This window comes from Apteryx mantelli, chromosome 2, assembly GCF_036417845.1.
Source record: "Apteryx mantelli isolate bAptMan1 chromosome 2, bAptMan1.hap1, whole genome shotgun sequence".
In the NCBI taxonomy this organism is placed as follows: Eukaryota; Metazoa; Chordata; class Aves; order Apterygiformes; family Apterygidae; genus Apteryx; species Apteryx mantelli.
In genome coordinates this window covers 170787672-170929869 of record NC_089979.1, presented here as the reverse complement: position 1 = coordinate 170929869, position 142198 = coordinate 170787672, and the positions used below count along the sequence as shown (strand labels likewise).

Here is a 142198-nt window from a genome sequence, read left to right as displayed (position 1 = left end):
ACATGTACCAATTACAGGTCAATTTGGGTGGATTCATCTAAGATGAGTGCATTATAGATGTCCATGCTGTCTTGGGGCTGGTCCCTTGAAACTTCCTTTAGAAGCAGACACAGGATAACTGAATTTTTGAGCTGTGCTGACATGAGGAGAAATGTGCTGCTAAGGTGGTAATGGGCTTTTGCTATGCTCAAGGCTGTGGCCCGTTAGACTCTTAAGTCTAAGAGGACTGAGCAAAACAAGCTCTGCTGTAAGAATATGCTGCTCCTCAGCACCACGGTACCTGTGCACTGGGGTTCAGACCCTGAGCTGTGAAGCTGGTTTAAGTGTGCTCTTCCCTCCCAGTCCAGCCTGGCCTTGCCGAAGAGAGCCGGGGCCAGGGGAATATGTAGACGTTTTCAGGGGGTGAGCTCTGAAATTGAGCCATGAGTGAGGAACATCACCTCAAAAGTCAAAGCTTTGGCTGAACAAGATGAAATGAGGGAAGGCAGAGGAAGAAAAATGCAGCCTGGATGTTTAATCTGGGATGGTACATCCAGGTGCAGGACCACCTGCGCATGCTTGTTCCCGCTCTTCTTTCCTGAGCCTCCGATGTCGGACACTTGTTGGATATGCAGTACTAGGCTAGAAGATGCTGTGACTTTGGCCTCTTTGGGGATTAAAGCAGCCCTTAATTGCTTACCGTTTTCAGCAGCAGCTATTGGCATTTTAAAAGTGGCTTCCTCCTTACACTAGGCCTGGTAGAAAGCAACAAGTGTCGCCCGAAGAAGCCTCTAACTCCTTGGAGCCACCTTAAATTCTCTGTCTGCCATACCTGTCCTCCCTGGGTATCCTGCATGGAAAAAACATGATTCCCAAGCACCCTCGACCCCAGGTCTGCAAAGCAGGATGCTCCTTACCTCGATTAACTGTCCCATGGCAGCTCTGGAGCAAGACAAGAAGAGGGAGGAACACCTCATCCAGGAGAGAGGATGCTGCAAGGGTGGATCCCACGCCATCTTCCTTCCCTGGCGTATCTCTGGCTTGCTCCGCACTGTAGCCCAAGCTGGAGAGGTAATGAATAACGGAGCTCGCCGTCGGCAGCGTTCAGCATTTAGCAGAAGCAGTCGCCTGCTGTCCCATCCCTTCTTTACTGCCTTCCTTTCTAGCCCGGCAGTCGCGGAGCTGACGCCGGGGAGTCATTAATTAATTAGACTGGTGTCGCTTACAGAGTGCTCTGCTGCTCCTCAGGCCGGGCTTCATGGAGGGGGAGCGCAGGGAGCAAAGTCGTGTTCAGAGCTCTCGCTGCTCCCCGGAGAGGAAAGCTTATTATGACCCTGTTTTTTTTAACAGCTGCCTGACTGATTCCAGCTCTCTTGCTCTTGTTTTTCTCCTGGCCTGTTGAGAGAAGTCTCTCCCCTAATGAAAAAGGGCTGTAAGCCAAGCAGATGCATCATCAGCATCGTAGCTACCCTATGCTTGCAGAGGCCAGTGTTACTGGAGATGAGTATTTGATGCCTGGGGAATTTATAAGCATCTTTCATCCCTGAAGGATCTTGTGGATGTGTTGCTACAGTCTGCAACTTCATCTAGTCTTGAGCTCTGGATAGGGCTGAAGGCAATGGGGAAGAGCATCTACAAGGGAGGCCGTAGCAGCTAAAACTGCAGGGCAGCCTTTGGGCTGCTCCGAGCTGCTTGTGGCCCACGGAGCAACCTGCAGGTGGTGAAGAAAATTGTCAGGATGAGATGGTTAAAGAGAGCAAGTCTCAAGTGGGTGTGAGGGACTGTGGGACTGGCAGCTGGACTGTTCTCCAGCCAAAAAACAAATGAAACCTTCCACTACAGGGTCAGGAGGTGGCCTGCTCTGCTAGATTTAGAAAAATATTAATAATTTTAGGATACAAAAGACCAAGCCCAGATGAACGCCCTGAGCACATCGCTATGAACTTCTCAGCTGTGGCTTTCTGTTTCCAGTAAAAAAAATCGTGCTGTGGCTGAGAAGTTTTTCCTAGTACAGGACATCGTGTTACAAAGATTTCTCCAGAAGCATTCAGTTTTGATGCACTTTACTGTCACAGTTTTGCTGGAAAAAAAATAAAAACAAAGTGGGGCAGCAGAGAAGGAGTTGGCTCAATTCAAGCAGCAGGCACTAACAGGCTAGTGTTCTGGTCAGACTCCAGCATGGATAAGTCAGAGCTGCTAACTTAAGTGGTCTTGTTCTTTTTCTCTTCCTTTTACAGTTTTGGGATATTTGTTGTCGAAGATCCAGTTCTGAATCCAGTCACCAGTAAGCCAACAGGAATCATGAAACTGTTTTAAAATAACTCTCCAGTCTTCCTGGCTAAGGAAAGCATAAAGCTTTAACATCTTCTCCACCTCTTTACCAAGAACTCAAAAGAAAGAAATCAAAGATCCTAAGCTTATTTGCTTTTAAAATGTCACGATTCAGCCATAGAAGGCCTTGTAGAAGGCATGGCTTATCATATTTTGTAGTAATTGAGATAACTGTATCTTCTCCTACTAAAAATAGCTTTTTGTAGCATTCTTTACTGGGAGAAGCCTGGGATTTTAGGTAAGAGAACAAAGAATGAGATCAGGGAGGAAACTCAGCTTTTCTAGTCGCTTCTGCTAATGTGTTCCAGTACTTCAAAATAACTAGGTATAATTTAAGGAAAAATAGCTCCATAGCAAATTAATGTTTTATGAGCTCAAATAGGCAGGCCAGCTTTAAGGGCTGTGTTACTGATTAGATTCTGAAGATTAGAGGAAGGTGGCACTGTGCCAACGTGTGGCTTGCACTGGAGGAAAAGAAGCCGTGCAATTCTGTGTTGCGTTTGCGCTCTCTGCAGATTTATCCGATGACTGCTAGCAGCTGCGCTTCCCTACGTTAGACAGAGGGCAAGCGTGCGCTCGGAAAATCGGTGTCAGAACGGGGCACGGCAGGAAGGGGGAACGGTGGGTGCTGTGTTGCAAGGCCTCCGCGCGAGGCGACAGACGGTGGCAGTGTGGCCGCAGGGAAGTTGCGTGTCTGCCGCAGAAGTTGTGCGCTTTGGTCCCCTCGTGCCCTGCCACGGTTCGCTTTGGGTGTTCGGAGATCCCAAGATGTGGTACATTGAGCTGGTCTTAATGTTCTTCAGCATGACCTCTTAAGGAAACAGGGCTTCTGGGCTTGACAGTTTCTTCTCTCCCCCTTCCCCTGGACTTGTAAATTGTTAGCTTAATTTAGCTGAAATCAGCCAAGAGATAAAGGTTTCAAAGATACTGAATTTATGTGCTTTTCATTTAAAAAGTATGCTGTTGGGTAGAAGGTTAAATCAGTTGTTGTCCCTGCTGAAGGAAGAAGCATGAGAAAGCAATGAGTAAGAAGTATGAGAGCAATTCGTGTTAGACACTCTACGTAGGGTAGAGCTGAGACGCGGGAAATGCTGGTTTGCGTCTGCACCTTGCTAGACACCAGGAAATCCAACCACAGGGCATAAATCCATGTGAAAATGGGCTCTCTTAATTCTGCTGCTTGTGGGACTGCTTTTTTCTAGAGTAATTTGTCTAAGCATTGGCCTGCTAAGAAGGAATCTATGGAAATGCACCTCCTGTGCCCTGGGTCAAATGCAGTATGTTCTACCTAAACCTCTGAGGTGGTATTTCCAGAGTGGAGCTTGTTCTTAGTGTCTTGCCTATGGGCTGGGAGTTCAACGCTGCTCCCTTCCTTTTTCTCTTTTTTTTTTTTTTGTTTTTGTTTTGTTACATTCAAGGAAGTTAAACTGCAACTTCCCAGCAGCCAGCAGGGAGATGTCTCCCTGCTGGGTACTGATGAACCAGGCTTGCCATGGCATTGAAACACTGCTGGAAAACATCTGTGCCAAGAGCTATGCAAAAATAGCACAAATAAACCTGCAGTGATCATTTTTTTCCAACTTCCAGACTACTTATTCTAAATATGAGTCACCAAAACTGAGTACCTCCTTTAGCTTTTAGGATGGAAAAAATATATAGATTTTTTGCAGTCTCCGGACCTTGTCACACCACTTAGTAACTTTTTTTAGGCTTCTTGCCTTGAAAACACCTGGAGTAGGACTGAGCGGAATCTTTTTTTTTTGTGTGATTTTAAATGATGAGATTTCATATTGACCTTCTGTTTCTTTGAGCTTTTAGAGTTAATTTCTGAAGTTTTCCTTCACGACAAGGAGGACAGGCAAACTCCCTATATGACACTGTCTACTTCTAATTTGGTAATCTGGCCCCTGGAGCTGGGTATTTTGTAGAGGGGAGGGGAAAAAGAAAAAAAAGAAGTGTTGCAAAACTTGTGAATTTAGCAACAGCGAGGAACTGGGCTTTGCAGAGAGAAGGGAAATAAGTGACTTTTTCCCACATACAGTCCCACCAGCAGTGACCCCTTGCTGGATGAGGTTTATCATAGCCCAGACTGCAAATGCTCTTATGTATTCACAGACCACTGGATGACCACCAATCTCTCGGTAAAGCCACAGATGCTGCTGAACTTGTTGTCAGCTTCCTATTTTTAGCTTGTATCTTTCGGAGCCTCTTGGGAAATAAATGAAATGTTGATCTTGCTAAATATGTCATCTCGCCAATCACTGGTGTGCTGGCGTTGTTGCTACGCAGAGGGCGATAATGTTGTTTTGGAGAATGTTGAGTTTCTGAAGTGCTTGAGTTTGTTCAGCATTGCAGGAAGAAAAAAAAGCATCAAACCACTGAAAGGGGATGGAGATGTGGCTCCTGCCTGCTCTGTCTTGTCCTCTGCCCCAGGGCATCCTTGCTCTCTGCCACTGGCAGGCAAATGGCTGAAGAGTCACGTGGACCGCAAGGTGTGGAAATGCACAGAGAGCACAAGATCAGGGAAGCGAGCCTGCTTGCTTCATTTGGACTTTACCGATACCCATCTCTGCTAAAATACCTGGGATTTCTTAACAGAGATTTCCAGTGCAAGCGTGTTTTGCGAGAATGTCTCGTGGAGAGAAGTTGTGCATCTGGTACATGTTCATGCACACTTATGCGTCATAAAATTGTTCTTGGGCAGTGTTGGCAGAAATCTGAGAGACTAGCGCAGTGGGTAAGTTTTTTGTTCAAGCCGCAGCCCTGTTGCGTCACCAGCTCTGCAGGGTGACCACCGCTTCCCTTCCTCCAGGCGATCTTGAAGCACTTTGAAACCACAGCGATGGGCACTGTGCAGGGTTACGGTGTTTGGAGGAAAATGACCCTTCCCCATGTAGAATGCATGTTTCTGAATAAGTGAGGGAAAAGGGGTTTTAGGGAAGATGAAAGGTCTGCTTTCCTGCCCGAGTCTGGGATCCTCATCTCTATTTATCAGCCCCAGTAACCTCCATGCCCTCGAGCACTGAATTCCAGATTTTCACTGCTGTCCTCACTTGTTCCCTAGAGGAGTAAGGTCTGTACGCCGTAGATCCGTGACATGTTTCTCCACAGAGCTGAAAAGAAACAATAACGTGTCCACCACAGCCGTGTCCTTTTAGAAACACCCCTAAAGCTCTGCGTACGGAGAGCTGGAGTTGCATCGCCCATCTGTGGCTGCTGTTTCCCTTTAAATTCCCTAAAAGCCGCTCAAGCATCCAGTTGCTTGCTGAAACATTGATGTGGAGACCTGCCAGCGCTGGCAGCCTGCCAGGGGTTTCCATGTCTACCAAGAATGTTTTGCAGTGCACCTTGGGAGAGGAACATTACTTCCTTGATTCTTTTATTTTCCCCCCCCGACAAAGTGAGTAAAGAAAGCAGCTGAAAAGTTAGAGCAGGCGGTTTTTGTCACCAGCTCATCTTTCCACTCGCATGGCTGCATATCCAGGCTGACGGCTCGATCCGTGGTAAGGTAGGCTTTTGCTCCCCGCGGAGGCGGCGTTTGTCTTTGAGATGTTGCCGAACTGCTACTGGAGTGGTCTTGTGGGAGATGGAGTTGATTGTGGTCCTACTGCAAAAGATCTCGCTCTGTGCAGTAATGAAGATCTCTGAGTTATTTCTTTGGGACTGAGGTGATGTTCAGCATGAGCCGCTCTCCCCACCCAAAAAGGGTATTTCATAGGGCCAGGAGAGGATACAGTCACATCTAAGGCAAGACAACAAGGGGAAGAAAACCTAGGTGGGTCAGGCAGGCTTTGAATTCAGCAAACTCCAGCCACCTCTGCCTCTGTAAAATGGGAACACAGCTCGTTTCCTAGCTACATGGAGCCAAAATGCTGGAGAAGTCCTTCCCTGTGCTGATAGGGCACGTGCTGTGGGAAGGGGGGTATGATGGTGTGATTCACCACAGCACCGTTGGACAAGGTGCCTGTGTTTCTTCGTCACCGTGTCTCCGGTTGGTTTGACTCGTTGCGCAGTGAAGCACCTCGTGGTTGCGGGTGGTTTCCAGCCCGGCGGGGTGGGAAGTCACCGTTCCCATTCAGCTGCCGATGGGAGAGATCAGACCCAGCTGGCGTGGTGCCTCGGGAAGGTCACCCAAGGAGAGGGCCACCGGTCTTGGGTGGCAACAGAAGGAAAGGCACCTTGTCTTGGGTTGCTCTCACTCTTGGCTGCCATTTTAACAACAGGTTACGTAGCAGGTGGAGGTACCTCCAGGGACAGTATCGTACTGACTAATCATTGCTCTTGCTGCAAAGGTGGGTTACGGATGGTCCGTCTGGTCTATCCTGCTGTCTCAAGGGGGGATTTGGGACCTGGGAGGGGTGGGGGTGGGGGGGAGATCGGACCAAGACTTGCTCCATCCACTCTTCTGAGTTGCTCATGTGGTGGCTAGCCCCTCATAATCTTCTCCTACACTGCCGGGGTTTGCAGGTGAGGAGGGCCTTTTCCCACCCCTCCCAAATCAAAAGGCAGCTTTCTTGTGAGACAGCTATAAAACCCAGCGGGGTGACAGGTGGGGACCTGGTCTTCGTTGGGAGAGAAAATCTAATTGTTTTTCTTGCTGTACACCCTCCTGCAGCAAGGATTTCACGTACCTGTAGCTCTGCACCCTTGCTCCTCTTTCATGTCCCCACGCGCCAGATGCCTCTGGCTATTGGATTCCTCTGATGCACCAACTGGAGGCATCTGACATCGGTTGCCAGGGAGTGGGAGGAAGGCCCCAGTGTTGCACCTGGGCTTGTGCCACCCTGTTCGGAGTGTTTCAAAGAGACCTAGGAAAAGTCACCGTCTTCCCTCCGCAGCTAAGCACTGGGGACCCCCGTGCTGTTTCCCAGCTGGGACACTCTGCAGCCCCAAAAGACTCATGCAATTGAGTACTTGCTCATCTCGCTGGTGCCACTTCTCTGCTCCTACTCAGACAAATTGCACGTCATTTTCAGAGCCTGAAGGTTTGTAATTTTTCTGCTACAATGAAAGAGCAATACAATGCTTTTTTAGTGTTATACAGCATCCTGGAAACTTATCCATGCAGCTAACTGACTACTGCAAAGCTCACACAGTTTAAAATACCTTTCCATGAAGGAAGAAGCTGTTCTGAGCTGAAAAATGAGGATTTGGTGCTGCCATAGGAAAGTGGGTTTTTTGTCTGTTTTTTTTTTCTTTTTCTTTTTTTCCTTTGTTCTTGTTTGTTTTCCGTCTTTCTGCACGTATAACATCTCCTATGGAACTGGGGCTAACTGCCAGAGGCTGGTGTTTGTTTTCCTCTTCAGCAAGGCCTGTGGTTAGAGAAGCTACCGCAGAGTGGTAAATAGTTTTGAATAGTGAGTCATGTTTCATTCTTACAACTAAGTGGACATGATAGGTTTATTTAAAGAAACCTTCATTGTTTCTGTTCTTACAGAAAGAGTAACCCTCAAATAGAGTCCCTCTGCCTCTCTTGGCCTGGTCAGCTGGCACTGTAGAAGGTAGTTGCTCTAAGGACTGGTATTTCTGATCCTTTTTGTTCTGTGGAGTATGAGTTAGAATCGCTTTATTGGGCAGTCAGCATATTAGTCATGTTGCCCCACGTGATATGGTTCCCCAAGTGCACTTGAACTGGTGTCTTTGGGTACGACGTAGGACTTGGTGCAATTGCAGAGGAGCCCGGTGTCTTCCCAAAATGTCTGTAAACCATCTGGGCCTTCCAAGGTCCTAAGAGTAAGGCAGCACCTTGACCTCTGGAGGGCAGCTATGGCCAGATGGCTGGGCATCCTCATCAGCCCCTCTGCTTTCAGGGTATAGAAGTGAGTATTGTAGGTCACACAGAAGGGGCATACCTTGAACTGAAGACTGTCCCCCCCCATCATGGCCATCTAATTCTCTTGCCTTGGCAACTTCATCTTCTGGGCTGTGTGGGACAGGATGAGTGTGGGACCAGTTGGTGCAGCTCATGATGCAGTTTCAGCACCACCTGGTTACAGCTGGAGTTTGTCTGACAGGCTAGGAACTGGTACAGCTTGACTAACAGGCACAGGGAGATGTGCTGCTCTTGGGCATCTTTTGGTTCTTGGATCAGATGTTTAGTCCATTATGATAATGGCTTGGCCTGATGATGGCCCTACCCTAAAGAGAACCAGGTGCTAACTGGTGCAGGCAGTCTGCCAACAAGTTTCAAATACCAAAGCTACCATCTGTCCAGGGTCTGTCCATGCCTTTTGGATGACCTTGCACATCTACTAGTTAAAGAAGTGGTCATGAGTCCCTGCTGGTTGTGTACCTTAGGCAATGGTTGGTGCTGAGAACTGGGTCTGTCATACAATAGACACTGCGTGGACGTGTCATCAGAGACAGTACCAGGGCCAACTGCTCCCTAATAGAGAAGAGCACAGGTGGGGTGGGCTTGCCAAAGGCCACATAACCTAAATTCCACTTCCCCAGATGTTTATCTGGCTGCTAGACCAAGGCTGAAATTTTGAGACCGTGCCAACTTCCAGCTATTCTTTCTCTCAACTTTTCAGGCTGAGAGCCTGTTTGGGATAAGTACTGTGACATCTAGTTGCACCTGATCTCTCAGTCTAGCAAACACTGAGACTGGAGCTTGTGGGAAGAGTCAGCCTCTTAATGCCACCTGGGGCTTGTCTGCACAACATAACTAGAGTGTGGTAAGGAAAGGTGTTGATGTGCACTATGCTGTGCTAACTTTTCCCTGCCTTCTGTCCTTATGATAACAACTTTTTCTGTGTTGGTCCTGCTCCTGGCCAGTCTTGTGTTACAATCCTGGTCTTCTCTGATCTTCAGCCCCATCTCTCATGGAGAGGAATACAGATGACTCTTTGCAGTGTATGTTATCTGAAGCTTTTTGTGCACCCTGACCTAATTCTGGAGAATTTCTGCAAGTGCTTGCTTTCAATAGTGGTTTCCTGTTGAATGGTTGCTCGAATGTAGGAAAACATTGTGTGTTCCCACTGTTTTCTTGTACCTTCTTTTCTAATTACTGCTGCTGTGCAAGTGTCTTTAGTGGAAAAGCTTGTGTTGCCTCAGTAAAAAGAACCTGGAGGAGTTTGATTATCCAGAAGGTTGTGAAACTTCTTTTGCATGAGATATAAACAATTAGCACCTGTTTCCATGCACAGTTTCCCAATAGTATGCACAAATGCATGCTTCTGGTCTTGCCAGGCACGTGAGTTAGAGTAAAAACTTTGATCAGTTGCTTGATGTTGATGTGTATCTGAGACTCTCAGGATCTCTGGAGATGTGAATAGAGCTACTGATTTTTTTATTTTTTTTTTAAGGCTTTTTGGAGGGAATGGAAAGTCATGCAATATTGGGATTTATGCTGGGAGGAACTATCTTTTGTTGTAAAAATTGTATTTTACACCTGCAAACAGCCTCTGCCCGGGGTGGGCAGGAGCTGAGGTTTCACCGAGTGAAAGCCCGTGGGAATGGGAGGCTACAGACTGTTTGCCGCTACGCTGGGGCATGCTTCAGTAACCCTGTATTGGAGCTGATGGAGCAAAAGATAGTCTTCGCACTGAGTCATACAACGGCAGTTCCTAGAATAGGCGGTTCTTGTAAAACGGGGTGGTATTGCCTTGGTGATACCCGGGACCTGGTTTCAGTAGAGGAACTTGATCTATAAATCAGCTTTGGTTTCCTTGATGGAAACGGCCACTTCTTTCAGGGAAGCTGTATTTGGAGGAATGGAGCCATTTCCTCAACAGGTGTAAACTGGGGCAAGATTTGGTGGCGGATCCTGTTTCCATAGCTAAGGACCCTCAGCGGGAAGAGCAAGGTGAGCTTTTTTTCTTTAGAGGTTTCTTTTTCAAGCCTGTTTTATATTTCTAAAGGGGTGAATGCTTTTAACTGCCTCGGGTGGTTGCATGCCAACTTGCTGTGCCATCTATTTAAGGGCAAATCTCTTAGTACCAAAACTTTTTTTTTGCCTTATCTCTGGAGCGCATATTCCTAGTGACTGTGTTAAGTCTGGCTTTAAACCATGTTCCCCAGAGCGCCACTTGCAAACATTAGGAAATAGAGACTTAAAACTGCGGTTGAACAGGGAGAGAAACATATAAAACCCCACAGGACCATGCCTCGACCAGTGTTGCTGGCTGCAGGTGGGTGAATGCTGGTGGTAGTGCCTAAGCTCCAGGCTAGAACTGGTATCAGGTCTTCTGTATTTAAGATCTGTGGCTGCCAATAGCTAGAGACCATTTCAGTAATAAAGATCTGGTTAGATAATGAGAGGGAGACCTGGAACTGATAGGGAAGATTTCTAAAGGCTTCTGTGGGAAACCACTGACTTCATTGAATAAAAAACTGTTAGAACAGGCTTAGTTCTGACAAAACTCAGGACTTACCCTCCTTTTTCAAAAAAGAGAAAAGTGCCAGTTATTAATGTGTCTCTGATTTTGTTTTGGTTTGCTTTTTACAATTGAAAGTCTCCTAGGCCAAAATACATGTATTGTGTGTGTGTGTGTGCGCATAAATATATATATTTCAGGCTGACCAGGACTAAAACTCTTTTGAGGATGTAGCTATTTGCAAAATATGTCTTTGTTCCCTCCAACCCTGATTCCTGGGAGGATGGGGAAGCATTAGCAGTATTGCATTCACAGGTGGGAAACGTTTTGTACACAGCTTCAGGTGCTCTTGAAACATCTGTGCTCTCATCAGTGTCCTGTCTACTGTAGAAATGTACTGGCCAGCAGAGCGTTTGTCTACACTTAGCTTATATTGGTCTATATCTTTATCCAACGCTAATGTATATACTAGCTAGGTGATGGACCACACTGTTTCACTCTCCATACCCAGCCCAAGCCTCATCTGGTCCTAAAGGCTGGATGTGGAGATGACCACAGAGTGCTTCGACTCCCCCCACAGCCACAGTGGGAGCCTTGAGTTTTCTGAGCTCTAGGATGACTTGGCTGTTGTTCAAGCAGCAGCAAATTGCTTTAAGGTAAACCAAGGCCGATTTCCATTCATCCTGCAGGCTGTAACTTGTGATGATCCAGTAGTGGCTACGCAATGAGTGGAGGTGTCCATGAAGGGGGGGGCAGATCAGCTGAGTGTGCAAAACACCCTGGTCTAGAAGCTGGAGGTCTCATCTCCACCGAGAGCTATGTGTAGGGAGAAAGGTATGGGAAGAGGAATGTGAAACTCTTCAGAGGAAGATATAGAAAGATCCTGGCTGTCCAGGCTGTTGGAACTCCTAGGAGTGAGAGTGACCAGGGCTGGGGAGAAGAGTAAGAGCCACAAGTGAGTAGGAGAGTACTGAGAACTGCGTTGCACAGATGACGACTTGCCTTGTCCACATCCAGGAAGGATGCCTCAGCGGTGAAGTGCAAGGAGGCAGGTGTCAGGGCTTGGGGCTTCTGCTGTTGCCCACCAGGGTTAAGGCTGAAAGCCAGCTTGGAACTCTCGGGCCGAAAATGACATTGTGCAAACGCTGAGGTTTTGGAAAAAACACCTGAATTCTGATGAGAATCAGAATTCTAATGAGGACATACAATCAAACCAGAAAGAGTTGTTCAAAACCACATTGTTGAAAAAGTCTGTCAGCACAGTTTCACCACTGTTTTAAAAAATGCAGTTAGAGTGATGTGGGAAAAAAAACATGAACCTGAGATACAAGTGTTAAGCTGCTTGTCTAGAACTGTGCAGAAACAAGTCACAAAGCTGAGCATAAGGCCCAAGCCCAAATGCGCTCAATGAGGCTGACTTGTCAGGTGGGCTCTCCAGTGGCCATCTCCCCTAGCGTGGAGCAAAGCGCCTGGGCCTTTTACGCAATGCCTCAGGGGAGCTGGAGATCCCCAAACCTGCAGGCATTATCACTGGCACTATCATAAACTCTGCCAGGGAGAAATCACCCTGCAGACCCTGTATGGAAGGAGGAAAGCCCTCCTGGGGTCAGGCCAGGCTTAAAAAGGACTGAAGGCTCATTCTGTCTAAAATGGTGAGATGCCTGCCTGCCGTCTAGTCCCTGGTGGCTGGAGCACTTGCTCAGGATGTGGGGAAACCGTGTTTCATGCCAGATTTCAGCTGGAAGGAGAAGGTCTCTAAGGGTGCCTAAGCCCTGATCGCTAGCGCTCTGCCTTCTCACAGGTTTGGGGAGCAGATAGGCCAGCCGTGAGCTCAGGGGGACCTTGCTCAGCCTTTCCCTTCTCTTGGTTGTATCTTCCCTTGGGTTGTCCCCTGCTGCATGCATGGATTGCCGTTCTGCCTGCCCACATAGCGAAAGCTCTTGCATTGAGGTAGAGAGCGAGTTATGGGCACATCCCACTCTGAAAAGACCCCGGGAGCCCAGCAAAGTGGGAAGGAAGTCGACACAATAGAAAAACCTCTTCGAACAAAAGGCGACTGCTGCACCCTGGGCATCTTCTCTTTGTTAAACCAACTTGTCCTGATCCTTTCAGGCCACGGTGAGTTTTAGTAGCTTGTAAAATTCCTTGAAAATCGTAGAGCTGGGGAGGAGGAGAGCCGCTGAGTCGTAACATGTCAGAGCATCTGGGAAAGAATGGGGCTTTGTTAACGCTCTCCAGCGTGCTCTGAAGCAGAAGAGGATGGCGTGGGGCTTTTGTTGACGAGCGTATTTACTTTTTTTTGATGTGGAGAGTGTCTGTGTGTGTGGCGGCTGCTCCCGCTTTGACCAAACCCTTGTGATTTGTGAACTGTGGATTGATTAGAAAAATCCAGGGCTTTTGTGCTCCAGCTTTAAGAGGTTGGATGATGGCTGAACTCCAACAGATGAGCTGGAAAGGACTCTAGGTTTTGGGTGGGTTTTTGTTTGTTTTTTTTTTGTTGTGTGTTTTTTTTGTTGTTGTTGTTGTTTAAAGTAGGGTGAGGATCGTGACTGTGGGCTGAGGTGTGGCAGCTTTTGTATTGGAGCGGGGAACAAGCTTTGCACACATCGCACGCAGTCTGTCACACGCTGTCTGCAGCAGGCTCTGAATAGCAGGAAATGTCCCATTTCCCAGGGTTTCAGTCCGGCTCCTGTGAATTTTAGCAAGCGCAGAAGTCGCGCAAGGGGGGCAACTGGCAGAGCAAAGGAGAAGTCCAGGAGCTGCATCTGGCAAGCTGCCGTGGAAATGCTCTGTAGGTGAAAAGGGACCTTGCCCGGATTACGGCTGAGAACTGGCACTCCACAAAGCAAATGCATTCTGTCATCTTCCTTCTCAATTTATATTTTCCATGTTTCCTTACTACACGTGCTGCAATAGCCCATGGCTTGCATCAATCAAGAAACGTCTGCTTAGAAAAGCAAACAATAAGCAACTGCTTTAGAAACCCTATTTACGAGAGTTTCGTAACCGTCTCCCTGGGCACTGTGGGTGTCTCATCTAATGAACAGGCCCAGATCTGTGTTTCAGCAAAGGAGGCGACGGGATGTGGGAGGGAGAGGTGGGTGGGGTGAGCGGCGGCTCTGGAAGCACGGAGCATTTCAGGACTCGGAAGCTCGGAGGAACTGCTGCTCTGGCGGTTACCGCGGAGGAATTTTAATTGGCCCCCTTATGTAAGGTACGTTGCTCTACACACTGGTTGTTTCTGGGTTTTGCTACCGGTGGTGTTTAGCTGGTTGTTTTCCCCCAAAAAACTTTTAAGGCAGGCTTGGTTTTATAGTGACACATGTACCGGAGGAAGGGCGTAAGATCACCCTCAGCAGGCTGACGGGACTGCTGAAGGTAATGTGCAATGAGTAAAACTCCTGAGGCAGAGTGAAGTTTGGGAGCGTTTTCTACAGGAAGAAATTGTAGCTGTGCAGGTGACCAGAGGTGTGGCGTGCGTTTCCCTGGAGTGGAAAATGCAGTGGCGTTTCTCACCTCCACGTTTCATCTAGACAGCACGTTGGCTCCGTGTAAAGAAGGTACGTTGTCCTTGAGGTGTCTAATTCCCAGCGTGGTTCAGGCTTATCTCAGCCATGAAACCCTCTCAGCCATGAAACCCTCTGCTGCTCTCACCTCGTGTTTCCCGTGAAAGGATGCTGGTGCACGTAGCCCCTCGGCAGCTGGCAGAGCCCGCGTGTGCTGGGACGTGCTCCTGGGTGGAAGGAGGGGATATTGTCCCGCATGGGGCAAGCGGGCACCTCACCTGGCAATATGAGCCTGACAAAAGCAGGTTGGAAACCGTGCATTTGTGCTGGGGTTGCATAGCTTCCCTGGCAGAACAAAGAAACCAATACCGGCTAATTAGTCAGGATGAGAGAGGCTGATAAGCTCTCCCGGGTTTCTGCGAGAGAGGTATGTGGTCAAGAGCTGGCAGGTGGCTGCGGTGTTTAGTGAAAAGTCTGGGTCAAAGGCACAATTATAGGCTTAAGACCTTTAAAAATTAACAAACAACTATGTGATTAGAGCCTGACAGAAGAGGAGGAGCTGTAGTTCACGCGAACGATAGTTGTTTTTAAACTTTAGATTAGTTTAATTTGGACCGGAACCAAAGCTGCCTCTCTTTTGTCTATGGAAATTTCCTATGACCTGGAAGCTTCCTGGACCTTGCAGCTGCTTCCTGAACGTGGTAATTTCCTTACTGCTATTGCAGTGACTGAATTCACAGCGAGCTGCAATATAAGATTTTTGAGGATTTGTTTTGGCGTATAAGATGAAAGGAAACCAGGCAGAATTGTCCATCAAAACCCTGTGTTCAATTTAGTGATGCATTTTGGAAGCAAACAGTATAAGCAAGCTCAAAAGGGATAAAATAAATTCAAGAACAATAAATCCATACACAGATACTAGAAGTATCTAGGGTTGTATAGCCTTTGACATCCTTTATGCAACAGTGGAATGGACCTCAAAGTGGCCAACCTGATGTTCTTTTTCTGAATGACATACCTTATTGCTGCTGTCAGACGAGCTGGATCACTAGACTGATCTAATAGGGTATTGTTTACATTCTTGTTGAGTTGAGGAAGACTCATGCAAAGTACTTTGGGCTCAACAAAGAGGAATTTTCCTGTAAAACAGTTTTGTCAGAGCTTCTGACCAGCTCTTCAGGTCATCAAAAGACCTGGGTTTTGGCACTCAAAGCACCTCAGCGAACTGTGGCGTCTTGGAATGATGATCAAGGTTAGAAAGGCCTGATGACTCTTCGCAGGTCTGCTCTGCCTTCTCTGGCTTGTAATTTGTCCTCCAAGAGCACTTGAAGGCTTTGATTAAACACTGGAAGCTTCCTACTGGAATGAGTCTTTTGTAAAACCTGGTGCGCTAGAGAAGTTCTGCAGTTCTTCAGTCGGCAGATGGGAATGGGTTGGTGTTAATGTTTCTGGTGTCAATATTGAAGGGCACTGGTGAGTTCAGAGGACCCAAACAGAAAACAGAGGGAGTCTGGGTGGAGTGATGACACTCCCAGGTAAGTCTTTTGTCTCCATTCCTGTTCTTAAGAGTGGACTTTAGCCCTGCCCTATTTCTGACAGGTATTGGGGATGCCGTGCTAAAGACCAAAGTGCTTAGGTACTGCAAGGTTCACTTGGGAGGACAGATCTGGGAGGTTTTGTAAGTGGCATTTGACAGTGACATCTCATTAGCTTTGGGGCACTATCTCTAGCCTAAGTTAATGCCTGTGAGATGGGAGGAGAGGCAGAAAGTGGTGCCAAAAGGCAGGACAGCCAGAGGATGGATCTGGAGACTCACATGTGAACATTGGGTGGAGACAGTTATCTGAAAAGTAACTGCTGCTCTGGTTGTTTTATGGCAGCCCTCTGTCTCTCAGCGCAAAGGAAGTGAAAGGACCTCTCTGGTCCTACCCAAATTATGGAGGTCCGAAGTGGAGAGGATGGAGCAGGGGGTGGCGTTACTGTACATTGAACTCCATCTCATCTAGGAAGCAATCGCACTGTCAGCTCTTCCACTGTCCTCCAATATTGTTTGTGTCTTTGGATCAGTTTCCAGGCTGTAATTCAGACTGACACTTAGGGTCTGACTCAAAGCTGCTTTGAAGTAGATGGTAACACATATTCTAGAATGGTGATGTATAGCACTTCCTTCGTTATTCTTTACTTTTTGAGGCCATGCTGAAGTCCCATTTGCTCTGGAAGAGCAGAGTACACGTATTGTAAGTGAAGATCAAGGAAGAGGAGAGGTCTCTTGAAGACAGACACTTAGCTTCCCTCCAGCTCCCAAACCTGCTACCAGAGCCATGACACAGGAATAACAGGAAACCTAGCCATGGTCCTCTGAGCTTCCCATAACTTCTCCACTCCAGTGGAAAATGGATGAGTTCTCTCTTCTCATGACCTCCTTCCCTTTGCTACCTCCAGGCAATCTGTAGTTGTTTCACATTAGGCTTGGAGTTATCTGGGAGGGTTTCATCCTCTAACTCCAGGTCATTTTGTGGTGCATATAAGTTTCTGGATCAGAGCAGTTCTGTTTCTGCAAGCATATGCTGCTTGCAGGTATTTTTGATAAAGGGAGGTGCAGGGCCGTGAGGGATTGAACCACCATCTCGCCTTATCTTCCTTGCCATGTTATTTGCAAAGGTTGAATGATAGTCTTAATTGCAATGAGAGTGATCTTCTCTAGCCTTAGCTGTTGATAAGTAAAATATCTTATTTGATCTAACTGTTTAACTCTTGTAGTTAGTGGACAGAGACCAAGTGAACACAGAGGCCCACTCATCTCACTTGGGCTGAGTTGAACTGAATTTCTTGTGTGTCTCCTTCTCTCTGTTGATTACAAAGGGAGTCTAGGGTGGATAGTTCAGCTTTGGATACTCGGCAAGGGCAGATGGATTCTGTCCTTTTCAAGTCAACTGGAGGTTCACCATTGTCTTTGGGCTTGGGAGTGAACTTCCTAAGGAAGGCACGTGAGCTCCCGGTTTGGATTTGGGGGGAGAGGGGAAAAAAAAAGTTGGATTAGATAAGGTTTCTATAAAGCTCTTGTGTTTCCTGATTTTGCATAAAAGGGGAAAAAAGCATTCCCCTCCGCCACCCACAGCTTCCTGTTTTTTTTCCTGTTTTTCTGTGTTGAAGATGGATGAGGACAAAAAAAAGATTTCCTCCCCCTCCCCCCCCACAAATTATCTTTGGGCTGAAAAATCAATTACAAAACCTTGATGCTTTCTGCAGAAAGTACTGAATGCTTGTTTGACCCTTCTTACGCTCCTGGCTACATGCAGCTCTCGTAAATCTGTTGAGCTTCAAATGTGGTCAATATTCTGAAAAACTGGCATTGTCTCTTCTTTCAGTGCTTAGGGTCCTGTGATGGAGGTGACCAACAAATGATTTTTAAGCCTGATGCATAAAATCAGTGGTATTAAGCCAGGCTATCTCACCTCTGATAATGCAGAAGAACAGATACCCAGAGAAGAAGAATATAAAAACTGGGAAGTGTTGTTGTAGTACTTCCTTCATATACACTTCTTGCCTCCTCAGGGATTTCTGAGCTGGAGTTGATGTCTGTCTTTTTATTAGCTTTTAATTGTTTTTTTTTCCTCCATGGACTTGTCCAGCTGCTTTTGAGCGTGGGTGTAATATACTCGTAGCAAGTACAGACTCTTGTGGCAGCGAGTTCCACAGTTTAATTAGACATAGAGTACAAGATAGGGCTTCCTGTTGTTCGTCCCAAGCCTCCCCCATCGTTTGAGGGCAGAGGCGGTTGTGCCGTGTTCCCAGTGTCTGCTGCGTGGCGTTAGGTATGTGGGAACCTACACCAAAAATCTGCGGGTCTTATGTTTAATGTGAGAGGCTTGATGGGTCTAGTAACTCTGTTTTTAAACTGCCATGGACTGTGCCTGCCTGCTTTTAATGCTTCCTGCTCAGCAATTTCCCCTGATGGCAGACCATCTGGTTCCTTCACAAAGTTTTGCTGGTGTCTGCAGGCTCCCTCTATCCCTTACTAAAGCCTTATCAAAATAACTTTGCTACCTCAGTTTTTCTCTTCCTCCTTTTTGCTGGTAAGAGCTGTCTTGGGATTTTGGGTTTTACTGTCTTTCTGCTTTCTTTATTCTCAGTTACCTCTTAACTCACACACTGGGTGTTTCTGGCTGCTTGTGAGGTGGCTCCAGTAAGCCGAACACTAATTCATCCTGAGTCATGACGGATCTGAGGTTTGACGAGAGCGGAGTCTGAATGGGAGCGCTCGCTTCACTGTGTTGGTGTTGGTGAAACAAAGCTTGGAATTGTTTTTCCGCACAACAAAACGGTCTTTGTGCTGGACATAATGCAGACTCAGCTGGAGCGTGACACGTGAGGGGGAACATAGTTTGGAATTGCAATTAGCTGGGCTAGAAACTTGGCCCTGGCAGAAAAGGAACAAAGGTTTGGATTGAGGGAGAAACGACATCTCGGCGTGGGCCACTCGAGTTTGCCCCTGTGACCGAGGGAGCTCCTGAGTTTATGGACCTTGAGCTGTCACTGCAGATGAAAGAGGAGGTCCCATCCTGCTAGCGGGCATGTTTGTGCGATTGTATGTTAAATCGAGCTGGGGAACCGATCCATGTTAAAAACTAATCTGGTAAAGATTAGTTTTTAGGCTAGGCTAGGGTCCAAGTTCAGACAAACCTTTCCTCCTCCCCCAAAACCAGCCCTTAAATTTAATCCATTCCTCCTCCCTACCCCTGCCACAAATTGTTATTTTTTTTTTTCAGGCAGCTCTTTGGTCAGGTTAATCATGATGGCACAAATGTTGAGCTGACAGAGGGGAGGAAACACATAGGTAAGCCTATGTTCAATTCAGTTTAAGGTCCCTAGATTCAGCTCGGAAACATCACTGTGATGTTGCATAAAGCGTTGATCTGGATTAGCTAGGTTTGATTAAGTTTTGAGGGTGAAACTCTACTGGCAGGCTTTGCGCAGAGCTGTATGTTATTCTGCCCTGTAACGTGCATCCTTTGGAGCTATGCACTGCTTGGGGAAAGGCATAAAGCTCATGCAAAGGGTAAGTGCACTGGTAATCGTGTTTTCCCTGCAGAGTTAACCCAGGTGTTGCTCACCTGGGTTAGTGTAACAGGGGCTGTAATACCTCTGCAATAAGGCCCTACCCAAACAATTGCATTTTTGCAGTATCTCTGGACATATACATGGTTCATAGCAGTGTGGTCAACAGCTCAGCTGCTTTCTGGCTTGTTCCAGTGAACAGGGGAGAACTTCTCTGTCCTTCTGGATATCGAGACAACAGTCTGGTAAGAAAGCACCTTTAGAAAGAAAGCACTTTTTAGCTTTCAAATGCTTTAGGCTGCATCCCGCTGCAAAGCAGAGGGGCATTTACCAGCTCAGGTGTAAGTGCTCGTGCTCTACAGTGCATCCTCAGAAGGGTTCAGTCATTTTCGGTAGAAGCAACACCATTGCCACTATGAGACAAAGCAGGCCGGAGAGTGAAAGGCAATACTGGAGAAAGAGAGTTTGGGGATTACTCTAATGGAGAAATGGCTTTAGTACCCTATAGGCTTCAATTTAAAACTCTTATATTGTTCCTGAGCTTGAATTAAAGCAGCTTTATCCCTGCCTCTGTAAAGATAATGTATTTGCTTGAGGCATGGGCTAGTGGAAAGGTACGTCTTCAGCTGAGTGGCAGCAACCACTTGATGGTGTCTCAAAGGGCAGGGGAGCAAACACTTGGCCTGTTTGAGGCCTGGAGGTGATGGAGTGATAGGCTTGTCTCATTGCTGAGGCAACAGGAATGGGAGAAAAAGATCATGAGCTGCAAAGACAGATGAGATTGGCAGGGCTGAACGGTACGGAGCAATGAAGGAGCAATGCTCTTTAGGAAGGCTGATGTAGGGAAGAGAAATGTTTAAGAACAGGATGGGGCATAAACATGGTCATGGCATTTACCTTTCACAGGGTTTAGTGTTAAAATGCCCTGAGCACACCCTAAATCTGGCACTGAACTTGAATTCCTAGCTGAGAAGTTTTTGTTTTCATTGATTGCTAAATGCAAGTTCAACACAGGGGAATTCACGAGAGGAAGACGGAAAATGAATAATCCCTGTTTGAAGATCCACTTTGTTCCTTACTGTAGAGAAGGTGACAGGATTGTCTGACTGGACATGTGTTTCTGTGAGAAACTCTGAGTCGCATCTAATGTCTAGGGGTTTTCCAGCCATTTTCCTGGCGGAATAGCTGTCTCAGAGCTACAGACTCCGAGTAGATTGCTGTTCTCCACAACTCTGACAGAGAGGCTCAACAAAACACCAAAACGTCTTTTTGCTTGGTTTCCTATCTGTTCCAACCACCCTTGTCTCAGTTTTCTCAAAATGGGTATAATACCCTGTTGTAGCTCCTCAAGAGCTATATTTTCTTGCTAAAATGTGCATGTAGCAGCTTTGGATAGTCCCTGTTGAGGTCTCCATTCAGATGTCCTGGGCTGCTCCCATCTATCCTAGGCATCTCCTGTCTATCTTTCAGCAACTGCTTGTCTTGGTGTTAGCTGCTGCATCACCCTTGTTTCTGCCCTCATTGGCATGCTTAGAAGAAAAGCCAAGAACGTGATGAGCTGCAGAGATCTAGCAGCTATTACAGACATTGTTTCTCAAACTCATTTGTCCTGTTTCTACATGAATGCTGCTATTTGCATCCTCTCCCTAATTACAGACCTGTGCTGATACGGATTTCCATGCTGTTCGTTGGCTTATGCCCTCCTGTACCTTCATTTAGGGAGAGGGAACAGATAGGTCTCCCAGTTCGGAAAACATTCTTCTGGAGAGAGCTCATCATTCCTCATTAGAACCTGAAGCAGGCTGACGGCTGTCTTGCTTTACCAATGGAAGACTCCATCCTCAAAAGCCATAGGAGACTTTCAGATTTTGCACATATGACCAGAATTGAGACAGCTACACCTACCAGCAAGAGAAGCTGTTATGCTTTGTGCAGCTAGTGAACGCTTCCTTGGAGGTGCATGTCTTTCAGTTCTGGCTGTCAGGAGTGCAACATCTGAGAAGGGTTTTGGTTCCCAAGCAGCAGCAGAGCCATGCATGAAGTGCAGACCAAAACACTGTAAACAGACATGAGAGTGGCTCTAAACAAACTTCCCTTGCCTTCCAGTGAACAAACACAGAAGTACAAAACCACTGAGTCGTGTGAAAGCTGGCTCCAAGCGGGAGGGAGGCAACATGTGACAGCCACAGGTTTCTGTTTGGTGCTCCCATCACCCAGCGGCTCTGCAGTTTGCATTTGTTTTTTCACATAATGCACAACGTGACCTCCGCATGCCCTCGGATGGACTCCGTCATTTCTTTCACGCTCTGTGACTGAGTCAACATTGGTTTTGTTCACCGGGTAACTAACTTCAAACCCTCTTTGCCTGACTGGGCTCGAATAAGTGTGCAAATGCTTTTTTTCACATAGCTGGTGGGGAAAGGCTGGAAGTGGTGGCTGAAACTCATCCGTACATCATTGAGTGAGGTGATGTGGCAACTTCGGACTTTTTGTGGTGCCAGAGCAGCTATTTCGAAAGCTGACTGGTGCCACTCACTCATTCAGCAAATGGTCTGTTACTGTCACGTTCAGGCTGAGACCACAAATTTCCAGCGAAGGGCAGGCATGTGACTGCCAAAAAACATGTTGTTAACTCTGTATCAGGTGGCAGAAAAGGTTGTCACACTTCAGGTAACGGAAAAGGCTCTCCAGATGCTTCTGGTTTCTGCAGAGTCAGCTTGGGTGTCTGTACACTGTGCTTTCCGTTGTGGCTGTTACAGAGGTTTCTCAACCCAAGTATAGCATCACGGGAATGCTTTGGGGCAGTCCTGGTAAAGTCTGAACTCAGGTCTGCATGAGTAATAGACCCTCAAAAAAATGGGCTTGCAGCTGGCTGCATGTGGAACCAGCTCATGTTCAGAAGGGGCTTGTGAACCACCATGGCCACGAAAAGCAAAACTGTGTGCATCTGCACCTGTGGGTCAAATCATTCAGTTTTCATTAAGCCATCTGTATGTAATGGATGGTTGGGTTTTTTGGTTGTTTTGATAAGAGGAGAATTGGGGAAGACCTTTGGAGTTTGGCATCTAGCATCTATTCCTTTCATTCTGCACCAGATAAAACCTTTTCTTGCAGGACTGAAGAAGCGTAGGTGGAGAACAAGCCCCTTCCCTAGCTGAGGGATCAGAAATGGTGGAATTTTCTTCCCTCCTTCACCCAAAATGGACAAAATAGGCTTAAAAAAATCATTAAAGCCCACCAGCTTGCTAACTTGGTGATCTTAATACAACACAACTGACTGCTTGCTATTTTATTGAAGCATTTGAAAATGAAATGCTGTCGCATATCCAGCCTGATTTCACTCCTTGATTAAGCAAGATACTTATGCTTAGAGGTTTATAACAAGCTTTAGTGCTTTCTAGTACCTGTGAGCGGAAAAAAAAACAAAAAACAAAAAAAACTTTGTATCTACAAGGCAGAGGATTAAGTGGCAATGGAAAACAAACTTTTAGATCTGTCCTGTCCTCTTGGTGCTCTGGGATGGAAGCTGGCTGGCTGCTGCTTTGTTTTGCTTTTTTCCTGGCTCAGTTGTTCTCCCTGGGAGAGGACAGGAGGAGTTCAGATTCAAGTTTTTTTTACCTATTTGCATGCATAGAGATTCCCCTGGGGCAAATCACCAGCATTCCTGCAAAAAAACAGTCCTACAGTCTAGGACTGGCTTGCCTCAGGGCTTGATGTATGAAAACCTGCATACTATGAGATATGGAAGTTTTTAATGGTTCCTACTTTGCACACAGAGGAAATTTAAGAGGCTGTGGATACTAAGGAGAAAATTCACCTGTGCAGTCAGTTGTGTTTGGACCTGAACATCCATGTTAAACCAGGGAAGCTGACCATCCACACTGCAAAGCTTCCCTTGTTTTAAGACACCATCTCAGACCAAGCTCCATGATGACCTGAAAAGGGAGCACGTGAGCAAGGTTTGGTGGTTTTAGGGAGCTCAAACTTTAATTCAGTAAGGAATTCAACCCCCTGAGAAGCTTAAGTGAGGCATTCGCACCTAAGCTAGTCACCCAGATGTCCTTTCCATAGTCCATGGTGAGATGCCTGAAGCATTTCTTCCCATGAAGAATGAAGTAGTTTTAGGCTTAGATGTCTAACTTTCAGACATCTCAACTCTGGGGGAATGAATCTCACCTGTGGTTTGTGCAGATCAGGGTAGAGGTGAAGAAGCCTCAGAGTAGGCCACCAGGAGCTAGTCTGACATCAGCTCTTCTTAGGGACAGTGCAAATATGCTATCTATGTCTCTATGTCTCTATTACTAAATAAATGAGACCCGGTCCCACGGCCAGATGGTTACAGCATAGCCTATGTTCATATAGCTGTTTGCTCCTTACCTCCCAAAATAGCATGGCTACATGCATACTGCTCATTTCAAATGATCCCTGGCCAATGCCTGAGAATTGCTGGAAGAGCACACACACCTGTGCCGAAATCTGTGCTACCAATTTAATGTTGTAAATTTTTGCAGCATCACGCCATGTACTCATCAGTTTACTATTGTAAACATAGCTTTTGAGAACACACTACAACCAGGCTGAGAATAAATGCGGACAGACGATTTGCAGTCCCTGGGGTTTGCTGTCTTGCTTCACTAAGTTGAAAGAATCTCGAGGTTGTAATTTTTTTTTTTTCCCCTTTAGTAATATCAGCCAACTCTGCCCATGGTATTTTCACTACCTGGGCTTTTTCCGTATTAGTGTCTTATGACATGCTATTAGCTGGCTGTGGAGGTAGGGCTAGAAGGAAGGAGGAGGAAGCTACCGGAGTTTGTTCACATAGGTTTGTTGCTTTTTTTTTTTTTTCTTTCTTTTTGTGCTGCCCACTTCCATTTTAGGCAAACTCTCTCTGTTGACCCAGCAGTTGTGACATATAACCAGCAGTGCACAGTCCTACTCAGAAAGGAGTAACACCAGACCTTTGCTCCTTTGGAGGACTGGGTGCTTCGGCATGGCTCTGCGGCTCCGTATGACAGCTTTTAATGCCCAAAGGTGCAGACTGCGGCACCTAGGCAGAAAACTGGTGAGCGAAATGGGAACAGACACTCTGCTTCATCTGTTGCTGCCTTGTACTTCAGTGACTTTCTTCTGGAAGTGTGGATTTGGCACTAAGCAGGATTAAGGCAGTTATCAAGTTTAGGACCTTCCCAGTCACGTAGAAAGGTATCATAGTCCACGTGAGAAGATCTTCAACTGGAGAATCAGGAAAACTAGGCTGTAGCTTCAGTGGGCTTCTGTGACACCAGCTCATGTTGAGCTACTGGGTTTCTATTTCTTCTGCAAAATTTCAATTGTTTTTTGGGGGCAGCAATCTTGCAGCTCTCCGAGTGTGCTGTCCAGAACAGGAAAGCCTGAATGTTCACACTGAGCTTGGAAGCCGTTGGTAGGTGGATATTCATGCAGTGAGTTTACATGTGGCTTTTTTATTGTCTAGGACATGTGCACAGCTGAAGCAACTGCATCTCTGCTCCAAGCAGAAGAAACCTTCTCAGCATGCTTGGCACGGATAGATGCCCTCATCCTCAAGCCTTTGCTCCAGGCAGGTAGGTCAGAGAAGACTACTTTTTTTTTTGTCTCTAACTTTACCTTGAGTCACCTCGCTGGTGCACCTATGAAGAGAATTATAATTGAGAACTGAGGACTGGCTGAGGACTCACTAGAGGCTGATTCATAGGAGTAAGTGATATGTAGAGTTGTTTCATTTAAGACAGCAAGGTCTTGAGGCCGCATGTGACCTTTCATGCAAGCCTAGAACTGTGGTTCCTGTTGTTTTTAGAGGATAATCTAGATTCTGACCGCTGTAAGCAGAATCATATACTGGGGAAGATCTAGAAGAGACAGAATTTCTCCCTTCAGTCGATCTGGCCTTCTTGAGCATTCAATTCCTTTACATATGTCTGCTCTGAGGCTTGTTTCTATTATGGTGTGTGGAAATCAGAAATGCTTCTCACACGTGCGACCCCTAAACTGTGCCTATTGTGCCTCCCTGTTCCCAATCTGTAGTTGTGTCCATCTGGGAAAGTAAAACTTGTGAGTGCAGCTTCTGGGATGGCAGTAAATCAGAGCAGCTTCACTGAAACAACAAATCTATGTAAATATTCATGAGCTCTTTTGGCCAAAGTGGTGTGACTGGATTAGGCCCCTAGGGTAGTTCCTACTCGTGTCACTGCCTTTTAGCCTCCAAGAAGGCTGGGAACAGCTGTTTGGGCCAGGGGCAAAACCTCTCAAGATTTTCCTCCCGTGCTCGTGCCTGAGCTGGGGCTTAGCCTTGCAAGCTGCCACGACCGCATGCCCTACAAGAATGGAAAGGAGAAGGCCTTAGCATGGGTAGCCCATACAATTAATTACAGGAACCCAACCTGAAATAATCATCACCTCCTTCCTCCCAGGAATTAATTTCCCATAAGAGCATATGTACTTCACCTTGACAACTTGGGCTGAGTGCTAGATCTGGGCAGTGTCTTCCACAAGATTTCTTGGCATTCAAAGCTTTCTGATGGCCTTTCTCTTTCCCTCCATCTTTTCCTCAAAGAGCCTCATGACCAGAAAGGAAAGGACAACTTCAAACTCTTACTGCTACTGAATGATCGATTTCAAGCTCTCTGGAACTTCACAGAAGAAAATTACCGGATACTCAAACAAAAATGCAGCACTTCGGAGTCATTCTGCATCCAAGACTTTTACACCGTCTGGAAAGGAGACCTATTTCTAAGCCTCTACATTCAGTAAGTACAGAAGCATTTCAGACTAACATAAGGGACTCAACTTATCAACTGCTTCTACCAACTCTGGTAGGCTGGCGCAAAACTTATGCATTTAATTTGTTCAGTACTGTTCATTTATTGTTCAGTCATTAAGCAAGGAAGTGGTTGCGTTCAGTGCGTGGGCTAAATGCTGCAGACTATTGGATTTGTATAGACCATCTAATAGGTAGTCTTTTTCTATCTGTGACCATGCTTTGGAAGAGGTGTAAAAGGCAGGATTTTTTCCTTGAAAGTATTTTTTAGGCATCTTAAAAAACGGGAGGAGGAACAGGGTAACAATTTGTGACTGGGGAAGTTATGAGAGCAAAGCTTGGGCTGTGGTCAGGAGCAGAAAGGCATGTACAAGGAGGCTTACAGGACTTACAGGGATGAGGAGAGGAAGATGTCAGCAGAGACAGTTCATAAACCTGTTTTTACCATGCTTATTTGGTTTTGGGAAAGGGTGTGGTAGTAAGTAATGGATATAGCACGGTGTGAAAAACATACTGCCCATAGCTGATTCTGTAATTAATTACATACGTGTTCCCCATCTGTCTGCAATGCAAAGTAAAACGTTTGCCAGACTCACTGGAGTGTGCCTGACCTGTGCGTTGATATCCCAGCATGGAAAAGGGTTTATGGGCACCTGAGGTGACGTAGAGATCAAACAGTGCTCAGTCCTCCGTTCATCACAAATGTGGCCAAGCCACATGGGCTTGAACCATCTCTGCAGTTTGGCACTTGAAAAAGGAATGGGAGGTGAGCAGACAGGGTGCACTGGCTCCTGGAGCTTGCTGCTCATCTAGTCTTGGTTTTGTTTTTTTATGGGTGTGCATGTGGATGGAGGCGGAAGGAAGGAATAGTTTTTTTTGTTGTTTTTTTTTATTTTATGTGGACGATAGCACTTCAGAAAGAGGTGAGCAAGAAACTTTGCCATTGCGTGAGTGGGATTTGGAGCAGCGTGTGTTGTTCATCTTGAAATGGATTCAGTGAATTGAAATTGGTTTGCCTTAAAAAAGGCAAATAAGAGTTGGAAACTTGTGCTGAGATTTCAGCTGACACAAAAGAGAAGCTTATCTGGAGGAGATCCCTTCTCTCCTCATTTTGAAATGAAAACTTTTTTTTTTGCGTGTGTCCTGTAAAAGAAGAGCTGGTTCCTACCTGCTTCTGCTGACTCACTCTGTGCAGTCCTGATCCTACTATGTCTCATGCTTATAGGAGCAAGCAAAGACCCTCTTTAGGGTTCTGAAAATCAGCAATAAATAGATGATCCTGCTAGATGTAATAAATGATAATTAGTTGAGACAGAATACATGACTTATGTGAAATCACTACTGGAAGAAGGCATGATATTTGCTGACAAAATATGGCTCGATCTCCCTCTAGTGTGAGATGAAATACATTGACATGAAATACACTGACTAGAATTTATCAGCAGTAATAGAGACTTGATACTTCTATTTCAAGCAGCAGAAATTCATGCATCTGATGCTGATATCTTAAATCTGCCAAGGCTGAGCTTGCTTTCCAGGGTGGTTGCACAAGATTACTTCTGCTTATGCTAAATGCCAGGAAGATTGACTTCCTGTAATGAAACTAGTGCAAGCAGTCAACAAAGCAGTTAAACCAAGGAGCTAGCTTGGGGAACAAAAGTGGAGTGAGCCAAAGTGAGAGGGTACGATAGCTACCTCTCTTTTTACCCCCCTTGCAAAGGTCGAACTGACCATGTTTTTCAAAAGAGCTTGCTCCCGCTATTGCTTAAACCTTGTAGATTTGCATCTCTAACTCTGTTTGTGCCTGTTCTTTTTTTAACAGATATTTCGTCACTTTTGCAAACTATGTTGTAGTCCACGGCTTCGAACACGCCACAAAGAGCAGAAGGTCAGTGGGCTGAAAAATGCTTATTTAGCAGCTGACAGGAACATAGTAATGTTGCAGGCAGGAAAGTGATTCCAAAGGAGCAAATGTCAATATTGATCTGGGAGTCTGGACCTAGCGGAATGGGATGATCTGCAGGGAAAACATGGGTTGAGACACTTAACAGGAGAGAGCAGCAGTGAGCCCTGCCCTTGCAGTCATCTCGGCCAGCTGCCGCTCCTCTGAACCAGCTTCTCCTCCGTTCTGCCGAGACCACCGGACCAGGTTTTGAAAGGTTTCCCCTGCAGTTCTCTTTCCCCCTCTTTTCAGCCATGCACAACTCAGAGATGTTGGGGGGAGGAGTCCAGTAAATTTTAGGGGTTCAGATAAGTAGTGAGAAAGGTTGGGACCCTAGAAAGGATTCTGTGAGAATCTGGCAGGAGGATCCACATGGAAAAGCTAAAAATGAAAACTTTCCTCTCTCCCCTTGCAGTCATAAGCGTATTGTATGAAACGTGCGCCACAGCCTATGCACACCAACTAAGCAAAACACATGCAAGGGAGGGGAATGGGGCTCTGGGGTGCTTTTACGGCAGCTCTTGCAGAGCTAATCTTGTCCTGGAAGGGTTCCCACAGTACAGGGCCATGACTACTTATTGATCATGTAGCTCTGTTTGGTTTCCCAAAGGATCAGAAACCCCGAAGTGAAGTCTTCCAGGCTTGCTCTTTAGAGAGGTAGATGTGACTTCTTGTGGATACTAACAGAGTGACCCTGAACCTATGGCCAGTGTGCATCCGTGCAAACGTCTGTTAGCCGGTCACTGTTTAGGCTTGGAAGGGGGAGGGAGGCATCTGGCACTTCTACCTGAGCTTGTGCTGGTGCCTCACTTTATAGTCAGTGACAGGCACCTCTGGGATGTGACTCACCCTATCCTACTGTAGATGCCTAAAATAGGGCGGGTGAATTGTGCTATAAAATTGCCCATTTGTCTGCCTTGCCTATAAGGGGATCCTGGAGCGCCCAGCTCTGGTGGAGGTTCCCAAGGGCTGTCTGCAGTGTCTGTGCTTTGCTGTAGAGTAACTGAGCTCAGGATGGCTATGGATGAGGCAGTGCTGTACTTCTGCCTTGCTGTAGAGCAAAGCCTGGCCACTGCTGAAGCATGGAGGATGCCTGAGCTACCCTCTTACGAGCGCTCCAAAGCTTGGTGCGCACCTCTGGGTTGAAAATAGTCCCACACTGGAGGCAAACTGGGATTTGCTTAGCCATTTTCAGCTGAGTGCAGATGTATCAACAGCTCCTTCCCTCCTTGAAGCCTTTCTGTAGGTTTGCTCAGAGGAATACCAAAACCGTGCTGTCAACTCTCCCTCCTTCTAAAGGAGGAAAGTGTTGTATGCTCCTTACTATTACTCCTTATCAGTTTTGCTCCAAGTTTACTTGACATCATCCACTTAAACCTTGATACATTGACTCAAATTATGGTGTTTCAGTCCCTCTGAACAGGCTCACAGTTGTACGGAATTAACTTTTCTGTTCAAGAAATTTCCACTGCTTGTCCCAGATGTGGTCAGAGACTCGTGGAAATAGCAACCAAAGGGATGAGAGCTGGACACGAGTAGATCTGCAGTCACTTTATCTGAGTCACCCTTTGTTGTGGTTGTAGAAGTCATGCTATATTCTGTATATCTGTGGGTGTGATTCCTATTTGTGAAGGGTGCTGGGCCAGAGGCAGAATGGATGGAGCTCTGGTTTGCCTCATTGTCTTATTTCTGTGTATTTGGTGTGCAAATAAGTTTGCACAACATTGTCTCCTGCTCCTTGAGGTCTTTCTATACCATGTCTGGGAGTGAGGTAGCCTATCATGTTTGGAAGGCAGGGGTGTAGCAATCTGCAGAAAGACTAGTTAGTGAACCTTTGTCTTCATTTGCGATCTTGCAGTGAAGCCTGGAAGCATCATAAGACAGTGCTGAAACAATTCCTCACAGACTTCACCTCCGAGACCTCCATGTCACTGGCCTTGTACACTGTACTTCACAAGCCTATCCGGGATCACGTTGAGCAATATATACTGCTCCTTACCAAGCTGAACGAGGCTCTTAAAGAGGTAAGAGGCTTTATATGATGTTGCTTGACTGGCTCACGTTAACATCTCATGCAGGGCTGTGGGGCTTTGTGATGATGAGTGAAAAAGTTGCCCTCTTGCAAGTGCTCCAAAGCTTGGTGCACACCTGTGGATTGAAAATACTCCTGGACTGAAGGCAAATTGAGATTTATGCAGTCAGTCTCAGCTGAGTACAGATGTATTGGCAGCTCCTTCCCTCTCTGAGGATCTGGAGCTGCTGAGATTTTTCTGCGACTGTAGCCCAGAGAGTGGAGGTCCTGCACAGTGGTGCCTGAAGCATTTCTCAAGCCCTGCTTTCCTTTATTAGGGCCCTGAAAAAGACTTGGTTACCAGTGCTATCAAGGAATATGTGAAGCTAGAGTCTTTCATCAGCCAAGTCCTGGATGAAGCTTGTTTTACCAAGGCCTTATGGAAATCCCTGGGCTACAAATTCACGGTGAGTCAGAGAAACAGGCAGTGGCTTGGTGGGGGGCTCTTTTGGAGATCTTGCGCTTCTGCTTACTCAAGGGGGGAAATTTAATATGAATCAAGCATTCAGGGCTTGGTTTGGAAGCTGCCAGTTGGAGCAGAGCAGTTTGGAAGCTTTGGACAAACCTTCTGATCACAGGGTGCTTCAGAAGTTAAGCCTGCTGTCACCGTGCTCTGTGTCACGAGTCAGTCGGCCTCTGTGGGAACTGGTGTCTTGAGTTGCATGTCCTCTCCCAGATCCTGATGTTTCTCCTTGGGAATGCAAGAGCTATCTGTTTACCATCTCTACCTCTGTGGTTCCCTCTGCAGGACATGCTCTGTGTTCCCGAAAGGAGGCTGCTGGAAGACAGCAGAAATCTTCCCATTTCTGCCAGCACAAATCGATCAGACCGAATTCTGCTCTTTGATGATGTCCTTGTGCTAATTCAGGTGAGTCTTGAACCTTTCAGGGTGTTTGGAAGGACAGCAGAGATGAATGGCACTAAGATTAAGAATCGTTTAATGCCGAGACTGCAGCAGAGCTTGGCTGTTTGCAAAACCCTGTCTCAGATCCTTGCACCTGTGATTTCCACTGGAAAATAAGAGAAGAAAGCCCAGTGAAGCAGGAAAAGGGGAACACCCGCATAACTTTTTCCCCCAGTAAATGCATAGGATCCAACTGCCACAGGCACCTTTCTAAAAACCCATGCCCTCACCTGCATAGGAATCTGTTTATTTCTGTCCTTGTGCATTCAAAGGGTCCTGATGGGTTAAAAATCTTATACTGCAAACGCTCATGCATAAGACTAAATCTGATGTTTTGTGGTTGACTCTGCTAGTGGCCTGGGAGCTGGAGTTGATGATGCAGGTGTTCCTGGGGCTATTTCAGGAATTTGAGGCCTGGGTGTGGAACAGACAGGGAGTGTCTATGGCTGTGGACAGCTAGATAAGTAATATGTGTTCAAAGCTGTTCTACAGCATGTATTAACTAAGTCCAACCTGGCTTGCTCTGACTGACAGCTCCTTAATGCTGTGGTGTTCTTGCTAGGAGCTAGTCACCCCAGGCTCCCTTTTAGTTAGAGGAGAGAAAAAGGCACTTTCTGGGTGTGGTTCATCTGATCTGTTTTAGATGCCTACATTTAGGATGAGTTGAGTCATGCCCTCAACTCCATTGACTAGAGCAGGAACCAAGGATAAGCAGCTTACATGGAGATATCTGCATTGTAGTCATCTCTGTTCAGTCAGTGGTTCCCGCCCACTGTTTCATCTGCTGCTATGACTGTTATTAAAGCTTGTGGAGACATAACTGGACTGGTATGGAGCTGGCTAGCTTGGGATGCAGAAAGGGGACTGCCAAAAAGGGCTGTAGAGCTGGGAATTTGAACCCCCCTTCTTACACTGTTCCCCCAGATCCAATAGATACATCAGTAATTAACTCATGGTGAGCTCCATGGTGCTTGCTATGGAGCCTGAACTTGTTCAACCATGTTCTTGCAGACAGCAGCTCTGTAGTGTAGGCACCTGGTATTTAGACAGGGAAGGGAGATGTAATCTTAAACGTAGTTTTTAACTAATATTCCAAACACTTTATTTTCTTCTGCTTGGTGTGCTATTGCTTAAAACAGTGATTCCTTAAATGTTGTACTTGCAGGCCACTGCATGGCAGTGGCATCTGGAGTCCAGATCCAAGTCAGATCATAAGCAAAACTAGAGCCTGCTGAGTGCCAGGGATGATTCTGGTGGGTTGCCATGTGATAAGGAAGAAATTCTTGTAGGGATAAGTGCCATCTAAAAGGGTGTATTGAAACAGTCTGTTACTACTAGTTGTAGCCGTGGTTTTATGGACCACCATTTAAAAGTGATAAACTAAGAACTTCCTTCCTTCTCCTGCGTTCCTTCAGTTTCTGAGCTCTGTCATCATAGTGTGAGACAGACGTGGACCACAGAGGAGGGAATTTACACTGCTGCCCATCTTGCTCTGCTGTTCAGTGGATTGAGAGGGTGAGGGCAAAGTGTGATATTTACGTCAATAACAAGAATGTCTTCTCTCTTTCTGGTTCTCCAGGGTAACAGCTTTCAGAGTTTTGATCTGAAGCTTGTGTGGGTAGACAAAAACTGCAGGGAGAAGTCAGCTCCTGGAGTGTAAGTGAAATACTGCCACTTGAAGAAAAAGGGTTCAGCTTGACTGTGGAACTGAGAGATTGACTCAAAACCTTGCCTCATCTCCTTTCCATTCGTGGAGGGAGTTGTTTCTGGGATATGGGTAATCAGCTTGCATCTCAGATGGGATCACAGCAGCTCAGACTTGCATTGCTTGTGTTTGCTGACATCTTGAAATCAATCAATAATAAAGTGCTTTTGGCTGCAGACCTAAGGAACAAAGTTGAATTGATTAGTTGAGTACTTCTTCAGAAGGGGGGGGGGGAAGAATGTCTGCGAAAGTATCATTAGCCTCTTCTGAAGAGGGATGAGAAGAGCGGCAACTGCTGCTTGACCAAGAAACGTATTTTTCATAGTCTCTCTAATGTCCTTTGCTTCACAGGTATGGCCTCCACATTATTACACCAGAAGAAACATTCTTTCTGTCTGCCAAAGATCCTCAGATGAAGGTTAGTTGTGGGCAGGGCTTTTCTGTTCCTCCTGCAATACCATGTACCTAAACATTGAAATAGGAGAATGGCACAGAGGTGCAGCTCCATGTTGGCAGCCCCGTTTTGGGTACAGAAACATTGGCTACTGAATGGAAGCTGAAATCCCATTTAAGCATTTTAGCATAAGGATTTTAGCTTCCTGATCAGAAGACAAATTAGTGACTCTGCATCTGCTTAAATTAAGACCTTTTCCTCTGTGATTTGCCAGAGGTGGCTTAGACAGTCAGTGGTAGATGAGTGGTATCAGGGCCCTGAAAGTTGTCTGATCTGGGCACTGGCGTGTGGTGCAGAGGCCCAGTGAGCTTCACAGCTGGGAACCTTGCAGCCGCACCAGCATGGTCGCGTGTCGAGGGCAATTAGTGATTGTGGGAGTCAGGCTCAGCTGACTTGGAAGTGTTAGTGTCTTTTTGCAGCATCCAGTTTGCAGGAACCAAGCTAATACCTCCTACTGGTGCTGTAGATGGGCACCAGCATGGCCAGCTGAACAGCACGGAGTAGGGGAGAACCCAACCTCTTGTTGCTTCTTCTGGAATGTTTCCTCTTGGGACCCGTCTTGCTTTTTTCACTGGTTACTCCATCACTCCTCTTCCTCCTCTGTCCTCAGGCTGTTTGGCAGTGGAAGCTGAACCAAGCCATCCGCCAAGCTCTGAACGGGAAACGCGATTTCCCCCTGTGGGGCAAGACCGGGGAAGGCACCGAGCCTCCGTCCTGCCGCTTCTTCACCTATGTCTTCAGGCTGGAGGGCAAGTTCAAGAACGCGACCTACGAGGGCAAATGGCACTGGGGAAAGCCTCATGGCAAGTAAGGAGCCCTTTTTGCCCGCCTTCCTGAGCAGGAACACGCAAGGATGACCCTGCTGTTTTGGTACAGCGCTGCCTGGATCCAGCCAGGATAGGCGCAGACTAAGACTAATTTCAAGAGTATCTGTGAGTGTGGGGTGCTCCATCCTGGGCTGAGGGCTTGGACCGCAGACTGTGGGCTGGCGACTGCCCTGGGTGTGCCAGCCCGTCTAGTTCCTGCCTCACTTGTTTCTGCAGGGAGCGAATCTGGTATGGAGGACAAATTCAGGGGGCAATTGGGACACATTTGCTTGTTTTTAGGGCTTGGTCAAAGTATGAGTCCAGGCATGTGATCTATTGTATGTGTCTTAGTAGCAATACTGGGTTATAGGGTAAATTTTAGAGGTTGTCCCTAATAACGTGGTAATGATCACATTGAAGGCATTGCATTTGGTTGTACCTGTAATTAGACTTGAGATAATGTTTAACATCAGGATCTTAGCCTGAGGCATAAAATCTTACCCTCAGGATGACAAAAAAAAAAAGCCAACCAAACCAAGCCAAACCAAACCAAAAACCTCTTTGCTTGCTAGTGAGGGAAAAGCTTTCTCCTGCTCTATCAAAAACTATTTGAACATCCAAACTTTTATCAAAAGAAGAATTGTAAATAAATGAATAAATAAAACCTTATATACAAAAGTTGCTCAAATGCAGTTTTGGGGAGCATTAGAACTATTCACTAAATACAGCCCAAGTTTAAGAATGAATCCTGTCAAAAGGGAATGGCTTGTAATTTAAGGTTAAATAGCCCCAACCAAGATCCCTTTGACACAGAATTAGAGCATAGTCTCTGTTTTTCTGCAGAAGCCTGAAATATGAGTAACTTCCTCAGACACCAACACAGGCTGATTTGGGAGTTTTATATTTCCTGAGTTTTGTGCAGTTTGTTTACAGTTGCCATTGAAGCAAAAAAAGGATGTAGAGACTTGGTTTGAAAGAGCCTTCTTAAAACATTCAGACTATCCAGAATCAAAAGTTTAATATCGAATCTTCTGTAGAAGAGCTTGTGCCTTGCTTCACAATAGCATAAAATAGGTGTTTGGGGTAGAGCTTCTTCTGGGCAATCATCACACCTACTTTCCCCAGCATCTGTGCTCCCAGCAGAGATCAGAAAACCACTGGGGTGGTGGCAACTCTGCAGACACAGCACCTCTCTGTGCATTGTCTCCTCCTGTCTTAGGTTTGAAGGAGTTTTGTGATGAAGAAATACCTTTGCTGCTTCAGTTGACAAACTTAGATTCAGTGACTTGAGTGAGGTATCCCAGGAAATTTGTGACAGAACTCAGTGACTTCAAGTGCATTTAATTGCTGGGCTTTTAATCGCTTAATTACTAGGCTGTCCTTCCTGCTGCTGAAATTGCTCTTGTATGTGACTTGCTACTGATACGTGATTACAGGCCAGCAAAGTTGGCCTTGATAGCTTGTCCACCTCTGAAGGGGAAGCTGGCGTGGGAGAGCACATGAGCAGAAAGCTCCATGTATTTCACTCTACCCCTCCTTTCTTCTGTCAGCAGTAATGTGAATCATGGCTCTCCAGCAACTGCTTCTGCATTCTTCACCCTTCTGTCCCACTACTCCTCATGCCTTGAAGTGGAAGAAGTAGATCAGTCTGGCTGACAAGTAGCTTAAACCATCTCCATGGCTGGAGCAGGCATTCTCTCTGGCTTGCTCTCCTTTGCTTTGCATTCATAACAGCAAAGCAAACTGAGATGCGTAAGTCCACTTAAATGGATCCAACCACTTCCCTGTATCTTAATAACAAAACCCCAATTTCTTGGCCTTTTACCTGTCTTGTGTGGGTGTTTAAAGCAGCAGCCTTGGTGAAAGTCATGCTGATGCGTCACAGTTTTGGTTCTGCACCGTTTAGCATTGTCTTTGGATGGGGAATGTGTAGGTTGGAATGTGTAGATGGGGAATGTGCATCATCTGTGCTGATGCAAGAGTTAAAACAGTGAGTGGGTGCAGGTGGAGTGGGAGACAGGGAGGAAGAAAGAACCCATTCACAAGCGGGCATGGCCATGCAATAGTTTGACCATTACATTGACCATTCCAGTCTCATCGTTGTGTCATTACCTTGCATAATCATGTCTACAACCCACATACAAAACAGATGGAAAGATAGGAACTCTTTAGGCTAGCGGTTGTCTCTTCTGTTTTCAGAAAGCCTGGCACAAGAAAGTTCCAGGCCATGCTGTCATTAAGTTGTCTGTGGGACTGTGCACTGTTGAAATTTTGGCTGGCTTCATCACACACTGTACTGTAATTACAAAACAATCGTATTCATTGTTCTAAATTGATGATCCAGCAACACTGCAAAATGCTTTTGAGATTTATGAATTTGGAAGAAGATTCTACCAGCTCATTCCAGGGCATGAAAACCTGGTGGTGTTAAATCCTTACAGTGCAAACCGAGGTCCCAGTGGTTCCTGGAGAACTTCTCTGTCTCTGTCCCCCGAGGAAATATTTTGATGTTAACAATCCCTGGGTTGAGCCTTTATGCGTATCTCCTGACGTTGAAATTGCAAATGTTGCTGGCAGTCTCCCCTGTGTAATGCTTGCCTCGAATTGCAGGGGGACACTGAAGTGGCGTGATGGACGGAACCATGTTGGAGATTTCAAAGAGGGATTGGAGCATGGGTAAGCCTTAAAAAATAGGGTGTTTCTTGCTTTCAGAGTACAATATTGAATGGTTCCTACTAGAGGTAAAGTCACGCTGGCGTTTTGTAGGGTGGTTCTTCTCCTGGTGTGGAATTCATCTCACTTAAATGTGGCTGCTTCTAGCTCAGCTAGTTTGTTCCCTTTACAGTCAGTGGAGAGAAATATTCACTGTTACAGTCCAATTCACCTGATCTGTTGTAGACACCTGCTTTAGGCTGAATAAGGACTAGAGTGACTGGATTGCTAGTTACTACAGTAAAGGGAGCAGGCTCAGATGATCATTTCAGATGGAGACATCTCCATTTTGTCAGATGAATCTCATCCCTAATCTCTAAATCTAGGTGAATTTATTCATGTGAAATACCTTGAAAAAGTCATAGAAATATTCAAAACCCCCCTGGATGTGATCCTGTACAATGTGCTCTAGGTGACCCTTCTTGAGCAGGGGGGTTGGACTAGATGATCTCCTGAGGTCCCTTCCAACCTCAACCATTCTGTGATTCTGTGATTTTTAGATAACTTTAAAAACTTATTTTAAATGGGCAATTGCTTTGGTAGTCTAATTCAGCCCCTAAACTAGGGAAAGGGGGAGAAAGGGTGGGGGGGAAATCACTGCAAATAGCTCTGTAGAAAGGAGTAATGAGAAACTGTGACTGCAGCTCACAAGGTGATGAGCTAGAACAAGCTCTTCCTTGGAGCAAGTCAGTAGACACCTGACAGTAATCTCAGAGTTAGAGCTGACCTTAGGTACATAAATTTGTTTGGGAGTGTGGAAGGTCTTTAGTTTTTATACTTCATGAAATACAACCGAGTTGCCTTTCCCCAATGCTGACCTCTGTGCTGACATCTGCTGTATGCACCCTCTAGGTTTGGAATATGCCTTGTCCCACGTCGATCTGAAGACCGGTATGACTGCTACAAGTGCCACTGGTATGAGGGCAAGATGAGAGGCTACGGAATCTGTGAGTAAGTAAAGCACAAAGACGTACTCTGGGGGAAAGGAGGTTTCACATGCTTAAAGGGTGAAATGGCCCCACCTCACTGAGAAAGGCCCAATTACAGTATAAAGCACAGGGTAATGCAGACCCCAGAAGCTAATGCTTTTGCTTTTGGCCTTTTCTGGTTTTGCTTTGGAGATGGGCAGTATGGCTTTGGCAGAAGCCCTGAGTCTCCTCAGCATCAGGGTAGTAAGCCCTTCTCTACAAGCTGTAACCTATGTAGCTGCCAAGCACAGCAACCTCTGAGCCCTATAGGTGAGGATGTCATTTTGCATTCGTGCTTGTAGTTGTAGAGCAGAGTGTCTCATCCAGCTTTCAGACAGGACAGACTTAGTGGAGGATGTAGCTCTCTCTCCTCCCTATCTGGCCATGCTGTCTGAACTAAACCTTGTACAGAGTAACTTCTGTAATGGTAGATGAGCTTCTTGGTGTAGGAGTCGTAACTCATCCTGAACTGCTGAAATGGGCTGCTTCTCCCAGTTTGCTTGGATTTGGTTTTCTTGCTCACTCAAATTCTGAGCTTAAACCTAGAGCTTAAGACATGCAGTTCAAGATTGTCTTATTTACTCATCAAAATGCTCCTGGAAAAACTAATTTGCACGCTTGTGTCTCAAAGCGCTGTTGGGAATTTGGAGGGAGCCCAGTCTGTAAAGAACTGTATTGTGTGATTATTGTGGTATTCCAGCCTTAGCCTCTTTCTCCCGTCCGTTCAGAAGGCCAGAAACTGCAGCTGAGGCCTATTCAGCAGGTTGTAGACATAAACCAATTTCATTTGCAGCCTATGGAGTTAGCTGGACAGAGCCAGCTCGCTTTGTTTATGTAACAGCAAATACGACTGCATCGCATCTTTGATTAGCTCACATATGGCTTGGAGTCAAATGTGCTGGCAAATGCGAAGACTCATCTACCCATCATTAGCATGCTTTTGCTGAGCCAACTGTGGCAAAGGAAAGCAAAAAAAACCCAGTTCCTTACTTCAGTTCCTTATCATGGGGATAAGCCATCATCCTTCCTACAACATGCATGTTGTGCTCCATAGTTATGAATCAAACTCAGAGTACAGGACATGCACAGAAATCTGTAGGGAAGACTGAGCCTACTGAGCAATGCTTGGTACATGTTAATTGCTTATAACCAATGCCCTGTGTAGCTGTTGTATAGCTACTGTGACTGTTAGTGCTATATAACGTGTTTATATTTCAAGGACACTGGTAGTGTCAGGAGCCATAAGAATATGAATAGAGGGAGTAAGAGGAACTGAAGTATACTGCACTTCTGCTAGTGTCTCTGGTCTCAAATGTGAGAGTGGGTTGATAATTATCAGTGACAGCTCTACTTAGCATAAGCTCTTTCTCTGTTCAAGAGGTCTAGGGCCAGCATGAACAGAGCTCTGGGGAGCTCTTCCCAGGTGGATGATCCCAGGAGAAGGGGTGGCTGGTGGGTGCAGAAAGGTGAAGGCAGATCTGGCTTCCCACTTAATCTGATCTACTCCCATGGATAAACCAACGGTCATTGAGACCTGGCTGGCAAGAGGCCAAGGACTGAGTTACCTCTCCCAGGGTAATTGCAAGCTTTAATAATGGGGCTCTTCAGGCTTCTAAGTGATGTGTCCTCAGATAATGTTGAAAGCTATGTGTGGAGTGGCCAGCTCAAGTGGTGCACATTCCTAGTAGTGAATGGCTACAGGTTCCAGAACTATCAGTCAAATACTTGTAATATTTAACAGGCAGAAGAACTCAATCTAATCATCTTCCTGGCTTCCCACTCCAATAGTAGCTGTCCAGTAGGCACCATCTTAAATTACATCTGTGTCTCTCTGCAGGTATGGGAATGAGATGGTCTACAAAGGCTACTTCAAAGATGACCTGCGTCAAGGGTTTGGGATACTGGAGAACCCCTCGGCTGATCATCCATTTAAATACACAGGACAGTGGGAAAACGACAAGAAGAATGGATATGGGGTCTGGGACGACAAAGATAGGTAAAGGGGGTATAGATCAGAGCTGGCTTTAGGTACCTGACGTTTTTGTCCCTCTATTTGGAGGGGAAAGCTTCATGTTTTGTTGGGGAGGATTTGGGTGTGAAAGGGAGGAAATGTTCAGACTCTGTTGTAGGGCTTGAAATCCCGGGGAAGCATTACCTGAATTGGATTTGTGCAGTAAGTGCTGCATGGAGCATTATATTGACTAAAGCTAGCCTCAGAAGGTGATGCATAAAATGGATTAAGATGTGGTGAAACAGGGCAAAAACTTAATTCCTTTTCTATTGCATTCCAGAGGGGAGAGGTACATAGGGATGTGGCATGATGATCACAAACATGGACAAGGCATTGTAGTAACCCAGTCAGGGGTCTGCTATCAAAGGACATTTCATGCTGGTAGAATGGTGGTGAGTACCCATTTTCAGTGGACTCTCTATATCAGTGGGACATGGAATTCCCCATCAAGGGCAAGATTAGGTTGAAAAATAGAAAGCAAGGTTTAGGCATTGATGTTTTATCACAAGAAGAATTTTTTGAAGAAAAAGGCCTAAATTAAATCATATGCTTCTTACCACCTTCTTGGGCTTTCTGTGCAGTTAGGAACTGGACATGAGACTGTCACTTTTCCTTGCTTATGCTGAGACATCTTACAGGTTTGGTTGTTTGACCATCAGGTCACAATTATAGAGCGGAACTCATGTGCGATGCTGTGCAGGTATATATGGTGCTACATCTGCCTTAGAGATTGTTAAGCCTTTACCTTGCCAAGGTGGACTTACCTGTGTTAAGTCTGCTCTCCAGCTCGTTGAAAGTCGATATGTTGGTGCGGAAAGCAAAAGGGATTGGCATGATTAGAGCTGGCTGGGGAATAAAGGGATTTATTCTCATGAAAAATACACGCTTAAAAAACAACAAACAACCCCCTCCCCACACACAAAATTAGGGCAAAATGTTTAGCATGGAAACTTTGTCGGAAGGTCTTTCCATAAAAATTCCATCTGCAGAGGACCAAAATAAAGCTCTCTTTTGGCTTGCCAGCTGCTGAAGGCTTCTTTAACTTCACAAGGCTTCCGGGTGGGGAGCAGTCGTTTTAGCTTTCCTAGTGGAAAATTGGTATGGCCAAGATGCTTCCCTTGGAAACCTTTTATTTTTGCCAGGAAGGGCACTTTCCATCAAGAAAACTATTCCAGCGGAAAATGTGTTACAGCTCTAAAAGTGACCATGTTTTCTGGCTGGTATATTTGCATCTAAACCTTCAGGCCTGAACCTTGGGCCAAGCCCTTACAAGAAGAATCTTCCCTGTTGGTATAAAGTACCCTGTGTCTGTTCTTCATCTCGGTGCTCCTTTTCTGAAATGCAGGCTACTGTAAGCAGCTGTGGGAGTCGAAGTAATGGAACGAGTAATTTTATGAGTGCTTAGGTGCAGCTCATTAAAACCATGTTGACTGCATGAAAAGAGATGAAGCTAATTCTACGTGGCAGCTGGCTTCCTCTTTTCTCTTAATCATCTTGCAAAGAATGACACAATTGGCTACAGTCACCAAAAGGTCATAGGATTGGGAAGGCCACTAGTTTGAGCCGTATGGTAATTCTTGGTGACTGCTGTGTGAGCAAGAACCTGCATTTAGTTCCGTGTTCTAGGGAAATAAATGTAATCATACTCTTCTTTAAAACTGCCTGATTACTCAGTACTATTTTTCCATGTAATGATGCCTAATCGGTTATCTCTAGAGCACCTTCTTGCTTTTCTCTTGAGTATTGCTGATGATATATTTGGCTTGCAAAAGGGTTTCCAGAATCTGCACCTTGTAAATAGCCCCAGTGGCTGTTTCTAGATGAGACAGGGTAGGTAGGAGGTCCATGTCATGTATTTACTACCTGTGCTTTCACATGTAGGGTTCTGGGATTCTGCTGTTGGAAGATGACTCTGTCTATGAAGGAAACTTCATGGAAGATCTAACATTTGTCGGAAAGGTGAGCGTTTCTTTCTTCTCAGCCTTTCCGTACTACTGCTAGCTTTCCAGAAGGCTGAGGGATTCTTCTTCAAAGTTCATGTCCTCCCCCTCCACTTTCCCCTCATCCCCTGGAAAATAACTTATTTTATTTTTTTCTTTTCCACCTGTTACCTGTCACCTTCACACAAGGAAGGCTGCAGCTGAGAGATTTCAAGTAGCAGGGAACTGAGGGCTTTGGGCATTGCTTTGTTTTTTACTTAAGTGTTTTGTTTTGGTTTTGGGGGGGGGGAGTGGCAGCACTTTGCAGATACAGTTTGGGATGTTTTTGTGTTCATAGAACAAATGTTACAGCCTTTGTAGTGGTTGGGAGCATGGGAAACAATGCATAAAGTAAATGGAGTTGCAGTACCAGTGCTATGCTGACGTAACTGAGATGTTAGCACAGCTGAGTTATCTTGAAGGCTTAATTTTGCAATCTGGCCATTGCACTGGCACGCTGAACATTTTGCAGTTATCTTTAACAGAAATATTTGGTCAAAGCGTTCATAAAGTGCCCCGTTGCAGGGAAAACTAGTCCTCCAGCTTGTTACAGAAATCTATGGCAAGTCTGACAGGAAGCGTGTGGTTAAATCAAACTGAGCTGATGTCAAAATAGATACTTGATGGTAAGGATTGCAAATAATGCACTGTCATTTAGTGACTTGTCATGGGAGGAAGAGTTTGTTGTAATTTTCAGCTGGAAGACTTGGGATAGATTTTGCAGAGACTGAAGTGCTTAGATACAACATCCTCCAAAATTAATGTTTAGTTTGAGTGGTTAGTCTAGAAAAATCTGTTCTTTATCTAAAGCAATAGTGCCTCCTGCTATTAGCAATATGGATTTCAGGCTCATATTCCAAGCCAGACTAGTTGCCAAATTGTTTGGCTTGGGAAATAATTTAATTAGAACCTTTTAAGTTTGAATCAAGCTACTGCATGTCTTCTCCCATATTTGCCCCAGAGAATTTAGGGTTATTCTTGGTAGCAGCAAGCACTTGAAAGCTTTTATGGTGAATATCAAATGTTTCCCTCTACCTGTGAGGCCAAACTTGCATGTGGTTTTAACCAGCAGAGGAAAAACACAGGAGAAATTGGAAGTTTCATATGTTCACTCCAGGTTAGAAATAACTACCTCCAAATTTAAGCCAGAGATTTTTATAACACAAAAAGGATTTTGAATACTTGTTGAAAAGCATAATGTAAGAGCCCTTGTCTATATTTCTGGGTACTCTGTCTATAGCTTTCCCCCTCCAGAATCCTATACGTGTCATTTAATAGCCAGGATTTTGATCCGTTGCCTCCAGCGACTCCTACCTTAATGACACTAGTGCTTTGGATGCTGAAAATGTACGGCTTGGTGCTGGAAATTGTTCTTAGTCACTGTTTCAGGAGTTGGCTCTGTGAAAAGAGTTTGAGATCTCAGTCCAGCTTGTTTCCTCTCACTAATGAGATCTTGGCAAAATAACCCTTTATTTCTCTGTTACAGGGAAAGCTGTCATTTGCCAATGGCTTCATTCTGGAGGGAACCTTTACTAATAAATTGGGCCAAGGCCTTCAGACGCAAGGCATCCTGAACACATCAAATGAGCAGCTGGATGACAGGATAACCAAAGCGTGAGCAACAGCAGCTGACTTCTCGGGTTTTGGCTTGTATTTTGACAGTACCTAGAGGAGACTTGGATCAGCCCTTACAGGAATCAAAGCAGTCCTTGCCTGAAGGAGCTGATCTAAAATACTAATATATTGCCAGGAGAAGAGGAAAGGAGAGCAGAGTCTATCATTTAATCTGCACATCACATAGACTCTTATACTCAGGACTGAACCCTGCAAAGGGATGTTCTGGCCTCCAGGCTGGAGGCCTGGGTTCAGCCAGTGTCACCCAAACGAGGGAGTTCTGGTGGGAGGGATAGGGGTCTTGCAACTGGGTCTGTGCTGCACTGATATGGCCCATCAAGAGTGCAGGTGGATCTCTGCCCCGAGGCAGGAATTCCTGTCCTGGGTGGATTCCTGTAGTAGCACTGAGGAATGTGTCCTCACTGGTAAACCTGTGAAATAAGGCAGAAGCAGAGCAGCTACCTGTCCTCTGAGGTTCCTTTTGTGCAGTCCAGTTCAATTTCCTCTTTCCCCGCCAAAACATTTCCAGTCCATCAGAGTTTCTATGTTGCGGAAACAGGTCCTGTTTCCTGTGCTTTTCAGACAGCAGTAGCTACTGGTGGTGGTTGCTTAACTGCCTTCTTGCTGTCAGTCTCTTCTGTAGGCTTTCAGTTGGAATAAATAGTCTCTTTCTTTAGAAACATCTGTAAGGGGAGCAAAAAATCTGTGATCAATTCATCCGCAAAGCTTCAGGTTGTTGATGTTCCATGCACAAAGAGTTAGATTCTCTTGACCCAAAGTACCTTGTTGCCAGGATAATAGGCTTCAGTTGATTTCTGCTGACCTACCAGTTAGGTACTGCTAAATTTCTCTGCTCCCATAGTTTTTGTGTTAATGTCTGATTCTGGAGAACTTTCCATATCTGAAGGTGAAAAAATGGAGGCGGGAGGTAGAAAAGCCTAATGTCATGTCATGTTGTGCAGTCAGCTGGGCCTTGAGGAGTTCCCAGTAGAGAAGAGATGGAAGGGGATCTATGACCAGTTCCTGGAGTTCATCCATTCTGGCTGCAAAGAAGAAATGGAGGAGTCTTTCACAGGTTTCCACATACAAACAAGCAAGGAGCTGCGGAAATCTCAGGAGTACCTCTTCTGCCAAAGGTGACTATTGCACACTCTTGTTGTGAGAGAGGAGCCCATTAGTGTAGAGAGGATAGTGGTATACATTTGAGTCTGCCTTACATTCGAGTCATGAACTCGTGCATCTCCAGATACTCCTGTCCATGAGACAGCATCACTTTCTTGGAGGAGGATGAATTTGAAGCCTGAATTTAAGTTTGGGCTGTTGAGGCTAATTCTTATATGTGAAAATCTGGGTGGGATTCACCTGATTAAATGTAGGCATCTGCATGTGAGCCAGGCATCACCGGCTCCTTTTGCTTGTTTGCTGATGCCATCAGTGGATGCGGGCTGATCTTATCTCCCCTGAAGTAAATATCTAAAATAGATCAGATGAGCTTGTTCAGGATGCAACTTAGACCCCATCTACCCACAATAGCCATCATTACCTAAATTCATCACCTTTCACTCCCCTTAAAACCAGCCTTTCTGTTTAAAAACATGGTGCTTTTCAGGAGAACAGAGTAGAACTCCTTCATTCTAATAGTCTTATTGCCCCTTTGTATCCACTTGCAATACCAGTTGGGAATTATTCCAGTACTTTACTGCTTGATTTTAAGTCATCTTAATTGTTTATAACCCATAAATGAGGCTTCACTCTAAGTGAAGCTAGCCCAACCTAGTCATGGCAAGAAAGGCTTTAGTGGAACTCTGTCTGAATGAGGGCGGTAGAAAAATTACCTGTGGTGGAAAGTAGAAAGAAAGGTCTGAAGTACAAAGGGATAACTCCTTCCTCATCTCTCATCTTTTCAGGGGGACTGAGGATGTGTCCTGGAAGATGGAAGATATTCTTGAAGAGCTAGTTCAGCACCAGGAGCTGAAGTCACTGCTACCTTATTTAGACAAGGTAAGGTTTAAACATCCCAGTGATCCACATCTGTCCACCAGACATGGATGTAGGTCCTCTTGCTTGCTGTTACTTGCTAATAGCACATACAAAACAGCCAGTGACTTTGAGTCTTGTCTTCTCTAAATTATGTGTTAATATCCATGCTTGTAAAGAAGGGAGATTATCTTGCATGCTTTCTTGGAGACTCATTTTGTGTCTAGGAAATGATGATAAAGCTTCAATCTCAGTTCTCTGTTTGCCAGGGAATAAACAGCTGCTGGAAACGATTAACAAACTTCCATGCAGTCTTGGTGGCTGGTTTTCACTCAGCCAGCCATTCCCTGAAGCACCCTTTGCTCTCTCTTTGATATCACAGCAAACTTTATGTAACACAGCAGTTTCTAAGTGCGTTTCTGCCCGATAATGAGAGAAGGATGGGCTTTTGGCATCAAAAATAGACCAAGATTAGAGCTGATTACCTCTAGGCTTGTCCTCCTTTGCTGACAACAGAAGCTGAGTTGCCTTTGAATGTTCTCCTCTGCTAATGGCAAGGGCTGACTTGCAAAACTTCATTTTCCTCCTCTGTTGTGCAGGCACTGAAGTCTTCTCTGCACCCACTGGGAAAGCTGCTGAAGGCCTTGATGATAGCTTTTCAGGCAACATATTCTGGGATTGGGGCCAATAGACACTTGCTGACTATGGCACAGGAGGAAGTCAAGTACTACGCAAAGAAAATATGGGAGTTTTACCAGTAAGTCAAGCATGTTCAGTACTTACAAGAGATATGAGCCTAGAGGGCTTGTGAAGTAGACTGTTGGGATCATTTTTTAAGGTGTCAGGGCTGCTTTATTTCACATCATATTTCTTGGGAGACTTGCTGCAGACCTGTGCTAAATAAAGATGTATTTGCACTAACTAAGCTCATTTGGAGTGAGAGTACGGGTGAGGGGAAGGAGGCCTTAGCACAGTGCTACCGCTCTATAGGTATAGCCCAGGCTCTCTCCAAAGCTAGTGAAAGGAATATGCTGTGTGTGTACATTTGAAAGCCTGCTTCATGCCTCCGGACCTTTCAGGTGTGGTGTGGGGAGGAAAAGGCACTTTACTCTGCCATGGCGCTGGCTAGGTTTCCTAGGCTGCTACTTCTGCACCAAAAAAAGGCAACTCCCCCTCTATTTTAAAACTAAACAGCTTTGACTTGGAAATATCAAGACATCTCCTAGCTAGCTTTTTAGAGCAGAGACTTGTTTTAAATAGGGCAATTCTAAACATCCTCTAATGTTCATAGATGGATTAGAGATTTGGCTGGTGTGACAGGTCCTGAAACCTCACATCCTTTGCATGGGAGTACCGGGGCGGGTGCTCAGTGAGAGTGCAGTTACGATTGCCAAAGTGACTACCATTCCCTTAAGAAACTAGAGATTCTTCAAAATCACTCATGCATCTCCTGGAAGCTTCTGCTGGTGACAGAGAATACCCTCAAATAGTGAAATATGGTCAGCTAAACAGGGTATGACCCTTGGAGCTAGACACCATGTATAAGGCTCTGTTAATCCTGGGATTCAATGTAGAGGAAAATAGGATGCCTCCAATATATTCTTTCAAATTCCTGAAGAGACCTAAGCAGTGCTACAAGGACTCCAAAGAGCTGTGTTGATATCCCACTTGGTGCTGAGGCAGCTAAGCTCCTCATCTGTGAATACCAAATTACCCTTAATGATAAATAAGAGGAGAACTAAACCTTGATTCTGCTTGTCTTCTAGGGGTTTGCTCCATCTGGCGCTGGAACAGAAAGGCCAACTGCCCACAAAGAGTGCGGATGGAGAGACAAAGTAGGTATCACCACCGGCTGTTTAATTTTAAGCTGCTTGGGCATATAGGGTGCTTCTAAAATACATTCAATGCTGAACTGATCATATTTGTCAGAAGCTGTCCTATGCGACTTGGGTTTACTGCCCATATTTTTCTCTGAGTGCATAGCTGTCAATATGCTTTTCATGCTTCTCTCCCAGAAGAATGAGAGCAACTTTTTTCTAATCATGTTCTGTAGTAGAATAAAAGGTGCGGAGAGTCAGAGCTGTGTGGGACACAGCCTTGCAAGATACTCCACACTTGTCGGTGTGGGTTAGCATGGCCGTGTGAGAGACAGCAGTCCCAGTGCTACTACATGCTTCGCTTTAGCTGTAGGAACTTGGTCAGTGCCGGGATGGGGACTTCCATATCAACACTGAGATGTAGGCAGGCCTGGAAATAGGCAGCACAGTGCAGAAAATGTGGCAAGAGTAGAATACATGGGGTTGGAATCCTAGAATAGGAAAGTAGGGATAATTGTGGAAGACCTAGTTTAGGGGGTTTGGGTTGGGAAGAAGCTGTAATCTGCAGCCATCCCCTTGTGAGCTAAGTGAATCCAAAGGTTTGAAATGGTAAGCAGCTGGAAAATGGCTTGATCTGATTTCATTTGCTCTTTTTCACGGTAGAAATACCTACTCTACTGAAAGAATTCAGAAAGAACAGTTGGAGATAGTTCTCTGGTGCTCCAGATTTCTCCCAGTGGCCAAGGAGACCTTGTTGTAGGTAGCACTGTTGGAGAAACAGTGTCCTGTCCTACAGTGTAAGATGCACTTGTCCACGAGCTGAAGATACATACGTGAGAGTGTCATATGGGTCACTACTATCCAACTGTGACATTGAACTCAAGAGGAGGGAGGAAGGGAGAACAGATCAACCTTGCAGTCTCAGAAGCTGGCTTTTCCACTGTGTCCTGCGTAGCTACTGCTTTTGGTAATATCAAGGTTACAGATTTCACTGTAGGTTTCTGCTTCATTTTTCTCTGCTGTAGCGACCAGAAGGCATGCAGTATCGTCCTGCCTCTGATCTTGCCATGCTTCTACCCTGAGCTCTTCATGCTCTACATGCTCTATCATGAAAGAGAAGATGACCTCTACTGCCAAGGGATTGTGGACCTAAGTCTGTTTCCTGACATCAAGCTGCTAGAGTTTCTGGATGTGCAGAAGTGAGTCACCTTTTTCATCCTTGGATGCATGTCCTATGATGGGAAGCTAGCAGCCAGGGAAAGCTCTGATGGCATGGCAGAAAGGGATGTTATAACATCTTGGTTCCTGGGAACACGCTACATCAGCTGTAGAGCTGAGTTTTTTTGTAGGCTGCAGCACAGAGTCTTGTCACAGAGTTCCTGCAATACTGTGTCTGGAAGGACAACACCAACTAGTGGAAAGCTGCTATTATGTATGCTTATTTTTCCTTTTCCCTTAGCAAAAATCTTCTTGTCTAATTCACAAAACACTGGTTTGTTCCAGCTCAGGAACAATCGGATAAAGATTATTAATGTGCCTATAGTCCACCAAATGATACCTGCTGCCACAGTTGTGGGCGCTCAGCCTCAAGATAGGGGAAAGGCTTTGGAGCCAGACATTTCCTTCACCCACTTCTGCAGCGAGATCCATCTCTGGAAGTGATATGTGAAGGCTTATGACTTGAACTCAAGAGGCATGTGATTCTTTCTAACATAGCATAATCTGTAGCTCAAGGGCTTAAGCAGGCTCCAGGAGACCTGGAGTCTAGAGACAGTTTGGCTCAGTCTAGACTCAGTGAGATGAATTGCATCTGAAAGTGCCTAAACGCCTCACTGATTATTACAGGAGCATTTGTGGATGAAATGAATCCTGAGCTCAGGTCAATTAGTCTGAACTATTAATTTTTCCTGTAGCAATGTAACAACAGGAGAGAACTTAGCCTTGAACACCTACAAGGCTTTTCATGTCACCTTGAATTAGACTAAAAAGCAGTCAAGACTAACTTGGAGTGGAGTTAAGACTTAACTGCCTTCTAAATCTTCTCTGTAATCTCCTTTTAGACATCTGTGGCCTCTGAAAGATCTCACCCTGACAACCAACCAGGTAAGAAATAGCCCTAAGAGCTAGTTTTGGTACATTAGTGAAACGGAGTGGGACTACATGTTGGTGCTAGCTAACGATGGAGCTTCACCTGAATAACCAGAGGGGCACCAACAGTTGTGGATGGGCGCAATGGACTCAGAAAAGCTAAGTGAGGGATGTTCCTGATGTTCCTGAAATACATAATCCTGTCTCCCTTTCAGAGGCGCTCCCTTATCAAGGACAAGTGTTTCCTGTCTGCTACCGAGTGCTTGCAGAAGCTGATGTAAGTCACCTCCCATAACCTCCTATCGACAGTCAGAGCTGACGGGGATTTTCTGTATTCTGGGAAATGCCAGAATTTACATCTTTTTACAAAAGCAAATCTGGCTCAGGCTGCAAGTTTAAATAAGCCTGTAAAGACGTTTAAAGAAAAGTTGTTTGTGATGATATTTAAAAAAAAAACAAAAAAAAAAAACACTTCTGCAGAAAAAATATTTTGCTCCAGAAAGGTCAAGACTATGTTTAGTGTGTTTAAATGCAATCCTCCCCTGACAAATATTTAAACTTAATTTTGTTGAGATACTCCTGCAGAAAAACTGACTTTAATGAAATGGAGTTTGCCCATTGGAGCGTGCATAACAAATTTGGCGTGACTGTGACTGTCAAGTTGTGATAGAGGCTGTTGCTCAGGACACATGGATGGAGCTATATGAGGGTTATCTAACCTGTGTGGAGTGGTGAGATGATAGCGGAGCAAAGCAGAGCACCATTTAACAAATTTTGCCTGTTTTATTGGCTTGAGGGCCTGCGTGGGGGATGGTGCTACAGTAGTGAGTGGGAAGGAAGAGAAGGGGAGCAGGGAAGTGTTGTGGGACCCTGCAGATGGGAGCTCCTGGGCTGCGTATGCTGTCTCTGGAAGAGCTGTCCAGATGAAAGCCAGCATGACTTGTCCTATGGGGAAAGCAGCAGAGGAGATATGTACCCTTGCAGGAAGTTATGGGCAGAAGAACCAACCTTATAGATGTGACATGGGTATTACTCCCTTGCAAGAGCAGTTTCCTGATAGAACTGCCAAAAGTGGTTCATCTCATGCTTTTTAAATTTTATCTTAGGGACTGCAACTCATTTGAGTCCTGTCCAAAATAAAAAGATTGACACTAAGGTGAGCAAATCATGCTCTGGACTTAGAGCTCAAGGTCCATCCAGACAATATTACGCTCTAGTGACACCTCCTGGCACCACCTTGTTGACCCATTTTTGGTACAGTCATGTGAGATGATTGACAGGCTCTGGTTTTTTTTAGTGTGAAGGTCTGCTTTGAGGTTTCTTGGTACTGCTGCTTTGTCTCTGTAGCTGTGCAGTGGAAGCATCTTTTACATGGCTGTTTTCACACTGACAGCACCACAGTGGATCCCCGGGAAAAGCTGGTGATCCTCCAGAAGACGTATGAGGAGATAGAGAGCACTGTGTCTCGGGTGGTTGAGAAGGACTACAAGCTCCCCATGGATGACCTGTTGCCGCTGTTGATGTATGTTGTATCACGAGCTAAGTAAGTGGAAGCTTTTCATTTCCCATTCCTGCTGCTGTGTGTGATCTCACCCAGAGAAAAGCCAGCCACACTTCCAGGCAAAATGGCTTTAATGAAAAACCGGGGATTGCATTTTAACATGCTTTTCCTGAACGGTGTCTTCCAAGGAGAGACTTGAAAAGCGTTTCAGCAGAAGTGATTGCCTTTAATGGTTGGGCTGTTCTCATTGCTGCCCTTCCTGCAGAGACTGGACTTATTTGTTCCTTTGTCAAGGAGTTTGCAAGAGCCATAGTAAAGGCTGTTGGGTTGGTTTGTGCCCTGTCTTGAGAGAGGAATACAGGATTTGAATCCTTATTGATTTCTGATTTAAGGGAAATCACTTAGTCCGTCTTTGCCCTTGTAACCTATAGAGAAAACTTTTATTTTGCATTCAAAAATTGTTGTTCAGTTTGGAGACTGGAAGGTCTTGAATACTGAATGCCTAGTAATTAGACCTTTCCTGTGTAGGAATAGCTGTAAATGTAACACATTTCCGCAAAGAGCGGCTGTGTTTGTGCTGCTTTCGCTGGAACTTGCAGGAACCTGCTTACATTCAATAAAATGAAACTGCGTCTTTTTTTCTGGCAAGTCTGAGTCAAAGTCCTTGACTGATTTTCTGGATGTCTGCTTGGTGCCCAAAAAAGGGTAAAGTGGTTAAACTTGAGGCTTAGTCTCAAAATCCAGAAGCTTTTTTTTTGTGTGTGTGTTGTACTCCCATTGGATGGATACTGGATTTTTTGCTAGGGAATATTCTCAACTGTAGATGACAGAGGAGAGGCATAAGAGAGACTGAGCATGTGAAATGGAGGATTTTTCATTTGCTTATGAAAATTTCTGAACATCTCTGCTGAGATCCAGTCATACAGGATACCTCAAAGACTCAGCCTCTGGTAGATCAGGGTGATGAACTTCCAGATCCATGCCTGCCTCTCTCTCCATAATCAAATGTATTCCCACAAATGCTGGTGCCCAGAGATGTGTTAAAAGGGTTGTGACTGCTGCTTTTTCCTAGAATACAGCACCTGGGAGCTGAAATCCATCTGATCAGAGACTTGATGGACCCCACCAATCAAGGAGGACTGTATGATTTTCTGCTAACAGCACTGGAGGTAAGGAAAAGTTTTCGACAGTGACAGTGGCAAGCTGTGGTAGAAAAGACTTTCTTAAATAGTAGAAGGGGGGGAAAAAAGTCCTTTGTCTAAAGATACCGTGGGATTTTCATTACTGGAGAGAGAGACTGCCAGTAATACAACAGGGGGAAGTTCAAAGGCAGTGAGATCTATCCAGTTCCCCCAGGCAGGAATTCCAGCATCAGTATGAGACTGGAAACCATCTAATGCACAAAACTGAAGTATTTTTGCAGTCAAAACTGTCAGGTCTGCAAGAACTTCCAAATGGGACCAGGCCTCCTGCAAGGGATCTAGCCAAGAAGAACGGAAAGTCATAACCTAAAGTTCTATCAGAAATCACAAGGATATGGCAATGTTTTACTGATGTAGCAAAAAGAGTACGGAGACACTGATGCTCTCCCCTCTGAAATTAAATGGGAGTAGTGTTGACATGCCTAGCACAGAAGGTTATTTTCCTTCTAGTCTATAGACTGTGCTTTTCATTAATTATGACGTGCAGATTTAGTCTTCTGCCCAGCCTAGGGGGACAGTGGAATTTCACTAGGTGTGCAAGAGACCAAAATTTGACACAAAACCCCCTTGTCCTTAATGGGTTGTTCTGTTCCTTGCCCAGTCATGCTATGAACACATTCAGCGGATGCGACTCCATCAGAGAGAGAACTGCCACGGGACTCACAACTCCTGAGCCGGGACCCCACTGGGTCCTCCCTCCTGCACTTTGCTGACTGAACACTGGCGGATGAAGAAGTAATCGAGTCGCTGCTGTTTTGGCTGCCTTTTGAAAGGGAAGAATGGCTATTTTTTCAGATGAGGGTTTCTGTTTTATTGGGAGCATGCTAGTCTCCGCTGAGGTTCACCTTCAGCTTCTCCTCAGAAATTCTTCCCTTGGTGAAACTCAGCCCTGCTTTTATTTTATTTTATTTTTTTGACATAAAGGTAGAGCAAAGTTTTGCTGTGTGTTTTCCTTTTTTTCTTTTTTTTTCGGACCAGCTACAATCGTAAAGCACAGACATTTGGATGCTGTTGGCTAACAGCCTTTGATATGCAACCTCAGCTTGCGTTTGGAAATCTCTTTGTGGAAAGTGGCTGAGGTTTCTTTTGCCCTGTAGATTTATCTCACTTTCCCACAAAAGCAATCTGCCTCCTTCCCCTGAAATGCCAGTTAACTGTTCGTTCAGTTGCTGTGTTTATTTTGCACTGCTGAACTGACATAAGGAAGAGGTTATTTTATAGAAAATGGTAAAATGAATCCAAAAGAATCGCCTTGGTTGGTGGAACTCCATTTCTGGTTGGTAGAAATGCGGCAGGGACATGAGAAGCCCTCTCAATGCCCATAAACGACAATTTTTGTGGAGTATGGAGGCTTCTTCTGGCTCACTAAGAAGAATATCTTTCCATTCTTCTTCCTAACTATGCCAAACTCGATACCTCTCCATTGCACTGTAAAGCTGCTATTGACTAACTTTATTTTTATGATACTTGTATATTTATACTTTGCAGAGTCCTGTTTAATCTCAGGGATATCACACTTGCACCTTGAACACGCTGGTGCTGCTTTGTTATTCTGTAAGGGCTCCTGCACGCCCTGTACAAAGGACATAACATCTGTCTGGAGTGACAGATCTAATCCTGGTGAGGCAACACATCGAAACACCCGGCCTTCTGCACGGGCAGGCCTGCAAAAACACTGCTTCTCCTAGGTGCATAGCTTTGTGCTGACAGACCACCCGCTGCCACCGGTAGGGTACAAACCAGATTAGAATTAGACTGGTTTTTATAATGCCTTTATAAAAGGCAAAGGGATATTTGGTAGCCTGCTGTTATCAGATGAAAATACTAAAGAATGAATTGCTTATTAGAGCAAAAGCTCTTTTGAACTAGGTTTTAATTTTTTTTTAATTTTTTTTTTTTACAGTTTGACATTAAATTGTCCAGGTTTGTAACTTCAGGAAACAAACAAACAAAAAAACACCCCCAAAACTCTACAGACTGTTTTCTCCTGTTTATCACAAGTATTATGCTTTAATAAATAGTACACTGGTTACAATAGTTAATATATTGGTATGAGAGTATTCCTAATGTATGTTTTACAGTAACTTTATATTTAAATAAAGCTGTTTAATTTTTAAGAGAGATTCCAGGCTTCCATACTGTCTTTATTTCAATCTTCTTGTCTTCTGACCATTCTGAGAATTTCCCTTCCCCTCCTTGTCCCTAGAACAATCTGTGGCTCCGTTGATGCCTTGATCAGTCATGGATGAACTCCAGATTAGTTTCCTAATGGAACCACAAGAGAACCTCACACCTTTGTTCTCTACAGAATCCATAAAGAGAACGTGGCTTAAATTTTAAGCTCATTTCATGCAATTTTCCCCCACTGTTTTGCACTGATCACACTACGACTTAGCTGGCCTTGTGGAGGAGGGTTCTTGCATCATCAGGATGCAGGATACAGGACCAAAGAACATGCTTTCCTACCAGTACCCTGATTGTCCACTTTAACTGTTGTTCCTGGTAACACCTCTATGAAATCTCACCTTACTCATGTAAGGAGGAAAAGCTCCAGCTGCCTGTTTTTGAGAATGTAAACAGCCATAAGTGACAGCTGTGAACACTTAATTTCAGAGTTGCTTAAAACTGGCAATTTTCCAGTCCAAAGAAACATCTTGCCAGAAGGTTGAATCACTGAGATGTAGTCACAGCTGTTGAAAGTGTTTTTGCCATACTCCATTCTTCCATACCCTGGGTACTGATCTTAATTTCAGGTACCATTTCCTATTCACAATGCAGAGCACCTACTACAAAATATGACATGCAAAATGCACCGTACAAACTCCACAGAATTATCTAGAAAACAACGAAACTTTGCAGCCTACTAAAGACTTCTTCTATTGCACTTTCTAAACATAAGGTTATTAGTTGCTTTTATTGGTCATCTGCGGTTGAGAAGTGAGGAAGTTTTGGATCAATAATTCAAGTGAGCCCTAAAGGGCAACTATGTTAACAGTATGCAGCCATTTGTGCTTTGGGCTTTCTTGCCAATCAGTAGCAGCAAGAGGGATACTTCACTGGAAATGCTCTTTAACCCAAGGGTAGCATTCAGCTTGCAAGTTGTGCTCTGTAACCATGCAGTAGTGCTATTTGGTGTGTTAAAAGTCTGGCTTTTTTTTTTTTTTTTTTTTAGGAGATAATATGAGGTTATCTGCTAGCTTCCCTGCTTAATCAAGTCTTTGCTTGATAAAAATACTGTGCCTTGAAATAGCATATAGCAATGAGAGAGTATATTCACGCTTCGCCTTTTGGGTGGATCACATGGTAAAATTATTAGTGGTAGATTTGCTATCAGGACTCTGCCTTCCTGGTATGTTAAATCTAATCCTGCAGGGCCTGAAGCAGGATGAAAGCTGAGGCTATCAGAGACTTTCAGCTGTAGAAGACTGTCACTATAAGGAAACTAGTACAGAGAGCTCCTGCATATCTAAACTACAGCTGTTGAGCCAGCTCAGTCTTCAAGGAAGCTAAATAACTAGCATCTGGTAATGTGAAAAAAAAAAGGCTGAGCTACTCCTGGAAGTAAGACAGGTTTTAAAGCAATGAGGCTGTGACCAGAGACAGCAGAGCTTAACTGTTGGAGCCTGCAGTACAGGTTAGGTGTCTGTATGGTGTAGACCACTCATTTTGGTGCTGAGCCCTGCCAGACCAAAGCTTGTTCCACAGAGAATCTTCATTCATCTTCACTGAATGCATGCTCACCAGCAGCGATCAACTTATCAGCCTCTACAGTACCAACATTATTTGGGTTTTTCCATTTTCTTTCTTTTTTTCCCCCCTGTGCAATTATTCTAGATACTGAAACATTGGCAGTTCACAAAGTATTCAGTCTTCTTGTGAATGTATTCTCTCCCCACTCTATATTAAGGCTCTTTGTACTTAAATTGCAACAGCTATTAAACAGGGAGGAGTCATTCATCTATAAATACTCATTTTGTAAAAGGTTCATTTTACAAAGAACTGAATAAATAGGAAGTTAGAGTAGCGCTGTATCTATTGCTGCTTTCAAGTGGTGGAGCAATGCCTCTGGAGGTGGAGAAAGTGACGTCAGGTCTAGTTTCTTGAAATCTTCATTAGCACTCAATGATGTTAACACCTTCACAGTCCTCTTTAAATCAAACACTGCATGGAGCATGCCCAAGGTGGAAATGGCAGCTTTTGGAGTGTTCTTTGCTAAAGCTTCGTCATCGAGGCCGTTTTCCAAGACAGAAATCCTGTTCTCTGCAATAACTTTGAGGAAGTTGTAGAACTCCTTATAGTCTATACCCGTGCAAGACTTCATGATCAACTAAGGGGAAAAAAAAAGCAGCTTTGAAAAGGAAGCAATTCCTTTTTATTTACAGTAAGAATTATAGAAATTATTTTATTAAGCTAGTAACTATCTGGAATTATAAGTAACTAAGTTTAATCATCTTGAATTATCTTTTTTGTAACTTCTTGATGATTAAGGGCACTAAAATACTTTGTCTTATTGGAAACTTCACTAGCCCCAAAAGCAATACTGGTTTTGGTACTACTAAATGGCTGCATTTTTGAAATTATTTTTGGAAGATACCAATGTAGCAGCAGTAACAACAGCCTCCAGAAATAAACTTTACATTTGCTTTACACTTAAGGGCTTGGGGGCATACAAGATACAACACTGCTCAATTTAGTTATGCCTTCTAAAAACAGCATCTTGCAACAGAACCGGTTGCCACTTTCACCTTAATTTTGCTTGTTGCAGATTCAGTGTTTCACAGTGAATGGAATTCAAACTCTTTCTGCTGTCTGGGGTGGGGTCTTACAAGTTCTGCTGTTTACAGGAAGAAGCACTTGTCTTTTATATAGGGGAAGGTAGAGTCTACATAAGCGATTAATCTTTATGTTAATGCTAACCTCAATAATTGAGGAATACCAGCTGAAGCGTTAGTTTTTCAGACAACATCCTAACCTCCTTGACATAGCAAATATGCACTGACAAAGCCTTCCATTATCTTACTAAAGCAATATATTTCCTGAAAAGTGAAATTGTCACCAGTTCCTAGTTTATTCAGAAATGTGCACTAATTCCAGGTATGAGGTTAAGGACTTGAATGTCTTACAGCTCTAATAAGGCAGTTCATTGCATCCCTGAAATTCATGACCCTCTAAATAACATGATGCTGGCTGTCTGCCTGCCTGTTATACCTGGCATTGTACGTGCCAATCGTCCATAGGGTCCTTCCATTCATTGATTTCCCGCTGGACGGCTGCTAATTCATCCTGCAGGAAGCACCACATTATAGCCACATTGCAGCCATTCACCCAGTTGTGGTTAATGGAAATGGTATCCTCCTGAAGAAAGAGAGTTTAAACAGTTACTAAGCTCTACTTAGGCAAGTGTGAGCGAACAACTGTCAATTCATTGTTGCTGTAAAGAAGTTAAATCACATTTCCCAGAAAGTAAAATGCTTCTTTGGGGGCCAGCATTACTGCTATGCTGACAGGCTGGCTCTTTTTAATATCCCTGAACAACCTAATCTTGTTTCACTCTGTAAAATGGCAAATGTCTCTAGTTCCTTTGCCTGAGCACATTTTTTGTTGGGGGCGGGGAGCAACAACGAGAGAAGATAGGGGAAGAAAGGAACGAGATTGTAATCGTGAAGACCATTTGTTTCATTAGCATTTTCATCAGTCAGTTACAATTTATAGTTAGAACCCAAGATTAACAGCCCAGCATAATTCCATCTTGTCCAACATCCCGTGTCTCAGTGACCAGTAGCATCTCATAAGGAAAAATAAGAAAAGAGGGTGCAGATAGCTCCTTCCAGTTGTACACACTCCCAGCTTCTAGTGGGCAATGATCTGGGGAGCTTCCGAGTTCAAGATTTTTTTCTTGGTCATCATGTTGAGTAGCCAATGATGACCTTTCCTCCAAGAATTTGTCTCTATTTTTTTTCAGCTGAGTCAAACTTTCGGCGTCCACAATGTGCTGCAGCAATATAGGTTTGATCTGATTCAAGCCTGCTGCCTGGTTCTCTCTCTGTGTTACGAAAAGATTGGTATCAGTTATCTTACCAGATTGTAAACCTGATGATGCCATCCACTGGGGATGAAGACGATTTCCCCTGCTTCCTGTAATATTTCAACAGGGGGTTGGCTTTGGGTGTAGCGAGGGTAAACACTGTTGTCCTGAAGACCAGGTGCAGTCACATCGAAGGGCAAGTTGCCATGGCGATCTTTTAGGTATTCCTCCTGTCCCGGGGGGTAGAGCAACCATTTCTTTCTCCCACATATATTGGCTGACCAGCTATAGGAACGGAAGACATCAGCATGGAATGGAGTCCTGTGGGTCAAATCAAAGGTTTAAGTAAGGACAGTGCCTAAAACCCATAAGATAAATTCACGTCTGTGAAAAACTTCTGGTTTCAGACATACACACAGAAATCAACCTTCACTATGCAGGCAAATCTGAGCCCAAAGAGTAGTCATCTTCATTTAATTTTTACTGTTTTAAGTATTAAAAGGCCACTGCATCTACACAGTTTTGCAGTATTTTACATCCTCTGTGCTTCTCTATCAGTTACTTTTGAATCTGTCCCATAGATACTTCAATGGTAGGAGATTCTATGATGTGAATTGATTGGAATACTGTAAATGTAACTTTATCACACACATCAGATTTAATTTTTCCACCTGCAAAATATTTGACTAACTCATCAGTGCCCCTCCCAGGCTTCTGTTGGCACTGTGGATCAGAAGAGGCTGATGACCCACCACAAGGCTTCACTGCTCTAAACCTAGAGCTAGATGATACTTTTTTTAGATTCTGTGTGCACATGCCATGCCACAGTTCAAGGACAGAAATACTGTGCGCCAGTGAGCAGCAGAAAACAATTTAGCTGATTGCACAAAGACAGCTCATATCCAGAACCAAATGAGCTGCTAAAGAAACAAGGCTTGCTGCATTCAGGTACAGCACCACGCAGCATGGCTACACCATCTCTGCAGCCTGATGCTATCCTGAAATACAATGTGATAATCCCCTAGAGTATTTATCTTAAAAAAAGAGTATGTAAGGAGGACAGAAACCAAGCTGCCTTACCATGAACCTTTAGGTCCCATGTAGACAAACCGGTAATCATCCACACCTATAGCATCCCAGTACTCGTTCAGCCAGTCAGATGTGAAATACACAGGGGTTGTGTAAACATCTTGCTCTGGGAAAGCTCTTAAAAAGATAAAGTGTTGGAAAAGGGTCTCAGAAAAATGCGCTATTTTTTTCTTCTACATTGTTGCCCCAAACCCAGAAGCAGAGACCAATCAAGTCTCCAGCACACCACTCATGGTATGCTACCACGTTCTTTGTGTCATTCACAACTCCAAGTTCTTCTGTCTAAACATGCAAAATGCATGCAATAGTGCTTTTCTCTCCCCTAGGAAAGCTGTGAAAGTTAAGAATTATTTGGGAGAATGCTTTTAACCATGGCAAAGACAGTCCCTGAGGAACACATTCTCTTCAGAGGAGACGTCAGCAAGACCGGTTGTCCAACTGGATGACAGACTGGAGGTGTGAGCATTAGACAGGCTGTAGGACTTTGAAAAATGCCTGACCTCCTCCCACAATATATGCTACCCCTTTCCCATCCTAGGCCACATGTACAGACTCTTTGTAGCAAGCCACAGGACAGATATCTGGGAAAGCAGACAAACAGGGAGGTGGTGACTGACTAATCTCCTCTGTTGTGAGGCAGTGACACACTCACAAGTGAAAACAAGGATTCCACAACAAGGGCTGATCACAGGAAAGTTGGAGTAGGAGCAGGACACATTTACAGAAGAAGAGAAGTGAATGAAAAGAGATAAAAACCCCAGGCAGACATGGGGAATGGACAGTGCATCCACCTAACTTGCAGCAGGCTGGAAGAGGAGAAGGAAAGCCTGCAGAAAGTTAAGAGAACATGAAAGACTGAGAAGGTTAACTGAAAAGAAAATGAATGCTATAGGATTATAACTCATACAGAAAAAAGACAGAATGCTCACTGAAAGAAACACGATTATAAACGTCTCCCTTCCTCCTAAGGACTAAAATTTTCACCATAACGGCCAAAGCAAAAGCCAACGGTACAACCACACAGTTCCCACAAGGATAACGTATAGTTGTTTAAAACATCATATGTGAAAAGGTAAGTGCTCAGGAATGTCATCCTCTTCAGTAAGCAGTGACCTGTTTAAGAATCTTGCCGTGTGTGAAACCCCGAGAATGATGCAGTGCAAGAATGATATTTCACTGGGAAGGTGCTAACAAATAGCACTGGCAGCATTTAAACGCTCAGGCATCAAAAGATGAGTGTTGCGGCTCTGCAGCAGCTCTCCGCTGTTTGCGGCCTGCAGAGGATTCCGGGGTGCTCTCTTACCTGCTCAGGTGCCAGTCCTTCAGATAAAGGCACCCTCGAGATGAACGGTAGTCATTTTTAATGTGCTCTTTCCAGTAATTTATGTACTCCTTGAAAGGGATCTGCTCTTTTGGGTTAGAATTGTACTCCTTGACATCACAGTTGGCAACAGGTACTATAGCCTCTCCTGAAAGATAAAACTTTTTGAGTTCCTGTGGGAACAGAACAATTGGTGCTGAAACCGAACTTCTTTAACCTTATACACCGTAGCGGCCTCTAATATCTGAACACCATCATGCTCAGTACGCTACAAATACATATGGCAACAATCCCTAGCCCAGCTCTCGCTCCCAACACCACCATTCTAGGACAGCATGATTCAGACCAGTCTACAAAGTCATTTATTTTTTGTGACCTGCAATTTCTTCTTACCAAACTACATGCGGAATTGGGTATCAATTCCTATGAATCATACTAATGTTTTACAGCCTGAAGACATACTCTGAGATATTTCACTGTAACTACAGAATACTTTCCCCTTTGCCCATTTAATATTTTCAGCCTATAGGACTGCTCCTTTGGTTAAAATTAAACAGGCACATGAACTGGTATGGTTAGATTATATCATAGCTTTATTTTATTTCATTAACAGAATAAATTCAAGATTGGAATCTGAGTGAACCAAAAAGTATGAGTAAGTATAGAAAATGAATGCATTAACTTAGAAAGAGGTCTGGAGAAATTACTTGGTTTTCACTAGCGCTTCAATTCCTAAGCAACAAAAAAGCTCATTAGCATTTAGCGTACATGTTTCAATTCAATATTAAAAGTCATAACTTACCAAACTTCTGCAACAGATAATCGAAGTTAGGCTTCCCATCCCAAGTAACCCAATTTCTCCTGCTGCCCCAGCCTTCCGTGAATTTAGCTGAGAAAATACAGGGATGGTTGGGAATCAAATAATCCCGGAAAAAGTCTGAGTAAGTGAATGATTCTACCTTTTCAATAAAGTCAACGTGTCCTGTCGGGAGGCAGAATGCAGTGTGAGATGAACTGCTGTAGTCACGAAAAAAGGCAGTGGAACAGGCAAATGTTGCCCTGTCCATTCAGGCTGGATACCTTTCCTGGCTTAGCCAAGACAGCGCTGACCAGATATTACCCAGACAGGCTAAAGTAAAAAAAACAAAACAAAACAAAACTCCACGCTTTAAAATGTGATTTGATTCTCTACATCTGTGAAAACTCACAGAAAAATATAAATGTCCAACAGCAAAACGGAAGGTTGTACAGGAGTGTCCCACCATGTGGGGCTAATTAGGATCCTTGATGTTTTAAAATGCCTCACAGTGGCGGGACACTTGATGAATGAAGCCACCCTGCAGCTGGCGAAGACGCCGCTCTTCCTCCCCAGGGTGACCACGTTCTCCAGCAAGGGCTGATCCCTTCCTAAAACAGCAGACATTAATTTCAGGGGCATGTCCCTGCTAATTGAATTAATTACTGGGGTGGGGGGAGGGGAGAAAGGGAAGACCCCCTCCCCCCGATATTTGCCCCTCTAGGAAACCGCTCCAGCCCAGAGATGGCTTTGGGGCTCACCCCTTTGTGGGGAGAGAAAGTAAGCTCTGTGTGTGTGTATATATATATGTATTAAATATATGTGTATACATATAGAAACACATACCTATGTGTATATACACATGCATATATGTGTGTATATAGACACACACACATATGTGTATATATATATACACACAGAAATGTATATGTGTATATATACACACATGTGTATATGTGTCTATATGCACACATATGTATTAAATATGTGTATATATACACACATATTAAATATGTGTATATATTTACAGATACATATGTGTATATACATGCATATATGTGTGTGTAAATATGTGTGTGTGTATATATATACACACACACACACAGATGTATATGTGTATATACACGTGCACACACACACATATATATTTATATATACACATATATACACAAACACCCCCTCCCCCCAGACCCTTCTTTATTGGCCAGGCAGTTCCTATACGTAAAATTAGTAAATAACAGTGAGGAAAAAGAGTAAAATTAGTAAATAACCGTGAGTGAGAGGGAGGTGCCGGGGGGTGACCGAGCAAGGCCGGGGGGGGGGGGGTGGAAGCCCCCAGGGAAGGCGAGGCCGGCGGGCTGCCCGCACCCTGCAGGGCCTGGGGAGACGCCGGGGGGGGTCCCGGGGGTGAAGGGAGCCGCCATGAGGGTCCGCCCGCCTCACCCCCCCTCCCCCGGGGCGCCCGGACGCCATTAGGCGACGCACACACCCTGTCCCTCGGCTCGCCCCCGCCGGCCGCGGCCCGCGGGAGCGGAGAGGGCAGCGGGGCGGCGGATACTCACCCCCTGCCCGCCTCTCGGCGGGGCTGGAGCCCGGGGCGAGCCGCGGCGGCGGAGGGAGCCGGCTCCCGCGGCGGCCCCCGGAACCTGGGCGCGCGGGGGGCAGGGCCCGCGGCGGGGCGAGAAGGGGACGGACCGGCCGCGGGCGCTCGGCCAATAGCGGCGCGCGGCGGGCGCAGGCGCAGAGCGTCGGTGCGGGTAGAGGCTGCTTGCGCCGCCCGGCCGCTCCGGAGGCAGGTGGGTGCGGGGGGAGGGGAGGGCCGGTTCCTGGTCTGCAGGTGTGGGGGGGATGGCCTAGAGCAGGGGGTGTGGAGTAGGGGGCGTCTGCCCTACGGTTAGGGCAGGGAGGGAGATGGGGGGGGGTCTGGCCTATGTTTGGGGGAGAGGTGGAAATGGGGAGGCGTCGTCTGACCTAGGCTTGGGGAGGGAGGTGGAGATGAGAGGGGTGTCTGACCTAGGTTTGAGGGAGAGGCGGAGATGGGGGGGGGTGTCTGACCTAGGTTTGGGGGGGAGGTGGAGTTGGGGGGGGGTGTCTGACCTAGGTTTGGGGGGGAGGTGGAGTTGGGGGGTGTCTGAGCTAGGTTTGGGGGGGAGGTGGAGATGGGGGGGGTGTCTGACCTAGGTTTGGGGGGAGGTGGAGATGGGGGGGGTGTCTGACCTAGGTTTGGGGGGAGGTGAAGATGGGGGGGCGTTGTCTGACCTACCTAGGTGGAGATAGGGGGGGTGGGTCTGACCTAGGCTTGGGGGAGAGGTGGAGATGGGGTTGTCTGACCTAGGTTTGGGGGAGAGGTGGAGTTGGGGGGTGTCTGACCTAGGTTTGGGGGGGGAGGTGGAGATGGGGGGGGTTGGTCTGAGCTAGGTTTGGGGGAGAGGTGGAGATGGGGGGGGTGGGTCTGACCTAGGCTTGGGGGAGAGGTGGAGATGGGGGGCTGTCTGACCTAGTTTTGGGGGAGAGGTGGAGATGAGGAGGGGGTGTCGGACCTAGTTTTGAGGGAGAGATGGAGATAGGGGGGTGTCTGACCTAGGCTTGGGGGAGAGGCGGAGATGAGGGGGTGGGTCTGACCTAGTTTTGGGGGAGAGGTGGAGATGGGGGGGTGTCTGACCTAGTTTTGAGGGAAAGGTGGAGATGGGGGAGGTGTCTGATCTAGTTTTGGGGGGGAGGTGGAGACGGGGGGGAGGTGTCTGGCCTAGGCTTGGGGGGGAGGTGGAGATGGGGGAGGGGTGTCTGACCTAGGCTTGGGGGAGAAGTGGAGGTAGAGGGGTGAGATAGGGTTGGGGGAGATTTGGAGACTGGGAGGGGTCTGGCCTACATTCAGGAGAAGACTGGATATTAGCAGTGTCTGGAGTAGGCTTGGGAGAGATGGAGATGGTGGGGGGAGGGTCTGGCCTAGGTTTGGGGAAGGGGTGAAAACAGGGAGAGTCTTGGCTAGGCTTCAGGGGAGGGGTGGAGACTGGGAGGGGCCTGGCCTAGGCTTGAGAGAGGGCTAGAGACTGGGAGGTGTCTGGGTAGGGATGTGGGAGGGGATGTTTGACCTAATTCTGGGGAAGAGCTGAAGATTGAGAGGTGGGCGGTCGGCCTAGGGGAAGGAATGGGGAGTGGGGGAGCTACGGGGAAGGGGGCTGGAGTATCTGATTTAGGAGTAGGAGAGAGGAAAGGGTGGCGTGGAGATGGAGAATGGGGGTCTGGCCTAGGATAAGGGATGGGGGGGGTTGCCCTAGAGCTGGGAGAGGGGAAGAAATGGGGGCCAGGGGTGGGGTGGGACACCGTGGGAGGAGAGGGGAACAAAATTTGGGGAGTGTAGACGTGTCTGAGTTTTGGGTTGGAGCAGTTAGATTATATCATAAGGTTGATGAGGTTTAACTTGGATGCTGTGGGAGCTGGTGTGGGTTAAGGAGTGGGATTTGAGACAGTCCTGTTTAAAAAGAACAAACAAACCCCAAAACTTAGTTGTTGATGTCCTGCTGATTTGCGTTGCTCTGTCTGGGGTACTTTTAATCCATGCTTGGGAGGGGCAGGTGAGAGAAATACCTCACTCTGGAGCCATTCCCTGAAACTGGGAGACTGTATGTCAATAGGTTAAAGATTTCCTTGTTTTGTTTTGTTTTTTAGTGTAGATCTGTTGGTCTTTTGATATTGGGGGAACTGAATCTCTCCATGTGCCATAAAGAAATACTGTGAATCCTCTCTTGCTCCTTGTCTTGGAGCGTCGCCTCTGAATACTTTGTGTCTTGTAGAGTCTCTTGGAGAATCACGACGTTAGAAGCCTGGTGGGGCGTCGTGTTAGACCTTTGGCAAAAAGGAAGGGGAAGTCATTTGTCAGGCTTTGTAAACGTTTTTATTGTGGGGGTTGTTGGGCTCACGGGGGTGTTAAGCTCATTTTTTTGCCAGACGGTAGCATTTCAGAATAAACAGTCAAAGCTACTGACCCTAAGGAAACTTTAGGCATGAAGGAGAAGAAAAAATAAACACCAACACATCAGAAACGTGTGCAGAAAGCAAATGTGGGTTGTTATGCAGATACTTAACGAGGACAGATGAATCTGTGACCGAGTTCTGGAAGCTCTGAGGTAGACGCATTGCAAAGGGACCATTTTCCGCATGCGAGTTGACAGTGCACTCCAGCAGTGTATGTAGAAGCATCTTCTCGCACCTGGGGCGCTTAGTAATACTTAGTTTCATTAAGTGATCTCAAAGCACTTTGCAAGAGAAGGTGAGTCATCTCCTTTTTATAGAAGCAGCCACGGAGTTATGTATTAGCTAAAGAATTTATATAATGTGGTGACACAGCCGGAAATATAATTCACGTCTTTTTGCTTCTAATCCTAGTTCTTGCTATGTACTGCATTCAGTCTGGGGCGCTGTTGTGTCAAAAAGACAAATTGGTTTTGCTCGAAAAAAGAGGTGATTCGCGGATTACAGCGGGATGTGGACGAGGTATCCATGTTCAGTAGCCCAGATTGGGAGAGAATGTCTATGCCAGCAGGTCTGTAGACAAACATGCAGGCAAAAACGTATTTCTTCAGCAAATCTGAATGAATTCATGATGAAATTATTTAGGTCTTCCATCCTTTTCTACCGCACACCTGGGAAAACTGTTTAAGGATTGTAGTCCTCTGAAGTTTATAAACCTATTCCTGACTGTGATTATAAGTAATTTAAGGCCCTTTTTTTTTTTTTCCTGCCTGCCTAGTCCTTTAGATTGCATTGCTTAGTTTCCTTTACTTTTGTTTCCTCCTTTCCTTTCGATATTGTCTTTTTCAGCTAGCAGTCCTCTTCCTCTCCACCTTTGACCTTTTGTTTTGCTAAGCTAACGAAGCTGTGTTCCTTTTAGCTATGCTCTCCATTTCTGGATTGTCCCGGCAGCCCTTATTTACATCCATTTGTTGAGCTCTGTTTTTTTTTCCTATGTGCAGGTACTGGAATGGTATGTGTTATTTCAGGTGAGGCTTTGTCAGTGTTTTACAAAACCATGAATACTTCATGTCTTGTCATGCAAGGCATTCCCAGCCATGTTTTAGGAGGAATAGAATGGGGACTGATATAATGCTGAACTACAAGTGATGGGGTCCAAACAATATTATTGGGGAGGGGGGTGAGGGAGAGATCCTGAATTTCAGGTAATAGTTTCTTATCCTAATACAACAGTGTAAGTGGCAGAAAGTCTGTAGTTCAGGGTTGCTGAAATATGATTGTCAAAGTTTAGAAAATAGAAGGGAAAAAAAATATTCCTTTGATTTTTGAAGGACAGTCCCTGAGCTATTTGGTGTTTAGCAATGAATTTACTGTTTATGTCGGGGATGAAGTTGGCGTTACTGCTAACTTTGCCTTTCTTTGCAGGGGTCAAGTATAATGAGGCGTTCTTGGTGTAGGTTCTGTGCTAGCTAGTACGAGAGAAGCAGAACCAAGGGTTCTCTCTTGTAAAAGGCAAAGCGGTGCCAGTAGACAAGTTGTGCAGATGCGATAGCAATTAAAGCATCATTATATTGGAAAATACGTGCTGGAACAATGAATTGATTTAATTATGAAATAGATCTTTGCTTGGAAATTTTGGCCTCGGGCACAGAAAGAAGCTATCAGGCCTTTGAGCTCTCAGGTGAGTCAAAAGTCATATGACCCAGGGCATGCACACCTATATACCCAGGTCGAGTGACTGCTTCCTTTAGTCTGCTGGAGTGAGAGGACTTGTTCTTGTGTCCAGGATTAAACATACCTTCTCTATTCTTTATATATATATATATATTTTTTTTTCTTTTTGGTAATGGACATAGTGGGATTTTTACTTTAGCTGCAATTTTTTACCCTTTCTTTCCCACTTTGAAGAGGAAGAAATACAAAAGATTCTCACTGCAGATGGACAGTTCTGTAAAGATCACGGCCTCTGAAAGGCTGCCGGAGAATGTGGTGTCTATGGATAGAGGTAAGCAAATTGCGATATGGTTTAGGAAGATGTTTGTATGGCTCAGTTGTGAGACAGCACCAGGCGTTAATATTTTTTAAGCCTTAATGGTAGAGAGGAGGCTTGAAAGAAAACGTGATCTTGATGGGGAGCTACTCGTGTCTTAGAGAGTTTGTGGAACTATGAGCATTTGAAAACAGGCTCCAGGCTGAGATTTAACAAAAGTTGAGTCACTTGTTTGTTTAAAATTTCTCCTTCCCTCCCTAGTACAGCTGTGCCTTGTTGGAGGTTGATATTGCTGTTAGCAGGGTCAGGAGTTGTTTTTCAGATGGCATTATGTTCCACTGTGCCTCTCCCAGCAGTGAGTATTGGAAAACCTGCATTTGGTTCCAGCTTTCCCTTGTGGTCTTGTGCAAGACATATAATCTTTTGGTGTCTCTGTTTCATCATTATTTATAAATCCTTGGGGCTATAGCTTGTTGTGAGCAAGGTACTGACATTTATGAGACTTTCGGAAACCGGTGCAAGTACTGAAGTTGCACGGGACAAGCAAAAAAGGGATGTTAGCTGCTTTATATGGGCTGGGATCTAGTTGTGTCACTACTGCTTTGCTGAATCTGATACACCGTTTAGATAGGAGACTGCTGATTTTTTTTTTTATGGGTGAGATGGGGGCTCTTTCAGTAAAATTCTTTTGCCTTTACAATATATTTAGGATATGAGGAGCTTGAGGGTACAACAGATGATATTTGCTTTGGCTTAGTGTCTGATTGCTATCATATCATCGTTAGTAATATTTCTGAGGGAGAAGCTGAATGTGGTGCATCAGTGTATATGCTGTTTTAAAAACATACTTGCTGAATGGCTGTCAATCTCAAACGTTTGAATATATAATATTGGTGAGGGGGAATAACAGCTCTGGTTTATGAAAATATTTTACAGAACTGAAAGGATCACAACTGACCTGAAATCTACCCAGCTTTAAGCAGTCAAACCTAATCTAAAATTGTAATTTGTAACTCCTGGTTAATAAAGCTTTAATGTTATGATTTATTTTTAACTGTTACTGGTCTTGATTTTAATACTAATCTGATTTATGTTGCTGCTTAAACTGATGTAGTTGTCAGTGATAGTAATGGAAGGTATACCATTATAAGCACATAACTGTGTATCCATGTTAGATGCTTTTTCTGCTTAAAGTATCTTGCAAAAGCCCCTGTTCTGCTTATTGTGGTTCTGGAATCCCACTGCTAATATTTCTTCCTTTACAGTCACATTTGACTGACTGTTAAAAAGTATTTTTTTCTGTTTTTCTGTGAACAGTTTTTTCTTCTTCTATGTAACAGAAAGAAAATAACCTTTAAACAGATGTTACAATCATTGGCTACTCACAAAACCCAGACTAGGAAAAAAAATCACATCTTTTCCTTTCATCCAAACTCTCTGATCTAACCTCACTGCATTAGAGGAAATTACCTTTCTTTTTTAGATGAAGGAATTGAAGCAAGCGCTTTTACCTCTTTCTCCAAACTAAGCAGCAGATAATTGATAAAGCTGTTAGAAATTATGTTTGCTAGAACTTGTCTTGTCATTGTTTTGTTGACTATAGCTACTCTGAAATTGGATTTCTCTGGGTTTTCCTCCCTCTCTGGTGGCCCATTGTATGGTGAGAAGTCTTTTTTTCTGGAATATGACGTAGCATGAATAGTCCTTATTTCAGTATTGATGAAATTTTAAATATGTATGATTAAAATAAGTCATTGGAACTGGACCCGGTGTTAGGGAGCTCTATTTAAGTGATGCATGCGAATGTGTGAACTTCAGCATTCATTAACGATGTAGCAGTCAGCACTAGGAGATCTTCAGAGTGTGCTTTAGGCTGTTCGCACCACTGCTGCTTGAAAAAGCACTGTTAGCTTTTTTGGCTGTGCTTTAAGATTCCTAGACGTTTCATTAAGGGGCGCAGATCATGCTGAAGTCAAAGGTGTAATTGGTGTCAGTATAAACTGTCTGTATCGACTGGACTGGGGTTTCGTGCTGGAGATCTAACTTTTCACGTGTTACGCCTTATAAGTAGCAGAACACCTTGAGATAATGTTATAGCACTAATCTGTAAATTATGCTGTGATACATCAAAGGCTTTGAGAAGATAATACGTGAGTAATTGAATTACCATTACTTAATGGCTGTTCCCAGGGAAGTTGTGGAATGTAATTGGTCTTTAATGTTCATGCTGAAAACTCTAGGATTATGAAGGAAATGTTACAGGAAACAACCTTGGGTACAAGAAGCCTCCTGGGGAGTGTGGGAAGAGATGCAGACCTAGATACGTTTCATTGAAGTTACAGTTCCAAATTTGAGATTGTTTTGATGTAAGCGAGCCAGGCCTGAGGCATGTGACATCTCCGTCTTTTCTTGCTGAGATTCCAGGTAGCAGTGAGTAAGTCTTATGGGATTAATGTTGTGTCAGGTAGTGACATCACAGGCTCCCAGCAAAGCGTGGGCTGTCAGAGAGGTGCAATGAAATCACTGTTGCCCTCAATGCTGTGTTTCTTCACGCTGAGCTGGACAGTGTCAGTTCTATTGTATCCTTTAAGCCTCTCCCTGTTCTTCTGCTGACTGCGGTGCTGTCGTATTTGTTCAACTGCTGTGCCTGCAGCAGCTCTTTCAGTATCCCTGTGGCATCTTTTTCATCTTGGCTTTCGTTTGGGCCCAGCAGATTTTTCCCAGTAGCAGAGCTAAATTATTTTCACTTCTTCCTAAACTATTTCTCAACACCTTTGATAGTGACTGAGCAACATCAAATATTTCACGGAAGAAAAACTACCTATTTGGAGTTTTGACTGCATTGTTCTGCCTGCCAAACTTCTTGCATTCGGTGGGCCTGCTTTCCACACCTGTCAGTTCAATTACGTTTCTTTTTTTTTGGAGATGGACCCATGTCACACAGTCTTTTTGTAACACTATGTTGTGTTACCTGTTCTTCTTACTGTTCTGTTTTGGAAAGGAGTTGCTCTATGAGCAGCAGAACTAACGAGTTCCTGGAGATTTGTCCCAAACACTGCATGTCTGCATCTCAGTAACCGAGTTTTCTCCTCAGGCAGTTACCTCCAGTCTCTCCTGTTTCCTTTCCATGTCAAGATGTACACGTTGTACAGACAAAACACACCTTTCCTGAAGATGCCCAGTGGCCTCAGCCTGTCTATGCATGCACGTACTCATACGTGCTTTGAGGCAAGGACTTCTTAATCTCAGCCTGAATGAGCTTAGGGAAAGAAGGAAAAGCTTCTGTGAAACATGAGCTATACTTGCTTCCCTTGTCTTGGAAATCCTGTACGTGGTTGAGCAGCTGGCTATGATTCAAACAGCCTGTTGCATCAAAACGTCCCTCTGACACTTGCCTGGTCGGAGGGCTTGTCTGTAGAGAGGTACTGCTCCGTGGTTGTGGGTCGAAGGCAGGAAGGGATCTTTCTAAGGTAGTCGTAAGGGCTAATAATATCTCCCCAAGGCAATATCAACTATATATCAACAAGAAATCCTGCTGTTCTTCAGTGCTGGGGTTTCCACCACTTCCCTATCCAACTTGTTTGAAGGCCTAGTCCTAATAATAAGGGTGAAGTGTCTCTAATGTCTAAGCCTATTGTTTTCTCCTTGCAATTTAAGCTCCTGACTTCCTGGCCCATTCCCAGCAGTGTGGAGAATTGATTAATGTCCTTTTTCTTCTGGTCCCTAACACATTTGAAGAGCATAAACCATTGGTGATAAACAATCAGTGCTGTGTAATTTGTTTTTCACTCTAAAGCTAGTTGGTTTCTTGATGCTTAAAGAATGAGGAGTGTTTAAAATCCTTCTTCTCTCGTTGAACATCCCTTGTTCATTACCATCTTTGGTGGTGATCATATGTCGTAGGTGTTATTTAAAGGAAGCATCTTGAGGCTTTGGGGAAGAAAAATAGTGTCAGTGCTAGTGTTATGGCCCTGTATGTCTAAGTACAAAAGTTTGTAGGGAGAGGTAATACCCGTAAGACCAAATGACGTAATTGGAGGAAAGGGGTGGGAGAATATGTGAGCTTTGTGGGTGGTATCTTTTTTTCAAAGAGGCTGTAAAAAGATTCTGTTGCACCGTAAAACCAATATGGTCATTGAAACCAGAAGTTTTAGTATCCACTTGAGTTTTGTAAGTTAGGGGTTTTTGCAAGTTTTTCCTGAGACCAAGAGTGAGGGCCTGAGATAGCTGTGGTTTCTGAAGAATACTACTCCATTTATAAACTGGGTATTTCTTTTTTTCCAATAATTGTGAGTTCTGGTCAGTGGGGGATTTTGGTTTCACTCACACTGTTGAATACGTTGGCTAGACATTCTGGGGTGTATTTGTAGCATATCTGAGTGTTGATATCTCAGCCTGGAAGGGGAAGGAGTGGTTATGTATTGTGATTCTTGTGGAGATGTACTGAAGAGCTTGTGTTTTGGCGCTTTCTGCGTTTTCTTCAGGACCCGTTGGCCTGTGGGAAGTTTACATCTGATGACGAGTATGATAAGGTTGGAGAGAGAATTTTGAAGGGTGGGGAGAGAAGATGGGAAATGGAAAACCTGTTAAGTGATCATTTTCCAGTAAAAAGTGGTATGTGAAAGACTCAAGAAAATTAGTAAAATTTTGTTATGATCCTGTTTTTGGTAGTTTTCCCTCCACCTAAATATATAAACATATGCGTATGAACATTTAGTTTCATCTAATTATAAAGTGCCTCCCCTGTCCAAAACACTCGGAGCACAGCAGATATTAAATGTCCAGTGTTAATCCAACAGTAATTTGTAAATGTGTGTTTTTAAATCATGTGCTGAAACATGAGACGATTGCAAGGGGAGGCAGTGCTGTTATGGAGAGGGCAATATTACTAGCAGTCCTATTTTGAAAGGGTAAGTCTTTCTGAAGTAAATATTCACGTGGCTAGGGATGGTTCCCAAATTTCGTAATCCACCTGCAGCTATTTCCATGCCTGTCTTGTATGCACATTCTCTACAATGAGAATACAGGAAGCCAGCTGTGGACTGGATTAATGTGTGTTTATAACTTCAGCTTTTATATGTTGATAAGGATCACTTCTTGCGTATTTTTTCTATCTCTTATTCTAGTTTCTCCCTCTGGCTTTGAGAGCATTGTTCTTGCAGAAGAGGATCTGAACGGCGAGCTGATGAACGAAGAGATACGTATCCATAGCTGGCCTTGTTCTTATTACTTGGACACCAGCAAACAATGGGTCTCTGGCAGACTCTCACTGACTCCTGTTGCTATCAAATTTACAGCTGACAAAACTGGTGAACTTTTGGTCAACTTCCATCTTTCTAGTATCAGTGAGATCAAGAAAGAATCTTCAAATTTAATCTTTAGCTCCCTCACCATCTTAGAGAAGAACACCAAGCACTGGTTCAGTTCTCTCCAACCGAACAGAAATGTGGTGTTCAACATCCTTGAGCATTTCTGGAGGGAGCAGTTACTGTCAAACCAAGGCGCAGGAGCAGAAGCTGGGGCTCTGCAGTCAACTAAAGGAAAGGAACTGACCGGCTTATTGGCAGGTTCGCAGAGACGGCTGGAGGACACGGCAAAAGTGCTGCATTACCAGGGCGAGCAGTTTGATAACATCATGAAAGGACTGAACAAAATCGAAGGCGATATGGATGTAGCAGACAGGTACTGTAGCATCCTCTGAGCTAAGCAGTCGCTGTGGGATTGTACTGCATATGTCTAGAACTTGATGGTCAGATCTACAAAGTTCTTTAGACCTAAACTCTGTTGACTTTCAATGAAAGCTCAAGCACATTATGGTCTTCTGTAGATCTAGTTCTTGTTATAAGATTTTGTTTCTCTGTTTCTGTTCTCCGTTCTGTTTTTTTTTCTCCTTCAGGAAATTATGCTTGTCTTTATGCCTGTCCTCTGTCCTTCAAATAACTTTAGAAGCCCTTTGTGGATTTCAGCCACAATTGGCAGAGTGGTAGAGATCTCCAAAATATTAAATACCTGTAAGTTTTGAGAAAATAGGCAGCTAGTTAGAGGAAAAAGCATTTCTTTCCTCTATAGTTGCCTCCACTGAAAGACAGGCTATGGAGTTCTGGTTCTTATTAGATGTCCTAGAATATACACACAGGAGAAATACTGGACGCTGGGGTTGGTTAATTTTGCCAGTAATGGAACAGCCGGCTTTACACCGCAGTTCTGCTGTTTTGGTTCTGATATGGATATGGAGCACATTTGTGATGTTGCATGTCTTTAGTTGCTGCAGAACTCGGTGTGAACAGTAAAGGGTTTGTGTCTCAGTCAGAACACTTTGACTTTGCTATTTAGTGATTAACATTTGAAGTGAATATTTCTATGCTATTTTGTGTGCTGCAAGTTGGATTCAACAGCAGTCCAAAATAGACAGTAAGGTTAAGAGTAGTATTGTAATGTTTGAAGATATGTGGCTATGAGCTTCTTTGTGGAACCTCAGACAGCTTCATAAAGAAACAAACACAATAAAGTTCAAAGTAGTTTCTTTTGGAAGAAATATCTGTTTTTAGATGGGTATCACGTCTAAAGAAAGTGTTGATTTCACAGTGATTCTGGCAATATTCTCTATGCCCTTTAATGAAAAGCCAAGATAACTGAAAGCTTCAGCAATAGCTTTTAAAGCTCTGTAGCAATAAACAATGAATAGGAAAATAAATACCTGCTCATTGTTTTTGGAAGAGAGTTTTGGTTTGGGTTAAGATGCATTGGGAGGTATTATTTGTCTTCTTGAATCAGAAGAGTTAGATGCTATGATTTAAAGATGGAAAAATAAAGGAAGACATTGACCAAATGTTTGCTGAGATTCTGTTTTATCTACAGTATCTTAGAGTTTAGCCAGCTTGCTCACAGACTAAAACAGAGTCCAGAAGCCATAAGCCAAATGGCGTTTGATTTGCGCTGTGCTTTTTGGGGAGCTCTAACACTTATTTTCTAGTATAGTTTGTGTCTGTGTGTGTGTTTCCCCGTAAAGCTGTATCTTTTCGAATTTCTTCTCTTAAACCAATGACATCTTTCTTCACTTCCCTAAATAATATAGAAAATAGGGGGGATCATGATCCTTTTTAGGAATCTTGGTGAGAAGTAACTACATGAATAATATCATGCAGGACCATTTTGCATGTGTAGCAGATCACCTACAGAAGGAAATTTTAATTATATTTGTATTAGTTCAAGGTTGTGCAAGCAACACCAGTTTTTTGATGGTGTCCTTTTTAAAAAGCATCAGGGTGGCCCCTTTATCAACCTTTTGTATTTAAAACTTGGATTAACTTTATCTTGCCTGTATGTGTGGGCTGTTTTGGATTATTAATTCTGTTAAATGTGCTGTGCACCAGATTCTGCACTTGCATACGCCTGGGTACATGCAGCTGGCTTCAGTGGAACTGCGTGCAGATAAGCAGAGCTGAGTCCATCGTGCTAGCAGATGTTCAGAAACCAAAAATAAGCATAAATCCAGATTCACTGGTTCCTTTTTAATATACTCATATTAGTGGGCAAGGTACTTTGTTTGCAAATTTTCATTTTAAAGAGTGATCGTATAATTTGTTAATATTAGTAGCGCTGACTTCTCTGCGGAAGCCAAGAGAAGCTGGCCAGACCCTTTGTTAGGTCTGCTTAAGAGAAAAATCTTCCTGTAAATCCGACGTCGCATGACCAGAATGTCAGTCCCTTGGGAAGGAGGGGAGAGGATGGGCAAAGGGACAAAGCGATAAAAAGTAAGCAAATGCACATGCTTTTCCCATAGGAAATGCGATGCAGCAAACCTGTTTTGCATGAGGAATTTGATAACTCTTCATAAGTTGTCATTGCCATAAAGTACCTTGTTGTAACTCCATCGTACACTAAGAGGAGGACGGAAAACATGCTTTGTGCTCTGTAGAAATGAGATCAGGTCAGATTTGTCTATTTAGTTACAGTAGGTACAGTAGAGTATGGCTTTTAATTTGAAAGATGGTGTGTGCTAACAGGGCCTTGTTTTGTTTTCTTTGGTTTTTTCTTTTTTCCAGTTGTTCTCTGTGTTGAACTTCAGTTGAACCTAAATCTGTGATACTGTGTCATTTCAAATTCTGTTATTGTAGAGCTTTGTTAACTTTTTTTTTTTGAGGCACGTCACAGTGTTTTCAGAGGGCAGCTGAGAGCTCCAGACCCATTACTCATCTCGCATGCTATCTACATAAATATCTGATGTTCATACTGTAGTTGGGAGTAGACTCTTGGAACAATTCATTCTGCCTCCCTCTGTTATTCATGAATTCAGTGGTTTACTGAATATGACTTTTTTTACAATACGACTTTTTCTGCTTTTCCTAGCAGATTAATTTCTTTAAGCAGGTCTATTTTGAAGCTGGTGCAGAACTTTGATAGCTAGTAGCCAAAGTGCGCTCAGTTAGAGCTTCCTTTTTCAGATTAGACTGCGTTTGCGGCCAAATTAAACAGGATTTTAAAATTGCAAAGTCTTCTGTAGAACTGCTCTGATTCTCTCATGGAAAATAAATTATTACAAAAAGTATCTTGGGAATAGCACTGCTATGGTGCATGTTTTATCGGGCAGTACCTTTCTAGAGGAAACTTAAAAGCAAATTAAATCCAGCTTACTCCCCAAAATACCAAGAAAGCAGTAATGCTTTGTATTTCAGTCTGATAAGGCTTTTATCTCTGAAATTTATGTCACTAATAGTCTTTTGGAGCATTACGAAATGACAGCGTTTCATTAAACATATCTTTGTGTGTTATCTGGCTTTATTTGGAGTGTCCTCTGCAACTCGCACGTCAGTGGAACATGCCTAGTCACTAGATAGCCTTTAAGGTACCTATGGTGAGGAAGAGACAGTTCTCCTTTGGGTTGACCTTCTTTGGAGCTGTTCTTCTGGTTTGGTCTAAACAGAACCTCTTCCCTCCCACCAGTTAACTGAGAAAGAACCCATTTGTGCCTCCAGGGACGGCATTCCTGTTCTGCCCAGTGATTGACGGACAGGCTGAGAAATCTTGGTTTAAAGCATTCTGATCAGGCTGGTGGCCTGCAAGCCCATTTGGTTTGTAGGACGCTTCCAGCCAGCTTGCTGCTGTTTTCCAGAGGTGCCTGGGTAGGGTTGTTTGAGCAGCAGATGTGTCCCAGAGAGCTGATTGCCTCTTCCTACACCTGTCTGCGGCTGGAGATGGGCACCAGAAGCTGCTGTGGGTGAGAGGGGAGGTGGCTGCTTGGCCAGTGTTAGTTCTGGCTATAAGGTGGTAATACGGTCTTCCTTGGGGAAGTTGCTTCATTCCTCCATAAAGTGAATCCAGTTATCTTTAAGTTAAGGCGCTGGTTTGCCAACAACGAGGCCTGTCTCCGTAGAGAGCTATGCCAATATTGAAGGTGAGGTAGAATGCAGTGGGCGATCTCTGTTGGGCATTTCAGCCTGAGCTTTGCACCCGCGTTGTTATAAGTAGCAACGGGAATTTGGGAGCGGGGGCAAAGCAAAGGGTGGCAACAACCTGTGGGGCTGAGGCAGAGAGGAATAGAAAAAAGCGGAAGGGCTGAGTGCCAAGCGTGGAAACATTGAGCTAAAAGGCAGTGTTAGCTCAACAGATGGGTGTACATTGGCCTGAATAAATCTAGTTGGAAGCTGGATTTCTCACATGAGAACAATGAGGTTCTGGGTCCGCTTTCCAATGCAACAGCAGATGCAGGAAAGCTTTTTTTTTTTTCTTTTTTCTTTTTTTTCCTTCAAATGGATGGATCCTGGTAAGTTGTGAATGCGACTGAGATGTGAAATAACAGAGTGCTGGATTCAATAATAAGAAATCTTTGCATCTGCGGTAATTTGCTTTGAATTGGTGGGGTAGCTTGATCCTCCAGTTGGCTTTCATTCTTCTAACACTCTCTTTTCTCCTCTAGGTTGTTGACTGAACTCGAATCTCCTTCTTGGTGGCCGTTTAGCAGCAAGCTCTGGAAAGCGCCATTGGAAGCCAAGCCAAAGGAAACTGCCACAGTTTCCGATTCAAAGAACCAGGAAGGAATCATAATTAGAATTCCAGTTATTATCACCCACAGAACAGACTCAAATGTCAAGCCAGGAAAACTCACGCTCCTTGCTTCTGGCCTGGAAATCAGTGACTGCAATTCTCAGGTCATTCACCGGTTTGAATCAAAAGATGTAGATGATATCAGAGTTCATACGCCATATGAAATCAGTGTTCGCCAGAGATTTATTGGTAAGCCCGACACCTCTTACCGGCTGTTGTCGGCGAAGATGCCAGAAGCAATCCCGATCCTGGAGATGCAGTTTAGCAAGAAGATACAGTTTTTAGAAGATGCCCTGGGATTTGTTGGTGCCAGGAAGTCTCCTCAGGTAGATTTGGGCACCTCCATTTGGCAAGCAGGTATGTGACAGACAGTGATCCATCAAGTAAGCAATAACACTAGCTCCAAAAGCTTCCAAGTGTTTTTCCAACTCAGAATATTGAATGATGGTTACCGGACAAGGCCTTTTCTCCCTGTCCTAGCAGTGAGACTATGTTGATGCTAAAATGCAAGGAATAACTGCTAGTTGACTTTAGGCCCTCTTGGCAAGAGGAAGGGTGTGATGGTAGAGGTGACAGAAGCGTGTGGTCCTGTTTGAATATGGTTGGATTTATTTTCTCAGGGATACTTTAGCAAAATCTATGAGTGTAGATGCTGAATCTGAGGTGTCTCTAGGGGCCTGACTGTTGGAACGTGCCAGGCCCTCTTTAATGTTGTGATCTCAGCTGCTGTTTTCACTAACTCTGCACCAGTTCGTGAGAAGGATTAGCTTAATCTGAGTTTCTTTCAGCTGTTGGTTTGCATTTCAACTCCGATGTCCTTCTTTTTTTTTCCAGTGTAACCAATTCAGTATTATGCCCCTCTGTGGAAAGGGTAAATCCACTCTCCTCTTCTGACTGCGTGCTTCAAAGTCCTGTGTTATTGCTATTTTACTTTTGGCAGGTTGTAGCTGGAAGCATCTCTTTGTTAAACCTGTTTTCCTGTTAATTGCAGAAAGTTTAAAACAAACTTCCAGTTCAACAAGTTTTTAAATTGTATGTGGGATAAATATAATGCTAATTTTCCTTTCCAAAAGATGGAATTTAGTTGTTTGAGAAGTTCGTGTTTTTTTGGATTAAAGAACAAACTCAGTTTGGTTTTCTGAGATTTTAGATCTCCGATTAGATGAATGCATAGTTCAGTCATTTTAAGAAAACACGAAAGGAATGGAAACTTTTCACAACAATAATAAAATTCCTCACTACTATTGCTTTTTCTAAGGTCCTGTACAAGTTTTTTTTGTAATCCAAGCCTGGATTCACTTGGAGAGCTGGTGAATCTTTGTCTTTAAGAATTTAATTCTATAAAAACATGACTGGATCTTCTCTTTTTCTTAATGGTCAGTGACAGAAGAACAAATCCGTGAATGAGTTTATTGCCAGTGTATTAAAAATGAGGAGAAAAATGATATCGTAAAACAATATATGAATCTATTTCTGTGCACCAAGCTAAAACTGGACTTCAGCAGGGAGGATAATGTTCTCCTGTTGACGAGTCATCAAGGGCCGTAGCTTGGAAAAGCTTGTTAATTTTTAAGGAAATAAGTCTTGGGCATCTGGCACTAAAATGTCAGCACAACAACTTAGAGGAAAAACAACCTGTTGGTTTCTTAAGCACTGAGTTATTCCAGCAAATTGGTGTTCAGTTCCTGATGGTCTTCAGGCTGGTTACATAAAGTAATTGGTTATACAGCCCTACTGTGCTTAATTTCCCACTGCTCTGCTCTGTTTGCATCTGAGTCAGTGAGTCAAGGATATTGCTCTCCTACCGCCACCTGCATTTGGACTGTTTAATTTGGAAATGTCAGTGAAGAGAACTGGAGGTTATGGAAATCATGACTTCTTCAACTCCACCAAAACCCTTGTTTGTTCCTTCCCCGGAGTCTGTCGCTCACCGGCTTCGGTCGCAAGATGGCAGTCGTGGACTGTATTTTAACCTGTGGGGTTTTTCCATGGCTGCTCACGTGGTGGAAATAGTGATTTTTTTTTTTATTTTATTTTTTTCTAAAAGAAGGGAAAAAAGTCCGTCTGTACACAGAGACAGGCATGCATAACACACACAAAATTTGTGTGTGTATTTTCTGATAGTGAATGTTGGTTCAGAGACTTATAGGAGAAATGTCCTCGCAGTGGAGGTACGTTTGTCATGGTGAACTGGCTCATAGCGTTCGCTGCTCTTCGTTGTGCACTTCTGAGCAAGGAGCGTTTTAACTGCCGTAGCGTCGCCTGGATCCTGCCTGTTTTTACAAATACTGTTTTAAAGTTGGGCATATTGCATGTTTGCATAAATGAATGCAACCAAACTGCCCTTCCTAAGAGCTTTGGCTTGATTTCATGTAGAAAAAAGCAGGTCTGAAGTGTTTTGTACACACTAGATTATCCGAAACTATTTTAAACTGCTTTGCACTTCCTTTCTGACTGTATTCTTTTGGACTAAATCAGATGGGACTTTTCATTGCACGCTAAGGACAGAGCGCAGCAAGGTCTGTTTTGTAACAGAAGTTCTCCTGTGCTGGGTCAAACCAGGGCTTTTCCCGACCAACACGTTCACTAATGGTTGAGTAAGGTGCAAGAAATCCCACAGGGTGTTTGTGGTATGACAATCCGAAAGCAGTGCTGTCTTAATCCGGCAGCTGGGAACCGGCATTCGTAGCTTTTTATCCCTTTCAAAGCTCCTGACTGTTTACTGCCGACCACTGTAACCAAGCGTTCTCGTTATTTTGAGTTTCCAGTACTTTGCTCGGAAACTGGGTAGTTTCTCGTCCTCACGCGGTGCCAGTGCAACAGTCCAACTCGGTGTAACAAAACTAAACAGAATTTGCTCTTCTATCGGTTCTAAATATTTCTGCTTTTGTATTCAGTTGTCCCTCCTTTTTATTAGAAAACTGAAGAGAAATGCCAGATCTCCGTCCCTTCTTTTGGTGTGCCTTTGCTGTCTCCCCCTCCTGTTTTCGTCTTCAGTAAGATGAATGGAGGGAAATGGATAGATTTCTTGTTTTTTAATGAAATAATTAGCAGACGGGGACATTCAGCTGATAAAAACACAACAAATCTTGTCTGGCCGTTTGCTGCAATAGGAAAGTCTGCCATTCTTTCCCCCAATTTGTCCTTTATGGGAGATCATGACAGTAATTTGCCATAAGCGGTGTTGTTTTTTTTGTGCTTGGTTCTTAGCCCCTCCGAATACAAGAAGCATTTGAGCAGGGTAACAGTAGTACGGTGACTGATTTGCCTGTCTTAAATCTTGAGTCCAGTAACTCTCGGACTGATAACCAAATAATTCCGGGGATTATGATTTTTGCAGTAATTACTTGAGAGGGATTTAGGGTTTGGTACTTCTGTTTTAGCTTTTGTCTCCCTTTCCGTGGCGCAGTAACGCTATCTAAAGCAGCCGAGCGTATGTCGTCAGCCGGCCAGCCAGCTGGGCACCAGCTCTTCAAACTCGCGGTGAGCTCTCGCCTCCGACTCGCTTTCTGTCCCGGCGTCTCCAACAGCTGCTGTCCCTGTTTTGTGCGAGGTCGGGCAGTACGCTCGCAGGTGGCAGCGAGAGAACATTAGCTTCCTTCCTTCTCGGTGCCTCTTTAAGTGGGAGAGCGCTTCGGAGATGGTTGGAGCGCCTCTAGAAGCCGAGATGTTCGTCTCGGGTGTTTAGCACCCATCGGCATCAGATGTAACGGCCTTTCCTTGCCGCAATATCCCTGCCACCCTACTGGGTAGTATCAGATAGTGCAACAAGAGCCGGTGCTTTAAATAAAGGACAGGTGGCATGTTACACCAGGAATTGCATCCCCGCTGCTTCGCTGGGGGTGGCTGCTAGCGTCAGGATTGCCCTTCTGTTGCAGGGGCTTGCTGACTTGGCTCTTGGACTCTGTCCCTGATCCACCACCTTTGAATTCTTTAATTGAAAAGATTAAAGCGAGAAGAAGCAGCAGATGAAGATTCCTCGTTTATCTAACTGGGACTGCATCGCTGCTGCTTCTTCCTCTGCTCAGATGAATGCTCAGAGCACAAAATAAACCCGTTCTCCAGGTGCTGCCTTTAATACAGAGTCACCTCTCGGCAGCCTGGTATCCTCCAGTTTCTGTCTTGTACAAAATACAACTGGAAGCCTTTCAAGCAGAGTACAGGTTGGACAAGGCCAAGGCAAGGTTGGGCCTAGCTTCTCTGAGTGCGCTTGTCCCCTCCGAAACTGCTGCTGTGCAAAGCTCAGATCACCGTTTGCTATTACCACGAGTCTTCTCTGTTAGGACAGGAGATGGCAGTCTTTGACCATGGGAATTTCTCTTGCAGCCACAGGCCTCCTGGGAGGCGTGATGCAGCCCGGCTCTCCGGTGGGAGGCAGAGAAGGGATGGACAACGAGCAGGTTCAGCTGCAGAGCCAAGAAAAGATCTCCGAGTCGGAAACAAAAGAGCTGAAACAGGTAGAGTTGAGATAACCCTGTCTGTGGTTGTATGTACTGGTCGTTTCACTCCCTCTTCCTTGGTAACACTCATATTCTTCATTCATCAGAAACAGTCTGCTGTCCTTAACAAAATATTCCCTGAGTGTAGATGGACGTATTTTAAAAACCAGTCAGGCCTGTGATTAAAATACATTGATAACCTCCTGCTTGTTTTTAACTATTTTGGACAAACTGGGAATTATCAGCAGGCCAAATATATTAAACAAGAGGGTTATAAGCCAAGGAAGACCCTCAGGGTTAAGCTGTTTCCTCTGAAGATTAAAAAGTTGAACGATTAGACTGATCACTTCAAGCTTTCCTGTGTTTTCTCTGTCCTATCTTACTCCTCTTACTAAGGAGTAGCAGTTCATTTTCAGACATATCCACAAACCTGAGCAAAGTGTTTTGTAAACACACAAAGAGAACCTGTAGTTGGGAATTAAGTGTGAAATCTAGCACATGAATAGATAGAGAAGGGGAAGTGGTTGGAGACTATACTAGGAAAAAGTTATTTATTTAAAGTAATCCAGTCTGTTATTGTTTCCCCTAAACAGTTCTTTAAGGAATTTCTCTTGTAGCTGATGTTTAGAGTCTTTTTAGTGGAAAAAAACCCCCTTCTCTATTCATAATATGTGGTTGATTCGAAACGGTGAGCTAACTGGAAAAGCAAAGAAATGCGGTTTTTACTTGTTTTGCAATTAAAATAGATTTACTGGTGATGATTGCAGCCACATCAGAAAATGTGGTTACAGATTGAAGATTACTCTTGAAGTATGTTCCTATCTTTTTTTCTAACATCTGATTTTCTCTTTAATATTCTATCTCTAGCTTAGCGATAGCATCAGGAGAAGTCTTTGCTAACCCTATTGCCTCTCAGTCTAGACTGCAGTTTTGCAGCCCCCTTCTTTTATTTTATAGTTGGGAATTAGAATACAGCGACTTCTTGTAGCTGAGTGCATTGGAGAGTCACAAGCTCATAGCAGTGACTTAAGAGTGACTAAAAATGAAAACTTGCAATAAAAATATATTTATTAAAAGTAACCCCAAGGCAGTTGGGTAAGTGAGGGTTTAACCTGTGCAGAAATCCAAACTTCTGAAGTTCCCTCTGCTGGATAGTGGACCAAAAATAGTGTTAAATGCTAGCGTATTTAAAAACAAACTAATGAAAAACAAACAGCAAAAACCTCACTATGAGGATTCACTAGAGCCAAAGAAACAATTTTAGCATTTATTCATACTATGCCAAGGCAAAGATTTTTTTTTTTTTTTTAAATCAGTTAATGATCTGGGGTGAACTTCAGGGTTGGGGGGAGGATCTGAATGCCAAACTGATGGGCCATGAAGAAGCCTGATTTTTTTTTTCCAGTAATTGCTGAGCATCTGTCTACTGAAAATCAAGCTTCTGTAATCATAGTTACAGTCATTAATAATTTTGAGGTACACGCACTAATTCCTATAAATCTCCTATTTGTCTCCCTTACTAGAGATCGATGCCTAAATGTGTCTTTTCAGACTGAAACTTGCTTTCGTAACCAAAGTACAATCAAGACCTTTTGAGTGAAATATCTTGTTTGGGCCCTTTCAAAAACAGAATGAACTATTTGCCATTTAACCACTCTTCTCTCTTCTCATCTTTTAAAGGCTTTATCCCCATGATCTGTCATTTTGTCAAAAATATGCAGTTACTGAGGCAGTGTTGACCTTTTGGAGGATTTTAAGAGAAAGCATTTCTCAATCGTATTTGTACAAATATCACCAGTCTATTATTCATGGGTGCATACACTTTGTACAGCTGTTATGTATTCAGAAAGGCTAATTGTTCCTCTCTTAAATGTCAGCTTTTCAGCGCTATAATTCTGATTTGCATCCAGACCCAGAAGAGCTAAACACTGTATGAAGGGTTGTTGGTCACGAAGGGCTATTGAAGATGCATACGTACTTTGCAACACCTTGGGGCAGGTGCCTACCAGGGAAAGCATATTTGAAAAGTGTGTAGGTTGGATGTTTTCTTATGGGGTCCATAGGCAGCGTCATGGCAAACACCAAGCCTTTCAGCTGGTAAACGCTTAGGGTCTTGCAGAACACTCTCCCTTGGCTTTAGAAGCAGCAAGGTGAAGAGCTTGAAACTACATCTGAGTAAGCCTTTTAATGGACATCTAAGGTATGTCAAGGTTTTATTTGAGTTTGTAACTGGGAAGCAGGTTAAGCCCATAAATAGAATGCAGGGCAGGGAAGCAAGAACCTTGTGTCTTGTTTTCAGCTGTGTGACCTTAAGAAGCAAGTCATGATCTAGGATGTAGGGTTCTCCTTGCTGAGGTGTAGTCTGCTGCTTTGTCCCTTTGTAGATGTTTCAAACACGTCTAACAAATGAGCAATATATGCAGTGGTCTTAGCCTGTACCAAGGGCTTGTCTTTGTTGCAGCTGCTCTCAGAGATGCTCTACACCACTGCAGTTCTTCTCCTGCTTTGAGAATGAGCAGGAAATGATGGCTGATCGCATTTGCAAAGCATATAGAAATCAGGGGTGAAAACTGTTTTAAGTATAAAGTGTTAACGTGTGCTGAAGACAATGACAACTGTAACATTGCACTTCTGTGAATGAGCTGAAGGTATTTGGGGTCCTTGTGTTGATAACTACAGCACTTTTCTGAGCCATTTTCTCTCTTGAAGATTGTTTATAATCGTTTATTCCTTGATTAATGCAAGCTTGTGTTTTAAAAAAACAAAACAAGCATCTCAAACCCAGAAGAGATCTGTTCTAACCCTCTCATTACTCATGAAGTGGAGAAGACCAGTAGAACTTTTTAAATTGGAGAGGTAAGAGGAATTTGTGATAAACAGATAACCTTTCTTCCCATTGCTTAGCTTTCTCTCTGGTTGACTTCTCTTCCCCTCTCCTCAAAGATCTGCTCACAGTGATAACAACAGATGTTTTGCAACAGGACTTGCTGAATGATATTAAATTCCTTCCATTAGAGCTGGAAGCACTGAACAGTCTGGAATTGCGATTGGGTGCCCAAGTAAAAGACCTCGCCAGGACTTCATGAAGGGACGTTTATGTTAAAAACACAGAGTTGGTGGCGGTGTGAGCTGTGCTCCTTAGCTGTGCTACAGAGATGGAGAGGAGAAAGAAGCCCGCGGAGTTCCTGTGGTCTCTGGCTGAGCTTCTGCCTGCTGCCTTGCTATGGCTGACATAATGTCACTGGGTGTGGGAGTTTAAGGGCTATGGTTGAGGAGGAGGAGTTCTCTTCACTGGTTTTGAATTTATTTTGCCAAACCAGTGCTTTCTGACTTCCCCTCTGCTAAACTTCTCCTGCGAAAGACCTGTTGTCCTGATATTTACTGGGTCTGCAGATCGCATATGCCATAAAGACGGAGATGGTGTATCGAGAAGCTGTAACATTTGAGAAAGCACACATCTCGATGAATATCTTCCTGATATTTCCTTGATGTCCCTTCCATTCTTGATGGTTCCATTTCAGTCCTTCGCTATATTCACAGTCTCTTCAGTGTTTATTTACCCTTTTATCACGCCCTCATCTCAGGAAAGCACGACTGTTAGGTCAGAGAAAAAGAGTTTTGTTGAGGAACTGTTCATTCCAAGTGCTATATACCAGATTTGCTCATAGGGTGGCCACGTGCCATGGCCAATAGCGAGCAGCAGACGAGTAATCTTAACAGACACATGTAATGATCGTGCCCTGAATTTTTGTTGTTTTTGTTTTGAAAGCAGAATCTAGGGAGAGAGCTGAGGTCCTCACAATTAACGCTTTGTATTTGCTTGTGTGTAACTTAAAGATTTAATGGTACCAAAATAAAAAAGCTGCAATTAAGCCTGTGAAACTGCTTGGGTGTTTTTTCCAGACAAAACCAGTGAGTAGACTTTTCCCCAGTACCAGGAGTGCTTGGTACCTCCTGAGAAAGTAAATAAAATCAGACTTCTGTATCATCCGAAGAAGAAATAATGGGAGAATCAGCCACTAAGAATAAGATAATAAATAAGTAATTAGTGGCCCTTTCATGCCCTTCTAACAGCTACAGGCCCAGAACGACTGATACTTTAAAATTTGATTCTGCTCTAGCATTAAGGCCTCATCACAGTTGCTCAGGGATAACGGAGTAGATTAAGCAAGGATTTTGGGGAGTTCAAACTGGTGAACTTTCTTGTACTCCAGGACTTTCTTTATCTTACCTTCACTGCTGGATACTCAGTATACTGAGATGGTATTTCACAAGCTTTAGCTAAACTGCGTTGTTATGGTGGCATCTCAGGACCCAAACTCAGGTCTCCATTGTGAGGCCTTTAGGATACAGACAGTCTTTGTAGTGGGCCTGATGCTTTGGGTTTAGGCCTTCAGGTGATGTGGCAATATCATAACTGTTAAGTATTGAGCAGGTTCATGGGCTTGGGTTTATCTCCCATCACTCTAGTGGTCTTCATCGTGAATGCCTCCAGCTAAGCTAGTCACCTGGGCTCCCACTGCAGCTGGAGAAGAGAGAAGTGGGCAGTGCTTTAACTCCTCCTTAAGTAGATATAAAAATAGGGCAGATGAATCATGGCCTAAATTGCACTGCATGCCTAGATCCCCATAGATTATACAAGAACTGAGGGTCTCTAGCTGGGATGGAGGCCTCATGGCAAGGCCCAGGTCTGCTATGACTGAACACTTTATGCAGGAAGGATTTGGAGGGAAGAAGCAAATTTACATCCCTCTCCATGTGAGAACTTTGCATGGGAAGATTAAGCAACTTGCCTGAAGTCGCACAGAAAGTCCATGGCAGAGCCAGGGGGCTAAGTCAGACTTCCCAAATTATAATCCTGTGACATAAATCCAAGGCTGTTTGAGTCTGTCTCGATGTGAGGATGACCTGTGCCTGAGGGAAAAGTGCCTTTAAAATTTCTTTGATGGAGTCATATCTGCTGTTTGGCTTTGTGTTACAAATAGAGAAGAATTTCACACTGAGTTTTCATGTCTTGATTGACAACCCAAATTATGGCGCAGAAGGCATCGCTTATCTTAGCAATTGGCAGAACTAGAGTGCTGATAATTAGACATCTTGCCATCATTTTGCTTTGCAAAAATTATGACCAGGTTTGGCCAGACTTCAGAATCCAGTACTGGATCTGGCAAGCTCTGGAGGCTGTGCTAGAACAGCACCTTAACCGTTTTGGGTCCCACTGGCTAGACAGTAGCACTCAGCTTGAGCGCTGGAAGCTGCTAACAGACAAAGGGTTAAGGGATTTATTACCAGAGTCTTTTAGGCAGAGAATTAACAGATGAAAGTGAGCCACTTGCTTTTCTTTTTTTTTTTTGGTATGAGTGACCACATCATCATCGCCTGCGGTGTTTCAAGTCAGAGCCTAATTGGCGGCTAAACTGAGCAGAGCCCCGTAGCTGCCTAAATTTTCATTTTACTGCTTTCGTATTTTAAAAGCTTTTCTGTTCTCAACAATTGTGTCTTTTTGTGCATTTTAAATGTTAGTATGCTTTAATGAACGTGAAGCCTATCAAAAGTAATCTGGTTTAAAACTAAAAAGAAAGTGTTTCTCATGGCAAATCTGGGCATTTTGGGCCACAGTTTTAATTTATGAATAAAGTCGTTGCCTCTTTGAAAGCTGGGGGGCAGTGAGTGTCCCTGGTTCCTTTCTATATCCTCCCAAATTTGCTGCGTAGGTGTATCTGGGCTGGCACTATGTGTAACCACATTTACCTCCTGAACTCACCTTGGCAGATTTCACAAATTAAGTTGGGTTGGGTGAGGACGTTACTCAGGAACGCTGAAGCTGACACGCTGCTAACAGTGCTTGATGAGAGATCTCCAAAAGCGTGCCTTGTGGCAGCAGAAGATGGAGAGCCTGGCTCGACAGAGGAACTCTTCTGGAGCTTGCATTAAGCCAGTGATCTTGAAGGCAGTGGCAGACACTGCTGCTTTTGTTCTGCTGTGCTGAGAAACAAATTTTTGAATGCTCTTGGATAAAAGGCTTGGTAAATTTGCTGAAAAAATGCCAGCAGGGGTCCTCTTTAAACCATCTGCAAATTGAGATTGTACATATATATAAATATGTGTGTATTTTTTTTTAATGTATGTATGTATATATATACACACATAAATGGCTTTCATTGAGGAGGGAGGGCAGAATGTGGGGAAAGTATCCCAAAACTTCCAGGAAAATAAGCTGGTGATGATGGTCTATTTTGGCCAACAGACAGAGCCCAGATTTCCCATATGCTAGTCCTTCTGTGCAGTAGGTGGCAGGGGCGAGCTTAAACCCAGAACTTTGTCCTTGCAGCACATACCTCTCACTGCCATCCTTTAGGATATGGTGAAGCAGTGAGGTCTCCCTTCTGTTAAATCAGTATAAAGAATTAAGTGTCTACTGGAGCAGAGACTGAAACCTAGTAATCTTTTCTTTCAGCTGAACTTTGAAGCTGGCCCTGCTCTTAGTTGAGGGGAGTGGACAAGATGACCTCTAGAGGTGTCTTCCAATCTTAATTATGCTATAATTTTTATTAATGCAAGTCTACATTCAGTATTACTTGGTAGAAGTCATTCCACATAGTAGTGACTACTTTATTTTATATATCTATATGTCTATATAGATATATAATCATAAAAGTGGAGGAAACTCAAAGGTTTGAGAGAGAGCCACCTTTGAACTTCCCATATCCAAGTAGTCAAGACACTCCCTCAAGAGAGTCAAGACTTTATTTCATATCCTTGTCCTGAATCACACTGAACAAATTTGATCGCGTCATTTGCCTTTTTGGTGCATATCCTAAACACATCTACCACCTCTGGTTTTGGGAGTTCAGTCTCGCTTTCCTGTTAGACTGCAAGAACCTCAAGTGTTTCATTTGGGATAGAAACAGAATTTTCTCAGCTTGTAACTTTGGTAAGAACAGAAAAAGGTAGATTAGGCTTGATCCATGGTTTGTTGTGTGTTTTTGCTTTGGCAGCCAAATTGCAAAAGCAGTTATTCACACAGCCGTGTTCCTAGCTGCTTGTGATTTATGGAAGGAGCTTGGAGATATTTTATATGATAAATCTCAGTGCTGTGGCTAACATCCAGCTTGAGTTGATGCGTTTTGTCTGTATAAAACTCCCCTGCTCTTCCAGTTAGATATGATATTGCTCACTGCTTTTCTCAAACCAGTGACTTGTGTAACTGCAAACTGTTGAATTGCTGTGGAATTTAGCCCAGATGTGGAAAAACTGCTGGTGTTTGACAGGAGCTTTCTGAGAGCTTATTATATATGTTCTAAAACAACAACAAAAAAAGAGGGTTTGAGGTGCCAGCTGTTACACACAAAAAAAAATTTAGACCAAGGAATAGAGTACAGCTCCTTTCCCTTACTTTACCAAAAAGCCACAGATGTATTGTGTTAAACAGGCTGCAGTACTGGTATCTTCAGTAGTATTACCTAGATGCTAATTACTAAATTACGACCTAAGTAATCTAGTAGTATTACCTAGTAGCACCATAGTTGATGTCATGGACCAGTGGGGGTAGGATAATTTGTTTTCTTGGAGATTACTATTACAACTGATTGGTTAAGCTCCTCTTATGAACCAGGCAGTGTGCTGTCATTGTGGATCCTTCCATGGATGTCTAAGGAAGGAGAACGTGTAGGCCAGCAGTGACAGGAGAGGAAACCCCTTTCTAATATGAAGGAATTGAGAAGCCACATATCTCAATCCACATGATATGATGTAGGTCTGTCTTCCAAATCTCCTGTTGATGTGTCTGAGGAAAGGCAGCTGAGTCTTGTCAAGTCAACCATGCTGGACAGGTGGTTTCACTTCACACTAACAGACTTATTAAGGGAGTAGCCACAAGGGGGAAGAAAAGGCAATGATATAATTCATGCCTTAATCTACTGTTAAAAAAGAGCCAACCTTACAGGGTAAGGAATTAAGATGAATTTCTCTTGTGTTGTTTGGATCTCTGTTCTTGGAATCTGTTGTGTGAACTGATGAAAATCAGAAGTTGAAAAGACATAAAGATCAGTGTAGATGATGGTTATGGATGACTCTTGGCCTTAAGAATTTGACAACCAAGTGTTCTCACTCTCACCGTACAGACTTCTGCCCTACTTGGACTACTGTTTATAGGGTTTTTCAGACAAAGTGCCCTATAGCAGTCATAGGGTAACTCTGGATGTTTGCTTACAGTCACGCATATGAACAGTAATTCGTGAAGTGTTGTGTAAACAGGCTGATCGGTAGTATAATGCTCGCAGCCGGGAAGAGAGCCATAGCCAGTGCGTATGTTGTTTCTCACCTCAAGTACAGCTTGAGTCTCTTTGGCCACCTTGGCATCCATTCATACCGCACTACCCCTCTAGTTTCTTGAAAATGCTTTTGCTTAGTCGCCTAAGTCTTGCTTCTTCCCTTCTGCTCCACCCAGAGTCACTTCTTTCTCCAGCAGATTGTAATGAAACAACTTATCCTGTTCTTCTTTGGCCTGATCCCTGCTTAACTTTTAGCCAAAATCCTTTCTGGTTTTGCAGCAGCGGTGTTCGCTACCCACATTGGCTCTCGGGATGTGTAGTACCTCGGGACAAACCACTCCTCTGAGATGCAGACCTGCCAAGAAGATAATAACAGAGCCAACAGAATGTTGAATTTACATTGATTGTTACTTCTGATTTTCTTTTTCCTAGCATTTCAGACTTGATTCTTCTGTGCTTTAGGCCAATTCATTGTCGCACATCTCACTTCAGTTTATCAGCACAAGAATTGCATCTTTTTTTTCCCTAGGATGTTGCCAGCGCAGTTCAGGGCATGAGTTCAACAAATGAGATAGCCATTTAAAGCAAAGAGTTAACTAATCGCCACGTGTCTGTAACGCTTCTCGAAGAGCGGGCTGATCGTTCACTGAAAGCTCTCAGTCTTTTCTTCTGACAGATCCTAAAGAAACTGAAGGGCCTGGCCTTAGAGACAGAGGCAGAACTGGAGAGACAGGACGAAGCTCTCGATTCCATCACCACCTCTGTAGACCGAGCAACGCTGAATATTGACAAGCAGAACCGCAGAATAAAGAAACTAACGTAGCGGCCGCTGGGGATGGCGACATGAAAAAGAGGAGGATTGGGGAATTGTGTTTTTAAAGACTGTGGCTTTATAGACACTTTGATTCTAGGGGAGCTGTTTGCAATATTGTCTGGAATACGGTGCTGCTGATACGGGATTTCTGAGAGGGGAGTTGCAAAAATGTCTCCAGACTTAGATGATTTTTGAAGACCGTTTTAGGGTTAAAAAGGCCAAGGTTTTTAATCGTGGTGAAACAATAATAGAGAATTCCTTACTACAGATAATCTGTAAATATGAAGTGGTGTGGTTTCATCTGAATCAACTTTTATGCTGCTGTTTTATGTTACTGCTTTTGAAAGGCTTTTTTTATTGCAACAAAGAAGTGAGGGAGAAATTAACTGCATATGAGACTACTTTAGATGATTACAGCCTATTAATTCTCTCTCAAGGTCTTTTTTGGAAATAGCTAATACCCGAACTAAGGCCCAGATGTCTAACTGCAAGTCGTTGGGACTTTTTTTGTAAGTTAATGCTGAAGTGAGCAAATGATGGTGATAAAACCCTGTGATCATTGAACAAATAGTTTTAATAGGTTTCAGTCATGCTTTTAATGTACCCAGGAATTTTATAAGAGTAATGTAGGCTTAGTGGCCACAGCATTATGTTGCCATGTCCTGGGAAAGCAAGAAGAGGTGGATAATTAATGTGGGCGTATTGGTCGAGACATCTACTTGATGAGCAGATTTAGTTGTGTTGACATTGGGCAAGTGTTTTGCTTACTGAAGTCACTTATTAAAAGTAAGTGCCAAAGTTAAATATATGCTTCTCTTTTCCAAAAAGTTTTGCTGATTCTTGATGATCATCTACAGGTTTTTGTCCCCCGCCCCATTTTAAACCACACAGTTAGCGAAAGAATTAATTCTGGAGCAGAGGAAGTGATTTTCTTCACCAGCACACTTGTTCAGTACATCTCTTGGAGTTCACTGCACCTATCCCTCACTCTCACGCAATGGCTTTATATTTTTTGATAATAGTCTGACAGATGGTTGCAGTGTCCTCGGAGTGTTATGAGCATAGCGTCCAGTTAATTTGTTGCCTAAATACCTTGTTGGAGCTGGGCTACCACATCTCTTGTGGTTGTTGATGGAAGGATTCTTTTCCCTTTGCTTACCTGTCCTCCGCTTTCCAGGGAACTCCCCGTTGTTTATCTCCAGCCATTTAGATGTGGACTTTACACGGAACATTTTTGAGTCTCGACTCCAGGTGCTTAGGTTGAGGGACCTATGGTTGGAGCTGTAGACATCTGTATATCGTTTGGCAGTTGTAGTACAGTCCATCTATCTTGCAATTATTATTTATTTGCATTAACTGGGGACGAAGCATGTCAAGACTTCTTGTAGTCCTGTGTTTTTAAAATTAAAGGGAATATCTATGAATTATTGCCTAATAGATTTCGCTGAGTTTACAGTTAGCTCCCTCTGGACTACAAGTGGTGGAGACCTTTTCCCCTCCTAACTGACTGGCTGCTACATAGAAAAGATTCCAGATAACCCATATATTGCCTGTAGCAGAGAACTTGAAAGACAGACTTGCTGGTCACCTCACATTTCACTGACTTCTACAGTTTACCAGCTATTTTAGTTCAAAGTAGCTGTTGTAATCTCTTCTTTTTTTTTTCCAAGTGTTTTAATATTTACAAAATTCTTGTAGTGCTTTCAGAATACAACCCACAACACTGCTGGTGCAATATTTTTAACGAGTGAAGCTTTGAACTGTTTATTCCACTGATAGTTGATAAGATTTTTTTCCTCGTTTTCAAAGTAATACAGCCTACCTTTTAAAGAAAGGTATAGTAAATGACATATAGAGTATGTTGTTTTCAAGACCTTATTCTACCTTGTTTTGTATTACTTCATATTAGTTTGTTAGTATTGGAGTAAATTGTACTTCTGCACTGCAAGTCCTTCGTTTACAGTCCAAGTTGTTACTGGCATGCACTATATCTAGTTGCTGAATATGGTGATTATATATACATACACAATATGTACTGTGAAATAAAATATTGCCTGGGGTTCTATTTCTTGTTTGTTTCTGATACCCAAATCACTGTTGTTTTACTGTGAGAAGAAGATAATGTTTACATAAGTAATTATTTAATTAATTTAAAAATACACTTTGCACAAAATGTATGTTAAGGTGTTGACTGGGAACGGATCTCTAACCTGAATTAGTCTAAACCAGGATTGCCAAAAATACTAATTGCACTTAGTTTAGTTTAGCATTCTTTGTGCCATAATTTTTACTGTTGTGGTTTTTAGCACTAGCTGTTGCATTTGATTCTGTACTTTGTGTTTTGTGTTAGTCTAACATGTCCATGCTTAAACAAAATTGTAATACTGTTTGTAAGAAGTGAACCTTTCTAGAGCTGTACATTCGCTTCCTAGCTGAACTTCATCTGCCCAGAGGACTTTCAGTCTTATTAAATATCTTGGAATAGTGATTTTTCTCTCTTGCATTCATTTGGGAAGTGGTCATACAAACATTCTGTCCATCCTTTATCATACTGTAGAACAGAACTTAATTTAGGATTGTTTTGTTTGGTTGTCTTTTAGTGCAGGTATTTATTTATTTATTCTTATTATTTTTATTTTTTTTTGCAAAAATATTTACTGGTGGATTAGTATCAAGGGGGATATCAGCCATCCTCATCTTGACAGCACAGAAGGCTGGAGGTGAACGGCAGCACAGTGTGCACAGTGTTTGGTGCTCTGTCCTGGAGACTGCTTAACTGCTTGGATGTTTTATGTTTCGAACAGCCTCTTGATACACAAGTATCAGATTTTTTTCTCTGATCAAAACTTCTTTTAACAAGAGGAAAAAAATATAGATCTTTTTCTGTTACTGCCAGAAGTACTTAGAACCTGCTAAGTTCCCTTCTTCTGGGCTTAGCTGAAGCGCTGTTATCTTCCAAATAATATCACCCATCGGGACTTGAGCTTCTAAGCGAAGATGCAACAAATAACCTATGAAAGAAAAAAAATAATCTTGTTCTCACTTCTTTAGTGACTGTTATCTACATGAAGTTTAAAAACTTTCTTTTAGGATAAATTATGCCTTTTATATGCAAAATTTACAAGGTCTTTTTATGTCTTTTACCCCATGTGAAAAGTGGGGGTCTCCGTCAGTACGATGCATAACAAAAACTCATGCAATGGAGATTCTGAGCTGAAAAATAAACAGGTTTTCTCGGGAAGGCCTTTCAGCTCAGGCAGAGCACAACTTCAACGTGCTGCATCATACGGTCATTTTATAATCCTGCGTGGGCTCATGGCAGTAATGAGTGAGCTTGAAAGGGCCTGAGCTTAAATATATTTCTGCATGGGAGTTTGAACGTCTTCTGTGGGATCAGTGAAACACTAGTAATAAACAGGGCACTTTGCAATGCTCAGATGAGTGGTGCAAGGAGCTTTTTGAGGCAATTAATTAGTTGAACTAAGGCCTTGTAAGAGCTGTGCTTTGAAAAGCTAGTGCTTTGAAAACACTGATTTGCTCCTCACGGAAGGAAATGGAGCAAAGCTGCTTGCAAACGTTCGTCTGCCTCCGGTAAAAGCGATTAAGAGACAAACGGCTTGAAAGCATTCTCCCTGTGCAACTTTTAATACGGCAAAACACAGCAGCAGCAGCAGCAGCCCTTGCCGCCACGCTCTGTGTGTATGAGCAATGTCAAACCTCAGCCCGGCAGAGGAGAAAAATAATTTTGTAACTGCCCTAGTCATAGGTTTAACAGCTGGAGTTTGCAGAGTGAACAGCGCTTGGCTGGCCGAGCGCGCCGGCGTTGCGTGTTTGTGGTTCCCAGCAGGGCTGCTCGAGCCTCTCCTCCGTGGACTCGGCGAGAAGCTGCCGTCTTGCAGCCACGATCGCTGGGGCTTCGTCCACCAGCTTCATCCAAGGAACAGCAGCACAGCGTGCGCTCGCTCATCCTAAACCGGCGAGCCGGGGCTTTCTCTGGAAAACGCGTTGCCTCCTCAAGGTAAATACAGTGCGTGGGGCCAGCTGTTTGGGTGCCAGGGCACTGAAGACAAAACAAGCACCCTGGATTCAAGCTGCCTCCTGTTTTAAGTGGAACGGTGTTTGCTTAATGGTTTAAAAGTCCAGTCTGGCTTCTGTCGAGTGGTTTAATTTTAAACAAGTTGTTTTTTAACCCTTTTGGCAGTAGAGAGGTTAAAGTAGTTCAACAGCAACCTCGGAAGCCTGAGTTCAGGGTTGATTCTGGACTCTTGATTGCTCCCTGAAAGCTTAATTGGGGCCTGGGTCATTCAGGCGGGTGAGAAGCAGGGGTTGAAGACAGCCAACAGTGACGGTGGTCACAGGGCCACCTTGCCAGCTATTGCCTTATAGCAGGCAGTGCCCCTTGACCACGCTGGCCTGAATCACTGCGGTTCCTGATACTTAGTTAAGCCTTAAGCTGTCTGGTTTCCAAAAGGTGCGTGTCTGGGTGTTAGCCACGTGCTCTGTCGCGCTCTGCTTTCCTGCTTTGCATTGTGGATTTGGTGCAGCAAAGCAAAACCTGCAGAGCTAGAACTCCCCTGGCTTTTTGCGCGACAGCTAAACCGTTGAACTGTTCATGGGGGTGAGATGGTTGCTAGTGAGAAGGAAGAAGAAGAGCGTGGGATTCATCCCTCCGAGATAGACGATGTAGACGGGTGCAGACAGGCTTCACTGGCTGAGAGTTTGTTCGGGAGTGGGCAGCAAAGAGCAAGCTTTGGAGGGCCGGGTTATGTCTGGCAGGTTAGAGCAGGGGAAACCACGTTTGAGACTTCTGGAGAAGGACATTTGCTGTGAGAGTGCTTGTGTGCTGGGTGGGACCAGACTGCCTCTGCAAGGAGACGGAAAAGGGGGGAGGAGCGAGGGGGAGGGAAGGGTAATGTGGCTTCGTTGTTGAGGTAGAGGGCTGGCCCTTGGTCTGCCTACGTTTCATTTCCATCAGCGCTACGGACTGTCAGCCACACGTGTTGCTTAGGGCTTGATTTAGATCATCTATATTGGAGTTAATGCTCCCTTTGGGCCGTGGTGATTGATATTAGCCGAAAATGTGGATCTTTCCACATTGTGTTTGAATTGCTCATCTACAACGTGGGAATAGCTTTTTCTCATCTCTTCCGAATCCTAGCACAAACTAGCGCAGAAGCTAGTAATCTCAAGCCCTAGTTTACATTCAAAGTGCCCACCCTAGCATAGACACAAGCTAGAAGTTTCCAAGTTGTATTTACAGGAGCAAAAACAGCACTTCTGGATACTGTGAATGAATGTTAAACTCATCATCACCTCCCTGCGATCGAAGTCCCGTTCCCCGTTTCTCAGCTGGTGGAAAGTGAGTCACCGGACCGATCAACAGATTTGCTAAGGATCAGCATACAGGGAGCCTAAGTCCCAAACTGAACTGAGATCTCTAAAGTGTAGGAAAGATTAGGACCATCTTTTAACACTCGATGATGCTCAAGAGTTATTTTATCGTTGTAAAGTATTTATCCTGGGCTTGTCAAACACATGCTGTTTAGCATTTTGCTTCTGGATTAGACAATGAGTCCGAATTTCTGTGAGCTTCGGTGCATAACCTCTGTGAGGACCGCTTTAATCCTTTTGACTCGAGAAAGAAAGACCTATTTGGAAATGTTCTGATTTGTTCCATATTGCACATGTTTTTAATATGATGTTTTTTTGTGGTGGTGAACATTGTTTACAGCCATGGAGTTACAAATAGAGACAGAAGAAGGTCATTGCAGGTACGTAGCAACGCCAAGGGCTCCCTTCCATTACGGCATCTCCATTCAGCACTTGCAGTGTTGCCAAGCTGCTGAATGCCAGAGGCTAAGAAAGGAATCTGTATGCAGTGAAACAGTTTTCAGGTCTTGAATTCTCCTTAAGAAATGAATCTGTTGGGCTGCCTGCATTCTTTTCCTTGTAACTTCGAAGTAAAAAGCAAACCACACTACAGGCTTCCATCTTTCCTCTGATGTATCACATAGACTGTATTAATCACAGGTATTTTACACAGGGGTTGGGCTGAGTTTTTGTCTGGGCTTACGGGGTATGCCGCACTGCAAATACTGGAGAGCGTATCAGTTTTAATGAGTCTCATGGCATTCGTTAAGGTTTGTAAAAATCATTGCCAACATTGTACAGAGGTGGTAACAAAGGCACAGAAGTTGGTACATACCATGGTAGGCTTCAGAATTCATGTTTGCCTAAATAGACTGCCTGATTTTGAAGATCAGAAAGAACCATCATGGTCACCTACCTTGGTTTCCAATATGATTGTTTTCCAGGCCTTTACCTTTAGCTAAAACAATTCTGAACTGGAAAACGTGTTTTCTAGAAAGGCTGAATCAAGGTATCAAAGCGCCTTCAAGTGGTGATGAACATATCGGACCTCTTGCTCATCTTTTCAAATGCTTGTGGTTTCAGAGGACTGGCAGCTCTGACAGCCAGGTTTCATGTGAAGTTCCCAAATAGTGAACAGTCATGACTAAGCCAACATTTTCAGCTCTCTCATCTGTGGTCCTACTGAATATCAGTGCCAACCAGAATTGAAACATTTTCTTCCTGATTAGTAAACCCGTATCCCATCCAGTAGACCACAAGGAGAACAGTTTTCATTCTGTTCCTTGGCCATGCTAGACTGACTTTAAATGTAAACGATCTCTTACTACTTGCTAATCAGTAGGCTGTCTGAATGCAAGCTTTTCAGGAGATTATGTTTATAATCCGTGTATCTATATGCTTTCATAACTGCTGAAAGTGATATTGTGGTGAGAATTTTTTCCTGTACATGTCAAGTTTTCAACTTGATGCAGTTCAGTTCTGAATTATTTAATAAATTCCAGCCTCCTCCTGTGAATTGCTGCATTGTAGTAGAAATGTGCACAATTATAATTGTGAATATAAATGATGATCAGACCCTGGGTTTCATGCTACATTTTTCTGTCCGCAATCCCTTCTTCCTCCTCCTGAAATGAAAGAATCCTGCAGAATCTGGATCTTGCAGCTTGGTGGCAAAGCAAGCCAAGAAGCTTTTTGAGGGTGGCTATGTTGTGAGCTCTCAGCGGGTCAGCTGCGCTCATTGTCCATTTTTACATTCTTATCCTGTGGTAAATGAAGCCATTTATGTGTCTTGATGAAGACTAAGACATTTGCGTTCATTGGGACGAGGAAGCACATACAACTACCTTGGAGTTGCCAGCATGACCTGGCTCATCTCGCCCAAGGGAGTGGAGTCTCATGTTGACACATACACCCCTTTCCTCAGTTGTTTGGAAGTTGTCGAGTCCCCAGCCAAATTCTCCCTTTTTCTTTTTTGTTTTTTTGATGTTCAAGCCCTGTTTCCCAGCCCATGGGGTATTGTGCCATTCCTCTCCTGCTTTTGTTGAAGGCAAATTGGTCTCTGCCATGCTTATGGACAGTTTACAGCAAAGATGATCTTTACAGTCTTCTATAGCTTAATCCCCTTTTCTCATCTTGTTTATAATATCAGGATGCGGCTTAATATGTTGGTCATTCTATATAACATCTCCCATCCAGTGATTTTACTCTGTTAACCTAAGATTCATAAATAGCCTGATGAAGAGCAAAACTGCTTGTTCCCAGGAGAGGAGGGAATTTCTGGATGAGAGGTTGATAATTAAGAGAAATTTAAGTTCAGTCACAGCTTGACCAGAAATTTCCTGTGTGATCTTCCATGTGTCACTGAAATTTTTTCTGCTTCAGTTCTCCACCAGTCAACTGGGTGTTATGATTCATCCCTTGCCTGTCTTTCAGTTACTTAATAGTAAACCTTTGGGACATGAAATCCTCAGTTTATTTGTAAGCATTTAGCACACTGGGGCTTTGATTGTCACTGCGGTATGAATAACAATAATCTCGGCTGAGCTATTAATAAATTGTTGGTGGAGGCAGGCCCTGAACCCCAGCTACCCAAGTCTCAGTGTAGCACCTTATCCACAAGTTCCTTCTCTTGTCGTTTACTGCCTTGCACCAAAAATATGGAGGGATTATTTTTCATTGTGACTTTTACAAAGCTTTATGTAATTGCTTGGCATTTCCCTGATGGCAGGGAAACTAAAAATGAATGTCCCTAAAAAGTGGTCATTCTGTTTACTCAGGACTCCCCCAAGCTGTCATGCAATAATGCATTGCTCTACTCAGTGTGAAGCTAGATGTTGAAGGACATCTTGTGTATGGAAAGATACCTCGTGAATTGAGTGCTGAAGAGTAGCAGTGAAACTCTTGTGTTACTGCATGTGATCAAAGGCATCACGCTAGCATGCCTCTTCGTATTATTCACTGCTCCATGTGAGCTAGCTTTGACTGTTCGGAAGACGTTCAGTGATTGTGCTGGGTTTTGTGCAGAGGCAGCTATGGAAGAGATGAGCGAGTTTATTGCAACGGGCTCTCAAGAGTTATTTTATAGAGGCAGAATTTCCCCTTGGACACTAGATGTTCTCATTGTGCTGAGATTCATGGAGGAAAGGATCCCTTTACGGTACTGCTCAACTGTCTTTTAAGGCTGGTATATAGCCAGGATTTCTCCTGTTTGGTCTTAGGAACTTAACCAAAATGCATGTGTTGTCATTTTATGTTCCGTGTGTAATCACTGGGGAGACTCGCGGAGAGAGACTGGCACCGAGAGACCGTTCTTCCATGTCAAACTCAGATGCTTGCCAGGACCGCTGCCCTCCACTTCCACGCCTGCCTCTTGCAGAATCCCCTGGCTGATGTTCAGACCCCACTCCTTGTCCCATCCCACCTAGGCGTAGGGAGTGCATTCAGCCTTCTGCAAACCTCTACAGCCATGTCTCCCTTAGGGGTCCTGTGCCATCAGTAGGTGCAAGGAGTAATGGCCTTGGGGTCTAAAGCAGTTTGGGAGCCTCAGATAAGTGCTTGCTGCTCTGTGGAATGAATCTGCACATACATATGTGTATAAATCAAACCTGTTAATCGGAGAATAGAGGCAAGCTCTGCATCATGGTGTTCCCGTGTGCTGGAAAACGCTAGAGCAGCAAGACTTCAGCTACCTGCCCTGTCTCAATCCTGGGGGGTCAGGCTGGGGTAAAAATGCAGCACTGGAAGCTCCTGTGCTTCCCCCTTCCCACTCGCACACAATCACTTTTAAAAGCAACTTATTTGGGAATATGAAATCCGGAACTTGGCTCAGGTTGTTTATTGCCAGGTTAGAAAGACATTTTATAATCTTTCCCGTCAGTGAAAGGAACACGGAGTACTTGGAACGGGCCTAATATTGCTCATTACTTGCAGTTAAAATCCAGGAACTAGAGGCAGAGCCAATGGCTGTTGAAGTTAGTAGAGAGATTTGCACTGATTTCAATAGTGGTAGCAATGAGCTCTCGGAGCCTAGCTTTTATTCCCCATTAAAGATGGCACTAAAGCCCACTAAGACCGCACTCAGAAATCCAAAGTGGCAAAGTGTAAGGTGTCTATGCCCTTGTGCTTCTGTGGGTTTTAGTAAGTGACTGTGTTCAGGTTTATTTCATAGGACTTCTCTGTCCTTCAGCATGACACATCCGTCTTCTTCAGGATGGGGCCCCAGGTTGATTCATCTTTGCCCTTTGACAATTCAGCCTCCTAACTGTGCTCCAAAATAGGACGTGGCCTTCCATGTCGAGTTCCTTCCTCGACTGTCCTGCACGCTGTGCTCTGTGCATCCCATCTGGCTCGCTCAGGGGGAAAGAGGTGCTCTGTTTTGCAGATTTAAAACCGTGATGGTCCCAGAAGGTCGAATATGATGGGAGAGACTATAGAAACACGAGTAGGTCAGTTTTGCTAGGTCCAAAATCGTTGCATGGACTCTGTGACCAGAGAACCATGAACTCTGAGTTTCTTCTAGCGGATGTTTTATGGGCCTGAGCATGGTATGTGAGTTTACACTCCGTAACGATGAGTGGGAAATTCCCACAGCTGGTTGGAAGCCTGCTCAGGCTTTTTCCAAGTCAGCGCATTTCTGAGCCAGTCCCGTGAACCTTTCATTTAAATGGCCTTCAGTTCTTTGCAAGACTGGGTGTGCAGTTCCAACCACAGAGTGCATCATCCGGAGCCAACACCTGGGAAGGAAAGGGAAAAAGAAAAAGGAAACAAATTCATACTTGCGAAAAACCAGGAATGACCTTTACAGCCACAGGTCAGGTGGAAAACCACGAATTCAGGGGAAGGGAGGAGAGAAGATCTGAATGGCTGGCCTGAGCCGCTGCTGAATGCGTTATCCAGCAAGCCTTGCTGATTGATGGGAAAGGTTTCTTCTAAGGATGGAATCGTTTCCCACTGCAGTCTCCTGGCTACTTCAGCGTTTCCGAAGGTGTGGCACGGCGCGATGGCGAGGCTTCTTGCCTAGGCTTATTTGAAGCTCATAGCTGTTCTTCACTCCCAAAGGATCTGGACTGTCTCTTCATTAAGGGCCAGATTTTGATCTCTCTACTTGGTCGCCCTCCAATGTCAGCAAGGATATTTGCAGAGAAAAGTCCCATTCATTGCATGCTTTGGTAGCAGACTCTCCCCTTTTTCACCGAGAGAGACCTCTTTTCTGGTCCAGGGCAGGAGGGACATTCAGGATACCTCAGGAGCCCTGCTGACTCATTGGGGAGCATCTGATTTCTTTTTTTGGATTGGATAATGCAAAATGGGGTGGAGAGGAAGGATTCTCGGGTATTTAGGCAGATTGATGAAAGCTGTCAATTCTGTTGCATTTCATGACAATTTGGATTTTAGTTCCCTGCTTTTCTCTCTGTCTTGTTTTTGTTTTTTCTTGGAAATGGATCATTTCCATGTTGACATCTACAATGAAATGTTTCAGTCGAGAAAGAACAAACTGCACATCCTCTGTGCAATGCAGGGTGGGAAGTCAACCTTCTCTGTCTCAATTGGAATGTGTGAATGGATGTATTTCTCAAGCCTTTTCCACCTGTACGTCAAGAACTGAAAATCCCTGGGCTGGGAGTGCTTCCCAGGAACAAGGGAATCCCTGCTTCGTCCCAAGGACTCTGTATGTGGTGTTGATAATGTGCAATATGTAGACAGTCTTTGACACAGGAGCTGGAGCCTGGGTTGCCCTCTTTCCCAGAGAGGTAAATGCCTGGAAGATTGTGGTGTGCTCAGATACTTTGTTCATTGGGACTCACATCCCTATATAAAAATGCGGACATATTTCTTTCATGCATTCCTACAAAATACAAATTAAAGCAGTATGTTGTTTGAATAAAAGCCTAGAACAGATAGATTCCCAATACAGACCATTCTAGAAATAATCATTAGGAAGAACAGAGATTTTTAAAAACACTATAATCAAGGGACTTCTGTGCTGTCCAGCTGTGAAGTTTTGCAAACTCTATGAATCACTGTGTTCTCAAATCTGTTAATTTTATCACAAATACTATGGTATTTGATATCTTAAAACTGCAGCTCCCAAATTATGGTGACTAAATGAGAATCTGATTTGTTACTCCATTTGTTCAGGCTGCAGAGAAGAAGCTTTGACTTCAGAACAACATTATTAACTTTTCAGGAATAAAAAGTCAAGTTTGGGCATTTGTCTATTCTGAAATTAAGATAATTTTGGCACTTCTATAATTCTGAGACCAGTTCTAAGGTAGGAAGCTGACAGTCCTATGCTCTTTCTGTGATTAACGGAGGGAGAGGACTTCCTCCAAAGACCTCAGAGCAGATGCCGCACTGAAATGCCAAAAGTTATGTGATGCTACTGTCCCTCTTGAAGTTGGCAGTGCGATAGCTACCAAAGGGATGTCCGTGACCCACCAATCACTGAGGAAGCATGCAGAGGACCACTCCAGGCTTGTCCTCCTCTTACAGTGTTCCCAAAGCAACCACAGGTGGATAAGGAATAATAGGCCAAACAGATCTTTGGTCTGACCCAGTACAACTGCTCTTGGGTTCAAGTGAGTGCTAGGCTGTAGATCCCAAGAGTGAAAGCCACTTCTTGGCTGATGTTCCTTGTTGCTTTAAAGCTTAGAGGACTTTCTGCGTGATGTTTCAGCGAGCTGCTGTTGAGGCTGGCTTGCTGCTTGCTTCTTGGGTTCACCCCTGACTTTACAGAGCAGGAGTTCCAGCTGCCCTGCCCTTAATGTTAAACTCTCTGCTGAGGGTGACGGCAGTGATTTCAGGACTTGGCTGCCGGTGGGCATTTCAATGCAACGTTCCCCCTGCAGAGCATCTCAGCAGTGAAATGCGACTTTGTTCCAGGTTGCACTTTGTTAACGTAAAAGAATTAAATGCAATAGATGACCTAGGACTGTGTTACCGCTGTTCAGCAATCCCTCTTTCTTCAGCACAACACTTAATCAGGCGTTTCAGCCCCAATGCGATTTAAGCGTATACTAAATCTTAAGCACATGTTTAAGTGTTTTGCTGACTAAGGGTGAGATTTAATAACAATGCATGGTTTTTATATAGCACATTCCGTAAATGTCCCATTCTATTTCTTTTTAGAGGAGGTAAATATAATTTGATTAATTTGAAATGGGGAAACTGAGGCACAGGGCAGTACAATAAGCTGCGTGGCGGCATACAGCAGTGTCACGGCCAAACTGAAAATGCAGTCTTTGCTTCTACCCCAGTGAATTAGTCACCATGTTAAGTGGCTTCTGTAGATTCAGTCTTGATAAAATAGACTTAAAAGTGATAAGGGAAGGACAGTCCTAAATACTCAGAGCATGGATTTTGCCACAGACCCCCCACATCTCACCCTGGGGAGTCGGTAGCAATTAGGTGCTTACACACCAGGAAAAAGCAAGGCTGGAGTCTCTCCAGACACGTCTGTGTGATTGTAACGCAGCCTGGGGCGAAAAATCATCGTTTCTCCAGCATCCAGCTCAAAACCGCATAGAGGTGCTAGCATGGTTCCAGAGGCAGCACAGCCACGAGCTCATCCTCCTGCTGCTGGCAGGTGCTGGGGGCTGGCTGAAGGCTCTGGGCGTAGTGCTCTGGTGCGGATATAAACACCGTAATTTTGGTACTGTGGCTAGAACTCAAGAATTCAAATCCAAGCAGCCCTTGGGGGCAGGGAGCGCAAAGGCCTTCCTAGGAAAGGATCCCAAGACATTTTGGCTGCCCAGTGTCAGCCGCACAATTTTGCTGCAAGGACACGGCAGACGGAGAGAAGCTACCAGACCAGCTAAAAAAAGGAACCTTTTTTATTTGAGTATTTACTCTGGTAGTTTGCTTTTTTAAGCCAGACCTAATCCCGATCTGGCTTACCGTGCAGTCACATAAACATGCGTGCCAGCACAGCACAGACAGTCATGCAGGGGACGAGAAGCAGCAACAAGGCAGGCGTATTGCTTAAACTGGTGTAGGCAGTCCTATGCTCCACAGCCTTAGAACCAAAGGCACCATCCATGCCATTTTTACCACCAATTACCAGACCAATTTCTGGAGTCATTCCTGAAGCCTCCCTCTCCTCCGCCATCCAGCAAAAGCAGGCTATTTTTCATATGGCGTGGGAACCTGAGCTCCCAACCTGACATAGGGGCCCTATTGGGTGCTGTGTATCTGCATAAGAGATAGTCCCTGCCCTAAGAATTTTGTGAATCAAATAGAAAACAGACAGTTTTCAACAAACGTGACACAGTGCATCAAAGAAACTGTTGGAGGACACAGGACAGCTGTACAGGACCCAGCTTGCAAGATTCATCCCACAGGACCCACATGTGATGGAAAGCTGAGAGAATTTGATTTGCCCTGCTTTTTTTTGATTTTTGCCTTGGGAGGTGCTTCTGGAGGACCTCGGAGATACAAGGTCTCTGCTCCTCCTGGGCAACTCTGGGAATACCCTGCCTTCGTTCTGTGCCTTGGCTTCCCTTCTTGTCACATGGAGCTGATGGCTTGACCTCCTTTGGAAATGGCATTAAGGCCTGTGGTTGACATGAGACGTAATAGGATCTCACAATATTATGGTTTATTATCGCTTTTTTGTTCTTAGTTTGTTGGTGCTAACTAAAGACCATGCTAATCTTTCTTTGCATCTAGCTTTTCCCTGCCTATAGTGGCTGCAATTGCTCTGATAAGTGGTTTTCTTGCCCGGTTCGATACATCGATACAAATACGAACCGCTGCGGTTTCTTCTCAGGAAATGAAAGCATTCCATCATCCTCTGCGCTAGCCGGGAAACCCAAGCTCGTCAGCTGAACCGGCATCCCCAGGTGCCTCCTCAGCACTGGCTGATGGAAGGGCCTGAAACAACATCCACGCAGGCTGCGGTGGAAAGCCACTTAATGAAATTTACAGTGTCCTCTAGACGGGCAGCTCAAGTGCTCTGCAGAAAATGAAGGGTTTTTGACTTTCTGCCCATGACAGGTGGAAAGAATTTGCACTCAGATGTTAATAACAGATGCCATTTTCCCTTATGATTTCCTTTGCATGCTCAGGAAGGTGTTTTCGGCTAATGTTTGGTATGTTGTCCCCCCGGGATTCCGGTTACTTTTATTGTAATAGGATTTTAATTTTAGCTTCTAATATGAAATTATGCTAGTCTCCAGGTACATGAGAAAATAATTTCCATACCAGCTCTCTTCCATTCCTTCATGGCCTGCAGCTGGGCGGGATGGGGAAGATTGGAGGCCAAGAAAACAGAATATAGAGCCAGAAGTGCAAAAGTGCAAAAGGTGAAATGCCTGGCTGATGGCACTTCAGCATCACTTTCCGAGACCTCCATCCCCAGAGGTATTAATTCATGCTCAGTAAAAGTGTTGAGGTCTTCTGCGATACAGCAAAGGCATCAGGCAAGCCTGAAGCATCATCCCACTGGGCTGGGTTCTGTGCAAATGGGAACCATCCTGGACATTGCAAATGTGTGGCTGGGCCTTAGGACCTGGGTTCCTCCCACCTCATGGTAGACACTTAATTGAGCACCTATGTGAGGACTGTGGTTATCTTAGGGTTATTCTGTAGTCAATGGATGGAGATGGGCAGCTCCAGAGGGCGTTTCAGCCTGTCCTGTAGAGGGAAGAATTGCCCTCTAGTCATGGCTGCTTCTCTCCACCAATTACAGAAAAGTGGAGGATGCCCACAGTCCTAATCTTAGACTTTAGGTGAGATACACAGACCCTGAGCATCTAAATATTGCAGAATTAGCCTTTGAACTGAAGCGGAGGAGTTCAGCATCTCCGTGAAATGGGTAGATGTTGCAAATGTTCCTCAAGGGAACCGGATCTAATCAAAGTTCAGTGCACTCGGCATTTCAAAGACTTGGCCTCAAAGTTACAAGGGAGCTCGGAATTTTGAAAAATTAATATTTCAGGATGATGTAATATGCTCAGACTAATTCCCAGCTATTATTGCAAGCACAATATACATTTACACTCACTTTTAAATTTCTCGCTCTTATTAAAAAAATAAAAATCTACAGGTTTACTGAAATATTAAAACCACATCAAATGGGTTGAAGCTCTCCCTTACTATTGTTTACATTGGCCAAAAACCCCACTTCTGATGCCTTGAATGAATCCAGCAAAGCTGCAAAGGACTGTATACACTCAGCTTGATCAGAATAAACACTGTAATAGAGCAAGTCTCGGAAAGAGTGACAGAGAACTTGACAGGACATGAAAACAAACTGGTTATTTCAGCATAACTAAAACACAACTGCTCCTATTGTCTGTTTTTTTTTCTTTTCTCCTGAGAGTCAAAGATGTGACCTGAAATTACAATGTACAACTGTGTTCTCAGAACATTTATGATAAAAGAGTTTCCAAAAAAATCCACAACAATTTTCTAAAAATTGGGTGGCAGATTTTAGTATTCTTTTCAGAGTTTTCTAGTCAGTCATCCAAAGTTGACATGTTTGACAGTGATGAAAGACAGCTCTGCATTTCTTGTAGTGTTTTAAGAAGCATTTTCATGATACTCATTAGTTAGGGCTTTATTTTAAGGAAAATGTGTATATTTCAATACCAAGTTTCAGAAAATGTGTCCTGTGCTCTCATAATCCTAGTCTGTAATCCCTAGTTTCATAATCCTTAGATTTATAGGTTCCAGTCTGCATTAGACTGCGTTTCTCATGGCCATGCTTTTTAGAAGACTGGGAAGGGAAAGCAATGCATCCACCAGGAGCCCCTGATTCTGCTGCTTCATGGACATCTGCAGCCTTGCAGACCCATTTGGTCCTTTTTTCAGACGTTGCTGGTTCTGAGTTTCTTCAGACCAACTACATCATCTTGAGGGCCACAGCCCCTTTGTACTCCAGTGAGGAGAGAAATGCAAAGACAGACTTGCCCAGGTTCTTCCAGGTAACCTGGACTAACTCTGTTTCTATAGTATGTAGCAAGATCTGCCCTCTCACATCATTTTATTTTATTTTAAATTTGCAAAGCAAGAAGGGATACAGTCTTCCTGAACGCCACTCCTATCAGCCACAGATCTGTGACGGGGTTTGACCTGCATTCTTTATGCATCCCATGAATTTTGATGTATTTAAAGCAACTTGGCTGAATGTGAGCTGGAACACGCAGCTGAACCAGAATGTTTCAATCATCCTGAGGTTTAGAGCTGGCTGGTTTAATGTTATAACTGAGGGCGCAATATGGAATCCATTGAAAAGCCCATAATAATGTTGGAACTAAACAGATGAGAATATCATTATTTTTGTCTGAGTGACCAGAAGAAGAAGAAAAAAAAGGCAAAACCTAATCTAATGACATTCAGCTTAAATCAAGGAGAGGCCACTCCCAAGATAGTCTGTGTCAGCAGAGGCAGTGGCAGTGCTGGAGAAAGGCTGATTAGAAGGTGGTACTGAGAGGTCCTGTGCTCCAACTGCCCTTCAGCAGATGTACACAATAGAGGTGAGGAGGGATAAAGAAAGAAAGCAGGTCTGAAATCAGCCAGCAGACATAAAGGGCATAAAACGAAGCATGGTTCACATCATGCCTCAATTATGGAAGGACTCAAGCCTGTCCGCTCCCTTCTCTGTGTTCTCCATCCCTGTCTTCTCCTCCCAGCAGGTGCATTGTCTGCTGCCTCCATGCAGTCAGAAGCCATCCAAAGCAGTCCCTGCTGCACATTGCCCCTACCCACAGCAGGAGTTCTGCCACAGATCCACCTTCCTCCTCCATTTGATCCCTTTAGACCTCTTCTTTGACCCACCTGAAGCCACAAAATGCTTGGGCTGTACTTAAACAGTTGGTGTGCTCCGCCAGTCTCTGCACTACACTGGCCTACTCTTACCCAAATCTGCTCATCTCTGTGACCCAGCTGGCTCATGTCTCAGGGCACAGTTTTGCAAGCAGATTAATTGAATCCAGTCTGTGCTGCCTGTAAATTAGGTGGTCTTTCCCTCCCTCTGCAGCTCCCAACTGCATGCACCTGTCCCTGTTAACACTCACTCAGTTGTGAGGGGAGCCAGATGAGGGAACTGACCTGGCTGCAACCTAAGCCAGGAAAAAAATGAGTAGCTTTCATCCATGTCAAGAATCTGATCCACTGCATCATGCAGCCACCTGAGTGTTAGTGCTGGCCCGGGGAAGTCTCTAGAATTAAGAGAGGAGGGGAGAAGCATTGTCAACATGGACTTAGACCATTTAAACCATTGTGAAATTGGAGGTTTCACCTCACACCTGATTTGGTGTGACTGCAGGCTGCTGACAGAGGGAATGGCCTGCTCCATCCTCCCTGCATCCTCAGCCACATGTTCCTTCCCTCTCCATTGTGCTCGATCTACTAATTGCACAGCCGCAAGGTGAATGGGATCGATGAGCTGATCTGAGCTGAACCTCCTTAGTTTTCCATCCGATCAGCCAGTTACTCTGATTTACCATGTGGCTGCACAATTACTGTGAGAGCGTCAAAACCACATAGCTGGAGAAAGAGGAGGAGAACCAGTGCTGTCCACAGCAGCCTGCAGTTTGCACCAGGTTCAGTGTAACATCAACCCACACCTATAGACAGAGTGTGCCTACATTGCAGGCACAAGGATTGGAAACGTATATCAGCTGGCTCAAGCAGTGATGTAACAAGATAGATTTGACAGCGCAGAGCTCAGCTTGGGCAGCAAAGTCAGGCCAAGAAGCTAAGGCTTGTGGTTCCCGTTGTTACCACTGGATCCCCCATGGCCAGATCACCAACAGCGCAAGGGCTGACCCAGATTAAGTGTTTCCTAACCGGAGTCACTCCACACATCACGTTAGTGTGGGATCAGCTGGGACCCGCTGCACAGAGCTTGTTCTGCTTCCCGACCTTTATGCCACTTCTCTGCCGACTGCAAAAGGCCGTGCAGCACATTAAATGAGCCAGTGCACAGTTAACTCATCCAAATATTTTCGAGCCAGGGCAGTTCACTTCCTTACATTAATTTGATGCTTTGTTCCATGGGGCTGCAGTGGTTTAGACTCAGTGCAGGGAGTGTTGAAGCCAATTGCCCTGCGCCAACCCACGGCCTCAGTGAATTTACCTGTGTCGTATTAGGTGCTGCAGCGATGAGAAAGCCCACTGCACAGCTCAACAGCTGTGAGCTATCTGGGAATCTGCAGCTTGGCACCGTGACCCTGCTTTTGATATCTGTCAGCTCTCTAGGGCGGAAGCCTTACCTAAGTATATGGCATCTTGCACAGATACCCCCTGAGAGGATTCTCTGTGCTCTGCAAGATGGCACTCATCCCATAATACCTAGGCCCATCTGGGGCTATCCAGGATAATTCACCCAGCCTGTTTCCCACCTTCAGACACCTTCTTTCTCGGGGGCAACTTGGTAAGAGGCTGTGGGCTGGATGAGTTGTTTTGGAGGTGGGAGCATTTTGCATATAGCTTCTGTCTCTCTTGCTGATGCCACAGCCCCTTCATCCCAATGGGTTTGGGATTCACCTGGACCAGGGCAGGAGGTGGCTTCTTCAGCCCATGGGAAAGATGGTAGCTAAGAGCAGCCACCAAATCACCCAGCCCAGTCCTGCTAATTCCCAGATCATGCTTGAGAAAGAAGGTGAACAGGAACAGCTGAGTTAATTGTTCTGGCACTGTCAGCTGCAGCAAAATACTATCTTTTCTGGAGATCCTTGGGACTAGGAGATGGTTACCTGAGGACACATGCAATGCACTCGACTGGGCATATTCACACGAATTGCAACACCCCTGGGAAGCATTGGATCTACCATCCATAATGTGGTCAACTGTCCATGTCTCTGGAATATGTACTGCAGAGAAGCAAGCAAAGGTACAAACCAAAGTACTCCCAGAACAACCAGTGATGTGACACTTAACAGAAGCCCTCTTGACCCTTTCACTGTTGTGCTTTCTGGGATCTCTCCAAAGAGGTAAGCCAGACGCACAGGCAAGATGACTTGAGACAACCAAAAGTCATCCCAGAGCTGCAACAAAACAAGAGTTTGAGGGATGTGTTAATCTGATTTACTGTGCTGCAACAGGTTGCGCAGCCATGCAACCTCCATCTCCTGTGTATAGCACTGCAGTGTATGGCTGGGATTCCCTGTATCAGGACAGGGCTCAAAAGGCCTGTGTTATATTCCTGGATTTTCCTCATCGTAGGTAATGACAGACAAGTAATTTGGCTTCACCAGAAGTTGGACTGGGGTCTACACATCTTTATGCTTCAATTTCCTCATCTGCAAACTGGGGATAATATTACTTCATTATGGCATTGGGATCATATAGCATTATTATGTCTGTAAATCTCTCTCTGATCCATCTGTTCTCAGTACGTTGCATGCAACCATATGATTATTTGTTGCACGTTACTCAACCCCTAGTCTCCCATTCATCTCAGCTAACGTTATAGAAATCATCACTCGGGGCTCCCTTTACAGTCAGTAGGGAGAAATAGGAACTTTTAGGGCGTGATTCATCCGACCTTGTTTATGTGGTTGCTACTGGATGAGACGAATGCCACAACTCATCGTATGAATCCCACCCTCTGTATCGCCATGCGTGGGGCAGAGCTCCAGCAGGTCACGCTCCCTCACAAACAAGGTAAAGCTGGAACAGGGAAAGACACATACTTTCCTGTCTGCGTGGGGAGCTGGTTTTCATTTCTGCTAATAACTCTTCCTGTTTAAGAAAGTATATGTTCTTACATTACTTGACAACTCTATCCATCAGGATAGTATAGGTTAGACACATGTTTGCTCAAGTTTTCTGGCTGATTGATTGAAATTAATGTAGACCTGAGTAGATCAAAAGTGGTATTTTTGATGACAAATGTTGAGAGAAATGATCTTTTTCAATTTTTTTTCTAAATTATTCTTTTTTTTTATTTTTAGTAGAAAATTCTAAAACATTTTTCTTTCCAAGAAACCACTCTTTTATTACAGTGGCAGAAGACCAGTGTTGGCTCTCCTTTATTATTTCCTTCCAGAATAAAGGATAAAAGGCAATGTGTTGTGAGGAATATGTTTTCCCCCTTTTTTGCCTTTTAAAAAGTGGAAAAAAAATCAACAAATACAATGTTGTTGAAAATAGATTTTCACAAAAATAATTCTTTAGCTTCAGAAAATATTTTCTATTGGAAAAAAGGTCTATATAAATTTTGACCCTCCTAAATGTAAATAATAGTCATCCAAAAAAGCCACATGCTTTATAATCTTAAATATTTTTGTCCAAATAAAATGATTGATTATATCACCTCCAACCTCCATTTGATTTATGGATGGAGAGCTGACTGAACAATGGTTTCAGTGTCCCACTTCTGAGTGAAATTCATCCATAATATCCATCCTATAAAAAGTAATGACCTGAACATGACTAAGCAGTATGGTATCCTCCTCACCTAATTTTAGACATGCAAAGTTAGACTTCTGACTCTGAACTATTCTTCTGGGGTTTGTGGTATGATAGATTTTTTTTATTTCTCACCATTGACTATAGGGAGGCTCAGGTAGTTATTTCTGACTTTGAAGATCAGTCCCACTTTCTGTCTAATACAAGCATAGCTGGCAAAACTTACATTTTGCGTTTTAACAAAGATGTGTTTAATAAGGTTGTGTTTGTGCATAGCAGCATTCCCAAATCAGCTAGAAAGGGTGGTTGAAGTATGCCACTTTCTTGACTCCTAATGCTGAAGTGGAGAAAAACGGACAAAGAAAGGTAACAGACTGGGTTGGAGACACATTGTACTCAGAGAAAAATGATCTTGCAAACAGATAGAAAAGGTGTCTGATTGATCAGGATATTGGTTAAAATAACTGAAATGACTGAAAGACTAAGAACCCTAGATTTCATTTTCAAATGAAAATCATTTAAACCTGTAATAGTGCATATGTCAAGACTCCGGTCAATGCCAGTCAAGAGCTCGGTGGTTTCTAAGAAGTGTTACTTGATGTGAATGTCCTGTGACATTTTTCTACCCTCTTCCCCAATTAATTAACACCTTCAGAGAGAATGAAGGCAAACTGATGAAAAGTTATACTGATTGTGATGGCAAAAAGTAGGAATTAAATTGTAAATATGAATTAGGTTGTTGGCTCCATCTCAGATGTGCTGTATTATTATAACCAGGTCCATCCATGCCCTGAGCCTCAATTCCCCTTCTGCAGGACAGAGCAAACAGATGACACTTTGTCTTGTCTATTGAGGAACCTGCTAAAAGTCACATTTCCCTACGGCATCTTCTCCCTAGTCACACGACCTGCCATGTGCCTTTCTATGGGCAGCTCCCCATGCCTTGCACTAGGGGAGATCTAAAATCCAGGTCCAAATTTTTAGTCCTGTCTATCTAGCTAGCTATCTCTGATCTGTTCGTATGTATACACAACTTTCTGCAGCCTTCTCTTTTTTTTTTTTTAAGAGTAAGTTGGCCCAAAACATTTCTTTATAAGTGGGAATAGAAATATATTTCTTTCTATGATTTACGTGTGTTTAAAAAGGGGTGAAAAGAAAACAGCAGTCACAGCCAAAGAGAGAGGAAAAAAAACACCCTTTTCTCAATGGGTGTTTATTAGCTCAGGTTCTCTCCACCATTTGTTTTATGGCAAGGTGAAAAATGATGCATTTCAGAAGCTTTGCGCGTTCTCTCCTGGCCCCCTTCTGCCCACTGGCCCCTCTACTTGGACTCCTTTCCCTAATGGCTCTCTGAAATAATAACCTGTGGGCATTTGCTGTAATAAAGTACAAAGACCTTGTTCCAAACAAGTCCAACTGCAAGAGAGAAGCCAAAACCAACTCAAAATGAGATTTTTCTCACTCTGTGAATTTGCTATACTTGGAACTGGCAAATAATAAATTGAATAGTATGTGGAAAAACATGCAGCCCTAAGGATATAGGAGAATGGCTGGAGCTGGGTGGGTCTATAGGACTTTTACTCTTTAGGTTTCAACAGATTGTGGCTCCCAGACCCAGACTTTGTTCTTTTTCTTTCCTTTTGGGTCTCCCTCTACAAACCTGACTCACCTGGAGAAGTGCTTCCTCACCTCGTGGTGGAGCAGGTCTGTTTTAAAGGTTTTGGAGAGAAGGTATAGGGGCTAGGTGAGAAGAGATATATGTGTCTCCTGAATTCAGGGCTCTCTAGGCTCCCTCTATAAGCAGTGGTGGAAAACAGGTTGTTCCACAGGGCAAATCAATGCAACTATGCTAGGGCCTGAATTGGACTGTCCCCTGAGGGGGCCAGTAGCTCTGGGCCTTACTTCTATGTTAGTCCAGCTGGAGCACTGAATTGTTCTTTGTCCAGTGATGAACCCTTCAAAATCGGCCAGACACAAGAAATCTGGGGCTCTCTTGTGTCATTTCTACACACATCAGGGCAGATCTCTCAACCTGGTGTGGGATTCACCTGCCCTATTTTGGCCTTCTGCAAAGTTAAGCACCTACAGTCAGTGAAGAGAGACTGGGCAATACCAGAAGGTGACTCGTCTTGTCTTAAAAGAGGCGTCTGAGGCATATAGCATGACTTGTCTCCAGGGAGAGCCAGTCTGGGATGGCATGCACTGTTAAATGAGGCTAGCGTCTCACCTGGAGTTGTTTGAAGCTGGATGAGATGGATCCTACCAGTGCTCTGCCATTTGTGGTCCAGTGATACATCCAGGGATTGCCCTGGGCTGGATGCTGAAAAAGAAGCCCACCAGCCCACATAGCAAGGGAGAGGTTTTGGTGGTAGGCTGGAGGGGAGGGAGTTTGTCCTCTAGCAGAGCTTTCTTTAGGATGGATGAAGCCCCTTTAGCACAGAGCAGCCTATCTCCCATTTGACTTGTCAGAGAGATGTGGCTCACCAGAGATCATGTGAGGCAGAAGAGCTGTCACAGAGCAGGAGAGAGAGAAGCAGTGCTGGGCTGCAGATGGAGAAGACAGGCATGGCTGTGGGAGAACATGAGGTGTGAGTCAACTGTGTGAGTCACCCACTCAAGGGATGAGCCTTGACTTCAGCGGAGTCAGCATTTCACCTCGATTTCTAAATTTCCATAATGGAATTAGTATCTCAGTCCAATATGTTGACAATTTATAGACAGCAGTGACATAGGGGAGCAATCAAAACGATAGCCTGAGTAGGCATCACAAGCACAGGAAGTGTTATCATCATCGTCCTCACTTTGTGATGAGGAACTGAGGCAAAAAACCTTAAGCCCACCAACGTTTAGGTACTTAACTTCACACTGGTCTTCTAGTCCTTATGGAAGACAGTCCAAATTAGGTACCCTGATAAGAGAAATTCAGTTCAGCACCGCACAGAGGAAGTTGCGTGAGAGCCCCTAGGAGTGTTGTTTTTAGACAAAAACACCAAGGGCAAGTGCTGCATGCCTCAACATTTTTGTACTAGATCAGTTGAAGGTGCTTGAGGAAATAAGACCTGCTGGGACAGTGTTGGATGACTGTGTGGGCTGAAGGAAGGCAAACCTGGCACAGTCTTGTCCAAACTGCTTATGAGGAGGGATCCCCGCAGCAAAATATTCCCAGCATGCTCTCAGGTTTCATCTCAAAAGCAGTAAGCTTGTTCTTTCCTCGAGAAGGCTTGGGGATGAACTAGTACCCACTCACTGTGGACAGTCAGGAACAGAACCTGGCAGTAAGCCAGGATGCCAAAGCTATTTTGCAGTTTAACCTTAGATTTAGATGCTGCAGTGGGATGGGATGAATTGTCTTCAGAATTCCCCTCTCTCTCTGAGTCAAGAAGGAGCCTAGATGACCAGCCCAGCCAGGTGAAGCGGCCCAGAGAGTCTGTCTGCGCTAACAGCTAACAGCTGAATGCCGATCTGAGTCCCTTCCCTAATTCACACTTATCCACCATCCACATGAGCACACAGCCATGTGCAGACTTCAACCTAAACCTCCACTGGGGGAGGATTTGTGAGGCCAGGACGTTACCATAGTCTGGAAGTCTTGTTCATGTGAAAGAATCGGTCAGAATGACAACTCAGTCCGTCTCTCATGATGATGCTTTGGATGAAAGCTATGCATGCTTTCAGTCCCAGGGCAAACAGGTAGCAGTGTAGACAAAAACCCTGTGTCACAACCTTCCCACTGCAGTACTGGTATAATCTGATTTTCTAGGAAGTTCCCACCATAAGCACAACAAGGGGAATTTTGAAGGGAAAAGAATCAGGAAAGTCAAAGAGTAATATTCCAACAGCTTTGTTCATACTAAACATGATTGTAAGCTATTTAATATCAGATCTATTTTCCGTGTGTGAACAGCACCAAACATAAGGAGTGTCCCTCCCTTATTCTAATTCAGGACCTTCCAACTATTCTCCTGGGAAACCCAGAAGGACTGAGCAGTTTTTCGACAGTTTATTGACAAAATACTACAGGGTGGATGCCGTGCAAAGAGGCATAGTTCGGTAGTTATCTATGTCAGATCCCAGCTAGAAGGATCTTGTGTCCCTGTATATTTCTGATAATTCACAGACTCCTGGATTAGGGTAATGTAGAGACTTCTGTTCAGTTTAGTACAGGACTCAGTAGCCCTTGCTAACCAGTGATGTGTGAATCCATCGTGTTGGGAAATTGCTGTAAGTTGGCATGACCTTGGATTTAACTCTGATGCCTTGGGAACCTCCAACCCCGGGGACTCCAGCCAACACAGTCGCTGTGTTGCCAGCACACGGAGCGCAGCGTTGCAAGAAAAAGGCACAAAAGCTGAAGAAACTTGCTTGTGTCATGCATGCCCTCGCCAGGGGTTGCTCCAGCTGCATGGTTTCTTTCTCTTTCTCTGAAGCAAAGCGTAGTTGTGCGTGGGCCATGGCGGGCAGCATTTCAATTCCCCCCGATGCCTGTGTGTTTTAGGAAGTGGCAGCCAACCTCCGTTCAGGAGGAACTCTCCATTTTATGATGTGATAATCGGGCAGAATTGGGTCCGCAGGCGTGTAGTTGATGCCCAGGATAATGACTTCATGGCAGCACCATATTAAAGGCATCCTTGTGTGATGTATTAAAAAAAAAAAAAAAAACAGAAAAAAAGGAAGAAGGCAAGAAAGCAAGAGAAGGAAAGAAAGAGAAAGAAAGAAGAAGAAAAAGAAAGAAAGAAAGAAAAAGAGAAAGAAAGAAAAGAAAGAAAAAGAAAGAATAAAAGGCAGTTACCTCAGTTTGGATGTTTAAATGCTGGTAGCATCACTCCTGCCAGTGCAAATTAGGAGGGAATAAGTCAGGGTAGGGACATGGGAAAGCCAAGAAAGCCAAGTCCCACAGATATTTCACATTTTTAAGAACCAATGGAAAAAAAAAGGTGGCTTCTCTGCCCATCTCTTCTCTTTTCCTCTTCCCTCTTTCTGCAGATGATCTGTTCTTTCCTCCCTTCCTCTCTTTGTCTTGGAGCACATGAGACCCCCAGTCTGGCGGGTAAGTTTGGGTGATTATGGTTATACTCCTCATCTCTTTTCCTTGTGGTTGCCTCAGGGACAAGACCAGACAAAAAGGAGTCTGACAGGGTCTGGGAGCATTTCTGGGCAGCCACAAGGCAACTCCTTCTAGCTGACAACGTGGAAAGTGGGCAAACTGTTGTCGAGGATGACCTCAAGGGCTGCCCTTCATTGACGTCGAAGACGCGGCTTTCAAGGCAACTCTTGCAGTGTGTGTGTGTCACTCCTGGCTTGCTGGCAAACGCTCTCAGTTGGGATCTGCAGACATACCTGCAGACCTGCCTGATACACCTCAGCTGGGATCTGCAGACTCTTGCCACGATTAATAAGCAGTTCTTCTTCACATCCTCAGTACTTCCATGTCATTAATGTAGTCTCAGCCAAGCAGATCTCACAGTCAGGAAAGGTAGAGAGAGGTGCTGTAGCAGCAAGAAGGCAGCAGATTTTTCGCATTAGAGATGTGTACAGCATCTAGCACAGCCAGATCATAATCTCAGCGAGCTGCTATAAGGTGTGGCAGTAATGCAAACAGCAATGCTGTTTGATTATACATATATCACCATGTTGCAGCAATTGTATACATCTTACAATTGAGCTGTATACATCTTACAAAAGAGAAGAACAAAAGAAAATATTCAATTAGTCACAGCTCCTTGCTTAGTGTTGCTTCCATCCTTAGTGCTGAACTACATACAAGTATTTAGACACTGAGAAATCGTCATAGCTGTCCCGTGAGAATTGAGTTGGATCTGATGGAAAGATGTGACTTGGTGTAACGTGGTGCTCGGAACAACCTTTTACCTGAGGCGTCAGTCATCAGGACTGGCCAATGTTTCTCTGAAGAAAAGTATTCCCATTGTAAAGTATGTGTTTTATCAAAATAGAAATGGTCTTTGGAAAAGGGCAATTTCAATGGTTCTCTTAAATACGTTTTTATGTATTTGTATGTATTATGCAACTGAAAGGAAGACGTGTTTTTGAACTGTTCTTGACTTAAACCGGGGACTAATGACATTTTTAGCCAAAACCTTGATTAGGAAAGAAAAGACTCATTGTGAGCAGATATTTTGAAGTGACAGATTTTGGTTTCAGTAAACCAAAAATATTGTTTTTCCCACGTTCAAAAATTTCAACTTTTTTATCAGTTAGACATTCATGAGTTAAAGCCTTCCTTAGAACATTTTTTCCTGCAATTTTTGGTAGATATTTTGTATTTTATTTTCAGATTAAAGGGTGGGGGGGGGGAAAGAATGCCAAAAGGTTAGAATTTCCAGGCAGCTCCAGCCACCCTGCACACAACATGTTGTTGTTTGAGGATCCAACCCAGAGGTACTCTGCCCAGCCACTTTTGAGAGATTATGGGTGCCTAAATCAGAGCTCTGGATCCCACTCTGGGCCCATATGTCTAAAACGTAGGCATTATGGCAACACTGAAGAATGAAGGACATTCTTGTATAAATCTAGCTGGAGCGGTTTGAGAATCTGCCAGATATGGAACAGATCAGCTGAGCACCCTTTAATCTGCTTCAGTGCAAAGTTATTTCACTTAGTTCAAGCTGTCAGACATGGCAGTTTGCAACAGTAATCTTCAGTGGAAGGGTATAATTCACAGCTAGATGAAAAAGCTTTTAAAACTGGTGCAGCTAGATTTGCAAGAGGTTGTCTGAGTAGTCCCTAAATCCCTTTGTAGCTCTGGTCTGAAATGCTACATACTCACCCTCTTTTGGCTGGTGAAAAATTGACCTTAGTGTCTTGGGAGTAGATTCATAATTCATTCTTGTACCTCTTGAAATCAGAGAGGCTTTATCATAGGGAACAGGTTTTTATTGCTCAGCAAAAGTAAATCTTCCCACAGAATACAGAACACGGTCAAATGCTGTTCGCAGACAGCGAAAATGTCCAATCCAACAAAAAAGGATCCATTTCAAAGAGGTCCATGAGCCAAAACCATCCCAGTCATTAAACTCCATCACTTCAAAGCTCTGCACCCCACAAAATTGCCCTATAAAGAATGTCAAGTAATTTGCAGAAACAACTTGGGAGGTTTAGGCCCTATTTGATTGTAAACACCTGCTAATATTTTTATTTTTCCTTCTATTAATACTCCTTCACCTTCTTTCTCTTTCTCTCTCTTTTTAAAATTTTTTATGCTGTTCTGGCAGCCTCGGGATGGTGATAGAAAAAATAAACACTAGGAAAGTAAGAGAACCTTGGGTAGACCGCAGAAGATGTTAAAAGCTGCAAAGCAGCCATTTGCTGTGTGTAAGAATTTTATTGGTCCTATATAACTCTGATAGACTTCTTCTCAAGTCTCACCCACTGGAACCCTAGCGCTAACAGCTAACAGTTTCCCTGTATGGATATCTAAGTACTAGAAACTTCCTAGAGCTGAAGTCATTTTGAAGAATGGTCTGATACAACGTTCCAAGAAGACAGTCCCACAAACACCACTAAGCTGTGGATCCAGTTTAAAAAGGTCTGGAAATATGCATCATATTGTTTTTCAGAATCATAGACTGGAAGGGATTTCTTCATGTGTTTCAAACCCATCCCCTGTAGTCATTTTGTACAAACCCTCCCATAAATTGATCCTGTTCCAGCTCAAAAATCTTGAATAGTTGCTATGGCGCCATTTTCACCGTTCTTGTTCAACATTCAGGTCTTTTCCAGCCCTGGAGAGCACAGGTACATATTCCATCAAAGGGCTTTGCTATTTCCCTACAGTGTCCTATGGTCTATTTGGCACTGCAGGATTTCAAGTGGGCTGAGCTTCAGACTAGTCTTCCGCTCTCTGCTTGCATCACCTCCACTGGGGTGGACCTTCTTTCTTCTCTGTCATTCTTCTGGATGGTGTCCTCAGGGTTTTACTGAGTCATGTACATTTCTTCTGACTTTCCCACATGAAACTTCTCACTCATTTTAGTCCTGTCTTTGGCTTTGCTTCTTCAGAGGGTAGCAGTTTACTGCTTCACTTTACTACCTTCCATTTGACTGCCAATACTCTCATGGGTCTCTTGTAGTCTCCTACAGTGTATCTCAGTGCAGCATGGTGCATTGCATCCTGCCCTTGTTGGTTGAATCCTGGCTCTTACTAACAGACTCAGCCTTGTTTCTTTTTCTGTAGCAATTTACCTGCCAGCCTGACAATTCTTTAACTATTTGGCTTCTGTCTGTCATTAATTCATGCTGCTGTAGCGATCTATCCTTTACACGAAGGAGAATAGTTGTTCTCTAGATCATCAAGCCCTGTGCAAGACTCCTAGCTAGTTTTGGGGGTGTTGTGTTGCAACATTCCATAACTCTGCTGCAGAGCATTGGCCCTTTTTGTCTGGTACATTATCCCTCTCAAAATCAGCACTCAGTTTCCAGAGCTTAACTCTTCCCTGATCCTTCTAAGAGAAAAAGATGAAGAAAGTAAATGTAAGCCTGTATCTTACAGCATTAAACATGATATGGGCTGTTCAGCGTTCTACCAAGGGAGAGTGAGGATGAGATTGCAGGTTTTCTTCTGCAGCTGAAAAATGTGCTCTTTAAATAGCTTGCCTTGCACTGTTGAATGGCTTCTGTCAATTGGACATTCATTAGTGGCTCATTCCAACCATCTCTCTATTCCCAGCTATGAAGAATATATTCATTTAATGATGCCGGACTTTCTATCAGCCCAAATTATGACTTTTCCTTTATAAAGAAAATTCTTTTCTGTTTACACACAGCTTATGCCTCCCTGGTAGTAAAGGGCAAACTCTAGTAGCTCTTGGTCTCTGAAAGGTGGCCAGTCCAGATATATAGGATTTAATTAGCTTTCTGTTTTACCTATGGTCTTCCATGCTTTGTTGCCTTCCCAGGAGTCTCTCAGACAGCTGGTGCCAAAACACAGCCCCAGATGTGACAGTGTGGACACAGACATCAGCCACGCTCAGAATATTTGCTATTAGCAGTGGGCTGGGCCATCTCCTCTCATTGTATTGGCATGTCAAGTGCAGTAGCTTAATTTTTTCATGATACTGTTTTGTGGCTGGACTGCACAGCCCCTGCTATGACCCCAGGCGAACTAAGAGAGTTGTTCCGCTTCGAAGTACACATGGAATTATTCCTTTCCGCTCTTCTCTTTCAGCTCTGTTTGCTAAAGATATCAGCTGCTTCAGCACGGCCTTGTTTCTAGGCCTCTTTTGGTGGATTTTTTTTTAAAATATATCTTTTGATCTTCAGCTTTGATCTCCAGCTGTGGCACTTTTTGTGACTAATATATGGAAAACTTATCTTTTTCAGTGTTCTAGGTTCATGTTCTCAATGATACTTCTTTGGTTTGTTTTAAAAGCTGCTTTGTTTTCTGGCTCATCACGCTGTCTTGGTGGAAGGCTGGCAAGTGCCACCATGTTTCATATACTGGGCGCTAGGTAAAATTGGGAGAAGGTCTTTTAGAGGAGTTACTATCCTTGCTAGGTGCATGCTGAAGGTCAACCAGTTCTCTTCCTGCAAAGTTCCTTGCAGGCTGCCCCAGCATCCGCTGTCCAATTTGTCTCACAATTTTAGTCTTCTTTTAGCATAATTTTCTCACGATGCCTCTGTAATTAACTCACAGTGGCTCTTCTCCACATTCTGCCCAGGTTAAAGCTAGTACATTACTTTGCATCCCTCCCTTTTCCCAGCCTGATCTGAAATCAAGATGGAATATGGTGATGTGTAATTCCTTGGTTAGCTGAGGCCTAATTTTGAAGGCCTAATTCTGGCTCTCCTTCTTGGAAAACTTAGTATCAAGCTGCTGTGACTGTACTTTCTTTCAAGAAATGGGATATCTAGGAGATGCTTTTAGGGAAAATGACACATTTTCTGATGACTATCAGTTGTTGTCCCACTATGCTGATGTCTCAGTGAATAGTTTTGTTGTGTATTGCTTTCTCCTTGTTTTGAGCAGCAGTGAATTGTGGCAGGGACAGGCTTGGATTTTTCCAGGTGATCCCTTTGCAAACACCCTGTACCGCTGGTTGTAGTCACACTGGCTTCCTCCATCCACACTGTAACAGATGGGGGAATTGCTGGAATATGTTCCTAACTTGTGGAGCTCATTGCCGCAGAGTTTGGTCAAGGCCAGCCACGCACCTGAGTTTTTGAAAGGATTCTTCATTTGTGTCAACCATGGCTTGTCAAACAGCATAAAAATAAGTAGGACTGAGAGCTCTTATGCTTCTGAGTGTAAAGCTAATTTATTGGGCAAATAAAAATACTTCTCTATGGTCATAATAGTCTTTGATTAGCTCCACACACTCATTTTGCCATTCCTTCTGAAGTATCTAGTACCAGCCACTATTGGAGGCAGGAGATTGGTGTAGGTGGATTTCTATTCTGACCTGATCTGGCCGTTCCCAGTTCCCTCAGGGTGTGCACCAGAGCTGGAAATTATTTTAAAGCCAGAGATTCAAAGTTTATGGCAAAATACAATACATCACCACATCTTAGCACTGCTTAAAGTCAGAAGGCTTGTATCTCCTTGTCTGTTAAGGCTACCAAGGAAAAAATGAAAGAATCCAGAATGTTTTCTTGTGACACCCACTGCCACACTGATCATAGAGATCAGTCATGTTTTCATCTTTGGCAAGGAAATTCCCTTCCATTTCACTATCTTGAGTTTTGAAATGTACCACTTTATGAAGGATCAATATTCTACAGACTTAAATCTCATTGTTCTCTGTTCTTGACCTTGAGCTGTCATTCCACTTAGCCGTGAGCAGGAAAGAATAAAGAAGGTCACCACGGGATTTTTGGCAGAACTCAGGAAAAAAAAAAAAAAAACTCATTTTTTAAGAGTCCTTTGCATGAGTCAGAATTTCATCTTAAAGAACATAATTGCTCCATTGCTGAATTGTGGCTTGGGGTACTATTAGCAGAGAGGAAAATAAAAATAAAAAGTGCTTCTTCACTAGTCAGCTCTCCTCCAGACTGCAGCAGCTGTGCCAGCTTCACGGGGATACATCTGCGGAGGGGAACATTAATTCCACAGTGCCTGTTTGTTATTAACACCCTGCTCTGCCTGTGCACTGTACTGCATGCAGTAAAGCTACGTTTATGTCTCTGCAGTGGGGGCAGAGGTGGAAGGCAGGAGAGGCGAACACGGAGGAGACACGCTTGAGAAAATTCACTGGAGCAAGTGGGACCAGCCTAACGCCGAAGCAGGGCTGTTCCCAGTGCTTCGGTACATACCGAAGGTGCTGATTCAGACAAAACCCCCGTGAATGATTACATTTGCTCCCGTTGCCTTCTCCACTGTGGCCCTGGTGGAGCAAAACATGAAAGCACCAGTCAAACACTGGATCCCTCCGTTACTCTCCCATGGGTTATCATGCTAAACAAGCAGTATGCTGTGAGTGCTATCATAGCGTTGCTGTTGTTTTGGGTCACTGCACCGATGCCTTAGTGTGGCTGCAAGTAACGTGTGCCCACATTACTCCATGTGGGTAATATATTTCCCGCAGGCTCTGAGCTGAGGGCAGTGCTATCTGCGCAAAGATTTGTCTTGGATGGGTTCACTGGGAGTATTTGCTCTCTTTCTGACCCATCCTTTTCCCAAAATACAGTTTTGTCCAACTCAGAACAGGTCATGACATCAGCTTGGGTCTAACCCAACAGATAATTTTGGTGTGAAGTGAAAAAAAAAAAAAAAACTGAGGAAGTGTTGAAAAAAAATTATTTGGGCATTTCCTAAATGAAATGTTTTGACTGAAGGGAGCGAGAGGCAGGAAGAGGCTTACATTGCATTTACAAAAACAATGCCCAGACAACCTTATCTGTACGTCAGATCATCAGGACACTCTGCTGTGAGGCAGCAGCACTGCTACAGAGCTGTAGGCTGATGTCAACTTGTCCATCTTCCAAGGCGCAGCACAGAGCCTACTGGAGGCAGAGGTTCGCACCGCAGCGGATTTACCCCAGCATGTGCTTCAACTCCTCAGCTCTTGGATGGGTTGAACTTTCTTTCTCTGTCCCGGTGGATATTTAAACATTGCATAAAGTGTAATAGCTTTTACAGGGGAAAACCCACACTCAGTAGATAAGATGTGTTCCTGGTAGCAAAATAACTGGAATTTAGATCAGGCAAAGAAGTCTTCCACAGCTGAGGGGATAAATATTTCAACCACCCAGCTGGCAACTTCTCTTTCGTTTGGTGAGGGGTGGACACCAGGGCTCGATTCAGCTGCTCATGCATAGGCATCTAGAGCCATTTCAGGAGCCCGGAACTGCAACTGCTCTTCCAGTAGGACATGACCTTCCATAGGTCCTGTCTCTCATCTCACTGCCTCTCAGATACCCCAGCGTATCACAAAAGCACTAGATACTTATGGTCAACCAAACTGAGCCCCAAAACACTAGTGGAGTCCATTGGAAAGTATGTATGTCAGTGCCGTAGGGTATCTGAGACATCCACGTGGACTGTATGGGAGAGCCATGCTCCTCTCTTGAGGCAGTGGGAGATCAGGGGGAATATTCCTGGACATGTCAAGTAGGCACTAGAGACCTCTGTTTGGACAGCAGAGCTGATCTATAGCAGGTTGGCTGAGCAGCTTTTCTGTGGTCTTTAGAGCTCTTCACAGTCTTTTACAGCTTTTGCACCATGACCTTACCATCAATTAGATGCAGCAAATTGTTCAGGTCGGAAAGATGTTCCACTGAGAACATCTTTTGTTTTGTTTTAATTTTCTGAAAACTAAAATAAAATCACCAGAGTTAAAATGATCTCCTTAGGCAGCACTCAACAGAGTGGGGATATTTGGCTTGTTAAGTTAATCCTTGCCCCTCAAAACAAGCAGCCTCCGTAAAGAAGGTAGAACGAGTAAGCCCATTTTATAAATAGGGAAGGAAGGACTATTTTTGTGTGGATCTGCATGATCTAGAATGATGTAGTATGAATAGTAAGTAATATGAGTAGTCCGATATCTAGCAGAAAATCTGTAGCAGAGCAAAATTCCCCAAACTCCATATTCCCACTCCAGCACTTTAACCATATGCCATCCTTCCTTTTATTCTTGTCTAATTCTGACAGATTTATACCAGTATATATTTAGTAACCCGAGTAAATCACACTTTTACAGAAGTGAGAATGCCTTTTGGTAATTCCTGTAACTGAAAGCTCTGTCCTAGGGGAAAACACTTTGTTCTGCAGTGAAGCAGCTAACATGGTTTTATTTATGTCACCTTTCTTAATAGGACCCTCATTATTCTGTAGCACGCTATGTTAGTGTGAGTGATCGATTTTAGACTTTATACATGGCAGCTCTCCCTTCCCCTCCCCCTGTATAAACAGCTCCATTTCCAGACATGTAAGGATGCCAAGTTCACTCCCTTCTGTAGACAGCTGGACTTGCCAATTTTGCTGTCATTGCGCTTTCTGGTCCCAAAGGTCATGATTTTCAAACAGGGGCGGGAAAGCAGATTTGGATGATGGAGGAGCCAATCCACCTCGTCACTCTGGCTTGGAGTCAACCAGATGGAATATTTCTGGAGGTGCAGAAATGCCCGGGTCATCTCCCTACCAGTTCTTACCCATCAGAGAGCTTCTGAAGTCTCGGAAGTCTGTCAACTGTGCACAGAGCGTTGACGTTATGCCGAAGCACCATTTCAGTCAGTATGGTCCATCTCCTGGTCCACACCTGCCCTAGAGACTGATTTCATTGGATTCCCTGCCAGGGCAGAGGGGTGAGGGAACACCTCTCTGTGTTCTTCTGAAACCGGAGCTGGAGGCCAGTGAGGATATCTGAGAGCATCTCCAATGGCATCTCCCATCATACTTATCCTTTCCCAACTGCATCCCACCATGGATGTCTTCCCCAGAGCAAGATGAGTCATTGTGGGGGCTCCACTGACTAGATTGTCCTTGTCTAAATTGGGAGCTTAGACCTCCAGTGCTCACTGAGATACCTGCATTATAGGCACCTAAATTTACGTGTCATGTTCGCTGAGCTGGATCCTAGCCTTCCTGACACTATTCCACATAACAGGCAGAGACTGAGTCTTTCTCTGCACTTGTTTAATGAGCCCCTTCTCCTTAGAGAGTTTCTTTAAGGGTGGTATGATTTTAAAAGTAGTACCAGAGATGCTGGGATTTACAGGGTGTTTCTTTCCCAAAACACTTTTAAAACCTTTGCAGAATGTTCCTCTTCACACCAGGGCAGAATGAAGCAGCTGCTTAATGCAGCGTGAGGACAGTGCTGTCCTCAGAGGGGAAATGATGCAGACTGAGATTTTGAGTAGGCAAAGGCAGTATGGATGATGCAGCCTGCTGCTGGGGACAGACCCTTGGACCATCAGCACCAGCTTTGTAAGCCGTGACTGCTACAAATCTTGCCTTTGCAACTGCTGTAGCACATGCCCATCCATTTCCAGGGACATCTGCTCACCCTTTGCATCCGTGTCCTTCAGCTCCGCAGCGAGGCCCAGGGCTGTCTTTCATCTCTTTTGTTTTCTGTGCCTTGGTGTTTGTCAGTTGGCTCAGGGACCAATCTGTCCTTGATGCTCAAAATTCCCATGGGGTCTCTGACGCAAAAATCTTACAGATTCAGGACTCTTTAGCTTCTGCATTGAATCAGAACATGTTCATTCAGGCTACAAATGGTTGGTGTCTTTAGGAGACATGGAAAGCCTTGCTTTGCTGACATGAATAATACAGGTTCATCCAGAAACCCTCACCCACCACCCTGCACTTGAAGTGCAGGCTGGAGAACAGAGTATTGTGAACTCTGCGGCTCCCGGAAAAAATGGAGAGGGAGAAAAGAGGAGGGGGGAGTGTTTGGTTCTTTTTCTTATCTCTCTGGTCTCCCACTTTCTCTTATCTCCAGGCCCTGTTTGTTTTTCCTAAGTGCATGCAGGTAGCTACTCTATGTTGTCATTTTTCCCACTGGACTCTCCAGGCGTGAATGGAAAATGCAAGCACTGTGCTGAATTCACTAGAAAAAAGGAAGCAACGGAGGGTGCTTATCTCAATTTTGCAAAAGCTTTTTCAACAACCCTCATTATACTCGTGTGATGTGATTGATGGAGGACTTCATCCGGCTCTTGGGGGTGCTTTTCCTTTGGTTTCAGACATCCAGAAGGTCTCAACTCCCCGGCCAGGGCAGTACAGAGGGCCATGACTAGGGCAGTGGCAAGGCAAGGGCAAGTTTTGTCTCAACCAAGGTGGTCATCATTAGATTGATTTGACACTGATTTTGTTAGCAACCTTTTTGATCTAGATAAAACTTCTACTTGGTCAAAACTGAAGAACACTCCAGAAGAAATGACAGTAAAATTAAAAGATGGATTGTTCTTCCTTCCTTCCTGCCATTCTTCCTTCCCAGTGTTTCCACTACAGTGGTACTTACTTCATTGTTTTCATTATAAAATCCCTTTTCTTCTGTACTGAAATCTCAGCAGTCCTTGGAGGAATCTAGGCTGAGCTGTGCTGAATAACCTGGGCATTTGCTATCCATGTGGAAAGCAGGGGGTTCATATTGGGTGAGGCAAGGGATCTCTTCTGCATCCTGAAAGATGACTGAGGCCAAGCACTGGGGATCGGAGGCACCGTCCAGTGAGGAACAGATACGCAGAACAGAAATGGAAATCCTGGGAATTGTTGGGGCAGTTTGTGGGGTGGAGTAGGGAGGGCATGCGAGAGGACCTGTGGCTTTGTGCCACAGCCAGCGAGGAGCTGGACACAAGGGGCTATGACTGAGCTGAGCACAGCCACAGAGGGAAATATTCCCCCCAGCAAAAGCGCACGCAGTCGCAGGAAGTCCAACACCCCTGGAAGAGAAACATTCATCTGTTTTTTCAGGATCATTTGATAAGCTGACACGCTGTGTGCTTTTCTGAGTGCTTTACTCCAGTTTCCCCGCTCCCTTCCCAGCCAGAAAGGTGCTTTCACCTCCCTGCCTCTCCCCTGGGCTGCAATGAGGGATGACGAAAAGCCTGCAGCATCTCAGTGCCGGAGGGCTTCCTTTCGCACACAAACAAGCTGAGCTGAAGTGCCATATCCTCACCCAGACAATTATTTGCTCTGTCCTCCTCAGCAGATTAACCTTTCCACTCCGCAAGCAAGTGCTTCCCCCTCGAACTCCGATATCCTTCCTTCCCCTTGGGCGGCGAGCTGTCACTGAGCCAGCACCGGCTGCGCCGGGCAGCAGGTGAGCAGAGCTGCAGGCGCTGTGCGTGCAGCATGGAAAGCCGATACGGCTGCCGCTCAGGTGTCCTTCAGGGGCTAGACACCTCTCAGCAGCAAGGTACGGGTGTTTGGTTTTGTGCTCACTCTGCCCCCTTAACAGAGCCAGGAAAAGTGCAAAGGGCTGTTTTAATGGTGCATTTTAGGGCTGCTCTAAATGATGCCAGGTGGGAGCAGGGTCTTGAAGCACAGCTGTTCCCATTTCCCCCTGCTTCTGGCTATCTGGGTTTTCAATGGCCTTATTCTGCTCTTGAAATCTCATCATTTGAAATGTGATGGACTGTTCTCAGGGGAAGATTCTCAATCACCTGACAAATCATCACCATACTGTATTATATTGGCCTGTTAAAAAAAAAAAAAGAAAAAAGGACTCCCTATCCCTATTTCAAGAGCAGTGTTTCCCTCCTGTTCTACACACACCTGCCAAGGAAAATCTCCTAATGCAATGCACTTTGTTGGTTTTCAATTGACATTTACACAGAAAAGTAGAAGAGCACTAGACAGACGGTTTGAACTAAAGAGGGTCAGAAGTAGGGTTTGGGCAACATTAGATGAAGTCTGCCTAGAGAATGAGCAAGACCTGGGCAGTTGTTGGAGTAAGGAAGTGTGAGAGGAGGTGGCCTGCATAAAGACAAGCTCTGTAATGAGGTCAGTTGAGGATGGTCTGAGGTAGAGAAGAGCAGGAGGTTCTGAGAGAAGGACAGGAGTGCTGGGAAGGGTGGAGGACCAACAAAGGGAAGGAGGATGGCTGAAACAGTGAGACACAGCATTTTACTTCCAGGCACTTCTGTGATGGGAAAGTTCAGAAAAAAAAGACAGCCTCATTCATCTGATTTAACTGGAATGCCATCAAAAGATGCAGTCCATCCTGCCCATTTCATCCCATACCCTATGTCCCTTTCCCTCATATCCCTTTGAAAAGTCTACCGAGACTCCACCCATTTGTGCTGCTCTATAGTGTCTTGGGGACTGTCATTGAGGACATTGTCTACTGGGTCATAGACACCTCCATTTCTTTTTAATTTGTCTGAAAAAGGAGAATCTCTTTACTTGATAAAGCATGAACTACTGCTATACTAGCCGATAAAGTTGGGCAGGGGCCATTTTCAGGCTCTGAGGTCTATGGCAGCTCATGGTTCCCATCCATACGCCCAATCTGTCTTCTTCCCAGACAGGATAGCCACATCCACATGGCCGGCTGGGAACGATCCCTGGCCCAAGCTAACATGCCCCAGCAGTGTTGGGAGAGTGCTGGCTGGCTCAGGCAGCAGGGGAAGCATAACTCTCTTTGTGGGAGAGATGGGAAACTGAAGCACTAAGGTGAAATGACCTGCCCAAGGTTGCAGAGCGAAGGACTGCACAGGGATCTGCTGAGCTGCAGATCCTGAGTTTAGGACTGAGTGTTCACAAACCATGTCCCACACTCTTGTCCTCCCACAAAACAGTAATGAAATTGCCTTAAAAAAATAAGATCTTCTTTAATAACAAGTTTGAGTTTCTTCAAGTTGCTTTCTGGTGTCAGAGCTTTTAGAATTCATGCTTTCACGTGTTTCTCTATGATCCTCAAGGCTAGAACATCTCTCCTTTTTTCAGCAGAAGCTGGGATTGCCACATCATCGTATTCACACAATAATACAAACCTTACAGATGCTCAGTAAAACACTGAGAACTGCCAACCCTGCTCATCTCAGCCCATCCTGGAGAGAGTGCATGAAACCAAGGGAGACACAACGTGTTATTCTGGTCACTCTGTGAGGACAGGGACCAGGTTTCAGGTGTTGCCTGAACTCTTTGGGACCCAGGCAGGAGCATATTCAAACACAAAACAGGGAGAAAAATCAGCCAAGCTTTTCCAGTGCCGAGGAGTTTGGCACTAAGCAGCTTTTTGCTGCTTGGTGTCTGGCAGTGCTGGGTCTTATTTTCAACAAGCCCCGTTAAAGGATTACAAGAGCCTAGTTAAAATAATGCCCTTCGAGCTTATTCATTATTGGAAAGAAAACAAGAATAAACAGAAAGGGTTCTATCATCCACGGTGTTATTGCTTGTAGTGCTTTGAAAGAAGAAAAAAGAGAAAAACTGGCAAGTATGAGAGAAATATATAAACACACACACACACTTGTCTACAAATATAAAGTAAGTTTTGTTTCATTTCTGGTTTATAGCCCTCCAAAAAAAAAAAAAAAGAAAAGAAAATCAGCAGCTCCTTCCCCACACACATATTTAATGTAATTACTGCTGATACTTTGCCATTGCATGAAAGTTTTACCTCTAAGAAATAATCAATTAAAAAAGAAAAGGAAGAAATTCCAAAAGGTAGTTGCTATATTTACCTTTTTAATAGAGTTCATTAAACCTGCATTGTAAAGCCAAGGATTTTCACATTAGCCGGAACAACAACAAAAAGTTAAATTGTAAATATTGTTTGCCACAAGCTGTCACGTTTTCCAAATAAAACAGCCTGGCATGGAAGGCTGGATGGCTCAATGGAGAGCTAATGGGGTAGGGAGCCATTCCCCTTAAGGCTGCCAAGATGAACATTGTCCAGCCTGGGACAATAGCAAACACAGAGGGTCCTGATTAGGCAGTTCACAATTTATCCCTGCTGAGGGATATCCTCCTGTGCTTTTCAAGGAAGGTAAGATGCAATCTAACCTGTTTGCAGATGGAGAATTTGAGGACCTCGAATGAATGGGAACTCAGCAGGGTTCTTGGGGGAGCTCAGAGGACTCCGGCAAGTCTAAGAACTTCTGCTTTGGTCCATTACCAGACCCTTCACCTCCCTGCCAGCATCATGCCAAGTCACATACCTGATGCACATCAGCAGCAATGCATCTTGTACCCTGGGTCACCTAGGAAGACCTCATGGTGTTATGGGATGAGGGCAGGAGCTGGGACTTATGGAAGTGCCATGCTGAGCTGCAATAAAGCACGTTCCCTCAAGGAGGGCCCTTCTGAGGGAGGATCTTGCTAGATGGTGTGTCAGCAGCAGATACAGAGCCCCTCTTTTGCCCCAGGACCCCATGCGCAGATAGCTGGCATAATTAAAGATTACACCAATGAGTTGCTTCTGGCATACAGGGTCACTGAATTGGAGAGATGCTGACGTTGCAAATGCAGGAGCAGGGAGCAGTGAGAATGGCTAAGTGAGAAGCTTCACATCTGGTGGGGTGGAAAGAAGTGGGAGGCAGAGCCAGTGACTGGCATTTCACTTACCAGATCGGCATTGATGGAATAGGTCCCCATCCCCAAATCAAAGTCTCACCATAGGAATGACCACACTGGGCCAGACCAAAGAGCCATCTAGCCCAGGACATCAGCTGATTCCTGGGAAGGAATATAACAACAGGGCAAGAATGGGGTGCTCTTTGCCTGAATAATGAGTCTGCCTCCAGCAATTCATGGCCGGAGGTAGTATCTTTGTTTAAGATAGATATTTCTTCCATCTGTTTTTTGAACCATGCCAGATTTAAACAACTACGGATTCTTATGGCAAAGGGTTACACAGTTTGTTCAAATATTGAACATGCCACATCCTAATTTCATTTGACCCCGCCTTGTTCTTGCACTGGAGGAGACTGGGAACAGTCAATCCCTGTTGACTTGTCTTTGCCCTGCATAATTTTATAGCCCTCTATGATGAATAGTCCTACTCTCTTTAATTATTTCTCATGAGGATGCTGTTCCATTCTTTTGGTCTTTCACTATCCCAAAATATATTTTAATCTGGTTTATTGAGGTTTTCAGACCTTGCTTAGCTTAATGACCTGTAGTTAACAGAAATGCTTGCCAGAAATATACTGGTCTGAGGCCGACTGGGAAGGAGATGTTTTCTTCAGCCCAGCAGCCCCTTCCAATGTGTCTGCATCACAGAGAATCACAACCCCACTGATATCTCTTCCCACCACTTTCATCAGGCCACTTTCAGCACATTAACAGGACAGGCACAAAGGCTCCTCCTTTAAATAAATTCTGGATATTACATGATGATCAGGTCCATTGTTTTTCAAAAAGTTTCCCTTTCTTTGCTGTTCACAAGCCTAAATTCCCTGGAGGCAGGAATTCTGCCATGACAGTCCCAGCCAGACTTTAAGCAAGGGCCAAGGACTGTTCTCTGGCCCTGAGGCCATGGGATGGAGCAATCTGCATCGGTGCTATTAAACTTTATGACCTCCCAAAATGGATAGCCACGTCCCACCTGCCTTTTGGAGTTGGTTCCGGGACTGTTCAAATTTCCAAAGGATATCCAAGAATGGTTTGGGAAAGAGATATCTGACCAAGACTAAACTGTGCCAGGGATTGTTCTAATAGTTTTCTGGTATGTAGACAGAGTTGAGTCCCTAGGAACATTCCTTGGCCCAATCAATTTACTAAAATTGGTGCAACCATCCAGCCTTGTGGCTGAAGAGGGAGAAAAATTAGATTTTTGCTTCTGCAGCTCTCCAGACCCATCAAGTTTTGTGCGGCGAGTATGAGACACACAACTAGTTCCTTCCTCAAGCTTCCCCACAGCCAGACCAGTGCCTCCTCAGTGAAAGGGCGAAAGGCTAACTATGCTCCAAATCTCTGATGTTTGAGATATAATCTGATATAAACTCAGATGCAGTCAGCCAGTGGAGATTTTAATCTGCTCATGACCTGCACCTCATTTCTTTCTTTAGCTTTATGGTTGGACAGTGACTCGCAGACCATGTAGATATTGATGTCCAATTTTTATGAGTACATTTACATGTTGAATTTCTGCTGGAGCTTAGAATTTCCATTCATGCTCAGTCTGGTTGCATGCCTTCCTAAATTATAGAAACATGCTACATCTGAAACAGCAGCTCAGTCCTTTTAACTGTGCAGAATGGAAGAAAACAGCCCTTTTGCCAAGCAGTATATAGTGCTGTTAAATTTGTGATCAACAGCACATTGTTTACCAGAAGACCTTTCCATTGCTTGCAGTTAAAGAAGAAAAAATCTGCAGGCCAAATAAACTCTTGTATAATGGAAGAACAATACTTCTGAAAAGACAGTGGTTGGCCTGCTGTCAAACTCCTGTTTTGCACTTTCAATAGGCATCTAAAGTCAATTGATCCACAAGTGGGGTGGAAAAATGAGCAAGCTCCTGAGGCCTTGAACTCCAAAGACACCTGGGTGGCTGTGTTCAGTGATCTTGACTTAGCTACTTCACCTCCTGGTGGAAACGTGATTGTCACCAGGGACTGGACCTAATCCGAAATGCTCTGGAGCTAGTTGACAGGGACCCATTATTTCCAGGAAATTTTTTTTGCACCAGCATCCTTAGAAGGAAAAAGTGGGAAGGATGCTGAGTTCGGCCTTCACTGGGAACTCTTGCTATAGTAAATCATTAATCTGTGTGCTTATCTGTTAGCATATAGTCATCCCAACGGGCCTGAGGACCTGGATCCGGCAGGGCATCTGAAGCCTATTCTTAAGCATGTGCTCATCCCCATGCAGAGAGCTGTTGGAAGAAGTGTTTAAATTCTGTTGATGTCACTGGGATATTTTAAACGCTTGCCTAAACACTTTTCAGGACCTAGCCACAAAGGATGTAAGTTCTGGATCAGGATCAGAACATTTAACAGGAACTGACTATTATGTATGGAGTTGGACGCTAAAATATCTAGCCCTTTTTTTGTCTTCCAAGCAAAAGGTATTTATTAACCTTGAAATTTTGTTAAATAGGGAGAAAAATCTTACTCAAGATCATTGCTAGGACAATCTCAAAAGTTTCTTAAACTGAACATAATATCCTTATGATGAGGCTAATTCAGGAATATTATTTGGTCTTCAGATGAGTAAAATCATCTTCTGAAGTCAGGGCTCAATCTATAAGAGCTCCTGAAGTATAACCCTGTCAAAAAATAAAAATAAAAATAAACAAAAGTGGGACAAAAGCAGAGAGACAATTTTCTTGAAATTTGGCAGGGGAAAAAGAGGAAAGGAAGTGGAAAATGCTAATAAAAGTCTCAGTTTCACTGGACATGTGGGTGGCATGGAGTCCATGGCTCCACAGTCCTTTTCAGAAAGCAGAATTTATACTCAAGGTTTTTCCCTGATCCTTGTTCCAACAAAGCATTTCTAAGCATGTGCGTAACTTTGTGAGCCCGTCGGCATTCCCATAGAAATCAGTGGTACCATGTGTTCCAAGATAAGCATATGTTTAGGCACTTCAAACATTCAGGCTTCAAAGAAGATCAGAGACAGCAAAGCAAGCAAGCAATAGACATAATTGTTCACTCTTAAAAAAAATGTTTTGTAGTATTTTTTTTTTGTTTTTTTTCCTCTCTCTCCTTTTTTTTTTTTTTTTTTGAGAAAATCCCAGCTCTTGGAGTCTGGTGATTTGGAGAAAAGCTCAGATTCCACTGGAAACAACAAGGGATTTCTAGCATTTGTAATTGCCAAGAAAGAGTCAAGAAGACTACCTTCAAAGTCCGAAGTCTTGATTTTTTTGTTGATGAAAATGTTACGATTTTAAAGACAACCTTGGGACTTTTTAACCTGCAAGGGGGACAATGGTGTAGTTGCAGGACAGAGAAAACTGCTGTCACAGCTTTGCAGCAGTGCAGTACAGTGTATTTCTTCTCATTAAGACAAGGAAGAGGAACAGGGGAGATGGGGGACAGCTCTTAGCAGCATGGACCTACCAGGCTCAGACCTTTGGTCTAACAGCTACATTATGCTTCTAAATATAGTGTCAGGCCAGTCATCGTCATGGTGTATTTGTGTAAAATATTTTTAAGGACAGATACCAATCTTTGGGATAAATGCAAAAAAAAAAATTCTTTACAGAGAAAAGCAGCTAAAATTATCAGAGGCTCAAACGCAGGCTGCTTGATAAGCTAGAAGTTTAGCTTTGGGAATGGTAGGGTTTGTTTGGGGCTAATTAGAAATGCAGGTGTGTACTCAGGAATGCCAAGCAGACAAAGAAAACCCACATCGATAATAAGTCTTGAGAAAAAAAGCTGAATAAGAGAACCTTTTTTGCTATCTAGAAAGAGATTTTGGACTATGAGAAAAGAACCTTCTGCTGCCGTGCTCTGAGAAATGGGGCCTTAACTGCAGTCACCGTAAATTATCACATCTCATCCCTGCAATACCTGATGCTCATTTCTCCCATCATAAATATTGGCTAATTTCTCAGCACAAAAAATGCCAGTGTTGGCACTGGCAGTGGGTTCTGGTAACTGTGGCTTGTTCCTCAAGGAGGAAATAATGGTGCAGCTCATGGAACTTAAAAGCATCCAAAACTTTATAGAAGAGGACTGAAAACTACAGATGTTATAACAAGGACAAAGAACCTCAAGCTTTGCAGAAAGAAAAAAATAACAATGTGACCTACCTAAGAAGAACCAAGAAAAATGATATATATAGTCTGTAGAATGAAGGAACTTTAAAAATAATGAAAATTAACAAAAGCAGTTCTGTTAATGTCTGGTATTGTACAGAAAACTAGCCACCGAGAGAAGACTTTTTTCCCCTTATAATAAATGTAAAGCTTGCCAAGACTGAACAGCTGTGTCTAGTATGTTTTCAAAAAAACATTCGCCCGGTTGGAGAAAGAGGAATCTATCTAAACTGAAAAGGTTAGATGGAGAAGTTCCATGCAAAAATTTGGAGGAGCAAGGGTTAACCTCAATGTCTTTTTTAGACTTGAGCACAGAAGTCAATATTGAGGAGACGTACGCTACTGAAAGGTAATAAATTTGTGAAAGGGCAGATAAGCATTGATATTGGCTTAAATCTGGCTAGCTTTGGAACAGGGAAGGAACTCAGCGGGATAGGAGGCACAAGACTGAACCTCCTGATTTATCGCTAATGAGATAGTCACTGGGGAATGCGTATGACTCCAAAAGTGGGAAAAACTGAGTCTGAAAATTAGAAGGTTGCAATACGAGATAGCCCAGCGAGGTGGTGATCTCATAATCAGTCTGGGTTTGCAGATGGCTAATAGCCGTGTGATCAGTGCCCAGAAAAGCTGTGGAAATTCCTTTCAGAGATGTGGTCCATTTGAAGCCAATGATTTGTAGGCAATTGGTTTGCAGTACATAAGTACTCTTGCTGCCAGAAGCAGAAACCGTTATACCAGGCCTCTGCAGGGATAGTTGTCCAGGAAATCTGGGAAATGTCTGAGCTGCTTTGGGACTTCAGATCCTTCGTGGATCTTAACTGTTAAAATTCTCGGTGGCTGGAAGCAAGCGGAGATTCCTCTTTCTGATCCTGTGGATGTCACTGCTCATGTGAGCACGCCTTTGGCTGTTCCTGACAAATGAGCCAAGACTAGCTGTATAAAATAATCCATTTCATTTGGACTGAAATCAGCTAGGAAATGATGGTACAAGCACCACACGTTGGTTCCCAGTGCCATCTGAGGTGTCCTAGGGGGCCACATCTAGCTTCCACCTGCTGCTCCGCAACCACACGGGTTTCCTATAAGTCCTGTGTCCTATGTGCCGGCCCCATGTAGATGTCTCAGACATTCCAGGTAAATGATTTGAGCACCAGGTGAGATTGCCGTGATTGCCCCAGTTTACCATGAGGGATACTGAGGCACAGAGGAATGATACGGCTTGCTCAAGATCATACCATGAATCAATGTCAGAATCAGTCAAGGCACTAATTGCAAGCAGAGGTCATCCTAGCCCTGGATTTCACACTTTAGTCGCCCACAGTCCCTTGCATTTTACTTTGCTCATGGACCATATTGGTACTGTGGCACCACACGATCACCCTGTCTCCCTTCCTTTCTGGAGCACTCAGACATACACAGACAGGAAAGAAAATAACTGTGGACAAGCTTAGGGATTTTAGATATTAAACTCCAGATTCTGCTCTGAAAGGTGTAAATCCCCAGAATCTAGTGCAGTTCCTTAAGATTCATACCAAAGCTATTTAGGCCAGAATTTTACTCCCAAGGGCCCATTTCAGCTTTCGCATTACTGCACATAATTCCCACAAGAAAACGGGTAGTTTTGCCCACTGACACAGGAGGCAGAAATCCTCCTGGAGCAAGGATCCCCTCCTCTTCTCTTGATGTCGTGCAAAGATTAAAGTTTGGCTGCTTGCTGAGCGCACCGGCATCACCGCTGCCTGTAATGGGGAGATTTACAGCTCTCATTACATACCAGAAGAGTTAAAGGCCATGCACCTCATCAGGACCTGTTCCCAGTTTATAGCTGCCGCCCACTAACGATCCCAGATAATCGCTCCTTGAATGTTCCCAGTCACCTTGACTTACTGCTCTCTCCCCGTGAGTCATGCAATGAGTCTACAACTTGGTATGTGGAGGAAAAAAAAAAAAAAAAGCTTTCTTGCATCTGGCTTTAATTACCTTCATTTTTAATTAAGTTCTGCGGTTTTAATATCAATAGCCCTTGCCTGGAAAGAGTCTCTTTGCCTGGATGTTTGTTCTCCACACAGGCAAATATTGCTGGTCACTTATTGCATCCCATCCCCTTGTAAACCCTCTGTGGGTCTTTATCATCAGCTACTGGACTTTGCTGAGCTGCCTGATGGCGTGGATCATCCAACCCATACCGGGCAGGTCAGTATCCAGGTGTTCACCTTGAATCAACTGCAAAGTCCTCTCCTCCTGACTTTCTATTTCTGGGGGTGATTAATTCTTCACAAGGCAAAAAATAAATAAATAAATAAATAAATCAGTGGAAGCTAATGGTGTTTTCAGTGGATTTGAGAGACGAAGGGGACAGCTGGTTTCATGAGTGAGCTTCTGTGGGCAGGACCTTATTTTGGTCTGTATGTGTTTGCATACACACCATTAGCACCTTGACCTGCTGCAGAGGTTCTTTGACAACACAGTCAGCGTGAATAAAAAGATGGGGAAATTAAAAACCTGATAAAAAGTAAACCTTTTCTATACACTATGAAAGTAGACCATGGAGAGTATTGAAGACAGGAATGTAATAGGATTCAAAGACTGGTCTTTTACCTGGCTAGAAAAAACAGGCAGTTCATCACTAATATGAATGGATTAAAGCTTTTATTAAACCTCAAGTTTGAAGCAATCTGTGTCTATGAGACACCTGGGGCGAGTCTTAGCAGGTCACAGATTTTTCCAAAATCTCCTCTGCAAGGAGCTCTGCTCACAGTAAGAAAGGGAGTGCACACCAGGACCAGGACTCTTATGTCCCTCTATAGCTTCTCTTTAAGGGACATCGAAACAGAGTAGACATGTCAAAGCTGGGCTCTTAAAGTGGTTGAAATGTAATGAATTGTCTAAGCTATGACAGTGGATTTACATAGTACTTTGCCAGTTATGGTAATGTAATTCTTCATTATACCGGGCTGCCTGATTGCAAAAAATCAGATGGTTCTGCAAACTTAGTGGTCACTTTTATTTTAAGATGTTCTTCTGGTGGACAGGCCTATACGGTCATATCTGCTAAGGGACTGCATCTTTCCTAGCAAACCCTGCTTAGCATTTTATCTCCCATACAGCACATGTCTCAAGGCCATGAATGCATCAATAGACCTTAATTGCTCTGACCAGTTATATCTGCACACCTGCTCTCCACCCATTAGCTCAGGAACTGGATTTAAACTCAGGCTCTTGATCCTGGTCCTTGCCTGACCCTGTTGTAGGGAGGCCTGTGCTCAGCCCTGGTCCTTGCTGATCCTGATCTGAAGATGGACTTGCCTCATCACTTTGCAGTGGTTTGGTAGTCACTGAACTCATGGTAGCACTGGTGTGGGGGCAGGGATCACCATGGCTGCAAGGAGTGTCAGAGATGCCTACAAAGCTGGGACTTGCTTCCATGGCTGGCCATAGTCTCCTGCAGGGTTTGCAGGTCAGCCCAGAGCTATGGGGCAGCTGCGAGGACAAGGTCCTGCAGAGGCTTGATCCAGGCCCTGTGGCACTTGGCTGGGGGACAGCTGTGGGGTCTGGCCACCGTGCAGCCTAGCAATCACCAGAGAAGTCCACAGCAAGATGGCAAGTCTGGGGTAAGCACGGGCCCATCTGCAGCGTAGCTCAGGCAGTCATCTGGGCCTGGGACAGGGGCTTACAGGGAGCTCAGGGGTCTGGGGGTGGGTGTCCCAGGTATGGCTGGTGAGGCCAAATAATGGTTATTGGTGCTCTCAAGGCCCTGACAACATGCACATAAAAATTGAAACATCACCCAGTCACATCCTGGCCTGCTAACTAGCGCATTTTGGGAGCAAGAAAAAGTGTTATGGGGCACTAGGTCCTTGGGTTGCCAGCTGGTCAGCTTCATCCAGGTGTCCCTGGCAGGACGAGCATCTCTGAGGCTGAAGCAGATATTTTCATTTGGAAGGTGCCAAATGTTAGAGCTGTAGCTACCAAACTATGGGAAGGTGCTCCAAAACAAGTGAAACAGCACCGTAGAGAAGAGGTTGTGGGCACTTTCACATGCTTCTTCTTCATTATTAGATTGGTCCTTCATGGTATACCCTGAAGCTACAATCAAGGTGGTTTCCCAACCATCTGAAACCCTCTACAAATGCCTTGGAGGGTTGCTGTGCCTGTGTTAACTGGAGAACAGAAGCAATGGAGCAATGGCTCAGTGTAGTAGGGAATAAATAGCATGGGCATGTCACTGTACTGCACAGTGAAGCACTCTGCCCAAGCTAAAGAGCTTGGCTAACAGGGCACCTGCTAATACGGCTAGACTGTTTCAAGGACTCGTGTGGACACCTCTGCATAGCTCTGAACAACTTAGATGGAATTAGCGCAGACTGATCATTCTAATGAAATTAGAAGGAATTCTAATGAAAACACCTATGACTTCATGATTATCAGCAAGGGTGAGCACTCGGAAAAGGACTGAAGTATTAGGGGAAGGAGCAGAAAAGAAAAGCTGGAGGGTGGTACAGAGGTGAATAGAGTGAGAAAACCTTACTGATCTTAAAAGTAAGCATGAGGGATGTCAGGGAGAATATAAAATTGGTCAGTGCAAGCCCACAACCCGTTGGGGCTTACACAACCAGCAAGCAGAAAGCATCTTTGGGAACGTATCCCTAGAAGATCATTTTAAATGTTTAGCAGCCAGTGCCAAGAATCCGCTGCCCAAAATGCCTGGGGGAAATTCCAGGGTACAATGGCTGGTTTCAGGTTCCCTGGGCCGGCTGCGGCGGCTGCATTTCGGCTTCCCAGAAGAGGTCAGCCTTTCCCAACGATTTGCAGTGGATCGCCCCCCTCTTGCAAAGGAAGGCACAGGCACGGAACAATGCTTGGGTGGATAACAACAGGGAACAGAAAGGGCCTGTCTGGACCCCGACTGCAGCCCCAGGTGAAAACAAGCTCATTGCAAGCGTGAACTCACCTGGTTAAAGCGACAAACAATTGAACTAATGTTCCGAAGATGTGGGAATTAGAACAGCCTTGGAACGAGCCAGGGAAGATACGAGGACAAAATGCTCTCCTCATTCTGGATTCACCTTTTCTTTCAGCAAAATCTTCTCTCGCACGCACACACATACATACGCACAGTGAAAATCCTTTCCCCTCCTTTAATGCTCTGGCATAGATCTGGGAGAGACTTATTCTGACAGCGAGGCTGGGTCTTAAGAAACATAACGAAGCCATGCTCCCTAGGTAGCACTCACAGTCACTAGGTCTGAATTTTGCGTGGACTCTGGGGAAACAGGACCTAGAACCCTGCTTCTTCAGCTGTAAAAACACAGGTCTCTTTCACCTGCATCAGGTGACACCTTTAGCTTGTCTCACTAATGGATTTCTAGTCCTCTCATGAGCCTGAGTGTTCACAGTGGGCCGTCACAAGTCCTGCAGACTAGATCCATCCTTCTGGGTTTATATTTTTATAGCCCATTTAGCATGGTCTAACCCTTGGGGATCTCAGCCACCAACAAGGTCCTTTTTTAACTCTAGTGGCTGCTGTGAAAAACTTCTCAAAAAATCGATACTGTGATGACTGCCTAAATCTCCAGAGACCCTGAAACTTTCCCTCTTGAAGATCATGCCACCTCTCTTCCATTGGTGTCTTATCCAAAGGTTAGCTTCAAAGTCCTGAAGGTCACACTGGTGATAACCATTTCAACACTGGCAGTTCTGGTGGCTCTAAGGGCTGTAAAGGTGGGGAAACTTTAACTTACTGCAAGGAAGGGGGTATACAAAGAACGTCCACTAAAAGAAAGATGAGGAGTAAGGGGAGCATGAAGAAGGAAGAGACACACAGAGTTAGTTTAGCAGGTCATAACAAGAACAGACTTCCTTGCTGCACGGTGAACTGAGCTATAAATCACTAGGTAAATAATGATTAAGACCTGTATTCTAAAAGGTATTTCGGTCCTTAAACTCTGGTACTAAATATTTTACCTCATCAAGTCTCATGCTTTCCCCTTGATCTCCATATCTCCCCTTGACTCCGGACTCCTTGCAGAATACGGCCCTTTTTTGTACCCAAAGCCATTTTGAACGCAGGATCCAGCCTGCTTCCTTGTATGGGTTGGCATTGCTGGGCAACCTGACACCCGCTCGCGGAGCACGCACGTCACAACACGAGCTCGTCAAAATCTTTCAAATCAGGTCAAAATGTTCCATTAGGATATTTACAAAAAAAGGAAGGGAAACTATTTCATTTCATTTTAATGCTGTTCTCTTTTCTTCACATGTCAAAATGGCAATCAAAAAAGGAAAATGTTTTAAATATTGTTTTTAGCTATTTTTTTTCTCCCTTGTTATTCAAGTATGTTTCTTTATTGCCAGAAAGGCCAAAATCTAGGTTTTCAAAACTTAGTAGGCAATTGCAGGCTCTCCAGATTACTCTGCGTATAGCATATGACTTTATTAAATATGTCTTACCTGCGTGTAAATGTGAAGATCAGGCTTTCACCATGATATTTATCTGATCAAATACAGACATCTGCATCTGAGCTGGCAACCTTTTTCCTTCAGTGTAGATGGTACTCGAGACAATAGACTAGACAAAGCCCATCCCATCCTACAGTAGGAACACAGACTTTATCTTTTGACTAAAATGTTCATGTTTCAGTTTGACCTTGCTTTTTCAATTATATTTTTCGCTATCTGAATTAGATATGTTGCCCGTCTCTTCCATAAACATTCTTATGGGGAAAAGAGTTGCTTGACTCATGCTTCTGTGTTCCCTATGAAATGGGTCTGTCTGCTTGCAAAGTTAACATTTGCTTTAAATACATGGTATCCTGTTCTAATTTGAATGGCTAGGTACTATTCTGACAGAAGTCACAAACTCAGCAGTGGATACTTCAGACTGCGAGCAGGACCATCTACTTTGAGTAGAAATTGGGTCAGGAAGCTTTAATGAGAGAGATCTCTCATCACATTTTAGATATCTATTGTGTAGGGTCTCCATTTGAGCTAGTGACTCCCGGGACCCTTTGTAATCAGTGGAAAGAAATTAGCACTTGCAGGTTGCAATTCATTTGACCTACTTTTAGATGTCTGCTTCTGAATGAGCTGAAATGCCCCCCCCCCCCCAAACGTTTATTTCTTTCCATTTAGGAATTTGAGCCCAGATGGTGACAACCACACTGTAGAAATCTATGTCACCCATTCGCTGACAGGTGTGGGTAGAGAAGAGAGATTGGAAGGTAGGTAGGAATCCCTTATATAAAAATAAAGCAAAGATGTTTAAACTTTGAAAGTAATGAAAGTACAGTGACAGGGAGGATAGCTTGATGGGAGGATATTTTAACAGCTAGCTTGGGAAGCAGTTGTGATTTACCCAGACAGTCGATACTGCTTCCAATGTTGT

The 142198-nt window shown here is 44.3% G+C and overlaps 3 protein-coding genes across 8 annotated transcripts; 2 read left to right on the top strand and 1 right to left on the bottom strand.

Moving 5' to 3' along the window:
• Positions 1-24173: 24173 nt before the first annotated feature.
• Positions 24174-53839, top strand: ALS2CL (ALS2 C-terminal like). The gene is made up of 26 exons (XM_067292065.1): positions 24174-24254; positions 24666-24774; positions 25764-25956; positions 27790-27855; positions 29768-29933; positions 30259-30387; positions 30729-30848; positions 32464-32540; positions 32941-33007; positions 33654-33850; positions 36460-36525; positions 37414-37512; positions 39367-39525; positions 39821-39932; positions 41422-41499; positions 43006-43133; positions 44096-44269; positions 45041-45134; positions 45710-45867; positions 46877-46945; positions 47953-48126; positions 48988-49030; positions 49231-49292; positions 50409-50558; positions 51589-51685; positions 52320-53839. Exons 1-26 carry the CDS (start codon positions 24183-24185, stop codon positions 52389-52391), a joined length of 2931 nt encoding a protein of 976 aa, XP_067148166.1. The 5' UTR covers positions 24174-24182; the 3' UTR covers positions 52392-53839.
• A 1071-nt stretch (positions 53840-54910) lies between these two features.
• On the bottom strand, positions 54911-62589 carry JMJD4 (jumonji domain containing 4). 2 transcript variants are annotated; one of them, XM_067292063.1, is made up of 7 exons: positions 62512-62589; positions 60956-61560; positions 60136-60301; positions 58824-58949; positions 57797-58064; positions 56927-57073; positions 54911-56045 (listed from the first exon to the last, which is right to left on the bottom strand). In XM_067292063.1, exons 2-7 carry the CDS (start codon positions 61218-61220, stop codon positions 55734-55736), a joined length of 1284 nt encoding a protein of 427 aa, XP_067148164.1. In that variant the 5' UTR covers positions 61221-61560; positions 62512-62589; the 3' UTR covers positions 54911-55733. The 2 variants fall into 2 exon arrangements, with proteins under 2 accessions (XP_067148164.1, XP_067148165.1); XM_067292064.1 differs by lacking the exon at positions 58824-58949.
• Positions 62590-62709: 120 nt separating this feature from the next.
• On the top strand, positions 62710-92969 carry SNAP47 (synaptosome associated protein 47). Of its 5 annotated transcripts, none has more exons than XM_067292059.1 (6): positions 66804-66926; positions 71396-71525; positions 72038-72593; positions 76828-77312; positions 81282-81412; positions 90344-92969. In XM_067292059.1, exons 1-6 carry the CDS (start codon positions 66906-66908, stop codon positions 90488-90490), a joined length of 1470 nt encoding a protein of 489 aa, XP_067148160.1. In that variant the 5' UTR covers positions 66804-66905; the 3' UTR covers positions 90491-92969. The 5 variants fall into 5 exon arrangements, with proteins under 5 accessions (XP_067148163.1, XP_067148160.1, XP_067148161.1 ...); XM_067292060.1 differs by lacking the exon at positions 90344-92969 and adding an exon at positions 84410-85275; XM_013958874.2 differs by lacking the exon at positions 66804-66926 and adding an exon at positions 71755-71821 and having other exon boundaries at positions 71481-71525.
• Positions 92970-142198: the final 49229 nt, after the last annotated feature.

Excerpts from the sequence above, each read along its gene's own strand:
- ALS2CL (XM_067292065.1), top strand. The coding sequence starts at position 24,183 with ATGGCTCTGCGGCTCCGTATGACAGCTTTTAATGCCCAAAGGTGCAGA. Across the intron at positions 46,946-47,952 it reads AGTGCGGATGGAGAGACAAA|CGACCAGAAGGCATGCAGTA; the intron begins GTAGGTATCACC and ends TCTCTGCTGTAG. Across the intron at positions 50,559-51,588 it reads TATGTTGTATCACGAGCTAA|AATACAGCACCTGGGAGCTG; the intron begins GTAAGTGGAAGC and ends GCTTTTTCCTAG.
- JMJD4 (XM_067292063.1), bottom strand. The coding sequence starts at position 61,220 with ATGGACAGGGCAACATTTGCCTGTTCCACTGCCTTTTTTCGTGACTAC. Across the intron at positions 58,950-60,135 it reads AAGGACTGGCACCTGAGCAG|AGCTTTCCCAGAGCAAGATG; the intron begins GTAAGAGAGCAC and ends TATCTTTTTAAG. Across the intron at positions 57,074-57,796 it reads ATCATCAGGTTTACAATCTG|GAGGATACCATTTCCATTAA; the intron begins GTAAGATAACTG and ends CTCTTTCTTCAG.
- SNAP47 (XM_067292059.1), top strand. The coding sequence starts at position 66,906 with ATGTGGTGTCTATGGATAGAG. Across the intron at positions 72,594-76,827 it reads GATATGGATGTAGCAGACAG|GTTGTTGACTGAACTCGAAT; the intron begins GTACTGTAGCAT and ends TTTCTCCTCTAG. Across the intron at positions 81,413-90,343 it reads AAACAAAAGAGCTGAAACAG|ATCCTAAAGAAACTGAAGGG; the intron begins GTAGAGTTGAGA and ends TTCTTCTGACAG.